The sequence below is a fragment of the Nelumbo lutea genome, chromosome 8, assembly GCF_056320005.1.
Source record: "Nelumbo lutea isolate HS-2025 chromosome 8, American lotus-T2T, whole genome shotgun sequence".
In the NCBI taxonomy this organism is placed as follows: Eukaryota; Viridiplantae; Streptophyta; class Magnoliopsida; order Proteales; family Nelumbonaceae; genus Nelumbo; species Nelumbo lutea.
The window spans coordinates 17,519,599-17,636,232 of NC_142691.1; the positions used below are offsets into that span (position 1 = coordinate 17,519,599).

At 39.5% G+C, this 116,634-nt stretch overlaps 5 protein-coding genes across 6 annotated transcripts; 2 read left to right on the forward strand and 3 right to left on the reverse strand.

Annotated features, from left to right (window-relative positions):
* Positions 1-5,732: 5,732 nt before the first annotated feature.
* LOC148843077 (Pentatricopeptide repeat (PPR-like) superfamily protein) lies at positions 5,733-7,949 on the reverse strand. Its single transcript, XM_088957134.1, has one exon. The coding sequence runs from the start codon at positions 7,686-7,688 to the stop codon at positions 6,108-6,110; it is 1,581 nt and encodes a 526-aa protein (XP_088813260.1). The 5' UTR covers positions 7,689-7,949; the 3' UTR covers positions 5,733-6,107.
* Positions 7,950-20,264: 12,315 nt separating this feature from the next.
* Positions 20,265-22,863, forward strand: LOC148843078 (triphosphate tunnel metalloenzyme 3-like). 2 transcript variants are annotated; one of them, XM_088959730.1, is made up of 2 exons: positions 20,265-21,182; positions 22,399-22,863. In XM_088959730.1, exons 1-2 carry the CDS (start codon positions 20,578-20,580, stop codon positions 22,433-22,435), a joined length of 642 nt encoding a protein of 213 aa, XP_088815856.1. In that variant the 5' UTR covers positions 20,265-20,577; the 3' UTR covers positions 22,436-22,863. The 2 variants fall into 2 exon arrangements, with proteins under 2 accessions (XP_088815856.1, XP_088815857.1); XM_088959731.1 differs by having other exon boundaries at positions 20,269-21,182; positions 22,371-22,863.
* A 3,687-nt stretch (positions 22,864-26,550) lies between these two features.
* Positions 26,551-29,358, reverse strand: LOC148843079 (uncharacterized). Its single transcript, XM_088957950.1, has 3 exons — positions 29,090-29,358; positions 27,186-27,244; positions 26,551-27,098 (listed from the first exon to the last, which is right to left on the reverse strand). The coding sequence occupies exons 1-3, from the start codon at positions 29,213-29,215 to the stop codon at positions 26,753-26,755; spliced, it is 531 nt and encodes a 176-aa protein (XP_088814076.1). The 5' UTR covers positions 29,216-29,358; the 3' UTR covers positions 26,551-26,752.
* Positions 29,359-35,123: 5,765 nt separating this feature from the next.
* On the reverse strand, positions 35,124-43,861 carry LOC148843080 (uncharacterized). The gene is made up of 7 exons (XM_088959363.1): positions 43,703-43,861; positions 39,627-39,717; positions 38,663-38,755; positions 37,244-37,337; positions 36,530-36,639; positions 35,263-35,360; positions 35,124-35,162 (listed from the first exon to the last, which is right to left on the reverse strand). The coding sequence occupies exons 1-7, from the start codon at positions 43,859-43,861 to the stop codon at positions 35,124-35,126; spliced, it is 684 nt and encodes a 227-aa protein (XP_088815489.1).
* LOC148843081 (protein S-acyltransferase 24-like) lies at positions 43,817-112,753 on the forward strand. The gene is made up of 13 exons (XM_088957952.1): positions 43,817-44,606; positions 45,009-45,149; positions 46,611-46,723; positions 55,509-55,588; positions 55,723-55,886; positions 73,401-73,539; positions 73,634-73,733; positions 110,670-110,727; positions 110,871-110,948; positions 111,059-111,157; positions 111,347-111,425; positions 111,512-111,660; positions 112,149-112,753. Exons 1-13 carry the CDS (start codon positions 44,328-44,330, stop codon positions 112,563-112,565), a joined length of 1,896 nt encoding a protein of 631 aa, XP_088814078.1. The 5' UTR covers positions 43,817-44,327; the 3' UTR covers positions 112,566-112,753.
* The last annotated feature ends 3,881 nt before the right edge of the window (positions 112,754-116,634 follow it).

Consider the following 116,634-nt stretch of genomic DNA (forward strand, 5'->3'; position numbering starts at 1 on the left):
CCCTTAGCTTTCATAACCAAAGGTACCTTATAATTGTCTATTTAATATATCATAAAATTGATTTTTACATCAAGAAATCTATCCTCCAATATTGAACTCAATGATCCAAAGTTTCAAACTAGTGATTGTAAAATTGACAATGGGTACATAGGGAAACTAAATGGATAGCCACAATGGTAAACATCAATAGCTCTATAGTAGAATAATGGGGAAAGAAAAATTAAGGAAATAAACCATGGAAAGCTCATGCAAAATTGTTGGCTATCGTGTTAAGAGAATTAGCTCTAAGATTAGAAGATGTTGATTTGCCAGTGATTGATGAGTCAATTGGTAATGCCAAATGTTTTTGTACTATTTCACACACTTTTTCCATAGTATCTGCTTTTTCCTTCTCAAAAAACAAGCACCTTAATCACCAATTACTTCATTAGAGCAAACATCACGAGGAAATAGCATACATGCATGGACAATTTATATAAAATGTACTAGGTTTAGTAAGATACAACTAAAATAGGATTGATGACTATAATTTTGTTGAAGAGCACATGCTATAAAGAGGTATACAAGATAGTAAAGAACTTGATCACCTCATCAAATCTCATTGAACTTGACTGGTGCCCTCACTTCTCTTGTATAGGGAGCAGTAACAAGATGGGCATAACTACTTTGGTGGCCATAGCATCTTAGGTCCTCTTCTTTATTTAGCCTTTCATTTACTTTGTTGTGTGTATCCCATAGCCATGGGGAAAAGTAACATGTCTTGTTAAAAGGATAAGGAACACTACAGAGAAAATAAAATCCTAGTGAGAAGGTATTAAGAGAATCTACAAAATGTGAAGATAACCAATTACAAGCAATTTATGTGCCCTCACATTGAATACATCTTAGAAATGTCTATGGCACTCCTGGCATATGAAAAAGTTAAAAGTTGTGAGTGAATTTAATAGAACCCATAACTCATAGCTGCGAAGAAACAAAATTTCAAACCTTAAGCTCAAGCCTTACCTTCTAGCAAATAGATTAGAAAAAGAAAACTATAACAAAAACTAGCTTCACAAAGAAAAGAACCCACCAACTGATGGTGGCTCAGTTGATAGGATCTCTGACTCGTTGTAGCAGACTTGGGGTCAAATATTTTTGCCAATAGGGTTAGGTTTTAAGGGAATGGGGAATGGGTTACGGCCTACCCCAGCCCTTGTTGTGTAGCCCCCATGAAGCAAAAGAATAAAAGAAAAAGGAAAGAAAAAGAAAGAAAAAAAACATAGGAACCCATTGGGAGGGTTTAACCTGATTAAGCTACATTGACTAGGGTTGTCAACATTTTGTGTCGAGTTTAGGACAACTTATGCCAGCCTTAAATCCATTATTAATCAAGACAAAACCATAGGCACAGAAAACATCGCAATTATTAATTGGGATAATTAGGTCTAACATGATTATACACATTTGTGCTGGCATCATAAGAATAACAATAAAATAGTAAATTATTTATATATTATCTATCTAATTTATGCTCCAGATAGACCTGTTCATGGGTCGGGTATCCCAATGGCCCGACTCGACTCATTATTTTTCAGGATTAGATAAAATTCTAGGCCCACAAGCTCGGGCTCGAGCTTTCTCAAATAAGCACGGCCCAATACTATTACATATAATAAAAAACATTTTTGTTATATATAATAAATGTATAATATATATTTGTTTCTTAAATTATTAATAAATATTAATTTACAATTAGGGAATATAAATTAGTTTATTAAATTAATATAATATTAGTTTATAAAAGTACACTTGAAATAAAACATTTTGTATATAGGTCAAGCTTCGGGCTCGGGCTCAGACTCAAAATCTAGGCCTGAAGGTTGGGTTGGGGTCGGGCTCGGGACTACAAATTTTTTGTTGATAAAGAGGCAAAGCCCGACCCGACCCATGAACAGGTCTAGTTACCATAATAGGCCCACTTATTAATGGGGACAAAATCATATAAGTAGAACCTACATAGTTTATTCAGTTTGGTTTAGTCGATTAGTTACCAACCCATTTACAACCATAGTATTGAGTCTACTGAATGAGCCATGTTGAAGCAACTACTGAAACAAGCTTCATAAGAAAGTCAACTTTATAGCTCAATTAAGTTCCCATTTGAGATGACTTTTGGGATGTGGCTTCTAATATTCTGAGTTGGACCCCATGGGAGAACGCTAAAAGTTGTATTCGGTAAAACTTCGGAAAAGTAATATGGATTTTCCGAACACTCAAGCACTACTCAATTAATACAATGCACTCAAAGTGTAGAAGCCCTTTCAAACAAGATTTAAAGTATTAGAAATGCTAAGTGTATTGAAAATGCAATTTTAATAGACATATCAAGATATGCCTTGGATATGCATGTGTATTAGAGAAAAATTAAAATATGCATAGATAGATATGGAAACACTATAAATACTTCAATAAAACAAAAACACATCAATCATGCTAAATATAAGACCTCAATGAGGCTATATACATTAAATTAGTATATTTTAATGATTTTGTGAAGAAGTACATTGTAGTTAATTATAATTCATTAAAAACATATGCTTAATTAATTTATAAATTAAAATTATTAAGTTTTATGTGATGGGAAAAAACCAACTCTCCTATCTAACCACAAAGCATGCATTAGCACAACTTCTAATTGAAAATATAATTAATAATTATTTATTATTTAAATAATTATATTTATTTTTATTTTCAAAAATTATAAAAAGTAAAAACAAATAAACATTATACAATATATTCAAAAAATAGTTATTAAAGAAAAAATTCAATTGTTTTGTGGATATGATAGATCATCCATAGAATTATAATATATTCAATCATTGTCATCAAATGTTAAAATTTAAATAATTATTATATATTTTTAGTTCTAAAAAAAATAAAAAATAATAATTGTTAAAGAAATTTTCAATTGCTCTATGGACATGATAGATCATCCATAGAATTATAGTATATTCAATCATTGTGATCAAGTGATAAAATATAATTAATTATTATTTATTTTGTAATTCTAAAAATAAAAAATATATATTAAAGAAGAAATTTCAATTTCTATATGGATATGATAGATAAATCCATAGATCTAAAACATATTAAGTCTTTATAGGCAGAGAAAAAATTACATTTTCAAAATTTTTGTTAATTTACATTTTCCTTAAATATCTTCATGAAATTTCCATAGATCTACTCATAACACACAAAAAAAGAAGAAGTGATTTTGAATGTAAGAAATGTAGATCAACATACATTTAAACATTCAAGAAATAAGGAAATTGTAAGATATTATAAAAAATTGAAAAAAGGTTACCTATTTTTGCCATATTTTTTTTAAAATTTAAAAAATATAATGATTTGTTTCTTGCAAATTTGTGCATATCTAGCAATCTAGGAATGAGGGTTGGAGTTTTAAAGTCATTTAGGGGTGAAAGAAGACTTATTTTAGGGGAAAGAAGCTTCCTTTCCCCCTTTATTTTTTTTCCAGTTTTGATTGTATTTATTTCGTAGCATATCAGTCAATACACCCTGATATGGTGGAAAAAGATGATACCATCGATTTTTCATTGTATCTCATATTAAACTTTTAAAGATACAATAGACGCCCAATACGGGGCATATCAAATCAAAATTTGAAACATTGCTTCCAAAGAAGCTCTAAAGTGTATTCTAGCTTTTAAGGTTTTTTACTAAACATACCTTCTAAACTTTCCATGTTAGGCCCACCTTGCAAAGCCAAATGAGCACTTGATTTACTATCATAACGAAAGTATAATTTGGATTTTGGATTTTTCACCAAATAAAGCATCTAGGCTTTTTATACGGGGCTCACTTTGCAACGCTAGAAGTTGCTAAGTGAAAGCCCTACAATTGAAAAGCATTGGCTGATCTAAAAAAAGTGATCAATGCATTTCGACCAAAAGTGACCAAGGATTAAAGTATCGGTATCGAGTATTGTATTGAACAACTTGGATGTGGATACAAATACAAATATGCTTGGAAAATGCATGGATATGGACAAAAAATGTAAAGATGCTTGAATACACCAGCAAAATGCTACAAATTTCATAAATATATTAATAATACAAATTTAATGTTAAATTTCCACAAATAATGTATAAGTACATAGAAAATATATATTTTAATAGTATTTTTTTTTGTATTTATTCTAATAATATATATGAAGTAATGCATTAAAATTAAAGGAAAATTTCTTATCAGTACCTTGTACTTTGGCTCAAGTGACAATTTGGTTCCCGAACTTTAAAATGTGACAATCCAGTCCAGTACCTAAACTTTCAAAATGTGACAATCTAGTACTTGTCATTAACCAGTCTTTTAATCAGTCGTTAAGTGACATTTGAAAAGTAAAAAATTCCCTAAGAATGCCATCTAGTTCTCTTTATCAACCATTCAAACATTGACAGTAATATGAACAGTCCCAAATTCTAGATTCTTCTAAACGGTCACCAACTTTTTTGAATAGAAGAGGCTTGGATTTGGGACTGTTCAGTTTTTTGTCAACGTTTGGATGGCTGATAAAGAGAATTAGATGGTATTTGAAGGGCGTTTTTTACTTTTCAAATGTCACTTAACAACTGATTAACGAATTGGTTAACATAAGGTACTGGATTGTCACATTTTGAAAGTTCAAGTACTAGATTGTCACGTTTTGTAAATTTGGGTACTAGATTGTCACATTTAAAGTTTGGGGACCAAATTGTCACTAGAGCCAAAGTATAAGGTACTGATATGGAATTTTCCCAAAAACTAATATAGCAAGATGCATGGATATCATACAATTTTATTAATAATGCATCAAGAAGAGTCCAAAACACATATTATTTAGATTTTTGAAAATTAAAACATGCATAAAACCATTAGTATTTTATTTCCTATTAAAAACCAAGGCAAAACACACATAATTATTATATTTGAATGGTTATATCAAACATTTTTTATTTTACTATTTTTAATATTAAATTAACAAAAAAGTCAACTAAAAGTTAAATTCTCAAATGTTTGGTAAATAGTATTTTTATTTTTATAAAAAATAAATATGTAATTATAAAATATAAATTAAATTATCAATTAATAATTTATACAAATATATATTCTTAACTTAAAATATATCAAATATATTAAGATACATATCATATGAAAATTCATAATTTTTAATTAATAAAATAATTCACATTATTAACATTTTCATTTGTATAAATTTTCTAAAAGAAAAAAAAAATCAATTTCTGAAACAAATGTAGAATAGTGGATTTGATGGATTCATGTTTTTTTTTTGTATATAATAAATATATTTTTATTTAATTAAAAAAATATTAATTGATTATTTATAAAAAAATTTAAGACACATATCATATGCAAATTAAAAATCATATTTTGATATAAACATGCATTTAATAAATTCGTTTATAAATTACTAATTTTGAATGTTATTATTTTTATTTTGTAGTTGAGGTTGTTGGTTATAAATATGATTTTTTTTTTGTTTAAATTATATATGAATCGTAGATGTTGAAATATGAATTAATTATTTCAATTATAATCATAAAATGTGGCTCAGGTGGTTATTCTTATTAAAATCACACTTGTATTAAATTTGTGTCCAATACGCCTCCATATTGGTGTATTCAGATGGGACTAATAGTATCCTTTCAATCATAGCATAATACGACGTATGGTGATATTTTAATCCTTGTGACTGCCGATTGTATAATTGTTTATCCTTGTGTATGAAATACTTGTTTTTTCCAAACTGAAAACTTTACAGAATTTGATACACATATAGAATGAATTTACAAGTGCTGAAAAATTAGTGCTTACTGGGTCAGCCAGCCCTCCAGGAGAAGCTCACAAGTCACAATGAAGAGCCGACTAAAAATAATTGAACCAGCATTGTGAGATATGATGGAGAAGGCGCACTCTTTGTTATGGCCATAATCTTCAATACCCTGTATCCGTATTGCGCATTTCTAAGAGCTGAGACGTTCAATATATGTGCTTTATACAAGTGACGAATCTGAGAATCTGCTTGAACACCAGCATGAAATTGGTGCTCAGTACATCCAAGCATCTTTCGAACTGGATGATCCAAGCATAATAGAGCTGTACCCAGGCATCTTTCGAACCCCCTTCTCCACCATGGCCATCCTAATCTTTTCGGCTTTCTCCCATCGCTCTGAAGCAGCATATATATTTGATAACAGCACATAGCGTGCATCATCACCAGTATCCTTAACAAACTCAGAAATCCCAATATCTTTCTCCACGCATTCCACCATCTCTGCATCCAAATGAATCCTACAAGCTCCAAGCAGAGCCCCCCAGATCACATCATTTGGTTTCATGGGCATACTCTTGATCAAACCATATGCCTCATTCAGTCTTCCTGCCCGTCCCAAAAGGTCAACCAAGCAACCGTAATGCTCAATCCCTGGAACTAAACCATATTCCTCTTTCATTTTGGAGAAGATTTCTAAGCCTTTCTTCACGAATCCTCCATGTGCACAAGCAAAAAGAACAGAGAGAAATGTGACCTCATTGGGCTTCTGGCTTGACTCCTCCATTCGGCCAAAAAGATCAAGAGCCACTTCACTCCGACCATGAATGGCAAGGCCTGAGATCATTGCATTCCAACAAACAACATTCCTCTGGGGCATCCTTTCAAAAATCATTCTTGCATTATGCAAGTCCCCGCATTTTGCGTACATGTCAACCAATGCATTAAAGACAAACTGGTTAGGTTTGATATTGCTACAATTTATAAGATTTTGGATTTCTTTTCCATAATCCAAAGAACCCATTTGTGCACAAGCTGATAATGCACTTGCTACTGTAACTTCATCAGGCTTAAATCCCTCGGCCTGCATCTTAGCAAGAGCCTCCAGAGTTTCTTCGCAATATCCATTCTGTGCATATCCAGCAATCAATGAATTCCAGTTCACCAAATTCTTGACTGGAATGCGATCAAAGATCTCTCTCGCCGCCTTGACGTTACCCTTCTTGCAGTAGCCAGCAATTATTGACGACCAAGAATAGCAGTTCCGCCGTGGCATCTCCTCAAATAGCTGCCTCGCCGTCTCCAGCTGCCCAATCCTCACATATCCATCGATCATCACAGTCCATGTCACCACATTCCTCATCTCATTTGGAGAGCAGTCGAATAAACGCCTAGCAGCAACAATATCCCCATTCCTTGCAAATCCATCAATCATCTCTGCCCATGTAACTTCCGTCTTCTCTGGCATCTGTTCAAAAATAAATGATGCAGAACCCATGTCACCATTCCTTGAATACCCTCCTATCATTGCATTCCATGTTACCACATTCCTATCGGGCATTTCGTCAAATACCCTGCGGGAACAAACTATATCGCGGCATTTAGAATACATGCTAACCAATGAAGTCCCTATCCTCACATCTGAATCCACCCCAATTTTGATCGACTCAGCATGCAAAGCTTTCCCGTGGCGAAGCATGGACAGAGACCCACAAGCCTTGAGTAGTAGAGGAATAACACCATAATGGTGGATTCCTTTGCAGCGAATTTGGATGTAAAGAAGAAGAGCTTCTTCCGGGGCTCCTTGAGAGAGGTGCTTTTTTATGAGATGAGACCAAGATCCATGAGTTGGAGCCATCACGAACTCTCGCTCTCGTACTCCAACCAGACTAGGATAGAGATTTTGTGAGTATGGGAGCGGCAAAGAGACAAAGGCCTAGTTGTTGTTGTTGTTAGAGTATCTCAATAGTTATGATAGATTTGTAACTCGGATGGGTATCTCTCATAGCCTAGATAACTGATCACCTTATCTCATTATCATGTAATTTTTTAAAACTCTAACTCTGTAATTGCTATCTTCTATACATAGTTATCCTCTTGTAATTTCCCTATTTAAATGATTCAAGAAGACCAGTCATGACTGACTGAGTCATTCCATTCTCATTGTTTTTAGTATTGCTCTTATATGGTATCAAAGCCATTTTGACAAACATCATGATTTCAGAAACAAGCACCACTGCCCATGCCGTCCAGAGACAAATGCAGCCTGGATCGACAGATGGTCGAACCATTATAGTGGTCTCCCTTTCCAGTTTTATGAATGTAGTCTCAGTAAAAGTGGATCGTACTAATTTCCTGCTTTGGAATTCTCAAACTACACCAGCTCTCAGAGGGCATCGTTTATATGGCTATGTGGACGAATCTTTTCCTTGTCCTCCAGTCTTCTTAGAAGATGGCAATAGCCAAGGATCTAGCCGCAGCAACCCAGATCATGTAGCATGGATCGAACAAGACCATTTGATCATAAGCTGGTTATTATCTTCATTAACAGAGCCAGTTATGGCTCAAGTATTGGCTGTAACACATCTGATGAGGGCAGATTTGGCCCTCTAGTGAAATTGTGACACGTGGAACCTCGTGACAACTAGGAAAACACCCAGCCAACAAACTTACGAAGTTGGTCACCCACCCGGGCACCAATCTGGCCGGCCTGGAGCGACCTGCGCACGGCCTGACGTGCGCCTACGTGACCTACGCGCGGCACACGCGACCTGCTCCTGCGCGAACTGCATGCGGCCCGCGCGACCTAGCCGACCTAGACCAGCCTAGCGCATGATCCGGCCAAGCCGCCCATAAGGCGCCCACCGACAAACCTGGCCTAGACACTGACCCGCCGACTGACACAGGCACCAGCTTGACGACCTGGTCTAGACACTGACCCGTCGACTGACACAGGCGCCAGCTTGACGACCTGGTCTAGACACTGACCCGTCGACTGACACAGGCGCCAGCTTGACGACTTGGTCTAGACACTGACCCGCCGACTGACACAGGCGCCGACCTGACGACCTAGCCTAGACACTGACCCGCCGACTGACGCAGGCGCCCCCCTGACAACCCGGCCCAGGCGCCGACCTGGCCACTTGACACAAGCGCCAGCCTGACGACCTTGAGGAGTTCACCACCGTACCCCAGTTCTGACAGGATGCGACAAGTCTTACCGTTTGGAGGCTTTTCACCCACCTAACCCGCGAGGACTCCGGTACATAAAGACCTCACCCCCCAAAGGGGAGGGGGATGAAAAAAGGGAAAATACCCCCGAGACCTTTGATTCAGTTCTCGCAGGTCCTTCAACTCCCGCCGCCTACAAAGAGGAGGAAAAGATGGAGTTCTCGGAGGTCCCTTAGCTCCCGCCACCAACAAAGAGGAGGAAAAGATGGAGTTCTCGCAGGTCCCCCAGCTCCCGCCACCTACAAAGAGGAGGAAAAGATGAAGTTCTCGCAGGTCCCTTATCTCTCGCTGCCTACAAAGGAAAGAAGATCATCTCATGCTGAGGGCAGTCGGATTGTGCCGCACCAGAGAGCTCCAGCATCCTCTAAGTCACCGGCCGCCTACTAGGCAGTTCGCTACCGAGCAGTTTGCCACCAGGCAGTTCACCACCGAGCAGTTCGCCACCAGGCAGTTCGCCACCAAGCAATTCTCCACCAAGTAGTTTGCCACCAGGCAGTTCGCCACCGAGAAGCTCGCCCCCGGACAGTTCGCCACCAGGCAGTTCACCACCAAGCAGTTTGCCACCAGGTAGTTCGCCCCCAGGAAATTCTCCACCGAGCAATTCGCCAGTAGGCAGTTCACCACCAAGTAGCTCATCACTAAGGCACGCCACCACCGAGTCAAATAACGAGGTACTTTGCCAAAAAATTTTACATCACAAAACATTGGTACGTGACTGAAAATGGTTACATCAATTGGCGCCGTCTGTGGGAACACGCTACAAAAAGCTAAGTTCTCATCCTATAAAAGCTAAGTTCTCATCTTGCCAAAGCTAAGTCCTCACTTTTTAGAAATTGAAGCTATCGCTTTATAATTTACATTTTTCATGAACTCAGAGACTATGCAGGGAGCTAACGGACTAAGTAACTCTACCAACCTTACTTTCAATTCAGATAATGCCACATCAATCCTCTCCGCAAGGTCCCCCCTACAAAGATGAGCTCTTCGTGGCTTCCGCGGGAGTTGGCGGCCAACTGACTACATAGGCGCCCTTACCGGTCGAGCCGTCCAAGGCTCCCATGTGAGCTGGCAACCTAAAGTTAGTAGTGCTGCCCCCGAAGGTCGAGCCCCTAGTAGCTTCTTGTAGGAGTAGGTGACCGGTATTACGAAGCTGATGTAGGCCAAGCCTACGGGCCACATTACTACTTAAGACCCAGTCGCCTCTCCGGCACGGGCAAAGTCAAAAAAGAGTAGAGCACTAGTCACTCCAAAGCCTACGGGCCACATTACCACTTAAGACCTGGTCGCCTCTCCGGCACGGGCAATGTCAGAAAAGAGTTGACCACTGGTAACTCCGAAAGCCTGCGGGCCACATTACTACTAAAGACCCAGTCGCCTCTCCGGCACAGGCAAAAGTCAAAGAAGAGTAGACTACGAGTCACTCCCAAAACCTACGGGCCACACTAGTAATTGGATCAGCACTTACTAGCTCATCGACTTACGAGCCAAAAGAAATCTACTCCCTTCGCTGAGTTACTATCAGCTCGGGAGTGGGGGGCTATTGATAAGGGCAGATTTGGCCCTCCAGTGAAATTGTGACACATGGCACCTCGTGACAACTAGGAAAACACCCAGCCAACAAACTTACGAAGTTTGTGACCCACCCGGGCACCAGTCTGGCCGACCTGGCACGACCTGCACGCGGCCTAACGCGCGTCTACGCGACCTGTGTGCGGCACACGCGACCTGCGTGGCGCGCGCGGCCTAGCGCACGGCCTGCGCGAACTGCATGCGGCCTGCGCAACCTGGCCGACCTGGACCAGCCTAGCGCATGATCAGGCCAAGCCGCCCATAAGGCACCCACCAACAAACCTGGCCTAGACACTGACCCGCCAACTGACACAGGAACCTGCTTGACGGCCTGGTCTAAACACTGACTCGCCGGCTGACACAGGCGCCGACCTGACAACCTGGCCTAGACACTGACCCGCCGACTGACGCAAGTGCCCCCCTGACAACCCGGCCCAGGCGCCAACCTGGCCGCCTAACACAAGCGCCAACCTGACGACTTCGAGGAGTTCACCACCGTACCCCGGTTCTGACAGGATGCGATGAGTCTTACCACTTGGAGGCTTTTCACCCACCTAACCCGTAAGGACTCCGGTATATAAAGACCTCACCCCCCAAAGGGGAGGGGGATGAAAAAAGGGAAGTAACCCTACTCTCTAACTCTCTCATATTATCTTCAAAGCTCTCTACAATAAGAGTGCTAACTTAAGCGTTGGAGAGCTCCCACCGGGAAAATACCCTTGGGACCTCTGATTCAGTTCTCGTAGGTCCTTCAGCTCCCGCCGCCTACAAAGAGGAGGAAAAGATGGAGTTCTCGGAGGTCCCTCAGCTCCCGCCACCTACAAAGAGGAGGAAAAGATGGACTTCTCGCAGGTCCCTCAGCTCCCGCCACCTACAAAGAGGAGGAAAAGATGAAGTTCTCGCAGGTCCCTTAGCTCCCGTTGCCTACAAAGGAAAGAAGACCACCTCATGCTGAGAGCAGTCGGATTGCGCCGCACCAGGGAGCTCCAACATCCTCTAAGTCATCGGCCGCCTAGTAAGCAGTTCGTCACCGAGCAAATCACCGCCGAGCAGTTCGCCACCAGGCAATTCGCTACCTGGCAGTTCGCCACTAGGCAATTCGCCACCCAGCAGTTCGCCACCAGGCAGTTCGCCACCAAGCAATTCACCACCAGGCAGCTCGCCATCGAGCAGTTCGCCACCAAGCAGTTCACCACCAGGAAATTCACCACTAGGCAGTTCACCACCGAGCAGTTCGCCACCAGGCAATTTGTCACCAGGTAGTTCGCCACCAGGCAGTTCGCCACCAAGCAGTTCGCTACCAGGCAATTCGCCACCAGGGAGCTCACCACTAGGCAGTTCGCCACCAGGGAGCTCACCACCAGGCAGTTCGCCACCAGGCAGTTCACCACCGGGCAGTTCTCCATCGAGCAGTTCACCAGTAGGCAATTAACCACCAAGTAGCTCATCACTAAGGCACGCCACCACCGGGTCAAATAGCGGGGTACTTAGCCAAAAAAATTTACATCACAAAACATTGGTACGTGGCCGAAAACGGTTACCTCAACATCCATAGAGGTATGGGATCAATTTCATGTTCTTTTTTCTTCTACCAGTAAAACTCGAATCCATGATTTGAAATTAGAACTAGCCTATCTGAAGAAGATTACTCTCACTGTCACTGATTATGTTCAGAAAATAAAAAATTTATCTGATGCTTTAGCTGCTTCTGGACACTTTCTCATTGATGTTGATCAAATTCATTATCTTCTTGGTGGTTTACCTGCTGAATATGATACCTTGGTGCTCTTTGTGACTACTAGACTAGATAGTATTTCTTTTGCTGAAATTCAAAGTCTGTTACTTACCTTTGAAAACCGCTTAGAGTGTCACTCTTCACAATATGTATTGGATTCTTCTTCTATTAATTTGGCCAATAAGAAGAAAACCTTCAATCGCAATCAGTCCTCTTCTTATAAGCCTCGACAATTTAATAATGATGGTGGTTCTGACCACTCCAAGAAAACTTCCTATAATAACAATAATCGCAGCAGATCCAATTCCAAGAACGCCATTGTGGTTTGTCAAATCTATATCCTGGCCATACAGCAGCTACTTTCCACTGTTATCTGGAACTCACTACAAATAAGCCTACCAAGCAAGCTCATACAGCCTCATCTTCACGATCTACTCGTGATGAAAATTGGTATCCTGGAGCAACCAATCATATGACTTCAGATCTTGGGAATCTCTCTCTTCACGATGAGTATAATGGAACATATCATATCCTGGTCAACAATGGTACGAGTCTAGACATTTCTCATATTGGCACTTCTATTTTGAATACCAATTTTGGGTCATTGTCTTGAAAAATATTATCAGAGTTCCTAATATTTCTAAGGACTTTCTCTCTATCAGTCAGTTTTGTAAGGATAATAATGCAACTTTTATTTTTGACGCTACTGGCTTCTTAGTTAAGGACAAAGCGACCAGGAAAACTCTCCTCCAATGGCCAATTAAGGGAGGGCTCTATCAGCTAAAGACAAATTGCACATCTACAACTCCATCAGCGTTCATTGGTGAGAAAACATTGTTTTCAGTATAGCATCAGTAGATAGGACATCCCAGCAAGAGAGTAGTTGCCCACATCTTATCTTCATTTCAGCTTCCAGTTTCAAATAAGGACATCTCTTTTTGACCGTCCTGCCCACTAAACAAGAGTCATACCTTGCCATTTTCTAGTAGTACTTTTGTTCCAAAGTATCCATTAGAACTTTTATTTTCTGATGTTTGGGGACTAGCCCCTGTCTCTACAAGACATGGTTTTTGCTATTATTTGATTTTTATTGATCCCACTAACTTTCATAAAGCCAGATTTTGGTGGGCCTTAAATCGGCTAGGGTTCCACACGTAACCTCTTGATGAGGTGTGGGGCCCACCACTGAGGGAGCCACTTTGGTTTGACCTAAATCAAACTAGGGCGTAATTTTTGTTCCCTCCAGCTAATATGAGTGCATGTGATAGGGAGATTCATATGATGAACTCTCTAAAGGCCTTCCATCATTAGCATGAGGATGGGTCCTTCAGCAATGAGGAAACACACAAGAAAATGGGCTATCCATTTGCTGTTGGGCTTGTCTGAGTGTTTCATAAGATGATGGGGGCGTCATAAACCGATGTGGGAGGGGCTTCACCAGAAAATGGGAACTCTCTCACGGTACCTTGACGTTCACGAATATGATGAGAAAGCACTCACTAGACAGAAATGCTTACCTGAAAACGGCTCTGAACCTTGTCTGACAGAGGCCAAAGGGAAAACTCATATGATAAGTGGATATGATCATTCACAGAAAGGTGGTAGGGTTATGCAGCTGAAATAATTGGCTCCACACACCTTATGTGATTTTCCACATTTCCAGAGACAACATGTAGTCTCCGTCACTGAGAAAGGAGGGAAATCTGAGAGAAGAATAAATGGAAATGGATCGTAGAATAAAATCCATATCTATGAAATGAACAATAATCAAATTAGGTTGTGGACTGATGTTTGCTCTTTTACTAGAAAATGGCAAACGAATCTTTTGCAAAGCTTCTTGATGACAACAAGCTTAAGGACCCAAACTACGCCGACTGGTACAGGAACCTTATGCTGGTCCTAGCTTCAGAAAAGATGGACAAAGTGGCAAAGAATCCTACCCCGGAGCGTCCGGGAGGCAGGGCTTCTGAGGCCCGAAGGAGAGACTATCAGGAATGGGAGGAGCAAAACTCCTTAGCCTGGTGTTACATCATCGCCACCTTGGACAACCCAATACAGAGGCAGTTTGATCAGATCGAACTTGCCAATGACATATTGGACAGCCTGAGGACGATGTATAAAGAGCATAATCGTTCTACTCGGCAAAAGGTCTTGAAACAGTTCATGACCACCCAAATGTCCAAGGGCCAACAAGTTCACGACCATTGTCTTCGGATGATGGGTTACATAAACGAACTGGAGGCTCTTGGATCCGGGCTGGACCTCACAATCCAGATAGACGCTATCCTTAATTCTTTGCCTCATTCCTTTAATCCGTTCATCATGAACTATAACATGATCAAGCTGAATGTCAGCTTGCAAGAGCTCAGCAATATGTTGCAAAGAGCTGAAGAACTGATTAAAAAGGATGAGCCTGTAGCTATGCTTGTTAAAACTAGCAAAACGTGCAAGAGAAAGAGGAAGGCAAAGAAGCCTCAGAAGAAAGCCACTAAGAGCAAAAGGCAGAAGAAAGACAAAGCATCGGATGCCTGTCACTTCTGCAAGAAGACCAGCCACTGGAAAAGGAATTGTCCTGCCTACCTGGAATCCAAGAAAGATAATTTCGAAACTTGTGTTATAGAAACCAATTTATTGGTAGCTTTTGCGTCCTGGTGTATTGACTCCGAGGCTTCAACTCATGCGTGTAACTCACTACAGGGGTTCAAGGTAAGCAGAAGGCTGAGTGAAGGAGAAGTCACTCTCTACTTGGGGACTACTGCAACTATTGCAGCCGCGGCAATACGAACCATGGAGTTAATTTTTGAGAAGGAAAAGTTGTACTGAAAATTTGTCTTTATGTACAAAACTTAAGAAAATTTTTGATTTCAGTTTCAAAACTGTGTGCAGATGGTTATTCTGTCTTCTTTAGTAATATGATTACTATTAAAAGAAATAACATATTCGTCGCATACGGGGAACTGGAGAGCGGTCTCTATGTTCTATATCCTTCTCTAGAAACTAACATAACCGAAACTACGTCGGCTGAAATCCTTAAGAAGAGAGCTCATGATACAGTTAATCCCACGTGTCTGTGGCATTACCGACTTGGCCACATCGGTGTTGACCGAATCACAATGTTGGTAAAGGATGGTCCTTTGAATTTTCTAACTGTAGAAGATCTTCCCACCTGTGAGCCTTGCCTACAAGGCAAGATGACGAAATGACCATTTAACGGTAAGCCTGAAAGATGTACAGACACACTTGACCTAATACATACTGATGTATGTGGTTCCCTGAGTGTTAAGACACGGAATCAACACGTGTATTTCATCACCTTCACAGATGATTTATCACGATATGGTTACGTGTACCTAATGAGACACAAGTCTGAATCATTTGAAAAGTTCAAAGAGTTTAGACAAGAGGTCGAGAAACAGTTGGGGAGAGAAATTAAATCCCTTCAATCCGATCGAGGTGGCGAGTATCTCTCTGACGAGTTCAGGGACTACTTAAAGGACAATGGGATAGTATCACAATTAGCTCCTCTTGCTACACCACAACTTAACGGTGTTTCAGAGAGGAGGAATAGGACCTTATTGGATATGGTCCGGTCACTTCTCATACACTCATAGTTACCCACATCTTTTTGGGGTTATGCATTAGAGACTACGATTTACGTGCTGAATCGGGTTCCAACCAAATCGGTTCCGAACACTCCATATGAACTTTGGACCGGAAAGAAACCAAGTGTCAGACACTTGAAGATTTGGGGTTGTCCAGCACACGTTAAAAGAACGAGTGCAGACAAGTTGGAATCCAAGACCAGTCGTTGCCTATTTGTAGGCTACCCAAAAGGCTCTGTAGGTTACCTTTTCTATGACCCAAGTGAGCAGAAAGTGTTCTGCAGTCGAAATGCCCAGTTCTTGGAGACTGATTATATCCTGGACACCCATCGTTAGGAAATTGTTCTTAATGAGGAGAGCTCAGGAACAGTGGGAGATGTCCCACAAGTTCCAAGTAGTGACCAACCTAGAAGATCCACTTGGGTATCCAGGCCACCAGTCCGTTATGGTTATGACCAGGATAGTTACCTGGTGGAAACCTTGACTAGTGAGGAGGATCCAGTGACTTACGTGGAAGCTATGTTGGACATAGATTCCCAGAAGTGGGTGGAGGCCATGAGAGCGGAGATGGACTCAATGGAGACCAATGGAGTCTGGACTCTAGCAGATCCGCCCTCTGAGGTAAAAGCAATCGGTTGCAAATGGATTTACAAGAGGAAGAAGGGCCCCGATGGTAAGGTTGAGACCTTCAAAGCTCATCCGGTGGCGAAAGGGTACACTCAGAAAGAGGGCATCGATTATGAGGAAACTTTTCGCCTGTGGCCATGCTTAAATTCATTAGGATCTTGCTAACTGTAGCAGCATACCATGATTATGAGATTTGGCAAATGGATGTCAAAACGGCATTCCTTAATGGAGATCTTGCTGAAGATATCTATATGCAGCAACCGCAAGGCTTCATAGCTGCGGGTCAGGAAACCATGGTATGTAAACTTAATAAATCCATTTATGGACTTAAGCAAGCTTCTAGAAGTTGGAACATCCGTTTTGACTCTACCGTCAAATCGTTTGACTTCGAGCAAAATCCGGATGAACCCTATGTTTACAGAAAGTACAGTGGAGATAAAGTTACTTTCTTGGTTCTGTATGTAGATGACATTCTACTCATTGGGAATGATGTAGGAATGCTGACTACGATGAAAGTATGGCTTTCATAGCAATTCTCCATGAAAGATCTTGGAGAGGTAAGATCACAGAGGAGAAAATTTTGCACCCTGCAAATTCTCTCTAGCCGCCTCCTTCCTGCAGCCGCCGCCTATAGCAGTTCGATCTCCATTGCTTGGGAGAAATCAAGATTGGATCTTGATTCCAATCTTTTGGAGAAAAGATTGGTATGAGTTATATTCACAAGTCGTCCAGGTGATTCTTGGGAAGATCAAGTTCTTGGGAAGAACACTATTGATTCTGCTCCACCCTGCACTGCGCCATCTTTAGTGGGAGCAGATTTTGGATCCTACCTTGGGCGTGAACACCTCCATTGAGAGATATTGTTTCTCTATATCAGGTATTATTTCTCTCTCCTCCTTTTGGTTCAGATCTGGTTCAGTTTATGATTCAAGAATGATCATTGAAAATATGATTTTCTAAATAGGGAATTCGATTTTCAGTTGAAGGGAAAGAAAATTTTTTGAAATTTGCCCCATTTTATTCCGCAATCTTCTCCAATACTGGACATGAATTCTCCCTTAGAGTGTCTCTTTGTCACTAAACCTGATTACACTATGTTGCGCACTTTTGAATGTGCTTGTTATCTGCATCTCAAATCCTATAATCGTTCTAAGCTGGACTATCGATCCAAGCATTGTTTATTCTTGGGTTACAATTTACATCACAAAGGGTACAAATGCTTGGACTTAATATTTGGACGTCTATATATTTCCCGTAATGTGGTTTTTGATGAACATACCTTCCCATGCACTTCTGGAAGCCCAACTCCACCTCCCAAATCAACTACCGACACTGAGGTTGGCCCTCCTATCATTACATACCTGTGCCCCTCTCATCAGACCATTCTCGTATCCACTGACATCACCTCCCCTAGCCCACCTATTATATCTATTGGTGTTAGTTTTGCCGAATTACTACCATCATCATCAACCCTATCAGATATGCCCTCTTGCTCCACTGCGACTCCACTTAATGCTCACCCCATGATGACATGGAGCAAGAGTGGCATTCACAAGCCCAACCCTCAGTATGCTTTGGAAGCCTTTGTTGACCCCGATAATTGAACCATCTTGCTACACTATTGCCAAGAAAGATCCCTGTTGGGTATTCGCCATGGAAGATGAGTACAAAGTGTTGTTGCGCAATGATACTTGGGATCTTGTACATCCACCTCCTCATAAGAACATTGTGGGAAATAGATGGGTTTATAAGATTAAGAGACGTCTGAATGGGTCCATTGAAAGATACAAGGTGCATTTGGTGGCGCAAGGGTTTACTCAACAAGTCGGTATTGACTTTGCTGAGACTTTTAGTCTGGTGGTTAAACCAACCACTATTCGGTTAGTCATATCTCTCACGGTTCACTATGGCTGGAATCTTAGACAACTTGATGTGAGCAATGCCTTCCTTCATGGCTATCTCAGTGAAGAGGTATTTATAAAACAACACATGGATTTTGTTGATCCAACACTGCCACATTTTGTATGTCATCTTAAACATTTCCTTTATGGTTTGAAACAAGCCCCGCGGGCCTGGTTTACTCGATTAAGGGATCATTTGGTTTACCTTAGTTTTCTGGAATCCTGAGCAGATAGTTCTTTATTCATGTGGTGGACTGGCACTGATGTCATTTTTCTTATTGTATATGGATGACTTATTGATCATTGGCTCTTCTACTTTTGCACTTAATCACCTCATCTCTCAGCTCTCTACCACTTTTGCTCTTCGAGATCTTGGGGAAGCTCATTACTTTATGGGTTTGGAACCGCATCGCAGTTCAGATGGGGTGCACCTATCCCAACTAAATATATTCATGACCTTTTCGTCAGGACCAAGGTGCATGAGGCTAAACCCGTTCATACACCGATGGTGGCATCTACCAGACTTGATGTGAGCAATGGTTCTCCTCTTCCTGATGCCATCGAATATCTTAGTGTGGTGGGGGCACTACAATATGTTACCCTTACTCGGCCAGACATCAGCTTCTCAGTTAACAAAGTTTGCCAGTTTATGAAATAACCCACTGATGTTCATTGGAGTGCAGTCAAGCGGATCCTCCGTTATCTCAAGTCCACAATTGATCATGTCATTACTTTTCATACTTCTCCAGAATTGGCTCTCGAAGCCTTTTCTGATGTTGTTTGGGCTAGTTGTCGTGTTGATCGTCGCTCCCAAGAGGGTTTCTGTGTTTACTTAGGTCGTAATCTGATTCTGTGGAGCTCTCGTAAACAATCCACGGTTTCTCGCTCCAACACAGAATCATAATACCGTAGTCTTGCCTCTATTGCCATTGAAATTCTTTGGCTCTAGGTGTTACTCACGGAGCTTGGATTAAGGCTCCTTCGCCCACTTGTCATCTGGTGCGACAATTTGAGTGCCAAGTTTCTATCCTCCAATCCTATCCACCATTCTCGCACCAAGCACATAGAATTGGATGTTCACTTTATACAGGAAAAAGTTGCGGCCGGTCCTTTACTGATCAATCACATTCCCAGCCATGATCAGATTGCAGACATTCTTACTAAATCGCTGCCTTCAACGTGGTTTCATGACCTTACAGCCAAGCTTACCGTCTCCAAGAGACCGCTAAGCTTGTGGGGGGATGTTAGAGTATCTCAATAGTTATGATAGACTTGTAACTGGAATGGGTATCTCTGGTAGCTATCATAGATAACTGATCATGATCATCTAGGATAACTATTCTATATAACTTATCACCTTATCTCATTATCATGTAATTTCCTAGATAAATTATAACTCTATAATTGTTATCTTCTATACATAGTTATCCTCTTCTAACTTCTCTATTTAAATGATTCAAGAAGACCAATCATGACTGATTGAATCATTCCATTCTCATTCTTTTTAGTATTGCTCTTATAATTGTTCATTCCAAGTACGAAAGTTGGTTCATGAGCATGCTCGGATCTGCTACCACAAGATGCTATAGCCGCATAGAAGAACCGATACAACTTCACTAGATCCGGAAATCACATTCGCCGGCAAAAAGTGGACAACTTGTAGCTTATGTAGGCCCGTGACCCGAACAGCTCCTAAAGGACCAGTTCGGTCTAGCCGGGTCCGGCCAGTCGCCCTCTTTCCATTCCAAAGCTAAGGAATCAAATTCGCCGGCCATCATCCTCGTCTCATCACTCCTTACGACCACCACACAAAGCTATAGCGGAAAGGCAAAGAAAAAAAAAAAGAGATGCTGAGAAGAAAACCGAGCAATATAGAAGTCAAGGTCGAAGACAAGGAAGAACTAGAAGAAGCCCGCAAGCGTGCCACCGCCGGCCCCGCTCCGCCCACCGGCGCGGCTTCTATCCTCCACCATTTAAACCGCAACAAAGACCCCTCCACCAAATCCCAACGCATCGGCCTCTCTTCCTGACAACATCTCAAACCCAAATCTTCAAACAAATTGGAAAATTTACAAAGAAGACATGGAAGTAGAGGTCAAGCTCCGCCTCCCAGACTCCACTGCTCACCAGAAGCTCTCCGACGTCTTATCTCCGTTCCACCTCCAAACCCACTTCCAAGAAAACATTTTCTTCGACGGCACATCTGCCGAACTCTCATCCAAGCGTGCCGTCCTCCGCCTCCGCTTCTACAACAGCGACAGCCGTTGCGTCGTTTCTCTTAAAGCTAAAGCCGTTATTGTCGACGGCATCAGCCGCGTCGAAGAGGATGAAGAAGAGATTGACCCCTCGCTCGGTCGCGCTTGTGTTGCCGAGCCTTGGCGGATTGCTTCTGTAGACTCGTCGAGGATCTTGAAGAGGGTTAAAGAAGAATTTAGAATCGGCGATAAGGGCTTTATTTGTATGGGTGGGTTCAGGAATGTTCGGGCGGTTTATGGTTGGAAAGGGTTGAAGCTGGAGTTAGACGAGACGCAGTATGATTTTGGGACGTGTTATGAGATTGAGTGTGAGAGCGCTGATCCGGAGGGAGTCAGGAAGCTGCTTGAAACACTCTTGACGGAGAATGGGATTAATTATTCTTACTCTGAGGTTTCGAAATTTGCCATCTTTCTATCTGGAAAACTGCCATAGTGAGTGAAAGACGATCCCTTAAATGATCCTCTAGTGGTTTCTTTTTTGATTCTTGCTTGGTGTTAAATAAACGTGTAAGAACGTTGTTCGTGAATTTTATTTGTTAAGTGAAGTTTGTGATGTTCTTCGATGAATGTTCTTTTCTTGATTCCATATGTCTGTTCAAAGATTAGAGCCTTGTTGTTGTTAAACTAAATGGTACATTTCAGCTAGAGCCTTAGAGGTTCCAATATTTCCACTAACTGCTGGAGTCGCAGTAATAGCACATATTTTCCAGTTAGGAGTGAAGTCCATCAAACTTACAAGAGGAAAACATCTTAGATACCAAATAACTATATGAACTTCATTCTCAAGAATCAAGGTAACTGACTCAGTACCCACTCAAGAAATATGTTAATGACATATTGAGATCTCAGTGGCAGCTAATATAATGCATACTAGCACCCATGTCTTACTAGAATTTGTTTGTTTGAGGTATCAGATTCTTATCTTATTGGTAATGGGTGATAGCTGACTGGCCCAACCCTACAGTCAGTACTATTTTAAGGACTATTTTCCATTGAAACTTTTTACCCTGTAGCAGTTATTTAGAACAGGATGTACACTTGTAGTCCTATGTTTTCCAACTGTATTCACAAAGCACCTTCTTTTGATTTGGGTAGTTTCTGATAAAATATGTAAACCAAGCTACATATGGCCAATTTTTGGGTGTCCAGCACATCTAAAGAGATGAAAAGACGTTAGATTGCATATGTAATATAATAACATAATAGGATTAAGAAAAAAGTTACAGGAAGCTTGGTATACTAAGTGTCTCCCTTCTTATGACACCCTGTCTAAAAGTAGAAGTTCTAAAGTCTTTTTCTTCCTCTTTTGGTCAACTCCGGCTTATAGAGGTCTCATACCTGGTGCCAATTGGATGCAAAGTTTATTCTTTTACTTGCAGATAATGCAAGGAGTTCCAGTTATGTTAGGGCTTGGTGCTTGCAATTTTTTGTTAGTGGATTTTGCAAAAAAGGTTGCACGGGAAAATCTTTTCACTATCTCAATTTCTGCCAGTCATTCATAGAAGAACAGGGGTTGAGATTTTTTGCATTCTATACTTCCATGCCTAAGTCTCTGTTCAAATGCTTTGAGATTACGTTTCTCTTTTATTTAACTGCATTTTTTACCCCTTCAAATGGCAGCTGACATGAATTTACCTCATATTTGAAGCTCAAGCATGGTTCTTTTGGGCACTTCTGAAATATGAATTCTTGAAAAACATGGTTCTTTTTTTGTTGGGACAAGTATCCACCTGCTGGATGATTGCAGGTACCCATTGATTTGGAACTGATAAGGTCAATCAGTGATGGAGATTAAATGGTGAACTGTTTCTGTCAACAATTGATCTGCTTCTCATCTAGGACTAGGAGACAATAACTCAACATATACATGTTTGTTCTGATGCAATTGTGTTCTCTATACAATTCCTTAGTTACCTGTGAAGACCATCATTTTTCATACTCCACAGTACTTTGTTCACTTCACTTCAACTATCTTCAGGATCAAGGAAACCATTATTTGTTGTTGAGTTGGACAGTGCATTCTGATAAGCAAACTTGTAAATTTTGATGAATAATATCTTTCTCCTGATAACTTGAGTATTGATAATCAGTCAGCATGCTCATGATTCACAAATGCTGCTCATTTTATTCAAAACATATTACATGAGGTGAATTGTCATAATTATAGTCTTTCTAGAACATTTAGGAAGAAGGTGAGAGTGGTTATTTCTAGCCCAGCCCAGCCAACAAATTTCCAGACTTGGTTCTAGGTTTTCTGTCTAGACTTGGCCTGAAATATGCATATGTATTATATATATATATATATATATATATATATATATATATATATATGTATATATGTACGTGTTTATTTGTATATTACATATTACTAGTGTAAGGGCACGCGTTATGCACCAAAATCATGGCAAGTATACACTTTATATAGTATAGATATATAAATATTATGATGCGTATAATATATATAGTTGTAGGCCCATCCCAGTCTAGCCCATGATTACCCCTTGTCCCTTGAAGGGGGATGCATTTGCATTTGAATGTCCTCACTATCTGGGGTGGACAGGAATCAGGATACAGACCTAACCTTTGGCTTTAATTTATTTATTTTATTTTGCATAAAATGACTATTCTGAGATTCAAACTTGTGTTCTCATGCTTATCAGCCTGAAATTTTACCATTACACCAAGCAAGTGCTCCTTCTGGACATAGCCCATATATCTGTTAATCAAACTATCAACTTCTGCCATTTAGTGATTATCCTTGTTGCTCAGCTGATCTGCCAATAGCAATGAAGGGAAGTGAGCGACAAGTCATTACATGGGATTCTGGTGTTGGACTTTACATTTGTCATGTTTACAAACCCCTGAACCTTTTTAATGTTGTCTGTAAGGTGTCTCCTAAAATTCTTGAAGACAAACAGATCTACCTTGGAGGTCTTTAGTTGGGGTAGAATTAAGGCAATATATCCCAAGTCATAAATATCTGCACAATCCATTTTTGACATAAACCAGTTAGGAATGGTTATTCTAAAGATGCAGTTGCATCCTCTTTCCTGAACCATACCACATTGAATTGTGAAGGTGAGCAAATATTTCCTGTAAGAAGCAATAGGGAAAATGAATCCCCTCAGAATAAGAGCATAGAATGTCAGTCTTTATATTATTGGTTCTTGCATCCATGGAAAGCAGCTGTCTCTGGATGTTTGTTTACCCCTCAAAAGAAGAATTGAAATAAATGTCATGTGGATCGAAGATCCCTCATTCAAGTTTTCCAGTCTAAGTTTGTCTGAGCCAAGAATCAGGTTCATCTTATCCAGTTACCCTAATCGAAAAAAGTGCTCCCCCTTCAGCCATTCTGTACATGAACTCTTTAGGGCTTGTAGAAGTTATGCTATGACCTTAATCCATCATCCTGCGTGGCTGCAAGATTTTCATTTACAGGCTGCAGAGCAGAGTCTCTACCAACCCTAACCCTTTTGGATTTGGTTAGAATAGGGGCTGGTTTTGGGTTGGTCTCAGGTTGGCCTGACTTTTCTACCTCCTTTCTCCAAATGTACCTATTTTCTAGACTCCAAGGGTTCATGTACTTATCATGTTTTAGAAAAACGTACCTTTAATACATAAATATATAGATATATACATGTATGCTGTGTAGGGAAAGGAAATTGTATAAACATGCTATATGCATGAATACACATATAATTAAGTTGGGTTTATACATTTCAACCCAACCCAACCCAATGCTAGTTTTTGGGTTCCGGCACTTGGCAGTTGACTCTCACTATATAAATTCGAACTCAAATCTCCTGCCCACATGACACTATAGCCCTACATTGGGAGAATCTTCACATGAATAACATGTAAATACAGGAGATATTCTCAATGTACAGCTAGTGAGGTGTGGGTAGGCCGGTAGGGTTATTGTGGACAGGAGATCCGAACTCTGAAAATTCATCCAGGTTCACGGCACTCGAGCAGCATTCATGGTTAGTTGGTTACCTCGTTATTACTTGCGTCTGGCATGTTTACAACCAAATCTTACCTGGTCTAACACATGGTTCAAAATGCCCAACGAATCAGTGCGTACTGTACCCACCAAGCACCAACTACTGAGAGCCAGAGAGACGGAGCTATTTAATAGATTATCGGTTATCCATCTCCATCCTGATGTAAATATTTGTGACTTATTAAAAAACATTAAAAAAATATGATTTTTGCGTGTCCAGAGTATCGTTAATTTGAACGAACAATGCTCCAGCCCTTACTGGTATAACATACCATGCATGTATTGTACGGATGACTGCAGGCGCTGCCAGTCTCAGCTGTTACAAAATTCACAAGCCTTTAGCCTATAGCAAAAATGAGCAAATCCGGCTTCAAGATGAATAGCCAGTTGGTTAGGTTTCCGGTAAGACTGCTACTGCTTTGACACTTGACAGGGAATCGGAGGTCCACTCGTCTCTTGCAACTTAGACAGTAGCTGATGCAGTTATTAGTGGTAGGCGCCGTTAGAAGCGGCAAAAAGAGCGACGGCGTGGCAGTCTGCAACTGCCAATGAGTTGAGAGTCTAAGGATCTGTTTGTATGGATGGTTCAGGGAATAGGACCCTGGAATCGGAATGGTTCGAGGGAATGGCCATTCCGATTCTGGATGTTTTGTCGACCAGAATGGGAATGAGGAATCAGAATGCCATTCCCTCATATGGGGGAATGGCCATTCCCTACCCCCTCTCCCATAATGTGATTTTCATTCCGCTATTAGTTTTTATTTCTATCAACCCCATCTCCGGTGAGGAGGTTGATCTCTTCTTCTCACATTCCCTCCCTCTGTTCTGTCCTTGCAAATGCAATGGTCGTTGTAGCGGCAGATTGGACCGAAATCCCTCTCTTCTGATCTCTCTTCCCTATTTTCCTTTCTCATTCTCCCATTTCCCCTATTTTTTCTTGATTATTTTTATCATTCCTATACAAAGCACATCATTTACGGATACTTGTTCGTCATTTTACCCGATGAGATGACAATCTAGTAGTGGCACGAATCCAGTTTTCCTGCATATAATCAGAGATTTTTTGTCATTTCTTGGTTTACTCTCGTCTACCATCAGTTTCGTCAGTTTTCCAAGGACTCCCCTATTATTGTTCTGTCACATGTTAAGAAAAACCATTTATAACGAAAATCACTTGAGAGAATCCATATTTATTCCAAATTTCAAGTAGAGTCCACACCAGTGAGATCGTCGGCGTTTTACTTTGATTTTTTCTAAATTTGTTGTTTTTTTCTGAATTTTGAGTATTTTCAAGCTTTTTTCTGAATTTATTGCAAAATTATTGTAGTTTTTGAAATTTTCTACAAAATTTCTGCATTTTTAGTATTTTTATGCATTTTCTGCTTTTTTATTTTCATTAAGAGCAAAATTGAAAATCATGACTGATTCTGATTCCAGCCTCTTGATAAACCAAACAGCATCAATATTCTTATTCCTGTTTGAACCAAACAGGTAGGGAGAATAAACCATTCAGATTCCGATTCCAAAGGATTTCCACTTCGATTCCGATTCCAATTCCGATCCTAAATCAGAACTAGTCGTCAATTTTTCTTTCCAGGTGGATATAATGGAAATGTTAATCCGAAATCTTCTTCAAAAGCCTTCAGCTGTTTTCTTACCCATTTACCAAATACAACAAATTTCCACTTCATGGTTCAATGACCTCAGTTTCACTTGAGCAACAGTGTATCTATCTTCCCTGTACATGGTTTTCCTTTTCCCATGATATAAAGAGAGAGAAAAGAGAAACGCAATGGCTTTAGAAAACTACATGCACTTCCATTCCATAAATGGGAGGTAAAAATATGACAGTGAATCTGTAGCGTAACAAAGAGCAAAATTAGTTCATTCACAACAAGGATGGCAAGTTTCACTACTCTACCAACAGACGACCGAATCCTACCCCCTCCTACACCCCAAATTCCCTACAGAAGGAAACCAAAAGAGTCTAACATTACTCTCACTTCCTCTTTTTAGAAGGTGGCTGAGGAAGATCCTCGTCCTCCTCGTCCTCTTCATCATCTTCTTCATCTTCACCATCATCCTCTTCATCATCTTCATCATCCTCTTCTTCTTCATCATCTTCTTCTTCGCTTCCTCCATCACCATTTGCCGCGGCATCATCTTCAGGGTCACCCTCATCATCATCATTCCCCTCGTCACCAGAGGCATCCTCATCACCATCATCATCCTGGTCATCTGCATCATCATCACCATCATCATCATCATCATCATCCTCTGTTTCACTGCCATCCTCATTTTCAGGGTCCGGCTGTTTCACTCTATGAAGATCAACCAAAGGAAACCTACAATGCAACCATAACAACTTAATCATCTATTCACACGAACGATACAAAATAAAGTCAAACTCAAGAAGCATAACATTCTCCTACCTTTTGTCTGTACCAGGCATGTTTGGGAGCCAGCCCATTTCATTCGACAGTGATCCAGCCTGAACCAAAATTAGCTCATGAGTTAAAAAACTATGACATTAAATTAACAAGTAACAAAAAGGGAACTCTATTCATTTATTCAATCAAATGCATATTAAATAGTTTTTGATAACTAAAGTAGCTGAAGTGAATGATTTATTGCTTTGTTTTTTAGTGTATAAAATAGTGATATAATAAAAAACTTAGGGGTATAGTAATCTAACAGCCATTCAGCAACAATTTAGGAGCACACAAACTCTGTAATGGTTTATTCACTAAAAAATGAAGAAATAACTCATTCAGTTCAGCCACTTCAGCTATTGTTAAAGAGCTCCTAAATGAAACCCAAATCCATGCAATGGATACTTTCTTCCCCTCTTAATCAGCTAAATCATGCAAAAGAATTGACAGACAATAAACAATGTAGGACACCAATTGGTCCTCCTGCACTTCCTTTTCCATCACTATTTAACCTGGTCATGAATAAACTGAATAAATGGTATTGAAGGGACCGAAATAAGCAAACAGAATGCACAATAAGTTTTAAATATGCAGACAGAATGATGAGGAAAGGGAACTAAAAGCTGCCACATCCAAGCAAACAACATGTGCTCTAATTCAATTTCTTAAAACCAACAACTCATTTCTCTGTTTCAACTTCTTGAAACCATACATCAATGTTAATGGCTTTCTCTCACAAGTAACAGGAGATAACTTCATCAGATGAATATTACTAAAAAGGGACAAGACTATATTCAGGTTGGGGCAGAAACAGACAGCCAGTGCAGAAGGACAAAATCTACTTTCCAGATTTCAAATGAAGCTGCCACATAGAATCTTAAAAAGAAAAAACAGATATTTTTCCATATAGATTTTGAGGCCTCCTTTTTGGGTGCTATTCTGCTTTCTGCTGATTTCCACTTTTTTATGGATTCTGGTGATTTTTCACCTTCATCCTGCTTTTCAATTCCTCTCTCCATCAACCCAAAATACTGAAGGAAAATGGATTATAAAACTAGGACATATCCTCAAAGTACAAACAAAGTATCATAGAGCACTACGTTTAAATCTGAGAAAAAGGGAGAACAAAACAATTTTTAACCGTATAAAGTCCACGATATTAGCACAAAGGGGTCCCCTCAAGCAGTAATAATTAGCAATAAAAGGAATCTCTAACCATTGGCAGCACATAAACAAAAATAGACATTCTTGTTGAATTCTTCCAGCTGTGACTATTAAGTTCATACAAAATGAAGTCAAACCCATGAACAGGATTCCTCGCAAAACCATTTCTCTATGCAAAACAAAGCCGAGCACGAAGAATAATCTCTAGCTTCAAATATTTGGTGGGAGGTATAAAATGAAAGCCCTAATAGAAAAATAAAGAACCTTCCCATAACAGCCTGTTCAGAGAACCAGCCGAAACAAAAAATATATAAATAAACAAAAACTAAATTCCCAAAGACCATGCTCGGCTAAAACACTGATAGCTCGAACAAAGAGAAGCAAAATAATAACTTCAGTACTGAAAAAAAAAAAGGTAAATTTCAACACTGCAGCGCATAGAAGAAAAGAAAGAAGAAGAGAGTCGGAGAGGATGCTATAAGTTTGTAGAGTAAAATCCAATTTTGTTTAAGCATAGGAAACCTAGACCCAGAAGAAAAACCCTAGTAACAATGGTAAAACCCTAGCTTCCTGAAAGCAATACAAAGATGTGACCTTTTCTCTTCGGATCCCTGGGAGCTAAAACAAACCCTAAATGTTCAAACCCACATCAATAAATCTTCACGAGAAAACAAAAAGGAAAAGATATAAACAGAAAATATGTACCAAAAGGAGATATGAACACCGACTGAAACGCGTACCGTCAACAAAAGCCAAACCAGAGACTTCCCAGCAACCAAAGCCGTCTCCACCACCAAAGCTTCCATCACAGAGAAGACCATCCTCTGCACAGCCACAACCTCAGAGCAAAAACTCTCCATCTCCATTGCACCAGAAAATTATTCTTACAAGTACAAGGAAATACACAGAGAGAAGATAAATAAGAAAGTGAAACAAAACGCAGAACCAAAAAGAGAAGTAATTGAGAGGAGGGGTGAGAGAGAACGCTAAGAGAAGAAGGCAGAGAGAAGTCTGGGAGATTCCATGGGAGCAAGAGAGGAAGAGAGTAGGCGATATTACACGATGCGTAAAAACAAACACACTGGGGGGGAACGGGTGAACTCGGTTAGGGTTCTGTTGGTATTATATATTATAATAATTAAATTTTTATAATTAAACTTTTAGGGTTTTGGAGATTCTTAGGGCTTCACTCTTCAAAGAAAAAATTAGGGTTTCTTATTTATTGTTTGTATCGGGATTCTAGTTTTGCTCATTTACAAGGTCGTGCAGAATGCAGGACGGCTATTATTGTGAAAATGAAATCATAGTCTCATAGAAGCAGTTAAAATGGCTACCCAAAAGAAATCTAGTAACAAACCAGAGTTTTACCACTGTTTTCAAACCGTTCTAGGCGGTTGAACCGGTGACGGACAGGTGACTAATTCTGGTTTTCACCGGTGACCGGCCGGGGTTTACAGAAAATAGGAATTAATAGGAGGGGTTTTAAATTGCTTGGTTTAATTAAGATTTGATGGAGGCACCAACTATAACTTCACTTTGAACAAGTCGTTGAGTATGAATGGGCTGAAAAACACGGTTAAATTATATACAAATGAATATGTTAAATTAAATATTGTTATTTACTAAAATATCTTTAATACTTTCATGAATTCACTAAAACCTATAATTTGGGTTTTACTAAAATACCCTCCACAAATCACAACCAATTTATTTAATCAACCTTCTGTTAAGAATGTGTACCTGTCTAAAAATTGTAATGTGATCATATATAAACAGAATGGGAAATATTTTGAGGGCATGAGCCCATTCTTTTTTATTCTGAAAATACCCCTAAAACTTCATATCAAAGTATCTTCTTCAAATAGACAACAAATTTTAAACTTCATATCAAAGTTTTTAGAAAGAACAATGGCATGTCTTCTTCAAATAGATAACAAATTTTATCGAATAAAATTATCGCCCGTGCTTTACTAAGGACAAGGATGACGTTTTTTATTAAATTTGTTAGAAGGGATGTTAAGATCAAAATTTTCATTTTTCACTTCCATGTAATGGATGGTAAATTAAATAAACTGATTGCAAGTCATAAAGAATGTTTTAGTAAAATGCAAATTATAAAATGGGTTTTAATAATTTCATAAAACTATAAGGGGTATTTTAGTAAATAATGCTAACATTAACATATACTATGGTGGTGGTTTGAACTGTCCATAAAGGACAATCTGAATTCTGAATAATTCAGCGGTTTAAATGTTCAGGTCAAAGACTCTTTAACCAGTATCAGTTTATGGGGTTTTTCCATATGATTGGATTTTGGGTTAAAATTGAGCCGTATTGGACTCCAACTGATGGGTCAAATGTGTGTAGTCAAGTTGCACTCATGCTACCAGGCCCCGCCCATTTAAATTGTGGGCTGGATTGGTCTGGGCTCGGGTTAGGCCCACGCAAATTGAACCCCAAATTGTAATGATTGTATTTACATATAGCCAAAGAGATATCAAGAAAAAATTGTAACATAATAAACCCAAAAATTAAACATCCTCTCCCTTCTAATCAAGATCACGAAAGACAAATTATACCCCATATAAGTTTCATATCTTCTACACTTGATAAAGGATATTTTTGCAATTTCAATGCTTTTAATTAATAAAAAAAGCCTCATTTATAAAAAAGGGAGAAATTTTACCGAAATCCACCCAACAAATTTTTATTTTACTGTACATTTACAATAATTTAAAACCTCAAACACCCCCACTTATCACACAATAACTCCTTTGTATTGCCATTAATTCCCCTGTATTATTGTTCTCAATTATAGTGGAATAAAAATTTGTGAGGTATGGCTAAATGAATATTCCCCTAAAAAATAGGGACTAATACTTGTCTTGGCCTAATATTTGTAAAACTATCCTCTCTCCTCTTGCTTGTACCACTTAACTAACACTTGTTAGATCATTTAAAACAAAACTGATGGTTAAAACCCCACTATCAAATTAGTCATTAAAAAGTCCACTGGGATTTCTCAAAAAACCACCGATTTTAGTCAGCAAACTGTTTATATTTTTTTAATTATTTTTTTATTTTTTTGTTAGAATGAGATGGCTGTTCGACTCAAAAACTGGACCCCTAATCTGTTTGGTCACCGGATTGGTTTTAAAAGTCATGGTTTTAAATAAGTTATTTTACCAAAAGAAATAAAAGTTTGAAGTCCTCTCCGAGTTTTTTTTTTTTTTTTTTTTTTTTTTTTTTTTTTTTTTTTTTTTTGTGTATGTGTGTTTTTGGTCAAAGAGGGACAAATAGTAAAACTTTGAAGTGCGATACAAGCAAACATTAGTCAAAACCTGAATTTCATAATCTTTTATTACTAATAGAAGAATTATGTAGATGAACACTGAAAGAATTACCCAGAAGAGTATGTGGATGAACAATGAAAGTTAACTACGGGTCCATTTGGCTTGCGGGAATAGGGTCTGAAAGAATCGGAATGGATTGTTTCCATTCCAACGGTTTGATTGAATAGAATTGGAATTCCTGGTGGAATAATATTCTTTCATTTAAGGGAATGGTTATTTCTACTCCCTCTCGTGAGATGAAATTTCATTCTAGATTATTTTAATTCTTGCCTAAATCAAATAAATTATTCTAATTCCATTCTGTGAATCAAACAAACCCTAAAAAACAATTTTTATATAACCCTCCGCTAGCTTGAAAGTGGCTGTCAAAGATTGCTTCATTTCGCATTCATTAAGAAACCAAAGACTTAATGGCATGTATATGGTTCTTATCTGTCAAATAAGTGAGATAGTCAATTACTTGGTACTCGATCGTAACATTCTAACATAATAGTTAAGAAAAGATCTACCATTAAGTTAATTAATATTCACATTTCAATTAATAATGAAATAAAATCAAACATTTATTTAGCAAATTCGTAGTATTTCTATTCATCATCAAGATTTATCAGTCCATAATACATAATCAAAGACCCAAAAAGAACTCAAGGGAACAGTTCTAGGTATATTCATGAGAGTAATTAACACCAAGTAACTTCAATTCAAGCTTTGGGTACAAAGAACGATCCTTTGTCTATTGTCTTTCCAAATTGTTTTAGATCTTCTTGACAGGACCGGACTTTCTTTAATGGCGGAAATAGATGATTTATTGGTTTGAAGGAAAAAGTAACCTTACTTTCCATACCTTTTCCTCCAAACCAAGTAAAAAAGAAATATTTAAGATACGTTTTTTTTTTGGATTTTGAGAGGGGGGAAAAGTTGGTCAATGGGATTTTGATTCTCATTGACTAAGAACCCCATGTTCTTTTTTCAGATTTATGTAGGGATCAAGGAAAGTTTATTTACCCAGGTGTCACTTACCTGTGTAAATGATACACATCTTCTAGGTGGGTAAATAACTTTCCCATTTAGGGGTAAAGTTGTCAACATTTGAATGGAACAAAAATGTTCATTTTAATAATGGATTTTTATGGCTAAAATGCTCATTGCTTTATTTACATGAGAAATAAAAGAATATAGATAAATGCACTTATCCATATAAGTATTTCCTAGAAAAAACTTACCTAGGTAGCTTATATTTACTTGGATAAATAATTTACGGTAAAACGAAGAAGTAATTAGTCATTCCATTTAGTTAGTGAATTCAGCTGTTATCAATTTGTTTTGAATGTTTATCCAAAAACTTGAATCCAATATGATGATTATGATAAACACGATGAACTTTCATAGACTCTTCAAAGCTCTTAATAAATTGTTTATGAGCCGATTTTTTTTGTTAAAATTATATAAAACTATTGAAAAGAAGCTGCTGAATTGACTCAATACATGGCAAAGATTCTTTGACATCTCAATAAGACGCCTGACATGTGACCTGTCAAAAGTTCATGACAGGGTAGATGCCCACAAGTCCATCGTACACCAGCCAATATTGGAGCCCACCATAAATATAACCATTACAAAAATAACCTGTTTCCATCCAACTTACACCCTGATCCAGCTCTATTATCATGGATGATGGACCTTTCCATAGTTGACAAAATGGTATATCCCATCTACCACATCAAGTCAATTTTTTCTCATTGTTCTTAGGGCTTTCCCTTCTCTAAGAGTGCAAAAGATTACAGTTCAGATCTACTAATCACAATATAATATTTGTGACGTTTATCTAACCACACATTTGGAATATCTCTTGTATTTTGTATCACCGATATTTCAGATATATGGTTGGGTGAATGTGTCCAGTAATGTTTTGTAGATCTAGGCTCTATGCGTTGCGGTTCAGTTCTGTATGCATTTGAGCATTTATGTATTGAAAATGGTCACGAATTTTAGTATATATTTGCATTTGAGGGCAAATTTTGAATAAAGAAATGAATGAAAATTATTGCACTCAAAGTTAGTCAATGTGAAAAGGTAGATTGCAATCTTAGAATTTGTCTACATTCATCACAACTAAAAATCATTTGGCAAAAAGTACAGAGTTTATTTTTTCAAAACTAAACCAACTTTGTGTTTTCATAAACCATACATATTTGTATTTGCACAGAACATTTTTTGTAATTACATTGTTCTCAAATGGTGCATATAGGAATAAGCTAAAAGGTATAATGATGAATATGGGTATGCCAGAGTTCATTACCTCAGACAAAAAAATCTTAAGAGAAAATAAGGTTTATTCATTTTTCGCATTTTGGACACCTGATATGGTCTTGGGGCCTTGAGATGGACGAGGGTTATTTATGCTTGAGCTTAGCTCAAACCCGTTATAAGTCTTAACACCACAGATCTGCGGTCTTTGTCTACAACAAACCCATTTCCTGTTCAGTATAGTTGTTGCTGTTAATAGTGGGTGACCTCTCAGCTTGTTAAAGGATTAACTAAATAATGCAATTTTGATTTGAATGGTTAGGACTTATAAGTGGCAAGCTAAGGTTTGCACTTTACTATAGGTTTTCTCCTCTGGGAAATTAGATGACTATTTCACATAATACAATGCAAGACCTAGCTAGTCTTTTCATTTAGCTGTAGCTGATTTTCAAAAGTTGGTGATAAAAAGCCTAGGTTTAAAGGGTACAGAGCCACAAAAAACCCCATGGAAAACTGACATATGGCAGGTTGTGGAGGCCCATGATCACTAGTGGTCATCTAGGAACATGCCCAAAAGGCCAAAAGATCCTTTCTCCCCTATATCCAAAGTGATCTTTGCTCTATTTCCCATATGTAACTTCTGTTTTTTTTTTATCCATCCATTTTTGGAGTGTATTAGGGGTATTCAAATTTTAAATCCATCTTTGTTTTCATCGTTGTAGGGAGAAGATCGATCCTCCTATTGAAGTCTTAACTGGTGTTTGGGATTGATTCTGATTTCTTAGAAAACAGCCCAAACCTTCTACTCGTTGAACCTACTTGCCACCTTTGCTACAAGGATGTTGAAACCATTTCTGTCTTGATCTTTAATTCTTTGGGTGTACTCATATTCGACCCATCTGGTTCTGCATATGCATGGGCTTTTCACTTGACCAGTCCACTCACTTTGGGATTGTCAGAATGGATAGAAGAGTGGGTTCTGATCGATAAAACAATAAACATAAATCTTGAGCGGGTTTTGCTCCCACTTCGATCTCTAATAGCTGAGCTTATCACCATGTGGCAAATTTGGAAGATAAGAAATAGTATGTTGCTTGAAGTGCTTGAAGTGAAGCCCTTTTCTCCGATGAGAGTGGTGGCTGTCATAAACGGTTACAATTTCAACATCCATCGCTCAGGTGAAGTAAGAGCCTTTGCTCAGTGAATTGCTGACCTGAGCGATCAAATTGTTCCAACTGTTGATTTAGATAATGGTTTTTGACCTTTTTTTTTAATTTTTTATCAGAATCGGCCATCTATTCAGTTTTAAAAACCTTGTTCTCAAGATCCAGGTTTCCTTCACAAACTATGCTGACAAAAGAAACACCAGGATCACGAGTATGATGATGAGCATGGTGATCAACATGATGCTCTGCATAACAAAATACCAAACATATTAAACATTTTGTATATACTTATCTTCTAAAGTCCCCAAATTTGTGTTTTTCAACTAGATTAGTCAGACTCCCCAACATGCATTGCTTTCAAGTCAGAACAAAAATTAACAAGTAGAAAGTACCAATTATGTAGAGGAAACAAACAAATAGGCAAAAATGAAGCAGCAATTCCATGAAAAGTAGTACTTGGTTGTTTGTTGAAGTTACTCAAAATGGTCAAATGGTAAGTAGGGGTTGCCACGAGCTGAGTTTTTCATGAGTTATTCGAGCTCGGTTCAGCTCGATTTAAATCGAGCTTCGAGCTGAGTTCAAGCCTAGTGAAGTCCGGCTCATGAGGCTCGCAAGCCTAGTATAAAAAATAAATATTTTATTACATACATACATACATACATACATACATACATATAAATATATATAATAAATAATTTTTATTATACAATAATATTTTATATAATTTTTTTATTTTTTGTGTATAATGGTAAATAATTTTTATAAATATTTTTTTGTATGTAAAATAAAAATAATGTTTATATGTATATTTTTATTTTTTATATGTATAATAATAAATAATTTTTATAATTCTTAATTTTTTATGTAAAATAAAAAATATTTTTATATTTATACTTTTTTACTTTTTAGAAAAAATTCAGACTTGTAGTCGAACTCGAACTTGTGAGCTTTGAACCGAACCAACCTCGAGCTCAAATCTCTAACTCAAATTGAACTCGAGCCCAACACAATTTTAGTGAGCTGAGCTCAAAAAACCAAGTATTTGACTCGGTTAAGCTCAAATCCACCCCTAATGGTAAGAGACTAATCATACATATCAGGATCCAATTTCATCCTAAATATCACATATAACCTTATTGATAGACACCCACAAAAATAATCAAGAAAACAAAAGTTTCTTTTTAGTGATGGAGTATTTTTCAGGGGCAATTACTTAGTCCAATGGAAAAACATCACGCTGACAAGCTTGATAGAATAGGTTTAACTCTGACAACATGCACTTGTGCAAAAAATAATAAAAGTTTAGATTTATCCAATCTAACCCTCCCAAGATCATGGATAGCTGGGACCATCATTGTGTAACAACCCTTTTATGGGGTATGCTCCCTGAAATTTATGACTATGAGAGATTTACCATGTTCATGCTCATGTTCACCATGATGATGGTGGTGGTAATCGTGGTCATGGGCATGGTTGTAATCATGGTCTTCCTTTAAATCATCGACGTTGACAATACTCTCAATCCTGGGAAAGGTCCAACAAATGCTAGTTAATAACATCATAAGAAAATAGCTAAATCAAAATAGAGTTTCCATAAGATGCTTGAAGCTTGAAGGTAAACCAACATTATGTGGATACAGAGATTCAGTTGATCATGTATCAGTTTTAGGAGTAGCCTACAAAACTGGATGATAGGTCAACTCTTATTCTCAGCTTTAAGCACTAATAAATGGTTAAGTGTGGTGGTTTAAAATGGCATCTTCAGATAGCATAAACAGAAAAATGATATATGTGTAAGGGGATGAAAGCAAACATTCAACCAGTTACACCTGAAAAATCTTCTAGACCAAAGTAACCAGGATAGGAAAAATGCCCAGTGAACTTATACCTACTGCAATATCATTGCAACTATTAAAGAGAAATATTTAATTTTCTTTTCTTTATTGTGGGATGGTTTTTTTGAGAGTATAGGGAGTGTTCCTTGTATTTTGGGCTTGGAAAAAGGCGGGCTATGTCCTTCCCATTTTTTTTTATAGTGTTTTGATTTTAATAAAATTTTGAGGTGACTGCTCCTCCACCTGGAATAAAGTTTGGGAATATTAAAAAGATAAAGGGAAAGATTTATAACCTCTCCAAGTCAAAGCCTCCAATCCCAAGAACATAATATAAATCAACTTTGCCAAATTCAGTTTGCTTTAGATGAGTCGTGTTATCTATGCTTTCTATTCAACCATAGAGGAATGTAAAATATCAAAATGAAAGACAATGTGTTATGTTAGAATAAAATCAGAAATTAAGTTCAGATAACTTGCATCTTTGTTGAGGCGCGGAATGGAGCTGGATGGCATCTGCACTCTTTGTAGATCAGCCTCTGAATCTGTCCATCTCTTAATTCATTGCCCCTACACTTGCCACTTTGCCAGTTATGGTGCCTTTTCTCCAAGCTTTTCCGGCTGTGTTGGGTCCCACCATTAATTGCAGAATGCAAACCTTATTTCTGGGTGGAGGGCCGCCTGCTTATCTGACAAAGTGACAATGGTAGATTGATTTGGAACATCTTATTATTTGCAATTTCTTGGCTAATATTGAACGAGTGAAATCAAAGAATTTTTTAGTCCAAGGCTGAACCAATAGATGCTATCATAGGAAAGGTAGAAAGGGTCATGTTGAGCTGGGCTGGCAGCTCAAGATTTTTTTTGTTGCCATTAGTTTAATTTGAATTTTAATTTTTTTGTAGTAATAGTGAATAAGGAATATACTAAATATGCATTTTCCTTTACTAGTCCTCTATCATTATAGTTAAAATATTTTGAATATAATTCTAACATTTATATGTTTTGATTTATAGATTCAATCAATATGTCAAGTGGATTTGCATTGGAAGATGTGCTGCATTATTAAAGAATTTGATTTTTTTTTAAGTTCTTGTACTATTTATTTGTCAATTAGATATTGTATTTGAGCAATGTCTTTTGGATATTTTAATATATAATCTTTGAATCAATAGATTTTATTTTAAATTGATTTTTATTAAACAGTTTTTCTGTATTAAATAGATATGAAAATGTTAGATCAATAAAAAATTCAAGTACCACAAAAATGCTGCAATTAAGCGGGTATATGCATTTTTTTTTAAAAAAAGGTATATGCCGGCGGTCATATCCGCCGGATTAGCTATCAACATGACCAAAAAATGTTAGAATTAACCTAGTATAAAAAAAAAAAAAAAAAATCTAAGCCGACGGCATTGGTCCTATGTACTCTATTCTAGAAGATACATTTTAACTAGCCGACGGCATTGGTGCAGTGACAAACATAAACTCCAAGTGTCAAAAACAAGTAAGTACACTTTACGGTCTAGTAGTTGAAATTTGTAAATGCAAGACTGAGAGGTTTCTTGGCATTCTTTTAGCATCTACCAAATAGCTTAAATGAATAGGAAATGACAACAGAATATTTGTAATTCTGCAATACCTACCTGTTACAATGTGATTAAGTTTTCCTTTATTCTCATAAACCAATTATGAAATTACATGAATAAGATCACCTTTGACAGTGCAGTAGAGACAACCATTATTGAGCATGACAATGTCCTTAACTCCAGTAGTTTCCGTAGCAACTAAAGAACCATCAATATTCACTTCCCCGAATTGCAAATCAAATTAAAGAAATTTAAATTATATTTAAATCTATGAAGAATTATTTTTTAAACCCTTAAAATGATTATATAGCTAGATAAGGCATGGATGATGATGATGATGCTTGATTATAAGATATCATATACACTAATCATTGGTTTAAACTATCAAATAACAATGCTATACAAAATTAGTAAATAAAAAGTACTGAAACCAACATGATTATTGACCAAAAAGATAAGTAACTATTCAATTCAATCAAAAACTACATTCATATGGTTGAACAAAGTTGTCTGTTCAATCCAAAAAAAAAAAAAGAAATAAATTTAAAACATAAATCTTTGCAATTCCCTATAAATGTATTCACTCTATGACATTGCACAAACACAATAAATTCAGCTATTAGTTAACGAAAATGCACATTTATGCTTTCCTATCAAAATAGAATTCCAATAACCAAATATTTATTTTCGCTTAATCAATTTAATTTTCATGCTTGTAATTTGTAAAATTTCGATATTAAGTTAAAAAATTTTTTTTTGATGCATTGAGCACCCACGAAAAGTAAAAAATGATAGTGTTTTTAGTTGCTTGCTACTTACGATGGTATTAGACGAAGGAGAAAAGAGAAAGAAATAAATAAGATGTAGAGAGGATGATAAATAAGATTACCTTTCCCGAACCCAAAAGCCCAGTACTGATTGTTGAAGGGATTGGATCGTTAGGAGGAATCTTAGTCAAAACATCAGAGTTATCGCTCTTTGTTGTTGTTGCTGCAAAAGTACGAACGCGCCTTCTCATCTTACTGAAGCCCAATCTCATTTTTAAATCGAGTGGAGATGTTCGGAAGCTTTGAGACCTAGTTCTCCATACATGCCGTCTGGCTAATCCCATAAAGGTAGTCACGAAGTCCAGGGACATTATAGTCATGGCTATTTGTTCCACCTGCAGGGGAGACACCAGACTGGAGAAATGGAGAAACCAATATTGAGAAAACCGGATCAGGAATATAACCGAAGAAGGGAAAGGTTGACGGGTTAAAGGTTCAATTGGGTGGAATCGTGATGATATGGTGTATATATATATATATATATATATATATATGAGTCATATAAATACTACATATAATATATTTTATAGCTTATAGCATATTTAAATATAGTTGTTAGATGGGAAGTTTCTTATTTTTTAAAGTAAATGATTAGGGTTCAAACCTTTTAATTTACATTTTTCTTTAAAATGCATGTATAATAAAATAATAAAGTAAAGAGGTGGACTAAGGTAATTAAAAAATTTATAGAAACTAGAGCTCATGAGTTAAGTCTTATTAAACACATTTTAAATTTTCAATTATTAAGGATTCGGGCGGTTTTACAAAATCGAGACCAATACACCAATTTTCTAATAAAATTGCTTGATAAGTTGGTTTTCATCGGTTTTTTTATCAAGTGCAGCTATTGGGGGATGACCGTACCGGTTAAGGTCCAAGGTCACGGATCAACCGGTCTGACCAATCGGTCCAATTTTCTAAACACTGGGAGAAACACTAGACTAGAGAGGGGTATGGGGTTTAGATATTTTTCCAAATGAGGGTCTTATCCGTAATTTCAGGACCTTGTATTTAAATTCCCTTCCAAATGTTTCTTGACAGGGATCAAAGTTGCACGAGGTATGCTAGGTTTGATGTCAACAGCTAAAATAAACTAATCTGAATTAGTCGAGGTTGGGTTGGGTTTGGGTAGGTTAGTTGTATTAACTTTTAGATTATACAGATGCATACATATTTCTTATCACATATGCTCCCATGACACATCCAAATTGTTCATTGGGAACATCTCCCAATGACAAGTAAGGAAGATTCCCAATGCAGTCTCAGATGTGAAAAACCTCTAGGCATGTTGTGTGAGGCGCATATGTGAATTCCATATTTCTCAACCCCAATCCTAACCTTCAACTCAACCCAATCTTTTTGGGGTTAGGTTATGGGTAAGCCGAGTGAACCCCTTTGCCTTTGTACATGGTGTCCAACTCAGAGCGGGCTTGGACCATATCAGACTTGGTTCTGAAGTCAACTGGTTGGTTTGGTCTAAAAGATTGGCTATAATGTGCCTACAATATATGAACTAAAGGGAGGGAGATTGGACTGTTTCATTTTGGTAGATGATCAACCACAAGAAAGAAAGTGATGCATTGTCAAAGAGTAAAAAATATGGCTATAATTTTATGAATGTAAATTGAAAAAAATCCACTAATAATTCCAAGATTATGTTTGGTTTTACATAAAATAAGAAAGAAACAAGAATTCATTTAAATGGTGTGGTTTCAAATCATCCTATTGAAAACTACATTAACCCAAGTTTGTTTGCACTATGGCTTTTTTGGGAAGTCAAATAACGCCCAACCTAGGGTTGTGTCACGGGTCGGGTTGGGTCGGTTTATTGAGGTTTTTCCAACCAACCCAACCTGATCGGGTTACCTGAACTTGAAACCGAAACTGACCTAGTGTTAAGCAAAACCAACCTAGTTAGTTTGAGTTAGGTTGGGTCGGTTTCGACCCTAAGTTCAATCATGCTTGACAGAAACTCAACTGCAATATATATGTGGGGACTGTGGCACCACAGTATGTGAGGTAGTGAACGTAGGAAAAACCTTGTTTTTGGTAAACAGGATGTACCTCTAGTCCACAGTTTAGACTTTGGAGAGGAGAAGAAGAGCAAAACCATATATAATAACAATGCCTATTATAGAGGTATATATGTTATATATCTTTTCAGTAATTAAGTTTTATCTCCAAAACCACCAACCTATCCCTTTGATTATATTATATTCATTTTGAAGTTTAATTGTCTTAATTGGGATTTGGGTGAATTCTATAGGGAGACTTCAGGACGGTTAATTACAATCATTAATCTAGCCAATATAATAGATTTGAAGAGGGACAATTAGTTATGGGGGCTTAATTAATTTAAACTTCATAAAGGGACAATTAGTCGGTTTGGTTCGGATTGATTTTGATTTTCACACAAAAAAACTGAAACCAACCCAAACCATCGATTTATGATGTTTTACAACCCGAAACCAACCAGTGCTGAAAATAACCCGACTGACTCGGATTGGATTGGTCTGGATTGGTCGGTTTGGTTGGGTTGGGCCTTCTTATGAACAACCCTAGCCCAACCATTCTCAACCATTTAACTAGTGGGCCTAGCAAAATTATTTGTTAGATCAACCATTTTCAACCATTTTCAACCATTTAATAAATGAATTTCAGAAAAAAACACATAAACTTCCTTCAATACAACCTAATTAATTAAAATTTTATCCTAAACAATACAATAGGATACATTACCAAATAGGGATAGTTCATTCATAAAATAAACCTATAGCATTAACTGAACTTTCCATATTAATTATTACTAGCAATGCAGAATGAAATGCATGATCAAACCAATGGCCTCATTATAATTTGAAATCCGGTTTTAACCGAAATAATCGAAAACTGAATAAAAAATTTTGGTTCTTCAATATTTTGGTTTCAGTTCAGTTTTTCATTTAAAATTTCAGTTTATTTTGTTCGATTTTTAACCGAATAAATCCTTTGCTCACCCCTAGTTGGGATGATGAGGCTTGTTTAGACTAAAGTAGCTTGTAAGTAGGAGCACCAAAAAATGACCAAGGGGGTCAAAGCTTAGACAAGGCAATCCCTTTCAACTTATGGATTAGAAGGTAGCTCCATATATCTAGAGTATTTGATGAGTTGTTTTGGAGGATCAAACAAATTTGAACAACATCCAATTTCCAAGCACCTCAATCAATTAAAAAATAGATCAATTTTGCCACCCTGCCATGTCAATGATTGTGGAGTGGATCATTTAAAACAATAGCAAGCCATGGGTCGCCATAAATGCTGTGTTTGGTTTGAAGGAAAAGGTAAGAAAACCTTTACAGACCTTGTATAGGTTTTCCTACATTTCCCTACCTTTCCCTCCAACCTAACTCCTTTTTAGGAGATTTGTTCTTATAGATGTTTAGGACCCATTATATTTTATTGAAAAATGACACTACATCAACGCCACATATCTGAAATCTGTTTTCTAAAGAAACACTCGTTATTTGATTAGGTGTTTTCTTGAAGCACATTTTCTCTAATACCACACATTGGAAATTGAAAAATGTACAGTTTAAGAAAGCTGCTTTTTTGACATTTTTTTTTCGTTTTCTACTATTCCTAACAGCAATATGCTAATGTGGCAGCAATAGTTCCAAGAAAAACCTTTTTCTGAAAAAAGAACATAACAATACAATGCAGTTTTCTTAGAAAACAATGCCGGAGAAACAACACTGATTCCAAACACCGCTGTATCCTACAAGCACTTCCATGCATTTGAGTTATAACTTTTCTTTTTTACATCTTATTACGTGGTAGTGGTGGGGAGATATTTCAAAGCCAAAGAGGTTTGTCTATAGTCTTCCCCGTTCAGTCAATAATCTCTAACAAAGCTTCATCATATAAAAGCCAAGAGGTATTTAACCTTTTTCCTTGAATGATATAAGCTGTTATATGTTTCAAAATTTTAATTTGAAGAACAACCCACCTCTAAATGACTTGTATTAATTTGTCTATTAGACAAGGAACAGAATTTTCAAACCGAATTTCTTCAATGAAATAGAGTAATTAAAAGAAGCAAGAATGAGTTGAGAGAAAATTAATGAACTTTTCAAAAGTTATTTTCCAAACAAGTCCATGAAGGAAATTAATTATTTGACCTTACCAATTGGGCGAATTAAGTATTGAACTTTGGACCTCAGCATGAGGAATCATTTATGAGGCCCATAAGCAACAAAATTAATTTATTACATCCATTGTTACGAGTAAATGGAGCAAAGTCAAAGTTGATTACACATAACACCTCCACATACGTACCAGTTCATATTTCATAGGAACGGACCTCTTTGAAAAACTGGTAGTTGAGACTTGGGTGGAAGTCTTCATCCACAGATCCACTTGGGCCCCCATTATTGGTCCTATTCTCATAATCTATGAGTAGGAACACTTGCTCCTTGCCACAAGCAACCTCTGGGCTCTGGCCCTCAACGCCAACTGCCATGCCAACGATACTTGGGTTAAATAAGTAAAATTTGATCTTAATACACCAAAATTAATCAGTTTTAATCCGACTGTCAAGATTGAAGATTCATCAAAGGCCCCACACATGCTGCGTTATGGCTGAAAACTAGGTTCCAATCTGACGGTAGGTAAGAAAAAACACTAATTAGTCATTAATCGGGATTTGGTTGGATGATCGAATATGGAAGTGGCTTGGCTTTTGGTATCTGGGTTTACTGTGTTCGGATTTGGCATAACTCAGTCAACACCGTCGGCGACTTCCATCCCCCATTCCACCTATCTGGTATCGTAATTTTGTTTCCTGCAACAAAACCCTAAAACCTGAAATTCCAGCAAAAGGGCGAGTCAAATTAATAATCTGATAAAGACCGAAAAATGCATTTTCGGATTGTGAAAATTTTCGTCGCTTCTGTGGAGATTGGATTACCATCGTGATTCTTGAAGAAATGGCGTCCGAGATCGAGGTTGTTGACGAAGGAGATAGCCGAGATCGCCAGACGGGTCGCACTGGCGGTGGCTCGGCGGAGACGAACGGCGTGGATGAAGGTGATGATAGTCTTCGGAACGATGTGTACACGGCAGCGGCGTATGGTCATATGGAGAAGTTGCATAGGTTGGTGGAGTGTGATGGATGCTCGGTTTCTGAACCGGATGGGCTTGGGTATTATGCGTTGCAGTGGGCGGCTTTGAACAATCGGACCGCGGCGGCGCAATATATTCTCGAGGTCTGGGTGCATTCTGTTTTTTTTTCCCCTCTTTTTTTTTGGAATTTCCTAGGGGGCTTCGGAGTTGAGTCGTATAATTGGAGGTTTTAAGTTGCAGGCGAGGTTCCCAGGGGAAAAAATGGTTTCTTGTTATCTTTTTAATTTGATAATATGCATAAGACATAAGCTAATATTCTTTGTGAGCTTAACGAAGGGAATGGATATGTTTATGTGATCTTCGGTTGGATTATGAATGTAGGTGCTACCAGTCTTGATTGGTTCTCAGCATAGACGGAATGGGAATTGCTTGTGATCAAATGGAGGACCTTTAGATTGTTTTATAATTATTGTCTGGTTTTTGAAATTGAAGTTTTGGTAGGGAAAATTTAGTATTAAATACATGTTATTTTTCCCTTTTTCCAGCACGGAGGGGACGTAAATGCAGCTGATCACACTGGACAGACTGCACTGCATTGGAGTGCTGTGCGGGGTGCATTCCAGGTTGCGGAGCTCTTACTCAAGGAGGGTGCTCGTCTCAATGCAGCTGATTTGTATGGCTATCAGGTTAGTTAAATCTGCAAAGAAACTAGGACTTATACGAAAACATATTTGTTGGGGCTTGGGAACTTGTGGAAATAATTGCCTTAATCAGATGCAGGCATTACCAATCTATACTTAGTTTGGTTTCTAGTAACCTGGGCATGGAATCACTGAAGGGGACCTATGGTAATTCAGTGTATTAGATGTTGTCATATGCTGTTATCCATGAACCTAATTTATTGGAAAACAAAGCCATGTGAAGGTTATTGATTTTCTAGGACAACTATGGCATATTTTCCATTGTCATAGTAAAGTAAGAAGTATGAGAAAATGGTTTGTGGTTAAATTAAAAAAGGACAGTTCCAGTGCACAAGGCTCCCCCTGATGCGGGGTCTGGGGAGGGACAGATGTACCCAGCTCCCAGTCTTACCCCTGCATGTAGAGAGGAGTTGTTTCCAAGATTTTAACCCTGGTCACCCACCTCCTCACTCACTGCTCCAGAAATCAAACCAGACAAATCTTTGTTACGATCATAATTCCCCACCTCAGCCGACTCATCACCAGCTGCCCGTTGTTTTGAAACAGCCACAGGAAAAGCCAAAATCTGATGCTCATGACGCTGCGAGCCAGTACAGGAATCCACAGAACCATTGCATCATAAACTATTGTCCTCAGTCTTACCTTCCCCCCGAGTCAGCACCTGTTTTTGTATCTCCTTCGCTTTCATACTTATGAATCTCCCAAACCAAAATGGCAGCATCTCCAGGTCTTCTCTTCCCTGTGTCAATCCTTTATAGAGACTTTGCCTTTTTGAGAAAGTTTGAACCCCCAAATTTAAAGCCTCTTCTCTTAAGAACCTTTAGCCTATTAAAATAGTGACCGGAGAAAGCCCCTGCACCTTTTGGTTTCAAGTGATTATCCTGCTTAAGCCATTGCCCCAACTACGTGCCCTACCTGCCTCTTTTGCTTTTTTAATTAAAAAACCCCCTTCATCGTTTTCAGTTTCCAGGATTCTATTGCGTGCACATACATGCACATATATTCATGCAAACGCAGAGTCTCATCCTGCCCCTGAAGAGAAAGGACTAGCTAGGGTGAATTTTAGTCAGAAGATAATCTGTAAGGCCTAAAATGTTTGGGAAAAGGCCCGATGGCCAATATGTAGGGCTGAACCTGTCGGCCATTCCTGCGTCATGGTGGGACCAGAGTCCTTTTTTTTGATTCTCAACTTTTGAATATTTTTCCCCTGGTTTTAGCTTCTTGGATATGCTCATCCCCACTGATGGCCTGAACTGCGATAACTTGAAAATTTTAAACTTTCTTAGTGCATCTGATAGACAATCCTTGGCCCACATTCACATTTTCATCCTTGTTCAATTGGCTTTAGGTTTTATGTTTTATTTAGTGGTTCCATTGTTTAAGCATTTCTTTTAATGCCAAGTGCCACAGATCAATGGTTGCATCTAAAATTTTCCTTAACTGCAGGCAGCTCATGTTGCGGCACAGTATGGTCAGACAGCCTTCCTTCATCATATTGTTACGAAGTGGAATGCTGATCCTGATATTCCTGATAATGATGGAAGAAGCCCTCTACATTGGTAGGTTAAGCTGTGAACTTTATCCATTTTTGTTCTTTTTGTGAACACTTTGAACAAATATGTGTTTATATGCATTGCACAAATGGGACGAATATCTAGATATATTTTTTTTTTGATAAATGAGTAAGCATTTTATTAATCCAGTAAATAAGAGTTACCGGCAACCCAAGGAGAGGCATGAGATGCAACCTTTCCTTTAAGATTGATCAGAGCATTACAAAATCAGATGAGGATGATTACAAGGCAGTCCAAAATAAAGAATCCCAAGAGACCCCCTGTTTAGCAAGTGAATCAGCCATCAAGTTTGCTGATCTCCCTACCCATCGGACTCTAATTGTCATATTTCTTGTTATCCATTTGACTTTTTTAAGGATATTTCTATAGCTCCAAATCACAGAGTCCGGATTCAATAATCATCCCACCACCACTTGAGAGTCCCCTTCTATAAACAAATGTTGTATCCCTAGCTGGTTTGCGAGCTGGATTCCTTGTACAGCAGCAAGCAATTCAGCCCTTATGGAATCTCCCAGACCCACGGGACCTGAATATAAAGATATGATGATGCTAGCTTTATTTCTTAGAACTCCTCCTAGACCCGAATGTCCAGGGTTATCTCTGCTACTCCCATCAAAATTCAGCTTAAAAAAACTCCTCCCTAGGTGGCACCCATTGTACCAAAAGTCTATTCTTTCTAGTAGAAGTATTAGCCACTGCTAACCAACTCCTCCAAAAGTCATCAAAGGAATAGCTATCAAACAGGTTTAAAGTTTTTAGCCACTGAATTGCCCTTGTCAAAACATAGTCCTTAACGTCTGATATGCTTCTTTCCTTTTCAGAAAAGATTCTGGTGTTTCTTTCTTCCCTAACAGTCCACAAGGTTGCTGTTCTGGTACACTTCCACATAATTTTCTCTCTCTTCGTGTGCCACTCAAAGGGAGATGGACTAAACAACAAGCTAATATCAGATGGCAGGTTCCACCTACACTTAAACATCCCGAAAATCCAATTCTATAAAGCTGCAGCAAAGGAACAATAGACCAGTAAGTGGTAACAGTCCTCGCTCTGAGTTTTACAAAGGACACACCAATTAGGGGATAAACATCAGTTTGGTCTCTTCCTTTGCAAGTTTTCGAAGGTATTAATCTTACCATTGTAGACTTCCGAACAGAAAACAACAATCTTTGGGGGAATGGGTCTAGTCCAGGCTTCTTTAACTGGGAAAGCTTGGGGTGCAGGAGAAGAGCAAAGGGATTTGAAAAAAGAGAAGCAAGTAAAAAAGACTTTCAGGTTAGGGGTCCATATTCTTAAATTAGAATTGGGGGGATCCAAACAAACGGACTCAAGTGATGAAAATAGTTTCAATTTCTAAGGCACAAGTAGATTCATTATGAATTAACCCTCTTCGAAAACCAAAATCCCAGTTCAAGGTCAACGGAGAGGCTAAGGAAGAGGTAAACTTGGAAATCATGAATATCTAGATATATATATTTGATAAATGAGAGTAGTTTTATTAATTCAAAAAATAGTAGTAGATTCAGCCTAGGAAGAGGCATGAGGTGTTACCTCCCCCTGGGACTGAGTCATAAACACTAAACAAACACAAGCCTGAAACACAGTTACAAAGTGGCCCAAAACAGATCTCCCCTTGACACCCCTTGCTTGGCCAAAGAATCAGCCATTGCATTTGCTGATCTGCTGACCCACTGAAACCTGACTGACATATTCCTTGTCAGCCATTTAACTTTCTTTAACAGATCCCTGTAGCCCCATTAAGCTGTCTCTGGACTTGTCAACCAGCCCACTACTACCTTGGAATCCCCTTCTACTATCAAATTATTCACTCCAAGTTGACTGACCATCTGTATACCTTGTACCGCTGCTAGTATCTCTGCCCTTACAGAATCACCAACACCCACTGGTCCTGAAAATAAAGACAACTTGTTGCTATCTTTGTCTCTCAGAATCCCTCATATTCCAGATGGCCCTGGGTTACCTTGGCAGGTACCATCAAAATTCAGTTTTACCACTCCATCCGGTGGGGATTTCCATTCAGCTTGTGATTTGTTCTTTGTGGAGACTGTAGAAGCCACTGCTGCGCAGTTTCTCCTTGAGTATCAAACGAGTAATCTGCCAACAAGTGTGAAGATTTTAGCCACGAGACTGTCCTTGTCATTATGCATTCCTTAATTTCATTAAGACTTCTTTCCTTTTCTTGAAATATTCTAGCATTTCTCTCTTCCCATAAAGTCCACAAGGTAGTGGCTCCAATACATTTCCACATTAGCTTCCCTCTTTTTGTCAGTCTCCCAAAGGCAGCTGGAATGAACAGTAGCTTTACTTCGGAGGGAAAGTTCCACCTGCACCCAAATAGTGCAACAACCCAGTTCCAAATATTGGCAGCCAAAGAGCACGATATCAGTAAATGGTTACAGTCTTCACCCTTCACTTTACACAAGAAGCACCAATTTGGGGACAAACACAAGTAAGGTTTCTTCTTTTGCAAGTTTTCCACCGTATTGATCTTACCCAAGTAGGCTACCTAACAAAACACTGCTATTTCAGGAGGAATTGGCCTTGACTAGACCTCTTTAACAGGGAACACCTAAGAGGAGGGATTGGAGCAGAGGGCTTTAAAGAAAGAAGCACAAGTGAAGGAGCCAACCGAGGTTAGAGACCAAACCCTTTTGTCCAGGTTAGGGGGTCCAGGCACATTGAGTCTAGAAGCAACAAGAGCTCTGAAACACAAAGAAGTTCTTCATCCCTTAACCCTCTTTGAAACCCAAAATTCCAATTTAAATTCAAAGGGCGAACCGGGGGGGAAAGAAACCATGAAATTGGTTTCTTTATAAAGAGGGAGATGAAATAGAGAGAAGGAAAGCGGTCTTTTAGGGGTTGAGTGCTCACTCAAATATCTTCCCAAAAAAGAATGGAGTTTCCAGAACAAGCATCATACCTTACAAATATGAGGAACTTTGGGAGAATGCCATAAATAGACTTCCAAGGTGTTGTGAGCGAAGCCCTTCGGGATACCTCCGCGTCCCAACCTGATTCAGAACAGTCATGGATACTCTTCACTACTTCATGCCACTACCTCTCCCTCTCCAAGGGCCACCTCCAAAGCCACTTACCTAAAAGAGCTTCATTCTTACTCACCATATTCCCTAAGCCTAGGCCTCCTTCATTTTTGCTTCTACTCACAACTGCCCACCTAATCAAGTGATCTTTTTTCTCTTCCCCAGGTTCCCATAAGAAGTCCCTCATCAGTTTTTCAAACCTCTTTCCCTCCCTTTCTCTATATGGCAACCTTCTCAAATAGAGAGACACATCACTACTTTTGTATTATATCAGTGTCTTCAGAATATTTGAGTACTATATGACTGCATTCGGAACTATCTTTATTGGGGCTCATGGATTATTATACTTACCAATCATGGGTTCCAGAACTTGAAGCATTAGCTCTGTAATGCTGTTATGGACGCATTCGTGTGGAAGAAGTACCGCTGCCGGCAACAGCAGTAACATGGGACCCTCATCAGATTATCTAGCTAGCCACAATTCATCTTACCTTATCTTTATCTTATCTGCTTTCTTACTCTTATCTTATCTGTTCCAATAAGGATTAGTATAGAGTCTGATTTATCTTAGGGAGTTTTTATCCTTCTTGAGTAGGGAGTCTTATCTATCTTATTTGTAAGCAATTTAGTTATCAAGGAGTCTTCTTACAAGGAGGACTCTTACCTCATGTCATCTCCTATTTAAGGAGCTGAAATTATTGAATAAGGATATCAAATTTCCAGTCAAGAAAGAGAGCAAAAGGAGAGTTCAGTGATCTCTTGGACAAATCACCCTCTAGGACGCCAAGATAGGTTTGGCTAGGAAGGGGAGGAATAAGGGAAAACATGAACTTTTCCCCGTGGACCGACCCGTGATGCGATCCTACGCCCGGGCCCATAACATCTTGGTATCAGAGCCTACCGTCATGGGAGATCTGGAGCAGCTATCATCCAGGGTCCACGAACTGGAGCATAGGCTCGTGGAAACCAGCATGGAGGTTCGTGAGGTCAAAGACGATGTCCGGGAGCTGCGACTCTTGCTGGAATCGTATTTCTCTAACAAGGAGAGGAATCCAAAAGGGGCTGTAACCACAAACAGCCGCCGACCAGACTTGACAGAGTCGTCCGACGAACAGTAGGTCGTCCCCCCAGTAGCCGCGGGCGTTCCCAAGTACAGCAGGCTGGAGTTCCCTTCATACAGCGGCGCCGGAGATCCTTTGGGTCGGTTGTACAGATGCGAGCAGTTCTTCCGCAACCAACGGACAGGAGACAACGACAAGGTAAGCTTGGCCGCATTCCACATGATGGAGGAGGTGCAGCTCTGGTTTTATAAATTAGAGCAGGAGGAACCCGGGCTCAGTTGGACCCAATTCAAATCCTACTGCCTCCTCAGGTTTGGGCCCCCATTGACGAGCAACCCGTTGGGTGAACTGATCAACCTCAAACAGATGGGAACAGTGGCTGAATACCAACGCCAATTCCAGACCCTCCTTGCCAGAGAAGCTTCGGTACGACGGGACCAGCAGGTAGACATGTTCACCGCAGGGTTAGCAGAACCCTTGAGGGTGGATGTGGAGATGCAACACCCCCCCCAACCTGGTTATAGCCATGAATCTAGCTCGCGTCTTCGAACGAAAGATGCAGCTCAGCTACGGAACCTTCGGTATGGGGCGGCCTCCAACCTCATGGGCATCTCCGGAACCACTCGGAATGGCTCCATCTTCAGCAGCCAGCCAAGAATGGAAACCACAGACGAGCCACAATTTCAGATCAGCATCCAGTGAGGTGAGCAGTGTTGTTGCACCCCCTATTAAGCACTTGTCCAGGGCTGAGATGGCGGAACGCAGGGTGAGGGGACAGTGTTTTGATTGTGATGAACTCTACTCAGTAGGGCACAAGTGCAAGAGACTTTTTTGCCTTTTGGTGGAACAAGAGGACGATGAGGATGAACCCCTTTCATTGGAACCCGATCCAGGAGGGCTAAATCATTCCACCCATCCTGGATTCCCTTGATTGAACTCCAAGACACATATCCAGATTTCGAGCTTGAGGACAAGCTCGTAGTCCAGGAGGGGAGTAATGTTATGAGCCCTTTCGTGGGGAAGAAGTACCGCCGCTGGCAGCAACAGTAACGTGGGACCCTCATCAGATTATCTAGCTAGCCACAGTTCATCTTACCTTATCTTTATCTTATCTGCTTTCTTACTCTTATCATATCTATTCCAATAAGGATTAGTATAGAGTCTGATTTATCTTAGGGAATTTTTATCCTTCTTGAGTAGGGAATCTTATCTATCTTATCTGTAAGAAGTTTAGTTATCAAGGAGTCTTCCTACAAGGAGGACTCTTACCTCTTGTAATCTCCTATTTAAGTAGCTGAAATTATTGAATAAGGATATCAAATTTCCAGTCAAGAAAGAGAGCAAAAGGAGAGTTCAGTGATCTCTTGGACAAATCACCTTCTAGGATGCCAAGATAGGTTCGGCTAGGAAGGGGAGGAACAAGGGAAAACAAGAGCTTTTCCCCGTGGACCGACCCATGACGCGATCCTACGCCCGGGCCCATAACAAATGCACTACAAAATAGTGCTGATTGATATTTTCTTGATGTTAATGGAGGTCTTGATTGATCAAAACTGAAAAAAGGAAAAGAGATGGAGGTCCTATGCATTCTTTTTTTTTTTTGAAAGGTAAGATAAATTTTATTAGAAACCAGCAAGCTTATAGTACAACAGCTCTCTAGCTTCAAAGAGAACAGCCAAGAGGTCCTACGCATTCTCATTCACTTATTCGAAGAGAAAGCTAGAGTTAGGGCCCAACCAAAGCTTTTAGAACAAGAACGTAGTAACGAATAAATCTACATCCTCCAGGATGTTCGTTGATAACCGAGCAAGGTCTTCAGCAAAATACTGAGCATGGGTTATGCTTTCATCTGGAAAATTAGAAAGTTTAGAAAGAAAATCAGCCCAAAAGTTAATAGTGAAATTGCTTGATATGTCTTAAGACAATAAGTGAATGTGTGGATCGTTGAACTTCATAGTTATGATAGTCAGGCCACCTTTAGATGTTGACATTGTGTCACTTTGCAAACTCTACTTCCCATCTAATGCTTCTAACCCTGACAAAGGCTGTGTTTGTTTGTGGTGTAAATACAAAATTACACCAATGGAGTTTAACAACGGTCAGATTTCTTAGTGTAAAAAGCAAATTAGCTTTATACTCATTTTAAACTCTTGTTCGTTTGGATGACTGATGTAAAAGGTGCATTGCTTAAGCTTTTGATTGCTCAATCCCTATCCTCTTTTCTCCACTCCAACATTGAGCATGATCTTCAAAAGCCTAAGCCACAACTGGGATTAAATGCTTTCGTTTTCATCGTAGAACAAGAACCCCTATTTTTCTATGATGAAAATCAGTGGATGAATGATGAATTGGTGTTAAATATTTGCAATAATTTAAAAGGGAAAACATGAGAAAGAACAAGAGCTTTGTAGGATTTCTAGATGAAATCTGATTACAGGAAAACCCACGGAAAATCAATTTCTAGACGAAATTTGTCTTTGGGATTGAAATCTTCACTATATGTGACAAGAGCTTTGTAGGATTTAGGCTTATAGACTGAGACTCCGGCCTTGGGATTGAAATCTGGAGCTTCTTTGTCACAACTCCGAACCACGTGGTTGCAGAAGCTTTTCTCTTGTCCAAGACATGTCTGGGTTTTCACTACCGACCAACTGATTCCATCTCGGAATCTTGGACATCACGTCGTGGTGGCCGCCAACTGACTGAAGCCGTGATCGTGATCACAATCGGACGACTGAGGTCATGGTGGCTGTCGCAGTCATGGTTGTTCTCGGAGTGAGAGAGAGAGAGAAAGAGACTCACACTCATGGACCCCCTATTTAGTAATGTTGTTTATTCATTCATCCTAATAAAATATCTTCTTAAAAAGCAATTAAAATTATAAAATCATTATTTTTTTGTTTGAGAATTAAGAATTTAAGACCCTAACAGGGACTTGTTTGGGCTTGCCTTGAGGGGCGTGGCACAAAGGCGGCTTGCAGAATTAGTATGTTTTACATCACTGTAGCTACTTGAAGTAATGCAATTGAAAAAAAAGAGATTTTCGGTTTTACATGCTTGAAAATGTTTTATATGTTTGATTTTATTTTTAAATTCTCATTTGAATATGCTTTACATGTTATGCTTATGTATTTTAATTTTAGATAATAGTTTTTTAAAATATTTATTTTAAAATTTAAGTTTATATTTTTTATTAATATTATGTTTAATGTTTTTTTTTTAATTTTTATTTTTTTTGAAAAATTTGGCATTTTTTTTATTTGCTGACTTTTTTTTTTTAATTTTTAGCTTGTTTTTATTTTTTATTTTTGCGCCTTGCTTCAAAAAGGCACACACCTTGCCTTGCGCCTTGCTTCAAAAAGGCACGCGCCTCGCCTTGCGCCTTAGGCACAAATTGACCCCTGCGCCTTGTGCTTCTAAAATACTGCACTCACCAGATTCATGATGGAGAAGCAGTGGCGCTGACGAAGATTGAAACAACAGGATTGAGACAAAGCATTTTGGAGGAGAAGAGAGATATTATTGGGAGAACTACCTTTACACTGATGGAGAGACAAAAAGAGGTTTTTACATTGATTCTCGATGTACAAATACGATTAAATGGTTGAGAGACAAAGAGGGGGGGTCCTTGGAGACTGAAGCATTATCTGACAGAAGCTTGGGATTCTTTGAATTGTTTGAATGTTAACATAGTTTGGATTCCTAGGGAACAGAATCATACTGCAGATGGCCTAGCTAAATTTGGTGTGTACTTGGAACATTTGTATAGCGACAAGCTTCCTCCATTGTAACTAGTAGGGGTTCTTCCCCTGCTCTGTATATCTCTCCTTGTTCTCTCTCTTTTTCTTAATGAAATCTGGTTAAATTTTCTAAAAAAAAATTCTTGATGTAAAAATCTATCAAAAAGCTCATTTACATTGATATTCATTGTTATTTTACACCCCAACCAAACAGTTGTAAAACTGAACCAGTGTAAGATTACATTGAACCAAATTTTACACCGCTTCCAAATGCAGTCAAAAGAACAGGCTGTAGCTCTGGATAACAGCAAGGTGATGGACCCTCTGAGGCTCCAAAGACACTTGCATCATAACTACTGATTCTTTACCTTAACGAGCTATTAGCATTTAGGTTATGCCTTGGCACTAGCATCTTAGAAACAAATGAGTTACTTCCTCAACAACCTTTTTTTATTGGAAATGGTACTTCCTCAATAGCTCCGCTGCTGAAAATAGTCTATGAATAAAAAAATCATGTCACTCGAATCATATCTAGTTGATGAGCATATCTAGTATGAGCAATATACCCTATACATTTTGTTACATAGAAGCAGTATCACTGTACTGCTTCTGTGACAAGGCCATAATCTGCGTCAGCTGCTAGATATGGATGATAAGTTCCTAAGGTATGATTTTAAGTTTTTAACTTTTTTCTTTTCTGTATCTTTTATGACAGTCATAAACATGTCTATGTGGCCTATACATTGATCACAAATTTCTTTGGCAGCATGGAAAATTCTTGAGTGTTTGCAGATGTTACTCTCTTTTAGCTTTTACTTTTCCATGGTCAATGGTCCTCATGCTAGGAAAATTTCACTTATTTTCAGTGAGCAAAATAATTATGCACTGTTTTTTATTGTTATCTTTGCAGGGCTGCTTATAAAGGTTTTGCTGATTGTATACGGCTTCTTCTATTTTTGGATGCACATAGAGGACGCCAGGATAAAGAAGGTAAGCTTCATCTGTTCCTTGCTTAATAATTACTTAACAGCTTTAAATAAGTTAGACTCCACTCCTTATGTTTTTTAGATTGTTTTGTATGAGTGTCAATGCTCCTTACCCTTGTTTTACCTTATTTTTTTTAGGTTGCACTCCCCTCCATTGGGCTGCCATTAGAGGGAACTTAGAGGCATGCACGGTGCTAGTGCAAGCAGGGAAGAAGGAGGACTTGATGGTGACTGATAACACTGGATTTACACCAGCACAACTTGCTTCTGATAAGAATCACAGACAAGTTTCTTTTTTCCTTGTAGGTATTCCATAAATGAAGAGATTTCCATGTTTGTTCATGGTTTTACTTGAGATATTATTCAACAATTTGTTACTCTTCATCCTAGATACTTAAGTATTAGCACTATAACATGTGGGCTTTGACATGAGTTATTTTCTCTGGGTGACACAAAGTTGCTTTCTGATCTTATGCCAAACTGGAAGAAACTATAAAAGGAAAACACCTTGATCTACTTATAAAATTAGGAAAACATTACAGGATAAAGAACTCTATAGAGATGTTTCCTGATTCTTTTTTTGTACTGATGAATTACTTTCAGTTCATAAAAGTCGGTTCAACATGAAACTATTTACTTATAAACTAGTATCTAAGAAGGAGATGGAGTTCGTGCAGCAAACAACTTGGAGAAGATATTTGAAAGCTGAAGCAGAAGACCTGCTATTTGAAAGGATTAAAATGAAAGGAAACCTTACTCTGAATATCAGAGAGATGAGGAAAGCTGTGATACTACTGGTTGGGTGTGAAGTGATTGAATGGTTCAAACTCTTCGTGGAGGGTGCACTTCAAAACAACAGAGAGGTAGATTGGAAAAGCTCAAAAGAAGTGGCAGAGAGAAGGTATTTCACAGAGACAAGGAGGAACAAGAGTAATTTCTTAGCCGTGTTTGAGTTTTTGAAGGGGGAGGAAACAACTGGTGTGTTCGCCTGAAGGGGGGAATGGTTCAAGCTGGCTGGAAATCAAAGATATATTGTAGGAGTTTTGAATCAGATGAAGGGAGGAAAAGAGCTAAAAAAGACAGATAAAGAGATGGGGGAATCGTCTAAGGAGAAGGATTTAGGGGCAAATCTTTGGTGAATGGTTTGGGAGTTGGTAAAATTCACTAAAGAAACGAGAAGGCAGATTGGGGAAAGTAACTAGTGGCAGTAGTGAAGAAGAGATAGCAGCAGCTTTAATTAAAATTTGATACTGAAGAGCCCTGTTTTAATCACACCATTTGGAGATTGCAAAGCTGTGATTGACTTGTTGGAGGATGAGTTAGATGTTAATGCAGTAAACTTTCAGTTAGAAAATGAGCTGTTACAGTTATGAGATGATCCCTTGTTTCAGATTCAAAGGATTTTGAAGTGCTGGATGGAGTTATGGTTCAAATTGCTAGGCTGCCATTCCACCTGTGGAAGACAGTGGTCTTCAAGTCTATTGTTTCTATATGCAAAGCTCGACTTGCTGGTGTTTTCCTTTTAGACCTCTGGTCAGCGGCCATAAGTCTGAATGGAGATAAACCTGAAGCAATACCAAGGAAGGTCAAAATCTATGCTGATAACTGCTTTTATTCAGCTTGGCTCTTGACCTCCAATGAAGCTACCTGTAGAGGGATTCCAGAAGAACAGAGGAAGAGAAGATAGAGGAACAATACCTATGTGGAAGCCAGGGATTAGCTGATTTCAAATTGGCTGAGATTTACACGGAAATGGAAGGTCTGGGAAAGAGGAATGAAAAAGAGATACTTACAGGGGACACACTTGGGTGTGCAAGAAAAAACAAAAGATGTAGGGCGGTGCAGAACCTACACCCAAGCTCTGACAGGTGGAGTTATTACAAGGCCAGCTGTTCAGCAGCCATGTGATGACCTCCAAAGAAACGCTGTAAATTTCCTTCACTCTAAACAGATACAGCTCAACACTACCCGTAACTTCAGATCTGATGTGGATGGCGAGACGACCTTGTATTTTGATGGGAGTGCTTTTGGAAACACAGGTACAGCAGGTATTAAGGTGTAATTCGAAATAGAAATGGTATCAGTTGGGCTTTTAGTGGGCTGATTGGAATTGCCTCATCAACAAAGGCAGAAGCCTTGGCAGCTCTAACCGGCATCAGGATTGCAAAAGACATGGGTTTACGAAGTCTTACCATTAAAGGAGATTCAGCCAACACCATTAGCTGTCTTTCTAGTCCTGACAGTGGGCCTTGGGCCTTAGCTCACTACCTAGCTGAAGCGAAAGACATTCTTGCTTCTTTAAGTGGCCAGGTGGTCTGGATTTCAAGGGAGCTAAACTCTGAAGCCGATAGTGTAGCTAAATCTGGTGTTCACAGGGATTTTCTCTTTAGTGATAGCTCTATGCCTTTGTAATTTTTTGAGAGTTTTATCTGTCGTGTACATTGCCTCATGTACCTTTTGAATAAAGTTAACATTTTTCTCAAAAAAAAAAACCTTAAACACTCTTGGGCCTAATGCTAGACCTAGGGGTGGCCATGAGATGAGCTCTTCACGAGCTGCTCTAGCTCGGCTTGGCTCGGCTCGGCTCGGTTTCAGCCGAGCTCTAGCCCAATTTATAGGCTCAATTAATAAATGAGCGGAGGTCGAGCCTAATAGATCTCGGCTTGTGAGCCGAGCTCGAATATATATATATATATATATATATATGTTTATATATGTATATGTATATGTATATATATGTATATATAAATTATAGAAAATAATATATATATATAATAAAAATATTATAATTCTTAATTTTTTAAATATCAAATAAAAAATATTTTATATATATAATTTTTTATTTTTACAAAACATTTTTTTTCTCAAGTTGAGTTCGAGTCAAGCCGAGCTCGAGCCTTGTAGTACTTTGGCGAGTTGAGCTCGAGCCTGGTACTATTTGGCTCGGCTCAGCTCAACTCGAATCCACCCTGCCTAGACCGAATGGGCCAGAACTGGTTATACTAGATGGATGCCTGATAGAAGAACTGTTGGTCTTAAAGGCATGCTTGAATGGGCCCAAATCTTTAGAAACTGTGGCCAGGTGGATTTTGAAACTGGGTGGCCAAAGCCTGTTTTAAAGGCATTGTCAATATGGGCCTGCCATTGGGCTCAAATTCTTAGAAAATAAGGCTGGGCATAGTTTGAAACAGGGTGGGGTATTTGAAGTAGAGAGAACACACGATCATTTAAGTGAGCATGTGAATAGGGGAGAGATGGTAGATCATTTCTCAGGGCTATCATCTTCCCAAACAAAACCAGATTTGAAACTGGCCTTCTCAGGGGAAGTTGTGGTGGAGAAACTTGCCTGGAGACTGAGGTTAGTCTCTTATTCCACAACTTCAGATCATAGAAATCCTAGATAAGAACGAAGGGAAGCAGAAGAAGATGATTATGAATCAGATTGGGTAAACTGCAAAGAAAAAAAGGAGAAAGAGGAAGCTTATCATGCGGAATCTAGCATTGACAGTGTAGAGAATAGTTTGAAGAAGAGTTTCCTGTCCGCGGCAAAACTTGGGGCAAATTTATTGTTTAGAGATGAGCCACTGACTCAAATTGAGAAATCTTTGGAACCTTGGAAAAGCTTGGGTTTGGAAGGTGATCCTCAGGGTGTGGTGAACACAGTGACTAAAGTTAGAGGAGAACCTGTACTGAGTTTTTAGAACAAGGATAGGGTGTCCGTAGTACGAGTAAATCTTCTCCCCTCTCGGATGGCAAAGCTATAGATACCCCCACTGTGGACGGGGTGTCTTAAAAAGTTGTGGAATTAGGAGTTCAAAAGCTGATAATTGAAGGAAGAGACTCTATGATGTTTCAGAAATGAGATAAAAAAGTTTAGAAGTCTTTCAAAGGATATGCAGTTACTGTTCCTTTGGACCCCAAGGATGACTAACAGTCTTGCAGATCAATTAGCAAAACAAGGGGTTAACTGAGAGCAGTGTTTTTGGGCCCAGTTGTTATTATTAAAAGGAAAAGTCACTTGTTTTGTTTCTTGGTTCAGTTGTAGGGGGGTAGTCGAGGCTGCTCATGTGTTGTACTCTTACTTTTTTCCTTAATTAATAAAATCTATGTTTTTTACTGATAAAAAATTTTATACACATTCAAATACTAAATTGAAGAAAATTATCAATTCACCTACGTGGTTCAGTGGTCAAATGAGACAATGGTCTTTGTAGACATGAGTGCTAGGGTTCAAATCTTCTCATCCTCAAAGCATTTTGGGATTTATTTTAGAGCACTGATTCTTTAGTCTGAGAACAGAATCATGTTTGGTAGACCCTGCTTTTTTAAATCAATTTGTAAATAGAAAAACTCAAACCATCTCAGAATTACACGTACAAGTACCTATCATAACTCATTGTCCACTAAGAACGAGGTTTGCAATCCATTTTTTTCCCATAAAAAAATATCAAGCCTAGACATTACCCTTATTTAATGATCAAAATAAACCAGTAAGAATATAGCCCAACAGGTTACTACGAGACAGCAACCACATGTAGTGATTGCTAATAATTGGATCCTTCTCTGTGATTGGTCGGGATATGGTTCATTTGGAGGAATGATGGGTTCTTCACTGGGGATGTACTGATCAACCCATGTAAAATCATTTTCATGTGCCTACAAAATAAGTATTTAATTCAAATAACATTAATTGATCAATTAGAATGATGAAAGAAATGCATGAATACAAAACATGAGCTTACCACCACAGACGGGCATTTGTAAAACCAACGGCCATAATTCTATTCAGTCCTGTCCATAAATAGTTGCATCCTCCCTTTTGACAGGAACAGATTGGTCTGTCAATTTTTCCTTGCATATCTTGAAGATGTATATACATGCACACAGATGAACCCAAATTTCAATGAAATGTCACAAATTCGAGTAAAAAAAAAGGTCAAATGTCAAAAAAGTGAACAGTCCATCTGCCACATTGCTAATTGATTTGCTATTTCAAAAAAAAAAAATCAAATGTCACTCAAATGTCAGTTCCCAAAATCACAAACATATTAATCAAAATAACAAATAGACAGGCTGGTATTATATTTGTTCATATCCATGTGCTATCGCTAGTTGATTTGCAATATTACACCGAACTTCTGTCATATTTTGCACATGTCTATCTGCCACGTTGACATCACCATTGCGATTAATCCCCCCATTGTCATTGTTGTCGTTGTCGTCCTCCTCCTCGTCCTCCTCTACTACATGATTTTCATTAGCAAACACATTAGATAAGTCATCATAATAATTCTCTCTCCTTATTTCATCCCTTAAAAATTGTGCAAAGCACAACAAGCAATCACGACACAACATTGTTTCCTAGTTGAATATGAGGGTATTTGGTACAAAATGGGGAACCTTGCCCCTTCAAAACCCCAAAACATTGTTTTATTACATTGCATATGCAACTAATTGAATTTTCCCTTTCTCCTCTGAATGGTGGTAAGAAACTGGGAAAACTGGCTTAACCAGAGTCCACAAGATAATATTTTCATGTTTGCAAACAAACCCATATTAAATGCTTGAATCCCAAACGTAATGTAATAAGTTCTCAAATAGCATTCAACTTGCTAGGCGATGTCAATGGGAAGTCAACACCTAGCCAGTGTAAAGCCTTGTAGAACACTCTTGCATCATTTGTAGATCCCTTCCATCCAACATACACAAATGTAAAGCACATATTGAAGCTACATTCACATAACATTCTGTGTGGTTGCTATTTTTTTACCATGATAAGGGAGTTGCCTATTTGCGGGAACACATGCACTTATATGGATGCCATCAAGTGCACCAACGCAGTCCTAAAAAAGTACAATACATTCCCTAGTTAGAGATACTAGTGCATGTTCAGAAAAGAAACTAGTCGAAACTCGTGCGATGCACGTGATTTTTTAACTGAATTGTAAATTAGAGTTAATGGGATTTTAAAGAGCTCTAGATACTTATAAACACCTTACCGCAAAGCAGTGTTTTAAAAGTGCAAGGCACAGGGGTCAATTTGTGCCTGAGGTGCAAGGTGAGGCGTGCACCTTTTTTTGAAGCAAGGCCCAAAAGTAAAAAAATGTCAGAAAAATACAAAAACCAAAAAAATTAAAAAAAAGCAAACATATTAAAAATATTAAACATAATATTAATAAAAATATTAAACTTAAATTTTAAAATAAATGCTTTAAAAAACCTATTATATTAAATTAAAACACATAAACATAACATGTAAAGAATATTCAAATGTGAATTTAAAAATAAAATCAAATATATAAAACACTTTCAAGCATGTAAAACCGACAATCTCTTTTTTTCCTCAATTGCATTACTTAAAGTAGTTAATGTGATGTAAAACATATTACATTCCTGATTTTATGAGCCGCCTTTGTGCCACACCCCTCGAGGCAAGCCCAAACAAGTCCATGTTAGGGTCTTAAATTCTTAGTTCTCACACAAAATAATGATTTTATAATTTTAATTGCTTTCGCTCACTCACCGAAGCTCTGGGAACCTCTATTTGGTAATGTTGCTCATTCATTCGTCTTACTAAAATATCTTCTTAAAAAGCAATTAAAATTATAAAATCATTATTTTGTGTGAGAACTAAGAATTTAAGACCCTAACATGGATTTGTTGGGCTTGCCTTCAGGGGTGTGGCATGGGGGTCTAGGGGCAGAGCCCCTAGCCTAGTCGTTAGGGTAAACAAAGCAAAAAGCGCACGCACACCTGGGCTGAGGTGCAAGGCGCATCAGGCGCATTCCTAGGCACACTAGGTGTATGTCTTTTGAAAGGGCGGCGCCTAGGACCTTGGCGAGGCACCTACCCTAATTATCCCCTTGCTTGTGCGCCTAGGCACGCCTTTTGAATTAATGCCAAAAAATTTCATCATGGATATCCCCCGTTTAACCCTTAATCAACTAAGATTTTAATTTGGGCTATCTCATTGGCCAAGTTGTTCATTTCTCAAATGCCCTTGATCTTACCATTTATGGACCAATCAAACCCCACCAAATGATCCAAGAGACCAATACCTCTAAAAACCCCATTGTTAGCACCTAATTTTTACTCAATTTGCCATTGAAACCCCAATTTACCCCAAACACCCAATCAGACTGTTCTGATCCTTCTGAAGTACCTAAAAAATCCTCGAACACCATCATCAGACCTAGGACCTCCTAAAATATCTACCCTGAAATTTTAACCCAAGATTCCTCTCTGTTTATCCTTTTATCAAACCAAGATTCCCTTTCGAATTCTCTTGTTAGCTTGAAGCACCCACAACCCAAATCTCCTTGATCCTAACACCTTTAAATCAATTAGACCATACAATTGCGCCCTCGACACACCATAAACATCTACCCATAAATTTTTAACCTAAAATTCCCCCATTTTCCCCATCATCGAACAAATATTCCATTTTAGATGCCCTCGTTGACCCAAATTCCCATGATTTTGGCCCTGCAAAATTAATCAAATGTTTCCATAGGATCCTAGACACCCTAAAAACCCTACCCACAAAAATTCAGCCCAAAATACCTTTGTTTGCCCCTCCATTACACCAAGATTCCATTTGAAAGCTTTGCATTGACTAGATCAAGTCCTTTTCGGATCTGCCCAAACTCGGCATAATTGGGCCAATCTGACCCTACCAATCAACCCATAATGCTCAAAAACACCACACTACCAAATTTCAAAAAAAAAATTCCCTCATTTTCCCCTCCATCACACCAAGATTCTGTTTCAAAGTTGATATATTAACCTAATCATTACTCTAGATCTGTCTAATCTGTGCCTATTTAGGCCAATTTGACCCCACCAATTGATTCAAAATGCCTAAAAACCCCACTGTCAAATTTCAGTAAAAAATGACCTTGTTTGCCCTACATATAAAAAGATTCTATTTTGGCCAATTTCATTGGTCCGTACATGTAAAACCACTGTATATACTCAAATCCATCTCCACCCTTCATTTTTTAACCCAAAATACCCACCATTAGATTAGAATTTTGTTTTGGCCTCCTTAAATCTGAATTGACTAAAATACCCCCAAGCTTACCAAAATACCTAAAATAAATAAGTAAATAAATAAATACATACCATAATTAATTACAGTATTTTTTAATGATATTTTTGTTATAAATTATGGTAAATATTTAATTAATAAACAGTAATTATGAAAACACTTTTAGTTGATTAATTAATGGTATTTTGATATAATTAATTAGTAATTCATTAATTAACAGTATTTTTATTATCTATGGTATTTATTTAATTATTTAACAGTATTAAATGTATTTTTAGTAACAATATTTTTATTAATTATGGTATTTAATTAAATAAATATCGTAATTAACTAATAAATACTATTAATTAATGTATTTCTAATACTGTTAATTAATTAATTAAATAAATAATTATAGAAATATTGTAAAATAATGTTAGTTAGTATTGATAATTAATTAAATAAATTAAATAGTTCATTATGAGAGGGAGAAGGGAGTGATGAGGTGTTTTCATGAGGGAGCAAAAGAAAGGCTAAAATGAAGAGTGTTTGAGAGTTCTCGATTGGGGTAAGGGAGAAAGCTCAGGCCATGAATATATAATAAATATAGATTAAGATTTTAAAATTATTATTAATAAATACGAATTTTCTGAAAGTTATTTTCTAGAATTATTAATTGATATAAGTTAAATAATGTTTTTATTATTAGTACATTAATATTTGCACTTATTATTTACTCTATTTTTAATATCTATTAAAAACGTTTTTTGATAGTTATTACCTATTTTTGTTATTTGAAAGCTTCAATACCTCTAAATTATTTAATCTATTTTTCATTATTTCAATAATATTTAAAAAAATTTAAATTATTTATATTTTATATTCTTATTATCAAATATTATTAAATCTATTATAATTATTTTTGTGTTTTTGATAAGATTTTTAAGGTTTTTAAATAATTTCTTTATTTAATCTATTTTATTTTATTTTATATAATATTTAAATATGATTTATTTATTAATTTTTTAATATCTAAAATATTTAAGATTAGTTATTTACAATATTATTCATCTATTTCAATAATATCATTATTTAGTTATTTCAATATTACTTATTTATTGAATTTCATAATCCATAAAATTATATGTTACATGATGTGGCATATATATATTGAGAGTTCTCCGTTGGGGTAATGGAGAAAGCTCAGGCCATGATGTGGCATCATTCTACTTTAGCGTGTATGTATATATATATTGAAGCACATCAAACATGCAGATTCATCTAATCGTTACCTTAAAGTGAGAATAGTATCTTGGGTTTGATGCAATCTTGATGGGAGTATCGAAAGAGGAAGGTGGTGAGATGATATCATGTGCTAGAACTACAATTGCCTTCAAAACTATTTTTAAGTGGCAAGGTGCCAACCAGCTGGTTGCCTGGTTGGTAAGGTCTCCTGCTGGTCATAGCAGGGACTTGGGATCGAATCCTGCCTGCACCTGGGTTGGGGGATGGGATATCCCCCGTTGTATAGCCAAAAAGAAATAAAAAAAACTGTTTTTAAGTGTCGACATATTGTCTCACTTGAATGCTGCCAAAGCTCGGCAGTCATCCTATTTGAGATATTTTGACACATGATGGTCAAGAATATTCCCTTTTGTTCATCGACATTAACAAGCGTTGAATCTTTCAACAATTCTTTTCCCTAAGAGTCATACATAAATTTCTAAAGACATGGATTTCCATTCTAAAAGCACCTTTACATCTCTAACCTCTCATTGTGTCCTTGAAGTACGTCATGGAGGTACCTTGCTTTGTTGTCAGAATCAAAACGTTTTGGCTCCTTTACCAAAAAATCTTGACATAGATCATTCCAATCATCACCAGTTCCATTACCATCATTTGCATGGGTTAGATTCATATTGACCTGTAGTAGTCACAAGTCTATTCAATATCAAATGGAAACAAGAATTAAAAGAATTTTTACCACAACTGGACAGACAGTGACCAAAGCAATTCAACACCATAGGGACGAGTTTGTTTTAACTGACAATAGTGCCAAAGTAAGTTGCTCAAAATAACTACTAGTTTTAACATCACAAATAAAGAGTGAATCTGACTTGTTCATTCATCACTGTCATCATCATCTAACAACCAACTCCTCCTTTCCTTAGATGTTTTAATAAACAATTCCCTCCAGCTACACTCATGCAATAGGCTTGCTATCTTCCAATACTTCTTCTTTGTAGTACCTTCCATCTCATTTAAGATATCTACAACATTCTCAACTGAATAAGGATCAACATCCATCGTAGAAGTACAGCTTGGCTCAGCAACTGTTTGGGATTTAGAACGCTCTGTGATTGCCTCGTGTGCATCAATAAAAAGTTTACTGCCCGAATCACTATGCTTCCTACTTTTTGATGCACTTGTTTGTCTAGAATTATGAGGCAACCCTTTGGCGAATATCACCCTTCCTAGGTAGGCTTGCATTCAAATCCTCAGGATGAGTCAATGGAACATTCTCATCATCACAATTCCCATTAGATGATTCACCTTCAGTAATGGCATGCACTTTATCATTGGTGTCATCTCTTTGTAGGTTGGAATAAGCTTCCTCACCAGCTGCAGTAGTATCTCCATATATCATATTCAACTCTGGCCATGATGGACACCCCTGATGACGAAAGGTCTTTGCACTCACATTGTCTTGAAATCCACATTTACATTTAGCCTCGTGATAAAATTTCACTATATGTATAAATATTTAAATGAAGATCACAATACAGTAAATCAACCTACCTTTATATATACATCCCAAACCTCATCATCTGCTGTAACTGTTTTTGTAATATAATTGTATCCAAATCCAGTTTGAGTCAACAGCTTACTGAAATCCCTCCACACTGACCTTAGCTTGTTGAACTTGTTCTTATATTGGACATCCGTGTAGTCATTTCTAGTCTGTTTGTAAAACTCTTTCTTTATCTCAGTTCATCCAGTCTTGTTAAATGTGGTTGTAACTCTATTTCCTTTTACTTGTGCAGCTATCAACTGAATAAAGATTTTCTCATCCCGGGGTGTCCATCTAGCAATATGCTTATATCCATATGCTTTTCCCTTTGCTTATCCATATTATGAGATGTCCCCACCTGCTTATCTTTTTGAGAGGAAGCCACACACTTATCCTTTTGATATAGGATGTCATCTGTAAGCTGCCATAATTACAAATTCAAATTTAGGTACACTGTAGGTTGTATCCTTTTCTAGTTTCTAGAAACACATATTTATATACTTTATATGAAATGTATACATAGAAATAAACATGCACATCATACTCAGTCCTACATAGATGGTTCTCATAGTCATACTTAGACGGTTTTCACAATTCAATAAAAAAGTTGTTCAGGTACTACAGTCTATAGGTTCAAAAAGTATGTATTAGATATGAGTTCAGCTCCTTGAGGTAGTTTTAGAAAGGTATTATTGCTCATGTGCTGTTCTATGTCTCATATATTTACATGATGAGCGATAAGCCTAAGTATACATTTAAATAAGAACAGTTACATATTATAAAGATATAATAAGGTTTTGTAAGATATAGATTGGAATTGTGAAGGTATAGTTGTTTAGGGACAGTGAAGGCAAGATCATTGGTCTATATTCAGGCCCAACTGGAATAGGGGACTGACTCCCTAAGGGCTGAGGTTATGGTTGTCATGGAACTATGGAAGGATAGCAAAAGGCAAAAGATCTGGTTGTAGAGGGTTGTATCGGAGGCGGTAAGAAATCAGGAATTTTTTCAGTAGTAAGAAACATGACATTATCATTCATAAGCAAGAGACTTTGATACCAAGTAACAATCAAGATAGATATTTCATATTAAACTTTTGTTTTTGAGAAAAGGTAATGTATGATTCATAAAACTGAATTTTGATGGTTGTAGCTTAAGGAATCCTGGGCCTTCTGGGAATGGGGGAGTTTTCAGGAATGAGGCTGGGATTATTAATGCCATGTTCTCTGGCCCTATTGGAGAGGGTCACTCTCTTAGGGCTGAGATTTTAGCAGCTCTGGAAGGAATCAAAAGAGCAAGAGAATTAAACATTCAGTGCTTGGTCATTGAAGGGGACTCGGAGGTGGTAATTAGGTGGTTGAAGGAAGACAGCAATGGTGTGTGGAGCTACAGAAATGAAAAGAAAAAATTTAAATGGCTGAGTAGGGATACTGAGGTGAAGTACAGCTGGGTGCAGAGAAGTGCTAATTCCATGGCTGATGGGTTAGCCAAGCAAGGGGTGCTTCAGGACTCTTTGTTTTGGGCTATATTTTAGCTTTCTTTCTTGTTCTCTGTTGTGGGGGAGCTAGGATATTTTACCTCCCCTTTCTTGTACTTAAAAAGTTTCACAATTTTTATAATCTAATAAAGCATTCTGTTATTGATAAAAAAAAGGTAATGTATGATTGTATTAATAAAAGGTCCTCAAAAAAGTATAATCAGAAATACTGTCTCTAACATCAGTATGTATAGAAATCCAACTTCTCAAAACTTCTATTGCCAAGTTAATGACCTCAGCTTCAGTAGAAGATTTTATTTTTTCAAATATCCTATTGTTCCTTTCTGAACACACAGCCCACAAAACTGCCGAAGGGATGGAAGACCAGCATAACTTTCCTTTCTTAGACAGCCCCTGAATATGCCATTCCTCTAACAGAGCTCTAACTGAGGCTGGCATGCACCGACTTAGATTCAGGGATTTGAAGAAGTGAGACCAAATTGTGCAGTACTAAACTTGCAGTGAAGGAAGAGATGCCCGGAGGATTCTACTGGAACATTGCAAAAACAGCACCTCCAATCTGACAAGTTAAGACCTTTTTTCAGCAGCATTTTTAGGACAGACACCTCTCCAGAGTCCAGAGCGACCATCCATACAAAAAACATGACTTATGGAGAAGCCAAATTCCCCCAAATGGCCTGACTGGGAAATGGGACTTTGGGCCTCCCCACTAGAAAATTGTACAAAAATGATATCTGTATAATTTGGATAGAGAACTTAATATCATTGACATCTGAAAGAAGAACAATCATGTCATAACCATGATGGCACCTGATGGGTTCAGGCATGGCTGGAGGTTAGGCAGCTTGAAGAACTAGCTGGACTGTGTGCTACTTGTTCAAGTAGAAAGCATAGATTCCTCCTTTGTTAGTCCAAATTATGATTTCAAGGGTCTATGTATGACTAAATGAGAAATAAACTATGCAAGGATTCAAGTTAAATCCTTTTTACCATTTTTTATTTGTACCAAAATTTAGGACCCACCATGAATGTCTCTCAAGTCCCAATCAGATTGAGTTTTAGCCATCTGGTTGTGCATTATGTGTAATATGCTTTTCAACTTAAAATCAAGCTCTTTCTCACATCTCACCTAGTTAAATACAAAATAAAAAAAGCTAGTTATTGTCTAATGATCATTCTACTTTGGCTCACCTAATCTTCTAGGTAGGACCCATCCATTGGTGGATCCTGATGTTCATCTGAATACTGGAAACCATTCCAGTAAAGCATCAAAGATATCACAACTGTGCATCAAAGATTTACTGTCAAATGTTCAAATTTGACTCAGATCAAATATGGATAATACCCATAATAAAATTAAACTAAAAAGAGCTAGAAAAAGAACTATATGTGAGGACGGGAGGGGAAATTGATAGTGTCGATTGGTTCTTACAAGGATAAATCTAAAATTTATCACAAAAATTTTTGATTACTACGAAATAGGGGCTGCATAGATTTATTACTCAAAAAATATCTTTGAAAAAGTTTAAAGTTTATCACAAAAATCAAACAAAAAGATAAATATGAAACAGGGGCTGCATTACAAAAAAGCACCCATTTATTCATTGGTGTATCACAAAAAAATGAATAAAAAATACTCATAAGAAACAGGCTTTTTTATATCGATTTGAAGACATTTTGTCCATCAGTTTATCACAAAAAATCAAACAAAAACATCCCAAAAAAAATGACTGCACATATGTGATCTACAGTTCTAGCTGTGTGCAAGTTCAAAAAACAAACAAACAAACACATATCTGTTGGAGGGAGGAAAGAAAGATCTGTCGGTGTATAGCCACACTTGCCTGCACTGATTGGGGAAGAAAGAAAGATCTGTCTGTACTGTTCTCCAAGCACCGGCTGGGGAAGAAAGATTTGTTGGAAAGGATGCATTGTAACATGGAAAATAACAAAAAATGTAAGAGAAGATAGACCGTTGGGATGGATTTTTGAATGTGAAATTAAAAAAGAGAAAAAAAAAGTCTTACTAAGGAACGATGAAGCAGTGGTTGGAATGAGATGGCTGTTGGAGGAGATGGGGCATGGGGGAAGAAGAAAGAAAAAAACGATGGAGGATAGGGGTTTCATCGAGTAAAGCTTATTTATGCTTGAAATGACAGAAATGTCCCCGGTCTCACGTGTGTACATGGCACCTGTTCGTAAATATAAGTAAGACGTAGCAAGAATTGTTTTTTTGTTTTTTTTTTTGCGAGAAACTACGACTCTCAGTTCTCAGAAGTGGAATTTTTTCACTTCTAAGAATTGTGGATATTGGGGCTTCTTCGCTGATAAAAAAAATGCAGATTTTGGGGCGATTTTCATTCTGGTCTCAAATTAGAATTGATGATTTGACCATCCCAAATGTGATTTTTTTGATTGGAAACAGTAACTTCATTAATACAACTTAAGCATAACTTTCCAGGATTAAGTACAACTGTCAACCCCTAAACAGGTGTTGAGCCCCCAGTAATCCCAAATGTGATTCCCATTCTTTGGAATGCAAGAATCGAAAGAATCACTCCACCGGAGTGATGCCAAATGGGGCCTTAATCTGATTATGATGGCATGCTCCTCTGGTTTCAGTAAACTTTGCCTTGTAGAAAGCAGATTTAACAGTACAATTGGTCCAGATAAGTGGAATTTTGCTGATGATCTCTACTTCCCCACCTAAAAATAACTGACTTGAAAGGTTTGATTTTCATGTTTTGCTCTATGGTGATCAGATAAAAAATGTAGGTTCTGTTTATTGGCTTTGGGGATGAGATATGAAAGCCTGGCAATGCTGGGATCTAGGATCCTCCAAAGACACACACACACACACACACACAAATGGTGTGACCATCATTGACATTCTAATAACAACCAAGTTTAACTGATCAAAAAAAAAAAAAACCAAGTTTAAGTAGGTCTCTCCCTGCCAAGCCCAAGATCAATGGTAATCCAGCTCTGCATTCCAGAAGCCTTTTCTGGTAAATTAGAGTCCTTTCATCACCAGAGCCTAAAGAGATTCTTTCTTGTGGAGTAAAATCCAGCCAGTTTTTGCTAATAGGGTTTTGTCAAAATAGTGAAGGGACCTAGGTTGAAAGCCACCCATATATTTCTCATTGCAGAATTCCCCCATTTGATCAGTTGATTTTCTGGGAGTGTTTTTTGAAGGATAGAAGAAAGAATTTTATTAAAAAGAAAAAGATTACAAGGCATTGGATGTCAAGGAGACACCTTGACATCCCAGGTTGAGATACAGCTAGACAATCTGAATTTCTTCATTACATGGTTGTATTTCTAGAATACCCCAAAAGTTCTCTATCAATTCCTCCCTTCTAACTTGATCAAACTCCGGCATAACCAGCACCCAGTCTGAAACCAATGAACTCATGACAGAAACTATTAGTTCCAAACTTTTTGCTTTGTTTTCGAATACTCTTCTATTCCTTTCAGCCCACAGTGACCACCAAACTGCAAAACGAATACAGCTCCACTCAATTCTGGCTTTCTTTCTGCCACTAATTTTCAACCATCTAGAGAAAATCTCAGCAGGAGATGATGGCTGGAAGACAGACTTGCCAAAAAGGAAGGAGTAGAAATTCCAGATGAAATTTGCCACTTTGCACGAATAAAATAGATGGAACACTGTCTCCTCATCCATTTTGCACAAATAGCAGAAACTTGGAAGGAAAGCACTCTTTTCTTCAAGTGATCTGTGGTTAGAATGCTGTCAAGGGCAACCATCCATGCAAATGCCTCCACTCTTGGTGGTACTGGGTTCCCCCACACTCCTTTCAGGCTAGCAGAAACCTGATTGTTTCTTACCAACGCCGAGTAAAAGGATTTTACAGAAAACCTGCCATCCTTACACTCTTTCCACCAAAGACCATCCTCTGAAGTTGGAGAGACATTGGACTGTTCTAGCTTTTTCAGCAGCTGAAATGAGTTCCCTTCAAGACTGTGTTCCATCCTTACACTCTTTCCACCAAGTGATTTTCTGGGAGTTTCCTTCAAGACAAGAAGAGATCTCCCAGATCTCCCAGAAAATCACTTGGTGGAAAGAGTGTAAGGATGAACCAGTGTCCAGACTGGGAACTTCCTCTCCTTCAGGTCTTAACTGGAAACTTGGTTCTAGAAGGCCTTAGGGTGAATGCACTGCACTGACTAACCTGCTGCTTTGTTGGAAACTACTTTTTCTGGACTGGCTCTCCTGATGGTATCTTCACATGTTCCACTTTTTTCAAGCTTTTAGCCCTACCTAGTTCCCAAGGGTGACTTCCCAGTGAAAGAAATTTGGAGTAAGCCTACCCACTAAAAATTCAATCCTTCTACTAGGAAATCTTCCTTGGAAAGGTTAATACTTGTGATATTCTGCAGAGAAGAAGGCTGTCTCTTTGCCTCTCTCCTCATATGTGCTTCCTTTTAGGGATAATGGAGAATCCTTATCCCATTTATTTATCTCTTGTTCCTTTGTTTCTTGTATTTGGGAGTCCTGCTCTCTTTTTGGCTACAGGTGAGTCCCTCCTCAAGAGGTGGTGGACATTTTTAACCCAAATTTCTTGAGGCAGCTAAAGAAAAGGGGAAGATTAGTTTGGAAAGCAACAAAGGAAGCAGTTGTTTGTGATTTGATAATAGAGAGACAACAGAATATTCAACGGAAAGAGTAGAACTGTGGGGGAAGTAATCGAGGCCATTAAAATAAAGGTTGCACTTTGGATTAAAACTTTGGAGTGCTTTCAGAACTTCAAAACTATTGATATCCTAAGGGCATGGAAGATAGTAGCACTCTAGAGAAAAAGAAAAAATATGATTGGAGTGGAAAATCCCACAAGGCAGCACAGTAAAGTTGAACTTTGATGGAACTTTTTAGGCAACCCAGGTATGGCAGGAATGGATTGGGTTGCAAGAGAACTAAGTGCTGATTTAAAGTGGGTAAGGTGTGCAAATGGGTTAGCTGATTCCCTTGCTAAACAAGGAGTGGAAAGGCAACAGTTGTTTTGGGCTTCTATGTAACCTAGCTAACTTACTTGGGATGACTTTATGGTCATCAAACTGTACTGTTACCTCTCCTATAATTGATTATTTCAATAAGTCTTTGCTTATCGGGAAAAGAAGACAAGAAGAGATATCCTACCATTCTGTTTATTTTATCACTTATGCCATTTTCAGTAAGAAGTGGATCATTATATACACCGAAGATGGCTTAGCAACTGACTTCACTAATGCTTAATGGCCTCCTTTCCATCCTGATATTTTGTTCAATGTAGTTTCCGGGAGATTTGTAATGACTTCCTTTTTATCATGGATCCACATTTTTTTTCTTTTTTTTTTTTTGCATTTTGTCATAATTATTCTATCTTGTTTCTCTTTTCTCTAATAGAAATTATCTGTTATTTATTAAAAGATTACTTTGCACTTGCTTGATGATTACATGTCCTCTTTTTATATATTTCCTAATGAATCCGATACTTCAGGAAAATGCAATAAAGGTGCATGGTAAACGGTGCGATGAGAACAGTTACCTTGGGAAAATTTCAAAACTAGGGCTTGCACCTATACTTTGGTGTATAATCCTTGTGTTACTAATAACCTTTATCCGTTCAGTCATCACGGGTATGTTTCTCTGGCCCTTCTGTTTAAAAATTATACCATGTTATTTGTTAGATGACAGTATATTTATTTCTGTTGTTTGATTCTTTGGCTGCAGCATCAAATCTGCCAGAGTTAACAGTTGCATTTGCGCTTTTTTCCTGGTTGGGAGTTTTACTTGCATCTGCTGGCCTAGTAATGTTTTATAGGTGTAGCAGGTATGCTATTTGTTCCTTTTCTTGATATGGAAGTTTACAGATTAAATTAATTGAAGAAACATAATTGCCAGAAAATAGTATAGTCTCTTGTCTTTATTTATTTATTTCCTATTATTTTATTTTTAATTATGATAGATTAGAAATGCATTATTTAAAGGCAGTAATGGTTTTCAAAGAAAATCTTATTTTTTATCAATAATTAAAAAATTCATTAAAATTATAAACAAGAATAACAGAGAATACAGAAAACAAAGGAGAGAAAACTCCTTATCACCAAAATCAAATTTTTTACAACTGACCCCAAAACATTTGAGTCCTCTCAACCCATTGTTTTGCCATAGGGTCAGCCATGTTGTTAGCCATTCTTTGCACCCATTGAGTTTTAACTTCCATTCCTTAGTTATCAACTTGAAACTTTTTTAACTCATTTTTGTATACCCACAGATCATTCCCCTTGTTTAGTGGTTAATTGATCACCAGCTTTGAATCTCCTTCGATAATCAGTTTGTCCACAATTCAACTCCTTTGCTTTAGTTGCTCCTAAAATTGCCAATACTTTAGCCTTCAAGGAATTATCAATACCTATGAACCCGAGAACAAAGCGTGCACATTCTCTACTTAATTTCAGAACACACCCCGTACACTTGTAGGGCCTGGGTTTCCTCTACTGCTTCCATCGAAGTTGAGTTTAATGTACCCAACATCCGGTGGAATCCAAGAATAGACCTGGATTTCAAGGCTAAAGGGCCACTTCCTCATAACATAATCTGCTGAGAATTCCAAGGATGAATCCATGGATTTTAACCAGTGAACCACCCTGATTCTTGCATTCCCCTCCTCCCATAGTGTCCAAATTACTGCATCTCTTAGGCGTGTCCACTTGATTTTACCTTTCTTCTTTGCCCAAGCAAATTAAGAGGGACAAACAAGTTTGCTATGCTGAAGAATTATCTTTAATAATGTAAATTGTCTCTTCTAGCAATATGAACTGGAAAAACATTTGTATTTTAGATGATAAGAAGTGTCTTTGCATTTTTAGGTGAAATTATTAGAAGGGAAAATATACCAAGCCTAAGAATGAATTTTCCAATTAAAGATCAAATTTGAATTTGGATGGATATCTTTGCTTAGACAAAAGGATATATACTGCCCAAAAATTTCTAAATAAAAAAGGCCATTATCCAATGTTGGCACTTGCTATCTGGAGTCTTGGGAGAGGTGGACTGGATACAGACCTAACCTTCGGTATTTTTTTTTTGTGCAGTGTTTTCCTTCAGACTTGAACCCACATTCTCATGCTTGCCAACTGAAGATTTTACCATTGCACCAAATAATGACCCTTAACCCTAGCTACCCAGAAATTTCTGAATAGTAAGAAGTGCTAAAATAACAACTATAGAATCATTAGTATTATAATAAGGGTAGGGGATTGGAATAGGCATTATCATGTTCATGAGACAATATGAGACAAAATGAAAAGATGTCATTTTGTTTGGCCACATGATGAATGGTAATGGGGCATGGTGGGACTGGATTTTGCATGCCCCATCCCTGATCCCAAACACAAAAACCCCGCCCTGTACCCCAACAAGGCTAGAAATCTCAACCCCATCCTCGTCCCTTCAAGAAATGGGGATCCCCAAATTTGCTCTTCCCCCACTAGTAATTCCTACATGCAAATCTATATATTTTATTTTTTTGAAACCTACCTAGATATCTCAACAAATGATATAATGAGAAAATGGGAGGAAGTGGTTCAATTGGGCACAGATAACGAAATTACAAGGATGGATTGGAAACCCCCGGAGCCAAATAAATTCAAGCTGAATTTTGATGGTAGCTCCCTTGGAAACCCTGGGAGAGCAGGAATAGGGGGAGTATTTCAAAATCATCTTGGAGAAATTGTAGCTATGTACTCAGGACCAATTGGGAATGGAGACTCAGTTCAGGCTGGGACAATGGCACTCCTACATGATCTGAAACTAGCAGTACTTGTAGAAGCTAGAAATTTGGAAGTAGGAGGGGACTTACTATTGGCCATTTCTTGGGCTAAGCAAGTAAATTCAGCTCCATGGAAATACAGATTTGCTTTTAGGGAGATAGACAATCTTGCTAAGGGTTTTAACTCTACATTTGGGTGGGTTAAAGGGACAGCTAATGGATTGTCAGATGCCCTGGCAAAACCGGGGGTTGAAAGACCTACTATTTTTTGGGCAAAATTGTAGCTGGCTGCATTACAACAGTGGGATGCTGTTCTATGTAATCTGGGACTTTTGTAATCTTATACTCTGGAATGCAGAGTAACTAAAGAATCTGTAACCTGCTTTCATTTATTAATTAAATAAATAAATTCATTGCTGATAAAAAAATCATGGAGTTTCATTGCACGCAAAGTTGACTTACCTTAATATGGCATATTTATTTTGAGGATGCTTGATCTTTGGATGCCAAGTCAAACAAAATTAGTTTGTTTTAGTTTTCATTACCATTTGAGTCCACGATGCCCTCACCTGAAATGGAGTTGCCTTCAGTTGTTAAGAAGATTTGGATGAGTTTATTTCATGAAATCCTGAGGTGACCTCGTTTTTAACCTTTCCTTGACTATTAATATTTGTAGATTAGAGTTGAATATGTGATTTCACATGCAATGGAAAAACACAATGAAATCTTTTCATTCCAACGAATTTAGAAAATCTTCAGCATGCTCTTGCAGATTATATTTCAAGTTAATTGTTTGTTTTGACATGCACAGGTTTTTATTTCTAGTTTTTTATAAAACAAAAAGAAAAAAAATACTTACATGGTAATTATCAAAAAAGAAAAACTTACATGGTTTAGTATGCAGTTTCTATGAAACAGCCCACACTAAGGACAAATTTGGAGGGAAGTGAGATGGATATAGCAATACCTCCTCCTACTACACATTGAAGGGTGGGGTTTAGTGAGCTTCTTGGTTTTCTTCCTTTGAAGAGGAAATTTCTACAGAGTGAAAATTAGTATCAGTATGGAGATGCCAAAGTTCAGAGAAAAGTCCATTTCCTTGAAAAGTTTAAAATGTCTAAATGTTTCCACAACATATTTCCATTTCTATGGGTAGCAACATGAAATATTACTAAGATTGATAAAAAAAACATGAAATATTACTAAATTATATCTCAACATATTCCTTAGTGCATTAGAATCTTTGATGTTTTTTTCTAAGGAAGTTTTACTTCGTTAATTATCAATGTAAGGTTTTTAATTTTCATGTGCATAGGTATCATCCAAATAATTTATTTTAACATGATCCTTCTCTCCAAAAAAAGGAGGGAAGTGGAGAGGTTAATCTTTGGTATTGAGGGAGATCTAGAGTTTAGTGGGAGGGAAGAAAGAAGAAAGGTCTCAAAGTAGGGAGGCTGTGGTAACAAAGGAGGTCAACATACTTATATCTATGAAAATGATTAGTTGGAATGTGAAGGGGTTGGGGAGTGCAAGAAAAGTAGGGTGATAAAGGATATATTTAAGAGAGAAAAGCTTGACATTGTGTTGTTGCAAGAAACAAAACTAACAGAGTTGGATAGACGGGTTAGAAGTTTTTGGGGACCAAGAGGAGTAAGTTGGCCCTTTTCTCCCTCATGGGGAACTTCAAGGGGAATTGTCACATTATGGAAGGATGTTGAGGTGGAACCAATGGAGGAACTGATAGGTAGATTCTGTCTCTTTAAAGTATAAGAATGTGGAGGATGGGTTTGCTTGGGTTTTATCTAATCTGCATGGTCCTAATAACTATAGAGAAAGGAATGAAATGTGGGAGGAATTGTATGTAGTCTAGGTGATGTAGGACCAGCTCAGTTCTAGTCCTTAGAGAATGTTGAATGGTCTTCTTGATCAGAGTTTTATGGCTGTTGATGGCTGTAATGGCTTCTTGAAGGAATAAGTGAGAAAATAGGGAGAGAAAGAAGAGGGATAATACTTGGAATCACTCACAGGGTGCCTAAAATCACTCTAAGTCATGGGAATCACTCTCCATAGCTAGCATAAGTTGAAGGAAACTTGATAAACTTCATTGCTCTTTGTGTAAAATGTCCATACATATTTATAGACTCTAAATTCATAATAATCCTACATAATGGTCCTAGGAGTCAAATTGTTCCTCCGTAATCCTACTAGATCCCAAACTAAGCTGTCATATCCTATTTTAATTCAAAGAAGACTCAATAACTCTAATCCTACTTATGCAATGCCTTTGGAATATTAAACATAAACAAACTATACCTAGACAAATTAAATCAATGGAACCACAAATATTGCAAAATGACAAAAATACCCCTACTGTCCTAAAATACACAAATACATAAAATTTCATAAAATTCCAACTTTGACTCTTCATCTCCTACATCACTAGGGTTTATGAGATGGTTCTTGGTGTCTGGGTGGGAACTTTAATGTAATTAGATTCTCTAATGAAACTAGTAACCCCCAACAGTCAATCACTAATAGCATCAAGAAGTTCAATGATTTTATAGAAGTCTATGAACTAAAGAATATTCCACAGTTGCAAACTTGATACACTTTGTCCAATTTTTAGGTTAACCTACTTTGCTCGTAATTGGAGAGGCCTTTGTTGAACTTAGGTCGGGAGAGTCATTGGGAATATTTGGTATCTACCTTTTCCTAGGGTCACATCTGATCATTGTCTCATTAGGCTTGGCTCAGAATCCTTTTTGGGTGGACCTAAACTATTTAGGTTTGAGAATATGTGGTTGACACACATGGACTTTATGCGCAAAGGAATGGTGGGATGAAGAGCTAAGGGGGGTTAAAATGGAAGGGGGTTAGATTTTTGCAAAGACTTAGGTCCAAAATAAAGGAATGGGATAAGGACCATTTTGGGAGATTAGATGAACAAAACGTTAGCTTGTCCCAGATTGAGGAGTTGAATGAGGAGTCTCAAAGAAACATGAATAAGCAAGATAGAGACTTGAGAAGGTAGCTGAAAAAGGAGTGGGAAGTTATTTTTAGAGAGATCTGTTGGAGGTAGAAATCAAGACATAAGTGGATTAAGGAAGGCGATGAGAACATCGAATTTTTCTATGATCTGCATAATGGAAGGAGAAATTTTGCAGCCAAGTTGGAGCCACATATAATTTCAAGTGGGACCCACCTATTAATTTTCTATTAAAAGAGAAATTTTCAACTAGGACCAACCTATTGTTTTATCTCAAAGGAGGAAAGTTAAAGTGGGGCCCACCTACTACCTTTTCTCTCTTAAAAGAGGAAATTTCAAGTGGGACCCACTTATAATTTCAAGTGCTGCCTCCAATTATTTTTCTCTAAAAAGAGGAAAGTTCAAGTGGGACCCACTAATATATTATTTTCAACATTTATTAATTATACATTAAATAGCTTTTATTTTATTCAGTAGGACCCAGTTGCAATTTTTTGGTTTTTTGAGTTTAATAGTGCCACATCAGCATTTTCTATTATTTTATTCATTATTTAATGGATTGTGAACGGTGTCACTAACACCGTGCATTTTTGGGTTAACGGTGGCCTTTTCAACTTAGTCTGAGGTCTTAATTGGGCCCTTGGATTTAAAGGGCAAAAGTGACCTTTTTGCAAAGTAGAGGGATTGTCAGAACTGAAAACCCATAACTAATAAACTTCATGTTTGAAATGAATATTGAGCTAGCTCAAAGTGGTATTTATGTAAGTTAGGCGGACAATTACATTGTTATTCCACATATTTGCAGTATTGTCACCAATTTATGTTAATACAATCTCTTGTACTCCACATAGTGAGGGTGGGCCTTGGTGCAATGGTTGGGTTGCTTCATTGCAACCTGGGTGATCAAGGTTCAAATCTTGGAAACAACATCGTTGTATGACCTGGGGTTAGGCAGCGAACATCTGTTCCTCCCCAAATCCTGCATTGGGGAATATGTTGATTCTAGTAAAATTTTGTGTCACCACCTATGGAAATGGAAATATGTCATGGAAATACTAGGGAAGTTAGGGACATTTTAGAGGGAGTAGGTGACTCTTTTCTATTTGTTTTTAACCACTTCTATGGCAAAGTTCGCAGCTAGCGTCCCTCCAAGGGATGTTTGTTTCAACATGAATCTTTAAGTTAATAAATTCTTTATTGGTTAAAAAAACATTTTTTGAGTCTTCAGTATAGATGGCTCTTCTTATTTTCTTTATGAAATACTTTTAGTTATATAAAATATAGTCAATATTTTAATATTTTAAACTCTTATGAAAGACTAAACAATATAAGAGTTTAATAATAAACAATATAATAACATAAGAAGCATGTTCATATTTAAATAATTTTTTATGTTAAATAAAACATAATGAAATAATATTTACAACTAAATATAAAAAAAAGTTTATCATCATCATCATCATCATCATCATTGTTGTTGTTGTCATTGTCATCATGTAAGCCTTGACCCAACCATATGGGATTGGCTATATGAATCCTGTTTCACCATTCCATTCTCTTCAGTGCCATACCCATTGTTAAAGAGTTCTTAAAAATGAATGCAGAAAGATTAGTAAATGGGTGGGAAATAGGTAGGGATGGAGTGTTAGTTACCCATCTTCAATTTGTAGATGATTTAATAATTTTTTGTGAAGGGGGAGACCTTGAGAAGGTGAGAAATCTTAAGATGTTGGTGAAAAGATTTGAAAGAATATCCAATTTAAGAGTTAAACTTGAAAAGAGTAGTGTAGCAGGGGTAAAGTTGGAGAGTAGAGAGGTGGGGGCTATTGCAGAGTGCTTAGAGTGTCTATATCTTCCTGGCCAATGGCCTACTTGGGACTTCCTTTAGGGGTAAACGCTAGGGAGAGTAGTTTTCGGTGTCCGGTTGTAGAGATGTTTGAAAAGAAATTGGCAGCAGGGAAGAAGATTTACATCTCCTTGGGGGGAAGAATCACATTGATTAGAGCCACCCTTGCTAACTTACCAACCTATTTTCCATGTCTTCAGGATTCCTTCTAGGGAAGCCATGAGGCTGGAAAAATTGATGAGAGACTTTCTTTGGGAACCAGGAGAAAGTAGGAAAGACCATCTTTTAAAGTGGGAGGTGGTGTGTAGAAGCAAAGGAGAGGGAGGGTTGGGTATAGGAAATGTTGCAAAAGAATTCGACTTTATTGAGAGAGTGGTTGTGGAGATGGCCATTAGAGAGAGAGAGAGAGAGTATGGCATGATGTGGAAGGGATTCTTGAAACTGATTTTAATGGAAGCAGCCAAGGTAATCAGGTCCATAAGGGATGGGAGGGGTTCTAAGTAATGAAAGTGGAGAGAGAGAGAGTATGGCATGACGTGGGAGGGGTTCTTGAAACTGATTTTGATGGAAGCAGCCAAGGTAATCAGGTCCATAAGAGATAGGAAGGGTTCTAAGGAATGAAAGTGGAAATGTGACTTTAAGGCAATCCAGGTCCATCACGGTGGATTAGGAGATCTGCAAACAACATGGCTGATGGTTTAGCTAAACAAGGAATTCAGAGACAATCAATGTTCTGGGCTGTTTTATAAATAGTAGGATAGTTTTCTTTTGTGCTTCTTGCTTCTGTCCACAACTTCTTGTTGTATTTGCCTTTTAATCTAAAGTATTATTTTTTGTGTTGCTGATAAAAAAAAAAGTGGAAATGTGGCTCTTTTATACTAGTTGCCCGTCAAGGGGTGCAACCGTACAACTTGCAGTACAATCAGGAGTGCAACATCTACTAACCAAGCCAAGGGAAAATAGGGAACAATTGTATTGGGCATATTTGTAATCTGTTGTTGATTTGCTTGTTTGGGGATGTAACTGCTTGTGCCTCTCCATGGGATATTTGTATCCATTATCATCCTTATTTTAATAAAATTCTCATCATTTATCAAAAAAAGAGTGCTTAAATCTTTTTTTTTTTTTTTTATAAGTAGTGCTTAAATCATTTCTTACTACTTCAACCCTTGTCCTTTTCAGTCTACCTTTAGCTATTCTAGCCCCTCTAACTAGTAACGGATCACTTCTTCTTACAGGTGCAGTAGATGGTCTTTGCTGCACATGAAAAACCATCTTGGTCTACCTTCTCTCATTTTGTCATCTATTGGAGGCTTGGAGCTAATCCTAAGTTCCTTTTTTTTTTTGATAAGTAAATAATTTTTTTTTTAACTCAGTTTCGAACTGATACAAACAACCCATAGAGAGGCTGTTAGGAACCTGCCTAACACAGGGCTCTTTGAGGGAGCCAACCTCCTGAATTTGAGGGATAGGGGAGAGGGAGAAAAGAGAGAGAGAGAGCTCCTGCTTTTGACTAACTGTTTTTATTTCTCCTGTTTTTTACTGTTTATATTGTTTTATGGGGCTCCTTTTCTTACATTATTTAATTCCTTTGTGTTAAAACCATTGCATGTGGACGGTCAGTTAGCTGAGCTGTTGTGCTGATGTGGCCTTCTCTTGTAAAATTGACTAACTGTTCTCTGTTGTTCTGTTTCAACGGTCTTAACAATCCTTCCCTCCTTTAGAGAGACCTTGTCCTCAAGGTCTAGTGTGGGAAAATTTGTTTGCAGATTCAAGTAAGATTCCCAGGTTGCATCCTCTTCTGGATGTTTAGACCAAACAACTAATGCTTCTATAATGACTCTTCCACCACGTTGCACCCATCTGAAATCAATGATGCAGGCTGGCTCAGTCTGCACTTGTTCTTTCATCTGAAAATGTGGGAAGAGTAGCACTTGTAATGACTCCTGGCTTCTGCCCTTTCTTCAGTAAGGAGATATGAAATACAGGATGTAACTTTGATGTTGCAGGGAGGCCCAGTTTGTATGCCACAGATCCTATCCTCTCAAGGATTTTAAATGGTCCAAAATAGCGCGGGCTGAGTTTGTTCCACTGTCAGCTTGCTACTAAAATCTGTCTGAAGGGATGTAATTTGAGAAACACCCAATCACCGACTTCATATTGGACATTCTTGTGATGTTTATCATAAGTGCGCTTCATCCATTGTTGTGCTTGCAAGAGATGATTTCTCAGCTCCTTTAACACCTCATTTTGCTGTATCAATTGTTCTTCTAAGGCTGCTACTGTAGTGGTCCCTTTTTCATAAGGAAGTAGAGGGGGAGGGTCCTGACCATATAGAGCTCTGAAGGGCGTCGTCCCGGTAGCACTATGGAAAGTGGTGTTGTACCACCACTCAGCCCAGTGGATCCACTTCACCCATTGTCTTGGTTGATCTCCCGCGAAGCATCTAAGATATGTTTCAAAACTCTTGTTAACCGCCTCTGTCTGTTCCATCAGATTGGGGGTGGTAAGTAGTTGATTTGAAGAGTTTAACCCCATGCAGACGAAAAAGCTCAGCCTAGAAACGACTCATAAAAATAGGGTCCCTGTTGGATACATTTGAGTTGGGGAGCCCATGAAGGCGCACAATTTCCCAAAGGAACAATTCAGCAATTGTGACTGCTGTGAATTGGTGTGATAAAGGTAGAAATTGACTGTATTTCGTCAATCTATCAACCACCACAAGAATAACTGTTTTGCTCGTGGAAATGGGCAATACCGTGATGAAATCCATTGATATATCATCCCAAACTTAGGTTGGGATTGGGAGTGGTTGCAAGAGGCCTGCTGGTGTTGTAGTAGCTGTCTTTTTTTGTTGACATACTGCACACTCGGCTATGAAGTTTTGGATGGAGGTACACATTCCTTTCCAATGGAATTGTGTGGCGATGCGTTTCTGCATCTGTAGAATGCTTAAGTGACCACCTATAGGCGAGGCATGAAATAATTCAAGGAGCTTCCTGAGATGTGTAGAATCTACTGGGGTTTCCAGGTGTCCCTTGAAGAAGAGTAGATCATCCTTGACGGTATACCCAGGGTGCTGTGATGGATTTGCCAATACCTGGGCCTTTAATTGCTGTAACTCTGTATGGGAGTGGACTTCCTTTCGAAGCTGATCCATGAGTGGAGATGTTGGGGATGACACGAGTAGCTGAAATGATTGTGGGTGCCGTGAGAGGGCATCAGCCACCCGGTTAGCAGCCCCCACTTTGTACTTAATTGTGTAGTCGTTCCCCAATAATTTGGACATCCACCATTGTTGTTCTGGTGGTAGGACGACTTATTCTAACAAGAACTTCAAACTTTGATGGTCGGTCCGAATTATGAATTGTCTACCGAGCAAGTAGGATTGCCAACTCTGCACTGCTAAGACCACTGATATTAATTCTCATTCATAAACTGATTTGGCCCACTTTTGTGATGTCAAGGACTTGCTGAAAAAGGCTAATGGTCGGCCTTCTTGCATGAGGACAGCCCCAACACCATGACCGGAGGCCTCACATTCAATGATGAAGTCTTTTGGTGAAATCGGGCAGTGCTAATGTTGGGCTTGGCCTGACCAGTGAAAGGCATGTTGTTTCAGTAATTGGGTCAAAGGGGGCAGCTGTTAAGCCGTAGCCTTTGATGAAGCGGCGATAATAACCTGTCAGGCCCAAAAAGGTCTTCAATTCGTTCACATTTTTGGGTTGCGGCCAGTCCAATATACTAGAGATTTTATCTGGGTTTGCTGCTACAGTTCTGTTTTCTACGACATGTCCTAGGTAATATACTTGGGTTTGTCCAAAGGAGCACTTGGACTCTTTAGCGAACAACTGATGGGGCTTAAGTGTTGCGAGGGTGAACTGTAGATGGTTCAGATGTTCCTCCCAGTTGGGGCTATAGACCAATATGTTTTCAAAGAAAACAAGAATGAATTACGTAAACATGGCCGGAATATGTCGTTCATTAAGGCTTGAAATGTTGCTGGAGTGTTGGTCAACCCAAATGGCATGACCAAGAACCCATAGTGGCCATCATGTGTCCTGAAAGCTGTTTTGTGAACATCCTCCATATGTACCCTTATCTGGTGATACCTAGCCCATAAATCTAATTTTGAAAGTATGGTGGCCCAACTAAGTTCATCAAGCAATTCATCAATGACCGGTATTGGGAATCGGTCCTTAATGGTGATATTGTAAAGGGCCCTATAATCAATACAAAATCGCCAAGTCCCATCCTTCTTTTTAGGTAATAACACTAGCGAGGAGAATCGGATATGGTCGGGCTGTATTATTCTTTTCTCAAGCATATCTTAAACTTGCTTATCGATTTCAAATTTTTTAAAATAAGGGTATCGGTAAGGTCTTACATTGGTTGGGGCGGCTCTTGGCATGAGAGGAATGCGATGGTCATGCTCTCGGATTAGTGGAAGCTCTTGGGGTTCTTTGAACACGCTGTCATATTGTTGGAGTTGTTCTAGGCGGCTGTGGTAGTCTCTAGGCCCATTTGAGCTGTTCTTAGCCATGGATGGGCTGGCCCAATTCGAGTCCATGTGCATGAATATGGGCTGATCCGGATCTCCCATTTGCTTTGTTAATGTTGCAAGACTGATGGGCCTTTGACCCTTGCACGTTTTCCCTTGTAGATGGACTGTAGAGTTCCCCGACATGAAGTCCATGGTGAGCCGAGCCCAGTCATAGATCACGGGGCCTAATTGTCTTTACCACTAAATGCCTAGCACCACGTCCACTCCACTGAGATGAAGGGGGTATAGGTCCACCGAAAACTGGTGACCCTAAACCTTTAGTTTTAAGCTCACGCATATACTATTGCAAGATAGGCTATTACCATTGGCCACATGTACCGTAAAATCCGTTGTTGGTTGAACCGAGAGTCCCATTTTATCCACCAAAAATTGAGTTATGAAGTTAAGGGAACTACCATTGTCTATGAGGACTGACATGTGGCGCCCTTGGATTAACTCGACTACTCTCATTGTTTGTGGGGACACAAGTCCCATAAGGGCTTGTAGAGATTTTTCAGGTGTCCCATTGGGCTGCATTTCCCACCTGGGGTCAGATTCCCTGCAACTGGTGAAGCCATCTTCCTCCTCGGTCTCCGTTTGAAGGAGAAATGTTTGTTGTTTGTTGCACTGATGGCCCGAACCCAGGTCAGTCGTTTGAAGGGAACGGGTGGGCCTGAACCCAGTATTCCTTCCACCTTGTCCAGTGCTGTTGATCTGGTTACAGAACCCCATGGCTGATAATCCTTCTTGCTCGAGCGAACTTGTCTTCATACAGCCTTGCTAGTGCTGCCGTGTTTATGACCAAAGAAGGTTGTATCGCCTTTACTAAGCCCAATACAGTATAAAGTGTCTAAGTATCAAATTACATCCAAGTCCAATTCAATTGTTCCCTATTTACCCCTTGGCTAAACAATTAGCCATCGCATTTACTGATCTTCCCACTCACTGTATTCTTACAGACATATTTCTTATCATCCACTTAAATTTCTTGATTTCATTCTTGTAGCTTCACACAATAGTCATAGGGTTCTTCAACCACCCCACCACCACCTTGGAATCCCCTTCAATCACTAGTTGCTCCACACCTAATTGATTTGCAAACTGCACTCCTTGTAAGTCTGCTAGTAATTCTGCCTGAACAGAGTCCTCAATTCCCAGACCTGAGTAAAGAAGCACAGTCTCTCCATACCTCATAAGAAGTGTGTTGTCAAGCTTGCCAACCTACAATTTGTCTATGTGAAAACAAGTTTTATTTGGTTGAAAGATTACTAAGGGATTTTCTTTGGGAGGGTGTGGTTGGGAGGGGGGTTCCAAGAAGTTTCATTTGGTCAAATGGGATAAGGTGTGCAGATTGAAGGAGGGAGGGGGTTTAAGGATTGAGAGAGTAAGATATTTTAATAATGTGTTATTAGGGAAGTGGCTGTATAGGTTTGGGTTGGAGAAGGAGAGACATTCATTGTGGAGGAGAGTGGTGGTGGGGAAGTATGGGGTGGTGGCGAGATTTGGGTGGGAATTAAGGGAGCTGAGATCTTACAGGGTGTGTATGGAAGGGTATTTTGAAGTTTAATCAGGAATTTAAAAACCTTATTAGGTTCTTGTTGGGAGACGGGATGAGAATAAGGTTTTGGGAGGATGAGTGGAGTGGGGTGGGTTAGCTGACTGAGGTGTGCTCGAGGCCTTTTAGATTATTTGATCATGGAATCACCATCAATCAATGTTACAAAAGAGATGGGGATCAGCTGTCTGGTGTCCAAAATTTAGGAGACCTCTATTGGAAGGAGAGATTAAGGAATGTACAATGATTTAAAAGGCGCACCTCAGGCGGTCAAGCAAGGTGCATTTTAAGGTATGTGCCTTGCCTAGACTCCAGGCACAACACTTTCAAAAGGCATGGCCTGGTGTGCCTAGTGCACATCCCAGACATGTACCTTTTATTTTTTGTGCTTTTTGTTCTTTTTTGAGCCTAGTGATTTCGCTTGCTCACTGAACCTCCAAGAGCCCCCTATTTGCTAATGTTGTTCATTCATTAATCCTAGTAAATATCTTCTTAAAAGGCAATTAAAATTATAAAATCATTTTTTTTAGTGTAAGGATTAAGAATTTGAGAGTGTTAAGACCATAACATGGGCTTGTTTGAGCTTGCTTTGAGGGGCTTGATACAAAGGTGGCCCATAGGGTCAAGAATACAAGATGTTTTACATCACATTGCTATTTGAAGTAATGGAATTGAGGAAAAAAAAAAGAAATTGTGGGTTTTACATGCTTGAAAATGTTTTATATATTTGATTCTATTTTTTAATTTTCATTTGAATACTCCTTACATGTTATGTTTATGTATTTTAAGTTTAGATAATAGGTTTTTTAAAATATCTATTTTAGAATTTAAGTTTATATTTTTATTAATATTATGTTTAGTATTGTTTTTAATTTGTTATTGTATTTTTTGAAAATTTGACATTTTTTTTGTATTTTAATTTTCATTTGAATACTCTTTTCTTTTTTTTTTTGCGCCTTGCACTCTTAAAAACTGGGAATGCTTTGAATTGCTGGAAAAGTTGGAAAGGTTTATGGCATTAGATCATTTGAGAGATGAGCTTGTTAGACAATGTATGCCCCTAGCTTCAATCAGATTGATGTACTGATGCATTTATTGTACATGAATGAAAGTACATAATTGATTCATGTTATAATTGCTGTGTTTCTTTGTAATTACCCTTAAACTTGACACTTATGAGACTCGTGTTAGTTTAGAATGTTCTCAGCCATTGGATAGACTTGGGGAAGTTTACCTTGCCAAGGCTAGCACTTATGTGCTACCAAGAAGATTGGAGTAGGTTGTCTCAACTGCCAGGGTTAGACCCAATGCACATGCAGTGTGTGTTTGTTTGAAACACTAAACACAAACCAATTTCCAGTTATGCCCTGGACCTTGGAGACTAGTGGGCAAAACTGGAAAGTTACACATAACCCCTAAACTCGACTATGATACTTCACTGGGTGACGGATTGGGTTGTCTTCGATATGCCAATCAGTGAGATCCTTTGGGGGGTCAAAACCTGGGTATGTTGGGGCAGTTTGAGAATTCACTCGAGTGGGTGATCATAGTGACAGGATCAGCCCCTTTGCCGGACAAAGTGAAAGATCGGGACTACACTCTCTTTGATGGAAAGAAAAACTGCCGGTAGTCGATTTCAAACTTGTTTGAGATTTGTTTTGCAAAATATATTTATATGATAATATATATATTATGTTTTAACAAAAAGGTTTGCAAAAATATTTTAATTCCTAGGACCCGTCCGAGCAGACAGTGCAACACTACACCTTGCAGCCAGGGAAGAGGTCCTTCCTTATTGAGCAGTTATTGATCATTAAGGGCTAAGAGGTTAAGTGCAAGAGACCATTTAGGGCTATTTACCTGATGGGCTATATATTACTCAAGTCCATTGTCCTTGGGCCTTCATAGGATGGCTAGACGCAAGGATCATTTAATGTAAATGTTGGGCCCATTAAGAGCCCATATTGATGGACTCAGGGGTTCACTATACTTGATAGTGAATTCGGCCAAGCCTTTTCACAAAGGATGGGCTGAACCCATGTGGGCTTATGTAAGGTCATTGTTGGGGACCCATGCCATACAAAGTGAACCAAATGGGCCAGTAACTACCTAGGGACATGAGCCACTTGCTTAATGGGCCTAAAGCCCATGATTAATAAGATTAATGAAGATGTCACATGACTGCTTAAGCTGTCATGTGACATGGGGCGAATCTGGGTTTGGATTTAGGTATGGAGCACCTAATCTTATAAGAAGATAAGGTCTATCTCTAAAGAGAGTCCATATCTGATTTAGATCTGGATTATCTCCTAATTAGATTAGGAGAGAGCTCCATAAAAGATTATAAAAGAGGAGGGGGCGGACCAGTCCAAGACAATTTCATATTTTTGCAGTTTTTGGTTCTCTCTATGGAGCACCTAATCTTATAAGAAGATAAGGTCTATCTCTAAAGAGAGTCCATATCTGATTTAGATCTGGATTATCTCCTAATTAGATTAGGAGAGAGCTCCATAAAAGATTATAAAAGAGGAGGGGGCGGACCAGTCCAAGACAATTTCATATTTTTGCAGTTTTTGGTTCTCTCTGCACCCTTTTGTCTCCCAATTTTCTCCCAGTTCGACTACAGCTTTGGGACTGATAAAGATCAGTTCTTTCTCTCTGATTTTTGCAAGAAAAATTCAGAGAAATCTCGTGCTCACCTCCCTTGTTCGACCCAAGGTGTTGGATCACAATTTTACTGAAAACTGTGTTGCTGAACTAGCTTCAATTTAAGCTGCGCCATTTTCAATGGAACTCTCTTAGGGCATGAACTACCACTTTGGGAGTTACATTTGTGAAATCCGTATCAAGTATACTTCTCCCTTTCTTTTGGTTTCAGATCTGGTTCGGTTTTGGTGCAAGAACGATACTTGAAAAATGCGATTTTTCTAAAACTGGGAATACGACTCCCGCAAGTGTAAAAGAAAATTTTTGAAAATTCTCCCAGCCGTTTAGCATGGTTCGGCCATCCATATGATGGATTTCCCCTTCCTTCAGAGCTGTAGTGGAAGGAGTGTTCCAATGGTAAATTCTCTGTCAAATCTTTTTACTCTGCTCTTTGTTGGAGTCATTTGGAGTTTGATCAGTTAGGAGGCATCTGGGGCAATTCTGTGCCCTCAAGGGTGGAAGCTCTGGCTTGGCTTATTGCAACGGACAGTGTTAACTGCAGATCACCTTAAGAGCAGAGGTTTCAGCTTTTGGTTAGTATTTGTTACTTATGCAAATAACAAGAGGAATCTGTGGATCACCTTTTGTTCTTTGTAAAGTGGATGGATTTATTTGGAAGATGTTATCAGCTTTGTTTGAAGTGAGATGTTATCAGCCTGGTTCTCCTTTACAGATATTCTCCACATGGCTGAAGATTAGGGGCAGTAAGAAGTCTAAATTGCTGTGGAGTTGCATTCCATTTTCTGTCTACTGGTGCATTTGGAAGGAAAGAAATAGAAAATGCTTTGAAGACAAGTATAGAGTTTAAGAAGATTAGTGGCAGCTATTGGCAAAGTTTCCTCAGATTGAGTGCTGGTGCATCCTGAATTTGCTCAAATCAAAAAGGAAGATTCAGGGAGACAAGCTTTGGGTGGTGTTATAATTACAAAGTTGTGACCTTGATTGTTTCTTCAAATGATTTTTGTGTGTCATTAATTTTAAGTCAAGCTGTATGTGTGGTGTTGATTTAACACCCTTTATGGACTGTAACTTCACTACATTTTTTTTTGTTTACTTATAAAAAAAAAAACGCTCCCATTCCAAGAGGGATCTGGGTTACTCTGACTACTTCCATCAAAATTCAGCTTCCATGAACCTTTAGGAGAGGGAGCCCAAACTGCAGTTACCCTATTCTTTATGGAAGAACAGCTTGCTGTGGCTGACCAATTCCTCCATATATCATTAAAGGGGAATTGGTGAAATAACTCCAAAGTCTTTAGCCAATGTATTACCTTGTCCTACACACCTTCTATTCTTGGCTGCTCCTCTCCTCTTGGAAGTTCCTTTCTTCCCAAATTGTCCAAATTAGAGCTGCTCTAGCACATCTCTACATGATTCTCCCTTTTATTGTAAGTCTAGGTGAGGTAGAAGGTTAAAGAGCATGCTTACTTCATAACTTTGCAGTAAAAGAGCAAGAAATTACGAATTGGTAGCACTCCTCACCCTGAGACTTGAAAATAATACACTAGTTAGATGAAATGCAAAGGAAAGGTCTTCTCTATTGTATGCTATCCATAGTGTTTACTTTCTCATAAAACACATCCCAACAAAAAGCTATAATCTTAAGGGGAACTGGCCTACACCAAACTTCCTTAATAAGGAAATATTGATGAGATGAATATTTGCAAAGGGACTTAAAGAAATAAGCACAAGAGAAAGTCCCTTTGGTCGTAGGAACCCAAACATGTTTGTTTGGCTTAGAGGGGTTCAAACAAAGCTTATTGAGGAGGCAAAGAGACAAAAATTTTGATACAAACCTTATTGAGGAGACAAACCCAAACCCGTTTGTTTGGCTATGGAACTGAAAGTCCTAGTTTGGAGCCAAAGGAATTATTGTAGGGTTGAGAAATTTTGAGACAACCTCATTTTTTTTTTAACAAAGAGACAGAGAATAAAGAAGGGAAAAGGTTGTTTAGGGGTGTGTTTCCAACCCAAATATCCTCCTAGAACTGAATGAGGTTTTCCAGAGCACACATCATACTTGACAAGCATGAGAAACTGAGGAAAAATAATATGAATTGCCTTCCAAAGTGTTGGCAAAGTAACCTGCTGTGATACACCAAAATCCCACCCATTCTTTGAACAATAATGAACTTCCCACCACCTTATGCCACACCCTCTCTCACTCTAGGGGCTAATACCACAACTATTTTCCCAACAAGGCTAGATTCTTTTGAACCATACTAGTAAGTGTACATGTGCTTTGCACTTGGCAATTCTAGATGATGATAATGATAATAATAATAATATATCCAAAATTTTCTTTAATCGGATGCGACTACTCAATTTGTTTTTATTTGTTTTTTTATTATCAAACGGATACAATTACTCAATTTTGGTTAATGGTACAATAGTTGACCACTTTCCAGCCACCAAAGGTATTAGACAAGGTGACCCACTCTCTCCTTTCTTATTCACATTAGTTGCATAAGTGCTTGGTATTCTTTTCCAGAGAGTATAGATCTGAGGGGTTAGGTGAGAGGTTGGAGAGTGGGAAGAGAAGTGTGCATGTTACTCACCTGCAGTTTGCCGATGATATTGTCCTATTCTATGAGGGAGGTGATCTAAATTGGGGAAGGAATATGAAGGAGGTGATCAAGTCTGAGAAAGTGGCAAATCTGAAAGTTAACTTCAATAAGACTTATCTGGCAAGTATCAACATGGATGATGAAGAGATATATGAATGTGCAACAATTTTGGGTTGTGAGTTATGTTAGTAGCCTATTAATTATTTGGGTTTAACTTTGGGGGGGCATTCCTAGAAGCGTGAATTTTTGGAACCCGGTGATGGATAGGTTCTCAAAAAGTCTTGCCTCTTGGAAAAGGAATTATCTCTCGATGGGTGGAAGAAATACCCTGATCAATCAACTTTGGCCAATCTGCTACTCTACTTTCTTTTGGTTTTTAGGATGCCTATAGGGATTTGTAGAAGGTTAGAGAAGCTAATGAGGGATTTCTTGTGGGATCGAGGAGAGGAAAAGCGAGATCATAGGATGAGATGGGAAATGGTGAGTAGAAGCAAGGAGCTAGGGGGTCTAGGAATCAAGAACATTCAAAAGAGGAATACGACCTTATTGGGAAAATGGTTATGGAGATTTCCGGTGGATTAAGATAAATTGTGGAGAAAGGTGATTAAGAGAATACATGGGTTGACGACAGATGATTGGGACACAGGAATTTCGGCTAGAGCAACTACAACAACACCTTGGAAAGCCATCCATGCTATTCTTCCTTGTTTTCTACCTTTTGTCAGGTATAACTTGAGCTCTGGAAACATGGTAAGGTTTTGGGAACATGTGTGGGTGGGGGAGACACCACTTAAAAACCAATTCCCTTCCCTATTCTCCCTTTCTAGGTACAAAAACAGGGCTTGAGCTTAATTGGGATTTGGGTTTTAGATGAGGTCTTAGAGATTCAGAGTTGGAGTTGGTATGGTCCTTGGTTCAGATACTTCAAAAGGTCTTCTTAAAACCGACAAAGGGGATTCCCGGATTTGGACACTTTCCTCTTTTGGCTCTTTCAGTTGTGCCTCTATTTTCAATGCCCTAACTCAACCCTCTCTTGCTCTTGCCATTCCCTTTCCTTCTAAAGAAGGTGGGGAAGTCCAATCCCACCTAGGGTCAGAGCACTTTGCTAGGAAATAGCTTTAGAAAGAATTAATACTTGTGACAAACTTCAAAGAAAGAAGCCTTTTCGGTGCTTGTCGCCGAGCTGGTGTACCCTTTGCAAAGGCAATGGCGAGTCTTGCTCTCACTTATATCCTGCCCTTGTACTTCATCTATTTCCTAGTGGTTTCTATCTTTATTTGGTTGTAGGTGGACTCCCTCATTAAGCATTCAAAGCCTCTTCTATTCTGTTGGTATCCGGATCAAAAAGAGGGGAAAAATCTTGTGGGGGTGCACCAGGGTAGTGGTTTGTTGGACAATTTGGGAGGAAAGGAGCCAATATTTGTTGAAAAAGAAAGAAGCAGAGACATAATTATAGAAGTGGTTACTTTTAGGGTAGCGCAGTGGGTAAAGACAATGAACCTATTTGATGATGCTCCAACAGAGACCATTGTGAACAATTGGCAGGAAATAGTAGTCTCAATGCCAAGCAGAGTCAATGTCTATCCTTTGTGGCACCCCTTGATGGAAGGTTTTATCAAACTCAACTTTGTAGTGAAGGAAATCCAGGGCCATCCGGGGTTGGTGGTGTTTTTAGATCGGAGGCACGTTCAGTAATAACTCTTTTTCAGGACCAATTGGAGTTGGGAATTCACTTATAGCAGAAATTTTGGCTCTATTTGAGGGAGTGAAAAGGGCTAAGGAGCTAAATATAAGCATGTTGATTATTGAAGGAGATTCGCAAGTGGTGATTCGCTGGATAGAGAAGTCAAATGATGGGATATGGACATATATTAATGAATGAAGGCAATTAAGTGGTTAGGTCAAGGAATGGATGTGCGTGTCCACTGGGTTAAAAGATGTGCCAATTCATTTGTAGATGCTTTGGCTAAACAGGGGGCGGGAAGAAATCATTTGTTTTGGGCTACACTGTAATTTTCCTTTTGAGGGTGAGGTAAGAGGGTTTACCGCCCCCCACCTTTGTATGCAAACCTTTTTCTTAATCAATGAAAGTTTTCCATTACAGATAAAAAAAAGTTATTAATCGGATCAAGTTGTGAAGTTTCAAGTATCAAAAAATGTAAGATTTATATAGAGGGAATTGAATGAAGTGAAAAGTAGTAGTTCAATTTACAATTTAAACCTTACAATTAAATAGGGACTAAATGCAAAAATGAATATTTTAGTCAAACGAAAGTTTCACAATCTTAATCATATTTTTAACAGTAGTGTAAACATAGAATTATAGATGTGTTCAAATTTTTCTATAATTTTTTTTTGTATTTTTGTGTGTAAAAATAATATTGATATGTCACACTTACTTTCGGTTTAATATGATAAATATATTATATTATACATGTGCTTGAATGCTTATTTTTGCAAAATTTATGTATTTTTTTTCATTTTTATATTCTTATATTTTATTAAATTTTATTATTTATTTATGACATTAAAGTTTAACACATTTAACCCAAAATTTGAATTATTTATTATTAATTTTTATATTACATTTTTGGCCAATTCTAAATTATGTATTTTGTTTTCATTATCAATAAAAATAATTCCTGTTTATTGTACCTATTTTTTAATTTGATTAATATAAATATCATAAATGTGTCTATTTTAGGGCCTATTTGTTTGCTCTGAAGTCTGACATCTGAAAGTGCAATAATTACATTAAGAAGTATATTGGTATTGGTGAACTTTTCTTTCCTCTGAACTCTTCTAAACATAGAGAACGCTGTTCTGAATTCTGAATTCTGAATTTTGAAAGTTATCAAATATCCATTTTGACCCCATATATTAGAGTTTTTGTTTGTCTTTTTAGGGGTAGCATTGGAAAACAAAAAGTTGTATGATTGCACTTCAAGAGATAACAGATAAGAGGAAACAAACGACCATTTTTCTCTTAAAGTTAAGAGATTCCTCTTAAGAGATAAGAGTTAAGAGGAAACGAACATGCCCTTAGTCTAAAAAAAGTTTCACACAAGATCCCCACTTAATTAGGTGGTTCTTTTTTACTTTCCCCTCGTTCCCAAAGAAAGTCTGTCATTAATTTCTCCAACTTCTTGACCTCCTTAGGTGGTATCTTAAATATTGATAGAAAATAGGTAGATAGATTCACCAGTATGACTCTTATCAAAGTGATCCCACCACCCTGAGAGATGTATTTCTTCTTCCACAATTCTAGCCTCTTCTCAAATTTTTCTAACACTTGTTCCAAAATCTACTCTCCCTAGGGTTAGCCCTTAACAAAAGCCCTAGGTAGGACATAGGCCAAGGGATGGAACACTCTAGACACTCCATATTCTCCAAATTCACACTTGCTATGCAACACATTTATAGGTTGATTCTCAAATTGGTAATTCTTTCAGGGCTTCTATGTATTCTCCAACCTCTTATAACGTCTTCCCTATCAGTTACTAGAGTAAAAAGGAAAGGTGATAGAGGGTCCCCTACATAACACCCCTACAAGTTGGAAAGAAGTCTTTCACCACTTCGTTAACCAAGATAGAATAGTGGAATGTATTGATACAACTGAACACCCAACTACACCACCTTTTTCCAAACCCACATTTAATCAAAACCTCCAATAAAAACTACCAATCCATCGAATCATAGGCCTTTTCAAGATCCAATTTTACACACAAAGCCTTTTCTCCTAGATCTCTTGAATTCATCCACACAATCATTGGCAATCAAGGTATGATCTATTATTTGTCTCTCTTGTATGAAAACCCCTTAGGATCGACTAATGATAGAAGGGAGTACTTATTTAATCCTCAAAGATAGAACCTTGGCCAAATTTTTCTAGATGTTTGTCATCGAGCTGATCGATCTAACATCTTTTTGATGGCTAGCCTCGTACTTCATAGGGACTAGGGCCAAGAAAGTAGCATTGACTCCAAGACTTAGTATGTGTTTATCTTTAAATTCCTTGAAAACCGTATATAAATCATCTTTTACCACTTTCTAACAATCTTGATAGAAGGCCACTATAAATCCATCATGGCCTGGAACCTTAGATCTGCTTATTAAGCAAAATTCCTATCAATATCCTCTTCCTTGAAGTTCCTTTCCAACCACCTAACCTTTTCATTAACCAGCCTTGGCCACTCCACCCCTTTCACTAATATTCTCTCATTCAAAGGCCCTCTAAATATGGACTTAAAGTGGTCCACAAACCTCATAGGTATTTCCTCTAGATTGATAATCACCTTCCCTTCCGCTTAATCCTAGGTTCTTTTGAATGACTTCATTTTTGACCCAGTCATTTCTAATTTTTCCACGCCATCTCAACATTCACATTTCTTTTTCTTTTCTTTTCTTTTTTTTTTTTTTGAGAAAGGTAACTATTTCATTAAGAGTAAAAAGAAGATATTACACGATTGTTTTTTGAATCCTTAAATTTATGCAAGTGAAGGAAGTGGCCATCTTAAATAGTGATTTAAAAGGCATGCCTAGGCGCACAGGTGAGGCACATTTTAGGGTAGGTGCCTCGCCCAAGTCCTAGGCACACATACAGTTTTCAAAAGGCGCATGCCTGGTGCACCTGATGCTCCTTGCACCTTGGCCTAGGCATGCACCTTTTGAAAACTGTACGTGCGCCTAGGCATTCGCTCGCTCACCGAGAACCCCCTATTTGCTAATGTTGTGCATTCATTTATCTTAATAAAGCATCTTCTTAAAAGGCAATTGAAATAATTAAATCATTATTTTTTGTGTGAGAATTAAGAATTTAAGACCCGAACATGGACTTGTTTGGGCTTGCCTCAAGGGGCATGGCACAAAGGTGACTTGTAGAATCAGGAGTGTAATATGTTTTACATCACATTGGCTACTTGAAGTAATGCAATTGAGTAAAAAAAAGAGATTGTGGGCTTTACATGCTTGAAAATGTTTTATATGTTTGATTTTATTTTTAAGTTTTCATTTGAATATGCTTTACATGTTATATTTATGTATTTTAATTTTAGATAATGGGTTTTTAAACTATTAATTTTAAAAATTTAAGTTTATATTTCTTATTAATATTATGTTTAATATTTTTATTTTTTTGCATTTTTCTTTGAATTTTTTGACTTTTTTTTTATTTGTAGTAATTTTTTGTTTTTTCTTGTATTTTTGCTCCTTGCTTCAAAAAGGTGCGCACCTTGCGCTTCTTGCCTCGGGTGCAAATTGTTCCTTTGTGCCTTTTTTGCGTCTTACGCTTTTAAAACACTGGATGGTATCACTTTAAAAGGGCATCTCAGTGCATAAGGCTCCCTCCAATGTGGGGTCTGGGGAAGGACATATACACAGCTTTATCCCTGCAGACAGAGGCTGTTTCCAGGATATGGACCCTATGTCACCCAGGTTGCAATGGAGTAGCCCAACTGTTGCACCAAGGCCACCCTCATGTAATCACTTAAGAACATCATTTTAATCATTTTATAATGATTAATTATTTAAAAGTGTATGTCCTTTTATAATTTCAAGGAATATCCACAGACATTTTCATAGCTTAATATTTACAATGTTTTTTTTTTGATAATTGAGATTAATATTTACAATGATATAAAGTTTTTATAGTTAATCTAAATGAAGTTTCTGATATTTCCAACATTTTCTTATTTGTAACTGGTCAGCATTTCCGCTAGGGTTGACATTTTAAATCTTGTCCATAGCTTTGCTCTTTACTATTATTGTTCCACTAGTTGAATGTGTTCCAACTGTAAACTTTGTAAGATTCTCATATGCTATCTTAACTTCTAAAAGCTAGTAAATTACTCCACTTGTAAAATGGCCTCATCATAGATCACTTCTCAATCATGTAGCATGTTCCCTTTATGGTTCCTTATTATCCTCCTTTCCAGCTATTAGAGATTGACCAGTAATCCTTTAATTAATAAATCACATGTTTTATATTGTTTTCTTGTAATTTATATCAAGGTTCAAAATATCAATACACCCAATATGCCGGTAAAGGTGTATTGGGCAGTATTGATGGCCATTTTTTTTTTATTTTTTTAGTTTTTTTTTCAAATCTGGTTCAGAGGGGCCGGTTTAAGGCCCGTCCACCCCCTGAACTGGTTGAAACCCTGATACACCCTCTGTAGGGGCGTATCGGGAAGCTTCCGATACGATACATATTGGCCGATATGGCCCGATACGTATTGATACTTTGAACCTTGATTTATATCTGATGAAGGAAGATTTGGCCCGACCTCACAGTTATGCGACACGTGGCAGAAACAACAGCTCGGCAAAAAGGGCCAAGCCTAAGGCGTGAACAAGGGGACACCAGCGGACCGAACTCCCAACGGGGGCCTGAACTCACCCTTGGCCCAAAACCAGAGTAATCCGAACTGGCCAACCTTGTAATAGCTCGAGATATACCTCGCCGAACTAGCCGACCTTGTAACAGCTCGGGATATACCTCGCTGAACTGGCCGACCTTGTAACAGCTCGGGATATACCTCGCCGAACTGGCCGACCTTGCAACAGCTCGGGATATACCTCGCTGAACTGGCCAACCTTGTAACAGTTCGGGATACACCTCGCCGAACTGACCTGGCCTATAGATACCTCCGAACTCAAGACTTCGCCTCGCTCACCACTCCGCATCACCTTCTGGGCACCAAAACCAAACAAGTCGTACCATGCCTGACACTGAGGAAGTCCGTTCCCGATGGCGCCGCACCTAACTGACTTGGGATATGACGCTTGGCGGCTGCACTTAAACGGCCACCTGCCACCGCCACTGACACCGCCATCTCCAGTTAGAGAGACAATTAGGCAGTGATGGTTTTGTCTTAGCAGAAAGGACGACGGCCGAATTGACAAGCGCAAGGGTTATCATACCCGACCTGACAAGGGCCTCGGAGCGAGTGCGCGAAGTGATTATAAGAGCCCCCTGCCCCCAACAAAGAAGGTATGAAAACTTTGCGCTATCTGGTGTTATCTTGCTTTTGAAGGATTCTAACTTGAGCTTCGGAGCCGCTACATCGGGTTCTCCCCCGAAGCTTCCTCATCTCCTCCGTTTTAGGTTCCCTGCTACCCAGTTCAGAAGCAAGGTCGTTGACAGCTAAGACCGGCCGGATCGCGCTTCATCAATTGGCGCCGTCTGTGGGAAACGCTTCAAAAAGCCTCCCTCCAAACTTCCATAACCCCTTTTCTTCAAAAAACCCAACACTCATGGCCTCTTCCAGCAACGCCGGACGTGGCACAGAGACAAACACCATCGGGGAACAACTTCAAGTCCCCGTGGTGTGCGTTGGACAGTTCACCATCCCCCTTTCGGTGGATGGGATCCCCAGCTTGAACGCGCCACAAGCAGTGGTGCCCGTAAACCTTCCTACCACAAGCATTCCCTTTCCTCCCCCTATTGAGACAACCTTTACTGAACCGACTGCCGTCCCCCTGGCAACCAGCCAAAACCGGTTGGACGACCTGAGGCAGTGCGTGCGGGCAATGCAAGCCCAAATGCAACAATTCCAGCAGCACCAGCTTCACCAACACCAAGTACTGCACAACATCTCCCAGTATCACTATCAACAACAGTTCCCCCAACTGCCACTGAACCAACCACTACTTCCACCTCGCCACCCCGATCGGTCAAGGCCTCTCTACAGGATGGACGCCCCCACCAGGGAAAGGCCTCCCGGCCCCAGAACCTCCCTAACAGCCAGGCCTCGCAACTCGCAGGCGGGTCGGGAACCTCGCCTGCGAGGTCGGCACCCTGACGCTCCAAGCCCGAGTTCTCGCTCACGGAAAACCGATTTGGCGCCCTGGCGGTAGACTACCAGCATTCCGGGCCCATCGAGCTCGGTAACACGGAGGCCAACAGCGCCAGTACAAGGCCCACTCAACAACGAAGGCGCCAGCAAAGTCGCCGAACCGCCACCCGTGTCTTGTCAGAGCTCAGAGGCAAAGAGACGAGCTCGGACGAGGTAGGAGCTGCCCCGATTCTCTCGGTTTCTTCCCCCCTCGCATCAGAACTCCTGGCGGTCCCCTTACCCAGAAATTTCAAGCTCCCACCTCTGGACAAGTACAACGGGTCCTTCGACCCCAACGACCACATTGACGCGTTTCAGTCCCAATTGCACCTCGCCAGGGCCAGCGAATCGTGCATGTGCGTGGCCTTTACCACCACCCTCAGGGGGGTAGCCCGCACTTGGTACAGGAACCTGGCCCCTGGGTCGATAAAGTGCTGGGCCCAGTTCGTGCAGGCCTTCACCGCACACTTTGTCACCAGCCAACGGTGCCCCAGAACAGAGGAAAGCATCTTCGGAGTAGTCCAAAGGGAAGGAGAATCCATCCGGGGCTACATCAAGCGATTCAACGAAGCATGCTTGCAGATACCGTGGTTGGACCCCGTAGTGCAGCTCGCAGTGGCCAAAAGAGGGGTAACGCACAAAGAATTCAAATGGCACATGGTGGCTAACCAGCCCGCAACCGTGGCCGAATTCCTCAAGCTCGCGGACAAGTTCATGAGGACAGAGGAAGAAATCAACCAACGAACCGAAGGCGGGAACGAGAAAAGAAAGAGGGAAGGCGAGCTCTCCAACCCGGTCGACAGAAAAAACCCGGCCCGGGAACCGAAGCCGAACCAGTCGTTCCGAGCTCCCCTAGCAGTTCGGACGGATTACACGCCGTTAAACACAAGGTGGACCGAGATCTTAATGACGATCAAGGACGCCCCGTACGTGAAGTGGCCACCTCGCCTAAAGGGAAATCCGAACGAGAGAAATAAGAAATTGTATTGTAGTTTCCATAGAGACCATGGTCATAGTACCGAGCAGTGTAATAACCTCCGGGACGAGATAGAGGGGCTCATCCGTCGCGGATACTTGAGAAACTTTGTACAACACAACAATAATAACAATAAGGTAATTCGGCAAGGGGAGCATGAAAAGGATGCCCCCGAGTCTAGCAGCAGACCTGCCAAACCGTTGCAGCGACAGCCTCCGGAAGAGAGGCCAGTTCGGGGAACCATCCATGTAATTGTGGGAGGTTCGGTGGTAGCAGGGTGTACCTCGGCAGCGGCCCGGACTTCAGTTCGCAAAGCGGCCCTCGAAGAACGGAACCCCCCAAAGAGACCAAAGACCGAAGAACCAATCTTCTTCACGGAGGACTACGCGCGAGGGGTCCGCTACCCCCATGATGACGCGCTTGTCATTAAACTGAGGATCAACGACTTCGAGGTCAGACGCGTACTCGTAGATTCGGGCAGCTCAGCGGACATCCTCTTTAAATCAGCATTTGACCAGCTACAGTTATAGAGGAGCAAGCTGTAGCCCGCGAACACTCCCCTGGTGGGTTTCAGCAGAGAGGAAGTCAGGCCCCTCGGAAAAATAACAGTACCTTTGGAAGTCGGCACATGACCTTGTGCAGTCAGACTCAACCATGATTTCCTGGTGGTCGCAACCCCCTCCCCATACAATGCCATAATAGGGCGGCCGATCACGCATATCCTATGGGCGGTGGTCTCCACCTACTATTTGGCCATGAACTTCCCTACGGACTTCGGTGTGGGGGTAGCGCGGGGCGACCAGCTCGAGTCCCGCAAGTGTTATGTTGTCGCCCTGAAGGGAAAAACCAAGGCGGCCGACGACCTCGAACTGGAGCGGCCTACGGAGCAAGGTGAGGGACGAGCTTCGCCCACGGAGGAAACGGTCGCAATCCCGACTTCGGCTACGGACCCAGCTCGCACACTTCAGATCGGAGCTTCCGTCGAGGAACCCCTACGAACCGAACTGGTGAGTTTTTTACTTCAAAATTTAGATATTTTCGCCTGGTCCACGGCTGACATGCCCGGCATTAGCCCCGGCCTGATAACTCACAAACTTAATGCTGACCCTGTAGTCAGACCCGTTAGACAGAAGAAACGCAACTTAACCCTAGAACGCTGGAGGGCGGTCGACGAGGAGGTTGAGAAGCTCCTCGCAGCAAACTTTATAAGGGAAGTCCATTACCCGAGCTGGGTGGCCAACCTGGTGTTGGTAAAAAAGGCAAACGGAAAGTGGCGCATGTGCGTCGACTACACCGACCTGAACCGAGCTTGCCCGAAATATTGCTTCCCCCTCCCCAGAATTGACCGCCTAGTGGACGTGACCTCGGGAAATGAGTTGCTAAGCTTTCTGGACGCCTACTCGGGCTACAACCAAATCCGGATGGACCCATCCGATGAGGAAAAAACCAGCTTCATAACCGAGTTCGGCCCATATTGCTACAAGGTCATGCCCTTCGGATTAAAAAATGCCGGGGCGACTTTCCAAAGACTTGTAAATAGGCTGTTTCGGCCCCTGATTGGCATGAAGATAGAATGCTATGTAGACGACATGGTAGTCAAGACTCAGTTTTCACAAGAATTAATACAAGACTTAGATTCTATCTTCCAAATCCTGCGTCAGTTTAGCATGAAATTGAACCCCAACAAATGTGTCTTCGGCGTCACCTCGGGCAAATTCCTAGGGTACATTGTCAATCAGCACGGCATTGAGGCCAACCCGGACAAGATAAAAGCCATTCTAGATATGAGACCACCTCGGAAAGTAAAAGAAGTTCAGAGGCTAAACGGCCGCATAGCCGCTCTAAGCCGCTTCATGTCCAAATCGGCAGACCGCTGCCTACCTTTCTTCAAAGCAATCAAAGGCAAAGGGTTCGAGTGGACCCAGGACTGCCAGCTCGCGTTTGACGAGCTAAAAGGTTACCTCGCTAGTGTGCCAACCTTAGCCCGGCCCGAGGAGGGTGAGGTCTTAGAATTGTACCTCTCAACAAGCAACGAGGTGGTCAGTTCGGTACTAATTAAAGAAACAGACCGGGTCCAGCGACCCATCTATTATGTTAGTAAAATTTTGCAAGGAGTAGAGACAAGGTACTCGCAGATAGAAAAGCTAGCATACGCACTAGTGACAGCAGCTCGGAAACTCCGCCCATACTTCCAGGGTCACACCGTCATCGTCCTGACTAACAAACCTCTGAGACAAGTTTTACTCAAACCCGAGGTTTCCGGTCGACTGACGAAATGGGCCATCGAACTCAGCGAGTACGACCTCCAGTACAAACCAAGAACTGCTATTAAGGCCCAAGCTTTGGCAGATTTTATTGTTGAGTGCACTTACCATGAAGCCCCACATGTCGAGCTCGAGGTCCCCAGTTCGGGTGAACCCGGAGCTCCCGAGCCAATAGAGTCTGAACCCCGTGAAGTAGCAGCCAGTGTGGCATCTCTCCTGGTCAGGCGAAACGCGAACTGGGATGAGGAGCCCTGGATCCTTCACGTGGATGGTTCCTCGAACTGGCAAGGCAGCGGAGCTGGAATAGTCTTATGCGGCCCGGGCGGCACAAAATTAGAGTATGCACTACGCTTTGAGTTCGCGGCATCCAACAACGAGGCAGAGTACGAAGCACTGATAGCTGGGCTGGACCTAGCGTGAAAGGTAAAGGCAAAACACTTGGTCATCTGCAGCGATTCCCAGCTCGTGGTCAACCAAGTTACGGGCGAGTATGAAGCACGCGAGCTCTCCATGATCGCATATTTGGCGAAAGTAAAAGAAGCCATGCTCAACTTCCAGTCACACTTCATCAGGCAAATCCCGATGTCAGAGAACACTGAGGCCGACGCTCTGTCCCGGTTAGCCAGCACAAGTCACAACAACATGAGAACTGTTTACATAGAGGACTTACCTCGGCCTAGTATTCTCGGGGGGACAGAGGAGGTCGCTCCCGTCTTGGAAGCAGAGCCAAGCTGGATCGATCCACTCGCGAGCTTCTTGATGGACGGAACCCTCCCTGCAAAACGCAATGTGGCCAAGAGGGTGCATTGCCAGGCAGCCAAATACGTCATAATAGAAGAACGGTTATACCGACGGTCGTACACGCTCCCCTACTTGCGTTGCCTGCGACCTGTCGAAGCCGAGTTCGTACTCCGCGACACTCATGAAGGCCCGTGCAGCGGACACTTGGGGGGCAGAGCACTCGCCCAAAAAGCACTTCGACAAGGATACTACTGGCCAACGATGAAGGCAGAAGCTGTCGAGCTCGTCAGAAAATGCGACAAATGTCAGAAGCACGCCAATATCCACCATCCACCTGCCTCCGACCTCAAATACCTCGCCAGCCCGTGGCCCTTTGAACAATGGGGCATCGACCTCCTGGGGCCATTCCCACCAGCAACAGGTGGAAGAAAATTCCTAGTTGTTGCAGTAGATTACTTTACGAAGTGGATAGAAGCCGAACCTCTGGCAACTGTTACGGCCCGAAACATACAAAACTTCTTTTGGAAGAACATAGTATGTCACTTCGGGTTACCTCGGGTACTAATCTCCGACAACGACAAGCAGTTTGAGGATATCAAGTTCCAAGAGTGGTGCCAGAACATGGGGATTCGGCAAAACTTCACATCAGTCGCGCACCCGCAGGCAAACGGTCAGACGGAAGTAATGAACAGAGCCATCCTGCGTGGACTGAAAGCACATCCGGATTGAGCTAAGGGATTGTGGGCCGAAGAGCTACCAAGTGTCTTATGGGCTCACCGAACTACAGAAAAAACCACCACGGGAGAAACCCCCTTCAACCTCACCTACGGCACTGAAGTAGTGATCCCGGCGGTTATCGAAGTACCAACATTGCGACTAGAAACATACGACGATCGGACGAACGGCGACGAGTTACGTACCAACCTTGACCTATTGGACGAGGTAAGGGACCTCGCGCACATACGAACAGCGGCATACCAGCAGCAGGTAGCTCGCTACTACAATACCAGAGTAAAGCAACGAAGCTTCCGAGTCGGCGACCTGGTCCTTCGTAAGATTATGGTGCCCGAACCCGGCGTGGGCAAACTTGGACCAAACTGGGAAGGGCCCTATAAAGTAAAAAGAGCGCTCGGGGGGGCATACGAACTCGAAACCTTGGAAGGCAAACAAGTACCTCGAGCGTGGAACATCGTGAACTTAAGGCGATACTACCTATAAACCGCCAAGCGAAGTGGACGAAATCAGGTCCTATGTGCCACGATGCAGAGCCAAGAGGAACCTCGGCGTAAACAAGAAAGTGGCATATTCAGTTCGACAAAGAATCAGTTCGGGGAAAAGGAACACTTGGGCAAAAAGATTATCTATTCCGTTGCAAGAAACAGGAGTACATTGGCCATCAGAAGGGACTTACAAAAAAAAAAAAAAGGTTGTTACATGCCTGAAGCTACTTCTTCGCCATCAGAAGGCACTTCAACAACACCCGAAGGCCCTGCCTCTCCTTCAGAGTCCGGCTCGCCATCGGCAGCATTGGCCATCTCCTAAGTTATACGCGAAGTGGATATGGCACTAACATCGAGGTCGGGGTACGTATTCCAGATCATCCACCTGCTCAGTTTGAACCCCCTCCTGTAAGAATCCACCATCAGATCGTCAAAACGCGGAGAGGCAATGTAGTCTTCAACGACCTTCTTCTTGGCGTCTTCAATGCCTTGGGAAAAAATCTGTGTTCTCTCCCTGATGTCCTCTTGAAGATATTCGACTTGATGCTGCAAATCCAACTTCAAGTCTGCCATATGCTTGACAACTACCCCCATGGCCTCGGCGTCACGCTGAGACCTTGCCTGCCTGGCCATCGCGACGTGAGCAGCCTCTTCGGCAGCGTAAGCGGCCGCCTCAGCAGCCCGGGTATTCGCCTCTGCAGCACGGAAAGCTTCTTCAGTAGCGTGAGCAGCAGCCTCAGCAGCTCGCGCTTGTCGCGAGCTCCTCTCCACTTGGGCTGCTAAGGCATGAATTGAAGAATTCACCTACCAAAAGAAACAAGTGAGCAATAACAACAAAAGCGACAAAAAATGAAGAAGGCAGACGGAATCTAACTTACCACCATAGCATGTGTTATGGCGCGGCAGGCGACCTGATTCAAGGGAAGATCGGTCCACTACTCTTCTGAAGAGCGTAGTTCGGCGTCAACACGCCCCTGAACTCCCCTTGAGCTCCCGAGCCCGAGGGCCCAGCCCGCGTATGAGCGGACCCAGAGTGAGCAGGAGCGCTTGAGTATGCAGGAGTGCCCGTATGAGTGGTCTCAACGTAAGGCGCCCCGACAGTTTCATGCATCGGTGGAGTCACCTCGGGCTCCCTGGGCAGATCCTCATCCAGGGGCAGCTCGGTACGAGTTCGCTTGGTGACCCGCTTCCTCCTCTTCATACCTTGGAACAGACGCCCCCCACGAGTTCTCTCCGCGTCCATCACACCTGCAGAAACGTGTTTGAAATCAGAAAAAAATGAAAGAACAAAGCAAGCAAGAAACCACATAACTAGAAACCTACCCGAACTCAGGCCGACCGCAATAAGCTTGGCCTCCGTTAAGTAGTGATGGCACTTTAAACCTTGTCGTGCCCATTGTCGGAGGCCCTTCATCGTCTCTTTATCGAGAGTAACACCTGAATCAGGAGCGGCCTCACCCCACCAGGTCTGAAAGGGCCATCCTTGTGCACTTCGCACACCGAAGTAGTCCCGCTTCCACGTCGGGACCTTATTAGGAAGATCGTGCAGAAGCTTAAAACCCTGGCGAGGAGAAAGGTAATACACCTGTCTTCCCCCAGGAAGAGAACCCGCCTGTCTCTTGAGCATCAAGATGGAGGAGAATATCTCTAAGTCCAAGGGGAAATTCTGCTCGCAAAAAAGGGAAATTGTCCCCACCAGGTTCCGAATAGAGTTCGGACGAAGTTGGCCAATGGTGACACCGAAGTGGTTTATGACTTCGACGAGAAGGGGGTGGAAGGGAAGTCGCAACCCCGCAGCGAGCTGCTCTCGAAAAATCACAATCTCATCAGGACCGTGTTCCCAAGGAAAGCTACCCGAAGGAATAAAATATGTATACCCCCCGGGAAGGTTGTAAGACATAAGTATGGATTGAAGCCCCTCAGGCGTCATGGTCGAGAGACCAAACCTGTCTAGCATCCGACCTCGGCGAGAGGTAGACGCCAAACTGCCCGAAGCGGCTCGGCCTACTGGTTCATAGTCCTCGAGTTCCACCTCAGGATCACTGAGGCAGTCGGGGGACACGACTCGGTTGGTAGAACCTACGTCGGCCCTACTTGAAGAGTCGTCTAAGCTATCAAAGCTAGACATCGAGGAAAAGGTGGATTCAGGAAGGTACTCACCGGAAGAAAGTTTTGAAGGCTCTGGAGACGGGAACAAGCCAAAGAACCTTGAAGGCTATGTAACCAGCCTTGACGCGAGCTGGAAAAAACTTGGACGCGAGCTGAAAAGTTGGACACGAGCTCGGTAGACAAACCGCAGAAGTGACAAATCGACTGGGGTCCCCCACTATTTATAGCTACAGTAACCAAGAATCGACCGTGCAGATCAAAGACGATCCGACGACCCATGTTTTCGCTGACCACACGTCCCATAAGGTCGAGACGTGATTGGCGCACGTCTTTCCGAAAAAGAGCGAAACGTTAGCGCACGCCTTCTTGAAACCGACGTCGCGCCGACACGCGTCTTTCCGAAACTGACTGCGCCGTACGTCTCCCTGACAGCCGCCCGCGCACGTACAGCAGTGCACGCCTTTTTGAATGACCCGCTGTCACGTCCCAGCGGCGCGAATTTTTGAAATTTAAAACGTGCGCTGTCACAACCATCAACATTTATGAGTAGGCACGTTTCCAGCCTTCTCGGAAATCGAAGAACCCTGGCAAAAGCAACTCGCACAGTCAAGATTCGAAGGACGGGACAAATCCACCTACTACCTCGCGAAACTCCCCGCACCAGGGCAAGACCCTTGGCGCTGGGAGTGGGGGGCAATTGATGAAGGAAGATTTGGCCCGACCTCACAGTTATGCGACACGTGGCGGAAACAACAACTTGGCAAAAAGGGCCAAGCCTAAGGCGTGAACAAGGGGACACCAGCGGACCGAACTCCCTACGGGGGGCCCGAACTCACCCTTGGCCCAAAACCAGAGCAATCGAGACTGGCCAACCTTGTAACAGCTCGGGATATACCTCGCCGAACTGGTCGACCTTGTAATAGCTCGGGATATACTTCGTCGAACTGGCCGACCTTGTAACAGCTCGGGATATACCTTGCCGAACTGGCCGACCTTGTAACAGCTCGGGATATACCTTGCCGAACTGGCCAACCTTGTAACAGCTCGGGATATACCTCGCCGAACTGGCCATTCTTGTAACAGTTCGGGATACACCTCGCCGAACTGACCTGCCCTATAGATACCTCCGAACTCAAGACTTCGCCTCGCTCACCACTCCGCATCACCTTCTGGGCACCAAAACCAAACAAGTCGTACCATGCCTGACACTGAGGAAGTCCGTGCCCGAGGGCACCACACCTAACTGACTTGGGATCTGACGCTTGGCAACCGCACTCTAAACGGCCACCTGCCACCGCCACTGACACCGCCATCTCCAGTTAGAGAGACGGTTAGGCAATGACGGTTCTGTCCCAACAGAAAGGACGACGGCCGAATTGACAAGTGCACGGGTTATCATACCCGACCTGACAAGGGCCTCGGAGCGAGTGCGCGAAGTGATTATAAGATCCCCCTGCCCCCAACAAAGAAGGTATGCAAACTTTGCGCTATCTGGTGTTATCTTGCTTTTGAAGGATTCTAACTTGAGCTTCGGAGCCGCTACATCGGGTTCCCCCCCGGAGCTTCCTCATCTCCTCCGTTTCAGGTTCCCTGCTACCCATTTCAGAAGCAAGGTCGTTGACAGCTAAGACCAGCCGGATCGCGCTTCATCAATATCCAAGTTAATTTCATAAATTCAGATGGCTATTTTATTCTGTAAATTTATCAGATAAATGTTTGTATGCTCATTCCAATATTTGTGCTTCTATATATGGGAAGAAAACTTTATTACAGTATAAAGAATAGAAAATATCCTATGGTTTGGTAGTTAAGAACTTGGATAGACTGCCAAGAAAAAACACAGATGCCGTTTGTGGGCTTATACATGGACACATGCACAAGGTGCATGCCCAAAACCAAAGAAGCAAGCCAAACATCCAGAAGGACATTACTCTGCCAAAAACACCAGCAAAACTCAGGCCTTCATACGCCACTTTTAATTAATCCAAATTTGGCTGAAAGCTATCTACATCAGTTCAACTGAAGTCAATTTGAAATGCAATGCAAATCTTTCATATATGGATCCTTTCCATTTCTGTAACTTTTGTCATCATCACTATCTAAGCTTTGTCCCAACTATATGGGGTTGGCTACATGCATCCTGTTTCACCATTCCATTCCGTTCAGTGCCATATCATCATCGTCATCGTCATTGAAGCCTTATCCCAACCATACGGCTACATGGATCCTGTTTTCCATTTCGTTCTGTTCAATGCCATATCCATTGTTAAACTATGAGCCCTTAAATCATTTCTTACTATAATCCATGTCCTTTGTTTGCCCTAGCTCTTCTAGCTTTGTCAACTTGTAACAGATCACAGTTTCTGTGGCTTTTGTATTTAAGTTATACTTATTACCATGTAAATTCTGTACAATCGGTTGCACAAACTTGACTATTATAATAATACAACACAATCTTTACTTATCAGAAAATATGGATAGAGGATTACTAAAAAGACTTTACATTTTGAACAACATTTCCAATTTAAGTGATCTATACATTTCCACAAACATCCTTCTAGCTTAAGAGCCGGCATTAGCTGGACTATATGGAAAGAAAGGAACCTATTTTTTTTTCAGATAAGGAGAGAAGAGAAACAGTTGTTGAAGCGATCCACATCAGGGTACTTAATTGATTTGTTAATGGGAGAGCTTATCTCTCCCATTCTCTATATAACATTGTACTTAATTGCTTTTATTTTAATAAATTTTCACAGTTAGTGATCCAAAAAAAAAAAAAAAAGAAAGAAAAGAAAAACTCTACTAGTTGAACTTGTCTTACACCCCTGGTCCCATGCCTGGATAAAGAGGGCTGCATCGGGTTGGCAGCTGGCACTAAGACTTATGCAAACTTTCATGATCATGGATCCTGATTTGTCTTCTCATGGCACTGAACGGAGCAGAATGGAAAAACAGGATTCGTGTAGCCAACCTATGGTTGGGACAAGGCTTAGATGATGATGATGATCGTTCAAGCTTAAGAAAATATTGACATCTATGGGATAGAAAAGCTTTTGAGATGTGACACCATGCGGTGCTTGTCTCTTGCATTTTTCTGTTACTTTATTTTATCTTTACGACTGGTAAAGAAGAGGTTACCCTTATGACAGGTTCGTTTTTATATCATTTCTAATCTGTTGATGTTGCTAAAGTTCGGGAGTTCTACATCTGATTTCTGCTGTGCCATTTCTTTTTCCATTTAATCGATCTTAAATACTGTATCTTATTGCCTAATGGAGAAATGTTGTCGTGATCTTTAACTAACTTGATCATGTGTTTGATCTAAGAAAATGGGGCCGATTAGGTGAGAAGTGATTTTATTCATATTGTCGAAATGTTTCACTCTTATGGTCTGTGATTTGCAGGCATAAGGCATATGCAATCCAGGGACCTTTTTTGCCATAGGTGGTTTATAGATTTATTATTTGTTGGATGAGTCAGATCAGATTTTATATCCCATTTCATCTGGCTGAGCCAGAGCGGTTTTGGGTTGGACATTGGGAACCCTGCATAAAGTTGGCTATTTCTTTTTATGCTAATGCAGTTTTTGATAGGAAATGCTTGCACTTCTAGATGAGCCTTATTTTGGTTGATCTTTTTGCTCACAGCAAAGATCCAGGTTACATCAGAATGGACTTACGTGATTCAGAAAACCAGAAAGACGATGTAAATTGCTTTCATTTGCTGCTTGGTTCTTGGTTTTGGTGTTGCTCATTATTTATCAGTAACCAATTCTTCTCTTAAATCATGCATCAACACTCCCTTGGCCAATCAAAAGGAGCTCATGGGCATAATTTTTCTCTTAATAGGAACCTTTGTTGAAGGTTGAGTTAAATCATCCTGCTTTGCTGGCTGGGAATTGGTCTCAGCTCTGTGCAACATGCAAGGTAGCGTCTACTTCTGATTTGCATTCTTGTGTCTGCAGCTAGTTTCTGAACTACATTTTGTTCACTTTCTTAGCATCTAATTTATTTTTCCAATTTGCTTTGCTATTTAGATTGTCAGACCACTTCGCGCAAAGCATTGTTCTACATGTGATCGTTGTGTTGAACAGTTTGACCATCATTGTCCTTGGGTGTCAAATTGTATTGGGAAGGTGCTTTATCACTGATCAATTGCCTCTTTGTCCTTTCTTATTTGCACTTGTTCTTAAACTTTAAGAATAAAGGAAAGTAGGAAACATAAAGAATCATTCTCACCTTGTTGAATTATGCTTAGGACAGGCTCTGCTGATAATCTGGCTGACAGGTGGCTTTTCTTCTCTTTAATTAACTTATGATTGCAGAAAAACAAGTGGGATTTCTTCATATTTCTTATTCTAGAAGTTTCTGCAATGCTGGTTACTGGTGTAGTTGCTCTTATAAGTATGTTTCTTCTTTAATCAACTGAAACAATCTCGGCTTCACCTGTTCACCTGCCAGGAAGAAATAAAGAATTGCCATTAATGCAGGACTATTGAAAGATCCAACCGCTCCATCTTCTTTTGGGGCATGGATGAACCATGCTGGCACTCAGCATATAGGGACTGTATCATTTCTGATTGTGGACGTCTTCCTCTTTTTTGGTGTGGCAGCCTTAACTATCGTACAAGCTTCTCAGGTATGTGTATTTAATCTAAAGGTAGTGTTTTATATTATTAGAGTGCAAGTGAGTTGTTGGTCGTCGGTATAGGTGAGTTATTCATGCCATTAGGATACAACCCAGGTTTTGTATGGTTCAAGTCCTTTTCTATTACGTATTAAAAGAGTGGGTTCAACCTTTTATTTCTATTGGACTTCAACCTTTTTTTTTTCGGTTTAGTTTTGATTCCTTTTATTTCTATTCTTTTCTCATTTATGTATCCGTATTCTTGCTCTTGCTCTCTTAAAATGCAAGTGCCTGATCCTAGATTTTCTTAAGAAAGCAACCTCAAAGAAGGTGGACTAGGAAAAATGAAATCTTGAATTGGGTAATGGACTAGTGGTTTGGATGTCTATTTTTTATTTATATGATGCTTAATACTGATGTTTCATTATTCATGTAATGCTTGACACCGGTGAGACTGATGTTTCGTCAGCAACTAACACAAACTCACTTCTCTGCTATAGATCTCTCGCAACATAACAACAAACGAAATGGCAAATGCAATGCGCTATGGCTATCTTAGAGATCCAGGTGGTCATTTCAGAAATCCATATGATCATGGCATCAGGAAGAACTGTTCAGATTTCTTTATCAAAGGATACAATGAAGATGTAGAGTATACTGAAGAACCAAATCATTCCGGCACTGGAATGATGCAGATGGCAAGGAGTTCAAATTTGCAAAATAGGGAGAACCATTCTCATCATATCAGGAGTAATGCCCATGTTTCCAATGACGTGGATTCTAAGAGCACCAGACCTAATCATGCACGTGCGCACTCCTGGCAATGCAGCCGTAACCATGGAAAGGCCAATGGGCTCCCATTAGGGCTGGGTGTTGGCCTTGGAAGGAACAATGCTCGTTCTATTGTAATCTCATGATATCAAAACTTGGCAACCCACCAACTCCTCCGAAGTCCCCCACCCCACCAAAAAGAAAAGCGAAAGAAAAAAAAAATTCCATCATCATGGGTGCATTGTAGTCTTTTGTAGCTGTAATTGATTATGTGCATACACAAACGGTTAATCCCTTCAGTAATATAATTTATTATTGCATTTTTCTGAGGTTTCATGCTTTGTGAATTTTCTCTTCATTTTGTTTCGTTTTTGTTCATTAATAAAAACTCTTAAGGTTGCGTTTGGTAGCAGTGTAAAATCCGGTTCGATGTAATTTTACACTCTGGTTCAGTCTTACAGCTGTTTTGGTTGGAGTGTAAAATAAAAACGAATATTGATGTAAACGAACTTTTTGATAGATTTTTGCATCAAGAATAAATGCCGCTGCTTTCATCTCTCCAGTGATGCAAAGGTAGTTCTCTCAGTAATATCTCTCTTCTCCAAATTGCTTTCTCAACCTGTTGCTTCTCCTTCATGCATCTGGTGAGTGTGATTCTCTCTCTCTCTCTCTCTCCAAGAACAACCATAACTATGGCAGCCAACATGACCTTGGATGTCGGATTGCGATCACAATCACGACTTCAGTTGGTCAGTGGCCACCACGATACAACATCCATGATTCTAAGATGGCATCAGTCAGTCGACAGTGAAAACGATGGAATCAATCAGTCGGCAGTGAAAACCTGGACATGTCTTGGACAGAAGAGAAGCTTCTGCAACTACATGTTTTGGAGTAGCAGCAAAGTTCTAGATTTTGATCCCAAAACCAGAGTCTCAGTCTATAAGCCTAAATCCTACGAAGTTCTTGTCACAGATGCTGCAGATTTTGATCTCAAATTGATTTTCCGTGGGTTTTCTGTGGTTCAGATTTTCTGTTCTTTCTTCTGCTTTCCCTTCTAATTTCTTGCAAATATTTAACACAGATTCATCATTCATCCACTGATTCATCATAGGAAAATAGGGGTTCTTGTTCTACGATGAAAATGAAAGCATTTAATCCTAGCTGCAACTTAGGCTTTTGAAGATCATGCTCAATGTTGAAGTGGAAAAAAGAGAGGAATTGAGCTTAAGCGAGGCTATCTTTTACATCGATCATCCAAACACACAAGAGTGTAAAATGAGTATCAGAAATCTGTCCGTTGTTAAACACCATCTATCTAATTTTGTATTTACACCACAAACAAATCCGCACCCTAATTGACTAAGCATCTAATTTATGAGGGCTATTTTGTGAGTTAGTTTTGCAGGCACTGGTTTCTAGTTTCTGGTAGACTGATAGGGTAGGAATAGGATTGGTGCTAATATAGGCCGAAGGTTGGTGGTTGATTGAAGTAATGTTTAAATGTACTCAAGTAAGGTCAGTCCCATTCATGGTTTTAATTTTGCCAAAATTTTCGATTAGATGGAGGGTGGATAAAATTGAAACCACTGAATGTTTGGGCAAATCTGAGATATTTTTTAACCGCAATTTTAGTGCATTTATACCTTTGTCAAAATTGAAGGAATTATATACAAAGATGGAACCAAGGGTTCAAAATACCGAAACATATTTTCTAGGTATTATAGCTTTGCTTGCATGCAAAAACCATCGACTCGTCTAACAACTCACCAACTAGCTAGATGAACCATTGAACGATTTGAACCAGTCAATAGGTCACACGATAAATATTAATTCTTTTTTCCTTTTTGTGTATTTCTCTATCATTGATAGCATAATTTTTATCTATTATACCTGTTTGGGGAAAATCTATGATGCCAGAAAGACATCATACCAGAATGGCTTTGACCGATCATAACCCCCCATGAATTTTGGTGAAAATCCATCTGATTGTTTTTCACTTTTGTGATATTAGTTGATTGGTTGTAAATTTTTTCCATATCATATTTTTCTGGCATGTTTGTTTAATATGATGAAACATATTAGAGGAATGCATAGCATTTCTACAATTTTTTTTTTTGTTTTTTGTTCTATTTTTATATATTTATTAATTAGTTACACTATTATAGGTTGACTTATCTAACCCAAATGATTGAATTGCTAACTCAGGATTGAACAGAAAAATAGTTTGATTTTTAGATTGGTCATAAAAATATTTTGATTTTTAGGTTACCCATTTGATCATTGATGAATCTTTATTTTGACAAAATGGTTTCTTACCAACATATACCAAGGATAGATGTGTGCAAAAGAACTGAACGAGAACCTCCCAAATCCCAAGCAATTGACTAAAGGAAGTGTGAAGTGTAATCCTTTGGAATATAACCATTTATTCGGTCAAATAGGGGCTGCAATCTTGATAGAGCAGGTATGACCGTTCTTTATCCATCCCCTAAAAATCTCTGCAAGGGCCCCTGCTTCCCTGTGTGCTGCAGAGTACTGGTAGAGGACATACATACTCTTGTTTGGTGCGCAGTGGGCACCATAGACATAAAATTTAGATGTCCAGTAGCTGCAGTAATGAATTGAATAGTGTGGGCACCGTAGGCATTAGAATTTAGATATCCAGTACTTTCAATAATGAATTGATGACTTAAATGCACCTACCAATATCTCAAGATGCCATTTCCAACTTGCAAAAATTGCTTCCTGTTATCATATTCCTGACTCTATAGTCAATATCATTACTAAAGTAATATTAATAAAACCCTCCACTTTTTCAAATGGGCCGGAAAGAGTTTTCTACTTTTCTTAACCAATCACCAAAATATCTTTGCAAAATAATATATTCTTTTATCACTGTTGGAGGGTTTAGTGCCCGTTTGGGAGGGCTGAAGCATATTGACTTCTGGCTTTCTGAGATGGACCACACATGAACAGCTTATAAACTATGATTGGTGAAAAATCTGGAAAGTCCAAATCAGCTCTTAATCAGTTATTTGAAGGGCTGTAGGCTTCAGCCTCTGACCTAGCTGAATCTTCAGCTTAGCCCTCCCAAATGGGCCCTTCATGCGGCAAGTCTCTACTGTCCATCAGGTACATTCTTATTTCTCAATCTGTTCAGAGCCCTCCATCTAGACTCCATACATCACAATACATTGTATTGTTTATGGTCACCGGTAGATAGATGTTGGGTAAGACTTGACTCACAAAAGAGGATGATGTGACAGATATGTGACAGATACACGAAGCTACTTTGAAGTTTGAACCGCCACCTAAACTTCTTATTCTGAGACTGTTGGGTTTTGGTTCATGAATGTGAATATCCCTTTGATGGATTTTCATCACTAAACATTTTCAGTTTTTGAACTTGTTTAATTATATAAGACAAGGTAAGTCTACTTAAAGAAAGGCTCAAACAAAACATGTTAGTGGGATTGCCTATTCTGATTTGAAATTTAATGATAAAGGTGCTTAGCGCATTTAGTGGAGCTTTGATCATACCTGATTGATGGTGGATGATACTTCAAAATAATCTGACTTTTTATTTTAAAATTCAGATGCTCAATGCATTAGGGAGTTGATCCCTGTGGCAGAAATTGGGCCAGATCAAGGAAACTAGATTTTTGGTATTTAATCAAGGCTTTTGAAAAATTTTGAACCTATGTTTTGGCTGACAAAATTTTATAATATGAAGGTCAAAGTTTTAGCTGAAAAAATGAATCAATGTTTAAGCTTAATTCTTTTTCAAGTTTGAATATTCCTAACCTAATACAAACTTTGCCTAGTTTTAGCCTTCTTTTTGTTCCATTGACAAACTGGGGTGATGTTTGGTAAGAAGAATCAATCTGCCAATTCACATTTGATAACCCAATTCTAGTTTTCTAACTTACCCCTGCACTCGATTAATATCAATTCAATTAATTAATGTTTAGTATAAATTAAGCATTTTCAAAAGATAATAAGATTGAGCTTACTCAAATCATATCTAACTTTGAAATTTGATTAGCAAATCTCAAGGAATAAATGCATAAACATGAAGACTTGGGCAAACATAAAGAAAGCCTTTAAAAAAAAATACATAAAGAAAGGGTTAGGGTGTCCACAAAGTCAAACATTAGAATCAATGAATCATCTAATGATTTCATCTTTTCTAGTTTTCTATGTTCCTTTATT

Coding starts and splice junctions, on each gene's coding strand:
- LOC148843077 (XM_088957134.1), bottom strand. CDS start 7,688: ATGGCTCCAACTCATGGATCTTGGTCTCATCTCATAAAAAAGCACCTC.
- LOC148843078 (XM_088959730.1), top strand. CDS start 20,578: ATGGAAGTAGAGGTCAAGCTCCGCCTCCCAGACTCCACTGCTCACCAG. Junction 21,183..22,398: donor CTATCTGGAAAACTGCCATA/GTGAGTGAAAGA, acceptor TCATATTTGAAG/CTCAAGCATGGTTCTTTTGG.
- LOC148843081 (XM_088957952.1), top strand. CDS start 44,328: ATGGCGTCCGAGATCGAGGTTGTTGACGAAGGAGATAGCCGAGATCGC. Junction 44,607..45,008: donor CGGCGCAATATATTCTCGAG/GTCTGGGTGCAT, acceptor CCCTTTTTCCAG/CACGGAGGGGACGTAAATGC. Junction 110,728..110,870: donor CAGAAAACCAGAAAGACGAT/GTAAATTGCTTT, acceptor TTCTCTTAATAG/GAACCTTTGTTGAAGGTTGA.
- LOC148843079 (XM_088957950.1), bottom strand. CDS start 29,215: ATGGAGATGGAGAGTTTTTGCTCTGAGGTTGTGGCTGTGCAGAGGATG. Junction 27,245..29,089: donor TGGTTTGGCTTTTGTTGACG/GTACGCGTTTCA, acceptor ATTTTGGTTCAG/GCTGGATCACTGTCGAATGA. Junction 27,099..27,185: donor ATGCCTGGTACAGACAAAAG/GTAGGAGAATGT, acceptor GTTGCATTGTAG/GTTTCCTTTGGTTGATCTTC.
- LOC148843080 (XM_088959363.1), bottom strand. CDS start 43,861: ATGGCAGTTGGCGTTGAGGGCCAGAGCCCAGAGGTTGCTTGTGGCAAG. Junction 39,718..43,702: donor ACTACCAGTTTTTCAAAGAG/GTCCGTTCCTAT, acceptor CCATTTCTCCAG/TCTGGTGTCTCCCCTGCAGG. Junction 37,338..38,662: donor TCTCTACTGCACTGTCAAAG/GTGATCTTATTC, acceptor ATGGTTGAATAG/AAAGCATAGATAACACGACT.